The sequence below is a fragment of the Rhinolophus ferrumequinum genome, chromosome 2 (assembly GCF_004115265.2).
Source record: "Rhinolophus ferrumequinum isolate MPI-CBG mRhiFer1 chromosome 2, mRhiFer1_v1.p, whole genome shotgun sequence".
Lineage (NCBI taxonomy): Eukaryota > Metazoa > Chordata > Mammalia > Chiroptera > Rhinolophidae > Rhinolophus > Rhinolophus ferrumequinum.
In genome coordinates this window covers 39,221,843-39,355,284 of record NC_046285.1, presented here as the reverse complement: position 1 = coordinate 39,355,284, position 133,442 = coordinate 39,221,843, and the positions used below count along the sequence as shown (strand labels likewise).

At 38.2% G+C, this 133,442-nt stretch overlaps 2 protein-coding genes across 5 annotated transcripts; both read left to right on the top strand.

Moving 5' to 3' along the window:
• Positions 1 to 18,058: 18,058 nt before the first annotated feature.
• BTLA (B and T lymphocyte associated) lies at positions 18,059 to 74,555 on the top strand. 4 transcript variants are annotated; one of them, XM_033121286.1, is made up of 7 exons: positions 18,059 to 18,499; positions 42,299 to 42,490; positions 57,503 to 57,811; positions 65,484 to 65,519; positions 66,668 to 66,826; positions 68,353 to 68,399; positions 71,596 to 74,555. In XM_033121286.1, exons 2-7 carry the CDS (start codon positions 42,403 to 42,405, stop codon positions 71,869 to 71,871), a joined length of 915 nt encoding a protein of 304 aa, XP_032977177.1. In that variant the 5' UTR covers positions 18,059 to 18,499; positions 42,299 to 42,402; the 3' UTR covers positions 71,872 to 74,555. The 4 variants fall into 4 exon arrangements, 3 of the variants coding, with proteins under 3 accessions (XP_032977177.1, XP_032977185.1, XP_032977166.1); XR_004424466.1 differs by lacking the exon at positions 18,059 to 18,499 and having other exon boundaries at positions 42,165 to 42,490; positions 71,596 to 73,190; positions 73,307 to 74,555; XM_033121294.1 differs by lacking the exon at positions 18,059 to 18,499 and having other exon boundaries at positions 42,165 to 42,490; positions 66,686 to 66,826.
• Positions 74,556 to 101,885: 27,330 nt separating this feature from the next.
• Positions 101,886 to 116,805, top strand: LOC117032663 (proteasome subunit beta type-10-like). The gene is made up of 2 exons (XM_033124215.1): positions 101,886 to 102,000; positions 116,312 to 116,805. Exons 1-2 carry the CDS (start codon positions 101,886 to 101,888, stop codon positions 116,746 to 116,748), a joined length of 552 nt encoding a protein of 183 aa, XP_032980106.1. The 3' UTR covers positions 116,749 to 116,805.
• Positions 116,806 to 133,442: the final 16,637 nt, after the last annotated feature.

The window sequence follows — 133,442 nt, the reverse complement described above, 5'->3', positions numbered from 1 at the left end:
AAATTACTTTTTGTTAAGGATTCAGGAATGTTTCTCCTATCGTGATTGCTTGGTAGAATATTAGAATTTAAAGGGATCCCTTTGTTGTATCACATCAGTTTATAGATCTGGATACAGGAGTTTGGACAGGGTAAGTGTGTTTCTCTGGGATACACATTGAGAGCCAAAGAGCAGAACCCAGGCCCTTTGATGATTCCTATTCCTTTATACTCCTACATTGCCTCTCGTCCCTGTTCTTTTCATTCTGTACATAATAGAGTGGCTAACCCTGCCTCTAAGGAACTTTAGTGGGTTTTTTGTTGTTTTTTTCTGAGCGTTTAAGAATACTCACCTTATCTTTAATACCCCTTTATTTTTCTCCCTTTTCCAGTTGTCTAGTTTCTTATATTGCAAGGATATCACCATAATGAAGACAATGACTTGGTAGAGTTGTGGTGGTATTCGATACAGTATAATATGGAGATATGAAAATGGGCATCATCTTTCAGTACACTTCAATTATCCTACTTGCTCATGTAGCCAGAAAACCACTCTTCTATCTAAATGAATTTTCCAAACTGGTATTACTGAAAAATTCTACTTTTGAATACCTTTAAATGATATTCAGTTGTAGATATTGTCACATTGTCAACATTTTTCTCCTAGTTAAATCTAATTTATCAAAAGTACAGATTCCCTCAAATCTTTTTTAAAAATTTAAACAGTTTTTTCAATTACAGTTGACATTCAATATTATATTAGTTTCAGGTGTGCGGCATAGTGGTTAGACACTTATATAACTTATGAAGTGATCCCCCCACTGATAAGTCTTGCACCCACCTGACACCATACATGGTTATTACAATGTTATTGACAATATTCCCTATGCTTTACATCCGCTTGACTGTTTTGTAACTTCCAATTTGTACATCTTAATCCCTTCACTTTTTTTATCCAGCCTCCCAACTCTGCTTCCATCTGGCAACCATCAGTTCTATGTATCCTTGAGTTTGTTTCTGTTTTGTTTATTTATTTTGTTTTTCAGTTTCCACATGTAAGTGAAATCATATGGTATTTGCCTGTCTCTATCTGACTTATTTCAATTAGTGTAATACCCTCTAGGTCCATCCATGTTGTCACAAATTGTAGATCTCATTCTTAATGACCAAGTAATATTCCATTGTATATATGAGTATGTACCACATGTTCTTATCCGTTCCTCTTTTGATTGGAGCATTTAATCCATTTACATTTAAAGTGCTTGATAGGTATGTAGTTATTGCCATTTTATTGTTTTCAAATTGTTTTTGTAGTTCCTCTCTGTTCCTTATTCTTTTGCTCTCTTATATGTGGATGACTTTCTGTAGTGTGTTTGAATTCCTTTCCCTTTATTTCTTGTACTTTTCTGGTAGATTTTTGGTTTGTGCTTACCATGTATTTCACACATACCAAGATATGTTTATAGCAGTCTATTTTAAGTTGATGATCGCTTAAGTTTGAACACATTCTAAAATCGTTAACCATTTTTACCCCCTCTACATTTATGTTTTTGCCATCATTTTTTACTTCTTTTGTATGTGTGTGTGTGTGTAACCCTTAATTTACTATTGCAATTACTCACACAAGGGACACCCCTGGAGTACCCGGCTTAGGTGACCAGGAAGACTGCACCAGTGGGCCCCACAGGATACCTACTGTATAAGGCCACTCTGCCAAGACTGGGAGAAGTAGCAGATCTATCTAATACATAGAAACAAACACAGGGAAGCAGCTAAAATGAGACAATCATGTCCCAAATGAAAGAATAGGAGAAAACTCCAGAAAAAGAACTAAACAAGATAGAGGCAAGCAACCTACCAGATGGAGAGTTCAAAACAATGGTTATAAGGATGCTCAAGGAACTTAGTGAGAACTTCAAAGTGATAGCAAGAATAAAAAAGGACATAGGAACCGTAAAAATGAAACAGTCAGAAATGAAGAATACAGTAAGTGAAATGAAGACTAGAAAAAATCACCAGCAGACTAGATGAAGCAGAGGACTGAATCAGCAATTTGGAAGACAAGGTAGCAGAAAACACCCAATTGGAACAGCAAAAAGAAAGAATCCAAAAAAATGAGGATAGTTTTAAGAGACTTCTGGAACAACATCAAGCATAACAACATTCACGTTATAAGGATACCAGAAGGGAGAGAAAGCAAGAGATTGAAAACCTATTTGAAGAAATAGTGACTAAAAACTTCCCTATCCTGGTGAAGAAAATAGACATACAAGTCCAGGAAGTGCATAGAATCCCAAACAAGATGATCCCAAAGAGGCCTATATCAAGACACATAATTAGAATTCCAAAGATTAAAGTCAGAGAGAGACACTTAAAAGCAGCAAGAGAAAAGCAGTTACCTACAAGGGAGTTCCCATTAAGACTGTCAGCTGATTTCTCAACAAAAACTTTACAGGCCAGAAGGAATTGGCACAAAATATTCAAAGTTAATGAAAAGTGAGGACCTACGACCAAGATTATTACTCCACCCAACAAAGCAATCATTGAGAATAAAAGGAGAGACAAAGAGCTTTCCAGACAAGAAAAAGCTAAAGGAGTTCATCACCACCAAACCAGTATTATAAGAAATGTACAGGGACATCTTTAAGAAGAAGAAATAAAAATCAAAATTATGAATAAAAAAATAAAATAATCTCACAAAGGCAAACACATAGTAAAAGATCAACCAACACTAAAGCTAGTACAAAGTTAAAAGGCAAAAGTAGGAAGTTCATGTGTAATTTTTTTTTGTCACCAGTCATATTTATCCCAGTCACCACTAGGTGGCATAAATTTGTTAGTTAAACCTTTTTAGTTTCAGAAGATATTTTTTCCAATTGAAATCTTTATATGGATTCCTAATACATAAAACAAAAGTGGATATGTTAATGGTAGAAATGTGTTTTTATGAGTTCAGATTTATAGCACTCATTGAGAACAATGGGTTGTTTGATGAACAATAAAGTTTTGATGAACTTGAAATTCAGATTATGTATGAGAATCTTGCAAGTTTTTACACTCAGTTTTTCATATTAGCTTCATAGTATTTTTCAATGTCTGGTTTGCATAAGTACTGGTAAATGGTAACTTTATTCACATTCCCCCAGTGTTTCAACTTAATGTCTTTTTTTCTGTTCCAGAATCCAATCCAGGTTACTACACTGCATTTAGTTATCATGTCTTAGTTTCTTTAAATCTGTGGTTGTTTGTCTTTTTTTTTCATTACCTTGATACTTTTCAAGAGTAGTGGTCTGGAATTTTGTACAATGTCCCTAATTTGGGTGTATCTGGATTTTTTGTTTGTTTAGGATTTTTATTAAAACAACTAACATACAATATTATATTAGTTTCAATTGTACACCATAGTTATCCAATATTTAGAGTATAGAAGTAAGCCAAAATCTCCTGTGAAGTGTAAAGTTATAAACTTTCTAGAAGTAAATGTAGAGAAATATCTTGTAATGTAGGATGTAGAAGGGCTTCTTAAATACAATGTTCCCCACCCATCATGGACCATAATGCAGGAAAAAGATTATTATACCAAAATTATGAATTTATTTTCAGAAAAACCCTACAAATTTAATAGACAAATGGTTGTTTGGAAGAAGATATTTATAAAGTCTAAAACTGACAGGGGACTCTTTTTTGACTGTACAGTGAGGTCCTACAAATCAACAACAAAGGACATCAGGGTATTAATCTGTTGCTGTATAACAAAGGACCTCACCTACAAAGTGAGGATGGTATTTTCTAGACATAGAGTTGTTAGGAGGATTGAATGAGATAATACACGTAAAGCACTTAGCACAGTGCTTGATCTTAATGCAGCTGCTAGGATGATGATGATTACTATTGCTACCACTCTAGAACTAGCTTTGAGGTCACAATTATCACCTTCATCCAGCAGAGGGCAGTAGAATAGCACAAGATTAAAGTAATTTAAGCAAGCCGGAGACCGCAAGTTATCAAAAATTCCTTTTCCCACTTTCTCCTGGTATTTTTTATTGCAGTGGAAGAAGGAGACAGATGATACTAGTAAACATACCTTATGTGTGAGATTCTCACCCCTCCATTTATTAAAGAACAATGATGCATCCGGTTTACCCAGTGTTTGCTTGTACCTTAAAATGTAGAGGCTTAAAACAACAATGAGCACTTCTTATCTCTCAGTTTCTATAGGTCAGGAATTTGGGAGTGGCTTAGCTGTATGTTTCTGGGTCAGGGTCTCATGATGCTGCAGTCAGCACGTCAGCCATGGTGACAGATGCTTGAAGGAGCTGTAGGATCCAATTCTAAGATGAGTCACTTGCCAGATGACTGGCTGTTTCTCACTTTGTGGATCTCTCCATAAGACTCCTTGAGTATCCTTAGGACATGACAGTAGACTTGGCCAAGAGCAAGTTGTCTGAAAGAGCCAAGATAGCTTATGACTTCATCTCAGAATTCACACACTGATTTTCTCAATATCATATTGGTTATACAGTTCAGCCCTGTCCAGTGCGGGAGGGAACTACACAAAGGTGTGAGTGAATGCCATGAGGCAAGGATCACTGTGGGCCATCTTGTAGGCTCACTACCACAGCCAGAAATCCTTAAAAAAAAAAAAAAAAAAAAAAAAAGATGTAATATGGATAGGCAATTTATAGAAGTCCAAAAGGCTTAACCGTGTGTTAAGAAAAATTTATCAGAGATGTTAGTTAAAACACTGAGTTTCTTCTTTATACCTGTTCAGTTGGTAAACATTTGGGTGGTTAATGGTGAACATTCAGAGAGATGTGAAGCTAGAGGAGCCCTCGGGCACTGCTGATGAAGTGCAGACTGGTACAGTCGTTCTAGAGAGGAGTCAGATTGTACCTTGTCACATTAAGTGTGTCTCACTCCTGAGTATATGCTCTGAAAGAGTGGATGCAGAGAACCTTAAAGGAATGCGTTAGAAAAACTCAGTTTGCCATCTGTGTTCCTCTACTACCCACACAGAATGCTTCACTTTTGGGTACCAAATGTGTGGAGGTTTTCCCCACACCCAGCAATTCTCTGTGACACCAGCTGGGTGTCTTATAACTTAATTCTAACACCACCTGGAGATAGTGTCAGATCCCAGAGGTTAAGGCCTCAGGCCCACAAGACTGCTCCCACCCCGCTTCAGATACCAATGACCAGTAGTAAGTAGGACCCCAAGTTACCCACAACTTCTTTCCAATTTGGCTACAGATCAGAGGTTCCCACAACCCCCTACTCAGATTTGATTAATTTGCTAGAGCACCTCACAGAACCTAGGGAAACACTTCTGTGTACCAGTGTATTAAGCATAAGATGAAGGATACGGGTGAACAGCCAGATGACGAGATACATGAGGTCTGGGAGGGTCCAGAGCACAGGAGTTTCTGTCCCCATGAAGTTGGGGTGCATCACCTTCCTGTGTGGATGTGTTCACCCACCTGGAAGCTCTCTGAACCCCTTATTATTGGGGTTTTATAGAGCCTTCCATAGATAGGTATGATCAATTAACTTTGTTCCTAGCCCCTCGCCCCTCTCCAGAGGCTCTAATCATCGCTTGGTCTTCCTGGTGACCCGGCCCCATCCAAGAGTCCACCCAGAGGTGCTTCCATAGAACAGGAGATGCTCCTAGTGTTCATAACACCTAGGAGTTTACAAAGGTGTCAGGAGCCCTGGGTCAGGAACCAGGGGTAGAAACCAGTATATATATACATATTATAATTTCACAGGGGTCATACTGGAGGATGCTTACTACTATAACTTGCGGGGACAGGACTTGGAAGCAATCTGGGCGTTATTCATTGGTAAGGTTACAAGGTACTATGCAGCAATTAGAAACAATAGATTTATGTGAAACAACATGGATAGATCTTAAACACACAACTAGTTCCAAATCAAAAAGTAAGTCTCAGTTATTTCTTTTGGAGTTTCTACCATTTTCCATTTTTATTTGGTTATCTATTTGGCATCACAAACTTATCTAAACCCAAACTCCCAATTTTATATCTACTGCCAGATAACAACTACCATAACTGAACTACTAACAATAAAACACATTTTCTTCCAGTCCCATCTCATTTAATGTCACTACTACCCACCCAATTGTTCAGCTCCAAATTCAAGGAGCCACCTTTGATTTCGTTTTCTCTCCGCCCTTACCCTACTAGCCCATATCACATCTCTCAGCAACAAGTCCTGTCCTCCACGAATACATCCTGGTGCCTGGGAATTCTGTGTGCGGAACCAGTAACTCACAGAATTCTATTGCAGGAGATTCATGATCACACTTTGAGAAACCCTAAGAAACACTGTCTTCTGCTCTTAGTTGAGGAGTGAACTTTTCCTTTGTGATAAGTTTGGGCACCTCTTAAGAGGGAAAAATTAGAGGAAGATGTTTACTTGGGGCTTTTTAGAATAAAAGTCATTTGTGTGATTCCATCGTTAATCAGTTAATCAACACATCTCAGATGGTAATACCTTTCCAGATTTATGTCCAATACAGCTGATAGCATGAAGTTTATATTTAGTGAACAGGAAGTAGCTAAGAGCTGGCTCTAGAGCCAATATCTGATTCCCAGATCCCTTGGGTTGTGTGACCTTGGTTGGTTTACTTGCCTCTGAACCTTCAGGTTCCTCACCTACAAAGTGAGGATGGTATTTTCTAGACATAGAGTTGTTAGGAGGATTGAATGAGATAATACACGTAAAGCACTTAGCACAGTGCTTGATCTTTATGCAGCTGCTAGGATGATGATGATTACTATTGCTACCACTCTAGAACTAGCTTTGAGGTCACAATTATCACCTTCATCCAGCAGAGGGCAGTAGAATAGCACAAGATTAAAGTAATTTAAGCAAGCCGGAGACCGCAAGTTATCAAAAATTCCTTTTCCCACTTTCTCCTGGTATTTTTTATTGCAGTGGAAGGAGACAGATGATATTAGTAAACATACCTTATGTGTGAGATTCTCACCCCTCCATTTATTAAAGAACAATGATGCATCCGGTTTACCCAGTGTTCGCTTGTACATATTAGGTTGGTGCAAAAGCAATTGCGGTTTTTGCAATTATGTTTAACCTTTTAAACTGCAATTACTTTTGCACCAACCTAATATTAGCAGTTTCAGTCTTCTAACATCTTTCCTGCCCTTCATAACTTCTAAAATGAGGGAATGAACTAAATTTGTTTCATTGAGGTATAATTGATCAAATTATAATGTATGTAAAGCAAGCAATGTGATGATTTGATACACGAATACAGATGAGTTAACACATCCATCACCTCACATATTTACAGCCCCCACCCTTTTTTGATGAGCACGTTTAAGACCTATTCTCTTACCTAAACTTTTATTATTGTTTTTTCTGGATCTTGTAGGTTTTGATATGTTGTGTTTTCATTTTTGTTTCCCTCAATGTCATTTTAAAATTTTCTTCTTAATTCCTCTTTGACCCCAAAATTGTTCAAGAATGTGTTGTTTAATTTCATTTTATTTGTGAATTTTCCAGTTTTCTGGCTGTTGATTTAGTGTCTTTCCATGTGGTTGTAAAAGATACTTGCAATGGTTTCAATCTTCTTAAATTTTAAGACTTGCTTTGTGCCTAACATGTGATCTCAACTGGGGAATGTGTTCCATCTGCATTTGAAAAGAATGTGTATTTTTCTTTTGTATGGAAAGTTCCACCCCTAAATATTTTCCCAAAATATATAACAACAGTATATCATTAGACTGGTAGACTAAGGAGGACCCAATGTTTGTCTCCCCAACAAAAAAGAAAGAAAAAAGAAAAACAACTACATCTTGATGAAAATAATTCTGCGAGAGTTCCAGAGTATAATAAATTTGCTGCAGAAATCCTGGGGAGTACAAAAACCACAGATGGTTGCATAAAGAAGTGTAGGAAACATACCTGTGTTGACTCATCCCTTAGTTTGGCACAGCTTATTGCCAGTATGGATGAGTGTGACTGCCCCCTATGGGGGAAAAGGAGAACAGAAGGACCTCAACAGCCCTCATCACTGCCATAGACACTTGCAGCTGTTGCCACCAAGGACCCCCCCACCCCCCACCGTCCACCGTCCACCCCCCCCACACACACACACACACAGAGTTTACATGTATACTGAAACCAGCTGATGAAGCTGCCTGGAGTTCACACCACTGTGCCTCCCACAGAGAAGGAGCCACTGTTGTCCCTTCCCACCCCCCCAATCCCGCATCCCGCCACGCCCCGAGCTGGGCCCCAAGCAGCAGCTGCACCCTTAGAGCTATCGAAGGGCCAGAGCTATCCAGAACGACTTATATAGACTGTTGGATCCCCGTCCCCAGTGCCAGAGCTGACACACCTCTTCTGCAACGGTGCACACACCCCAGACCCTATGTCTGCAAGTGCTCCACTTGAGCTTGCACCTTGCACACTGGTACCACTCCTGCAGCAAGTGCACATGCACACGGGACCACACCCAGAGGTCTCTTCTGGGTTGTGACTTGCTCAAATGAAGTGAAGACACAGTAAACAACAATATAAAAGCATACGAAAGCATAAACCCCACTGGTAAAGGTAAACATATAGATGTTAACAGATTAACACAGTAAAGGTGGTGCATAAATTATTTTTATCCCTAACATAAAATTTAATAGATAAACATTTGTTCATGGATACGTAATGTAAAAGGAAACCAACTGTCCACAAGAACACAAAGTGTTGTGGTGGGGGAGTTAAAGGACAATGTTTCATATGAAATTGAAGTTAAATTGCTGTCAAATGAAAATAGAAGGTTATAACTACCAGATATTTTATGCAAGCCTCAGCTAACCAAAAGGAAAACCTGTAACAGATACAGAAAAGATGAAGAGAAAAGAAACAAAGCAAACAACTATAAAAACTCATCAAATAACAAAGGAAGAGAGTAAGAGGGACAAAACAACTGAAAGACAAACAGAAAACAGCAAAATGGCAAAGTAAGTCATCACTTATCAATTAGCTTAAAATTTAAATGAATTAAGCTCACCAAAAGGCACAGTGGCTGATTTAAAGATACACGTAGGCTGAAAGTGAAGGAATAAAAAAGATATTTCATGTAAGTGGTAAGAAAGCAGGGGTAGCTGTACTCATCAGACAAAATACACTTTAAAACTGTCTTTAGAGACAAAGAAGGTCATTATGTAATAATAAAGGGGTCAATTCAACTGGAAGATAAAACAATTATAAATACATAAGACAACATCAGAGCACCTAAATATATAAAGCAAATATTGACAGATCTGAATGCAGAAATTATCATATAATAATAGTAGTGAACTTCAATATTCTGCTTAGAAGACTGGATAGATTATCCACCCAGAAAATCAATACACAGCCAACTTGAACACTATAGATCAAATGTACCTGACATATACAGAACGTTTGTTAAATGGTCTATTTTTTGTCTGTTGAAATTATCATATACTTTTTCTCCTTTATTTTAATTTTTTGTGAATTACTTTGATTTTTTTTACATTCATTTTGAATGTCAAACTAACTTTAGTACACCCTATTTGGTTATAATGTATTATCCATTTTATATATCGCTGGATTTGATTTGCTAAAAAATACTTTTCATCTATGTTCATGAGGTACATTGGTCTATAATTTTTCCCTCTCCCTCCTCCCCATCTTCCTCCTTCTCTCTCTCTCCTCTCTTCTCTCTCTCTTTTCTCTATATTGTGTAATATTTTTGTCAGGTTTTGATATTCTGGGCACACTGACCTCATAAAACTAGTTGGGAAAACTTCCTTTCTCTCCTGTGTTCTGATAAGATATACGTAAGATTGGTCTTTTTTTTTTTTTTTTTTTCTCCCTTAAATGTATGATAGAATCTACAGGGCAAACTTCTGGGTCTGTAGTCTTCTTTCTGGGAAGATTTTGGTAAAAGATATAATTTCTTTAACATATATCGGACTATTCAAATTTTCTGTTTCATTTTGTATCTGTTTTAGTTGTACTTTTTCAAAGAATTCATCCATTCGTCTATGTCAAATTGGTTTGTATAAAGTTATTCATTATATTTTCTTTATTATCTTTTTAATGTATGTGGGATCTGTGGGGATTTTTTTTCATTTCTTATATTGGAAATTTATGTTCTTTCTAGTTAGAACTTTATCAATTTCATTCTTTTTTTAAGGAACTAATGTTTGGCTTTGATAACTTCCCCTGTTGTTTGCTTGCTTTATTTCCTGCATTTCTGCTCTTTATTATTTTCTTTCTTCTACTGCTTTGGGTTTACTTTACTCTTCTTTTGTTAGTTTTTTGAGCTCTAAACTTAGCCCATTAATTTTGACCTCTCTTCTCTAAAATAAGCATTTAAAACTATAAATTTCCCTCTAAGCACTGCTTTAGCTACATCCACAAATTTTGATGTTATATTTTATCATTTTATTTAAAATATTTCTAATTTTTCTTATGATTTATTCTTTGACCCATAGTCTATTGAGAGTCTGTTATTTAATTTCCAAATTGGGGAGGAGTGTTATATTTTATTGATTTCTAATTCAATTCAATTATAGTCAAAATACATATGCCATGACTTCAGATATTTTAAATTGATTGAGTCTTGTTGTTTTCCAGCATTTAGTCTGAGTACACTGTGTGAACTTGAAATAAATATATATTCTGCAGTTGCAAGATACACTGTTCTATAAAAATCAATTAGTTCACCATGGTTGGTAGTGTTATTCAGATCTGTCTTTATTAACTGTTGCAAGTAAGTAACAACTATGTCATTCACTTCAGAATATGTAGTATGTGTGAAAAGGAAGGAAAAGAGGGGTAAAACACCTTTTGTTGGTGAGTTTGATATTTTAGAACTCTGACTTTATTATAATTTTACATTAAACCTTTCTCTGTATAGTTACTAATTATTAGAGCGAGTGGTTGAGATTATGGTTAATTACCCATACCTGCTAATAGAAACAATAAAAGGTCCATCTTAAAAATTGCATAAAGGTGAGGGGGTTTTGGTGACCTAGTCAGAGGAAAAACAGTTAAAAGTGGGAGGAATTAGATCAGATTTACTGGAGTTTGAAACATGGTTTGATCTGCTGTTCAGTGACTGTTGTGTTTTGGCAAATTTGCTGGACAATCCCTTTTCTAGGGAAGACAAAGAATCTACCATGACTGAGCCTCCATTATGTGCAAAATATTGTGTAATGAACTTTACACATGTAAGTTCATTTTCATTCTTTAAGAAACCCTTTTAGGTGGATGTAATTATCTCCATTTTTCAAATGAGGAAACTAAAAATGGTTAATTAAGTTGCCAGTTTCATGAAGTTCGAGAGAGTGGCAGAGATGATGCTTTGTATTCGTCAACATTTAGTTTGATGTTTTTTCTACCATGACTTGAAAATTTTACTTCCTATCTCCCTTAAATTAAGTGGAGCCATGTGACAGTTCTTATCGATGAGATAGGAGATAATACAGTAAAAAGGCCCTGCACATGTCGTCAGTCTCCCCCTCATGCTGAAATGATGAAGCTATGACTCAGAGCAGCCTGAATTGCTATGTCACTGTTGAAGGAGTGTTGCCCTGGATTTCAGGCAGAGTCGAAAAGTAAAGAATAAACTTTGGTTTTGTTAAACCACTGAGATTTAGGAGTTGTTTTTTATTATATACCAGCCTATTCTATTCTGATTACAATAGAAGGAGCTGGAATTTGAACCCAGATCTGTTAAACTCTGAAAGCCATGGATTTTGTACTACCTCTTCTGTTTCCCAAAAGGCACAGGAGTCTGCGTGGATATAAGAGTGCATAGACATCTTTCATTAGCCAGAGTGACTGGGATATCTATGTATCTATATATCTATATCTATGTCATCTATATATGGTTCATTATATACCAGGGGTGCCAAAAAATGTATACATATTTTAAGAGATGTTAATACTTTGGTCATTGTTACTCAAGCGGTAGTTTGCCGTAATCAGAAGTGTCTGGATGCTGATGGTAACCACTTTGAGTACCTCTTGTAATTGCAGAAGTCAAATGTGACTTGTATTCATCTTTTGTTGTCAGTATATATTAATACAGTTTTTTCCTTTCTTAAAACGTGTATACATTTTTTGGCACCTACTATATATGTGGGTATATATAGATCTATCGATCTATCTATCTATCTATCTATCTATCTATCTATCTATCTGGAACCCAATGAGCATTAGCTATTTTTGAGACTACACAAAATTGGGCTCTTTATCTGCTCTGTGTACTTCTAATTACAAACCACACATCAACTGTACACTAAAAAAATAAATATAATAAAAATCGATTCTTGCATAGGTCTTTGTTTTTAATGCAGGTCACCTGACCTGACTGAAAAAAAGAAAAACAGAGAAGTGTCAGACTGGGGTATGGAAGGCTTTGAAGAAAATAATGTAATTGTTGTCCCCCCTATGCTGGTTTGCACAATTTTGAGTGTAAGGGCATTGCACCTTTTTAGGAGCCTAGAAACTATAGAGTTATGGTGTATAATATAGTAGCCACAGGTGACTATTTAAATTTAAATGAATTAAAATTAAACAAATTAAAACTCCAGTTCCTCAGTTGTACTAGCTACATTTCAAGGATTTAATAGTCCACTTCTGGCCAGTCGCTATGATATTGGATAATGCATATTGTGGAATTTCCATCATCTCAGAAAGTTCAGTTGGATAGCGCTGCCATAGAGCTTTAATCAATTTTCAAAGAGTCTGTAACTATAAAAAAGTTTTTAAAAAACCACATTGAATTAGTACGGGTGGTATGTAAAAATAGCTTTATCCCTCAGAGGTAGGCTTTGCCTGTGTTAATGATGATTGTGCTGGGCCTGGGGTATTAAATATAAAGACGCAAAGCATAAGGCTTTCTACTTGGGGACCCTCAGTCACTTTTTTCTGAAGTGTGCATGAGAGAAATCAGGGAAGGGCATTGTATTAGTGTGCTTGGGCTGCCATAACAAAAAACCACAGACTGGGTGGCTTAAACAACAGAAATTTAGTTTCTCCTAGTCTGTGATCAAGATACTGGCAAATTCTGTTTCTGGTAATGACTCTCTCCTTGGCTTGCAAATGGCTGCCTTCTCACTGTCTCTTCACATGGTCTTTCCTCTGTGGTGTACAAGGAGAGCAGAAGAGAGAGAAATCTCTTCCTCTTTCTATAAGGATGCAGCCTTATCAGATTAAAGCCTTGTCCTTATGACTTCACTTAACATTTACTGCCTCCTTATAGGTCCTATCTCCAAATACAATCACACTGGTGTTAGTACTTCCACCTCTGAATTGGTGGGAGTGGGGCGCAATTCAGTCCAAATAGGCATTTTCGAGAGATGTAACTCACAACTTCTACAGCAAATGAGAGGCAACAGGATAAGTGCTAGGAGGACACTGAATAAAGAAAAGCTTAGTGTCAGGCTGAGGTGTGCAAGGCGTTGAAGGAAATAAGTCATTCTCATTTATTTATTTATTTGAGAAAGGGTTATTGGGCACCTACTGTATGCTTAGCATTATGTTTGTCACTAGGAGTGTGGAAGAAACAGGATATGATAAATGCCATTGATCCTCTAAAGTTGGCTGAGGGGTGTGGAAATAAGTGTGCAGACACTCACATCCATGCACGGTGCCTGCTGGTAGACTGGAATCCTGAGCTAGTGAGTCATGAATCCTGTTATGTAAGCTGGGGTCTGCGGTTCACAGTTAATGTTTTTGTTTTAGATTTCCTGTGGTTTTTAGGTGGTATGATTAGAGATAATTAGAGATTAGATCAGGATAGTTTTGCAGAAAATCTGACTCCTTGTAGGCCTGCTTTTCCCTGACTAGCCTCAAAACACAGCAGTACACCTCAAAGTATTAGAGAGGAGGGGAAAAGGCTATTAGGGGAAGGAACCAGTTCTCACTTAGGCAAGGAAGTGAGTGCGGACAGAATGATAATTTAAACAGGCCCTTTCAGTGTCAACTAACATTTAAGCACCACACAGTCTAGACTTCTAAGGCAAAGTTAATTCCCTTACTTTACAAACAAGAGAATGTAAGCCCAGAGAAGTTAGAAGGCTTGCACAGCACAGGGTCACACAGAATACAGAGCCAGGAATAGCATCCTATTTTGGTGTCAGTTCCTCTTGGCACTACGCAAGTGTGTTGGTGTTTATTTCAGGTTTACGAATGTAAATATAGAAACTGAGAGTAAGCTTGCAGGAAGTGTTACAGCAATTTGACATTGCCACAACACCCAAGCCCTTAACCATTTTTCTAGTAATTCACTTTTACCGATTTTACAAAAGTATTGATGCCAACAAATTGGAAAGGAAAAAAATCTAGTGTTTCCCCACAATTAGGTTGTGAAGCACTGCTGCACAGTGTGTGCTCTTTTAAATAGTACCTGACAGAATGGTTTTGTTGACTTAATCTACACATGTGGGGCAGCCTAAGCCCTGGGGGACTATGACATATGCAGGAGAACAGCGTTCATTCTTGGCCCTACTCTCCATCACTTCCTCCTGCCAGGCAAAATTGGCAGGTTCTCCCAAGGACCTGTCTTTGATTCCCTTCTTTGCTTTCTCAGGCTCCCTTGAGTTCTCATGTTCTTGAACAGGTTTGGGTTTGTAGATCTGTCTCACAGAATTCTACTTCCTGCCCCAGCCCCTCTCCGATTCCAGTCTCTTATTTCCATTGTCCTGCTCTGCCCAGTCACCATTACTTCAAGTTTATAAAGCATATTCTCTCCTCCCCAGTTATCGCTCTTCCCCACCACTCAGGCTCAGACCCTCAGTTCTCCTTACCTGCTTCCAGTTTCTCAACTCCCTGCCTAATCATTCACCATCATCATGCGTCAAAACTCCATTTTGATTTGTCCTTAAAAATATTTCTGGCACCTCTCTCTTCTTCATCATCCTCGCTGCCACCATGGCAGTTCAATTCTTTAATGACTGCAAACGCTCCCTGGTCTCTCTGCTTCCACATGCTCTCCCTTTTAACATATTCTTCATGTGTCCTGAAATGCTCTTTTAGTTGGTAGGACTTTCTCCCATTTAAAAACCTTCCATGATAAGATAAATTCCAAACCTTTTGGATAAATTCCAAACCTTTACTCTGATGATAAAGGCCCTGTCTAATTTACTGGTCCCGATCCATCTTTCCATCATTTCTTACTCCTCCATCACGTACCTTCTGCTCCAGACAGTTAGAATTTCCTATTGCATTTCTGCAAGATGTTCCCCAAACTTTCCCATGTTGCATTACTGTTCAAGCTATTCAAGCCAGCATGTTCTCCCTCTCACCTCTGCCAAGTACACTTTAAAGTCCAGCTCAGATCTTACTCTTCTCTCTCACCGTTGTCAGAAGTAATATTTCTGCTTCCTGAACTATAGAATTTTGATTATGCCTCCATTGTAGCACTTATTTCATACTATTCTGCATTATAGTTATTTGTACACATGCAAAATCTTTCCTAGGTTATCTGCTCCATGGGGATAGAGTCCATCATATTTTATGCATATAACTGGTATGCTGAATAAACATGATACATGAATTATAATCAAAATATAACTTTACATATGTCCTCCACTATTCCTTCAACTTCATTCAGTAGCAGTAATATTCCTGACTCTGGGTAAAGGTTCCGGCAGGCCCATGGCTGTCCTAATCTATCTCGAGTAATAGATTGTCCTAGAATCATTTTTGCAAACACTGGCATAATTCAGTAATCACTATCCAGTGTAGAAGACAAAATCTTAGAACTGACATTGGTTTCTCTCTTGGCCTTGTTGCGATGGGTACCTGCTTTCTATTCTCTCCCTGCTCACTTCTTTCCTCACATTTGATGGGTTTTTAATAAATTGAGATTATTCATTTAAATGCTTACTTGTCCCATCTTTGGCCAATAAGAACCTCTTCAGGTTAGCTCTGAATCCTTTTGTTAGTGAAACCAGGAGACCCAAAAATTTGAGAAGCAAATTTGCTTGCTGCAGGAGACCCAAAAACTTGAGAGGCAAGAGGGAGTAAGGAGAAAAGTTGTTTTCTTTATTCTGGATGCCGGCAGCCAAGGAAGATGGTGGACTGCTGTCCCAAGAAATGCCGTCTTCCCCGAGCTGAGGATAATCGAGGGGTTTTATAGGCATACAAGCTGAGGGAAGAACAAAGAGAAGTGGGGGATTTGGTCAGGCATGTCCGAGGGCTTATATCGCTTCCCAGGGTCTGGTCTGTTTCAAGATAATATTCTCTCCAGATTTGGCCACTGTGACCAGGGGCTTTATGCATCACCAGTAAAAACCGCAAGGGAGTTGCAATACCGGGGGCTGGATGCCAAGGACTAAGCGATTACTTTTTTCAGTTAGTGCTCTGCCGATTAACTGGATTAGTGAAGTATGTGTAACCTTGAGAAAAGGAACAAAGAGTCATTAAATCAAGCAGTGAAGGGGAGAAACAAAGAGAAAACAACTGAATAGTAATCTATGAGGTGAATCAAGCTGTAAACTGACTAAGTGATTGATTTCTTAAGTTTCATCCTTACACTTTTGATGTCACCCTAGTAACTCTTCATAGCTTCCTCGCTCTCTCTCTAACAAGATATTTTAGGTTTATTTTGTACATTTCCCACCTCAGGGCCTGAATGAACTTTTTCTTCAAGAGACCCTGGTTATTGGTGGTTGTTTTTGTTTGTTTTGTTTTTAAGTGGAAAATGGTTATGTGAAGACCACAATTTGGATGCTAGAGATGCTCATCACTACTGGGTTGGTCATTGTTTCTAGGCCTCTTCAGTAAAAGATCTCCCTCTCTGTCTTTTCTTCCCTCTATCCTTCCTTCGCTCCTTTCTGTTTTTCTGCTCTTCTGTCTCCTAGCTCTGTGCTCACATACAGCAAGTCCTCATTTAACTTCATTGATAAGTTCTGCTACTTTAAGCAAAACAACTTATAATGAAACCAATTTTACCATAAACTAATTGATATAAACAAGAGTTAAGTTCCCATGATATGTCATGAATATTATAACAAAATGACATTAAATGAAAAGATGTTATTTGAGGACCTGCTATATATACATATTTTAGGATAAAATGCTTAATACCGCCAATTAAAATTTGGGAATGCTGCAGAGTTTTTTTAACCTCTATATTACATCTGTATCTCTCTCTCTCTCTCTCTCTTTTTTTTTTTTTTTCACAGAGACTCATAGTTCTCAGAGACATTGGGATTGGTAGAATCAGATCACCCTATAATTACTTACTTATTTGATCCCACATTACACAAATAATAGTCTTAGAATAACAATATTTTTTGTTTCAGGAAAAATTTTTAATTATGTTATTTAGTATTTTTTCTTTTGCTTTGATTTTCTTCACCAGAGATTTATACTAACTTTTATAGGGTAGATGCTGAGCAAAATTTGTCTTCATTGGTTGATGTGAGCTATTGTCTATTAGCTTTTAGCTATTCTCGCATGTGATGTGATCAGGGGTTGAGTAAATTTCCCCTTTGGTCTCATTCTCCTGAGCAGGGGAACTATGAGATGATGTTTGCTGTCTGCGCCTCATTCTCCCAAGCAGAGGAGACATGAGCCTGAGGTTGCTTTTCTGTCTTTTCTGTTTGCGCTTTGATCAGGTGCTGCGTAAATTTCCCCTTTGGTCTCATCCTCCCAAGCAGGGGAGATATGAGATGATGTTTGCTGTTCTGGCTGTACCGTGAGATGATGGTTAGCTTAGGGTTAAAGAAATTCTTGATCAGAGGTTGAGAGAATTCCCTCTTTGTTCTGTCTGTTTCACCCACATCAATGGATAAAGTGAAGAAATAGCTAAGTTATATCAGGACGATGTGACAGGCACGTTGCCAGGCTTTGGAAGACCTTGCGCAGATGGTCCCAAGCAAAAACAGTAGATATTGCTTGTCCGGATGAACTAGCCCTTCAGCCAGATAAGTAATATATTTTCTTTTTTTTTTTTTTTTTTTTTATCACTGACTGCTGGACCCTCCCAGAACTGACCATTCCCAGAGGGGGAGGCAGGAACAAGAAACTTGGCTCTAAGATACATCTGAGAAAATATATAAGACAGACCTCAGTTGGCAGTGTAATTATTATTATTATTTCATCATTTGGTCATTTGTCACTGGTGATTTTTCATCAGTCTAACATTTTGAAGACTTCCAGCAACATGCAGCTTGCAATACCAGGGAATGTCCTAACTTTCAGCCGCGAACTCGGCAAGGGCCAGCTGGTTCCTGACCTCTCCAGTGTTGTTCCCCACAGTTAGCCTTCCTAAGAACTTGTTAGCATCTAGAAAACTTGTGTGCAGCATGTTGCAGCTTACAACATCAGAAGACGTCCTAACTTCTAACAACAACAACAACAACAACAAAGACAACAACAACAGCATTCTTGGGAACTAACAAACAGCGGTGTGGGAGACGCCTGAATTTCTCTCGGCTACAGATCTGGCAAGGTTTTGATTTATGGCTTTTCCAGTGCTGTTCTCCCCCAGTTTGGTGAGCTTTTGACATCTACTCTAATAGTTACTATCCTATAGAGCTTTTGGATACTCCTTACTGATGTTATTTGTGTATTTAGTCAAGTGATTTTTGATCAATAGTAAACATATGTTGGGATCTCTTAAACTTATATGTATGTATACTCCTTTGACATGACATTGTTATCAATGTATATAGTTTAGTCTTAACCACATTTACTTTCTGTCATTAGCATATTCTATTAATTGCCTTTGTCTTTTGCTATTGCATATTGCTAAATAAATTGATTAGATATTAAATAAATAAATTAATTAACCCAATTCTAGTGTGTGCTCCCCCCCTTTTCTTTTCCCCCGGCTCATCATTACAACTGTGTATTGGATGTTCTTTGCCTCCTTTCAGTATTGTTACTTTCTCTCAAATCTTTTTTAGCTACTCATTTCTTTTGAATTTAAAAACTTGTCTCATTTTCATCTATTTTATTAAGGCATTATCTGTTGTGCTAATTCACTCTTGTATTTCTTGTTTAGTCTTTGTTTCTAAAATAAATTTATTTTATTTCTGATTCTTTTCTGAATTGTCACCTCATTTTGAGTTTCTTTGATCTGAATTATGTTGTTCTTTCATGTCTTGTATTATTTAACTTTTAGCTCTTTTTAAATTTGTTCTGTGAACGTCTTTCTGGCATGCTTTCATTTTTTGTAGTAAAATTATTCTGTTCTTTAGTCTGTTATAATCACTTTGTGTGGAATTTGACTTAATACTTTCCTGTCTCTTAATTAGTGTTTCCAAATTTTTAGAAGGCGTAGTGATTCAAGGTAGCTTTTCTAACTTCGGAAAGCTCTGTTTTCTGTTTTTTCTTTTGATAGAGTTCGAAACTATTGTGGCTTGCTTTTTGAACTGTTTCCCTCCCCCACCTTTATATAAATCTTTTCTTTTCTTCATCTTTTTCATCCCAGTCCTCTTCTCCTCTGATGCTACTTCTAGTGGTTATTACTCAGTGTAGGTCCCTGTCCTAGAAGGGAGCTGTGTGGCTCAGTTTTGAAAGTTCAAGTGGACTGAGCTTCTCCAGCCCTCTTACAGCAGGCCCCTGTGATTACCTGCTAATGGAGTCAGCACTCGCAGGTAATCACAGCAGTTTCAGCGGCTATTTGCAATCTGGCCTGCTGTGTACTCCAGTGAATTTCCTCAGCTACCCTGTTTCCCTGAAAATAAGACCTAGCCGGACAATCAGCTCTATTGTGTCTTTTGGAGCAAAAATTGGTATAAGACCTGGTATTATATTATATTATATTAAGACCGGGTCTTATATTAATTTTTGCTCCAAAAGATGCATTAGAGCTGATTGTCTGGCTAGGTCTTATTTTCGGGGAAACACAGTATTTGGGTGACCTATTCTTAGGTCTGTCAGATGCCCTATTGTATCCCTCTGCTTCCTCCCGCACAGAGCTGATATCATGCAGATTTATGCCTATTGTAGTTTGTCCTCATCTGTGGTCTGTGGGGCAGTTTATTACCAGGGTTTCTTTTTATTTGTTTGTTTTCATTTTTTCATAAATATTATTTATGAGTTTTTGGTTTTACTACCGTGTTTCCCCGAAAATAAGACCTATCTGGGAAATAAGCCCTAGCATGGTTTTTGAGGATGACATCCCCTGAACATAAGCCCTAATGCGTTTTTTGGAGCAAAAATTAATATAAGATCCGGTCTTATTTTCGGAGAAACACGATATATAGTTGTTCTGTTTGATTTGATGTGGTGTCTTGCGGGGCGGCCTGCGGGGTCTCAGCTCCCACTCTCCACATAAGAACGCAGGATGTGGCTAGGCCAAAAGGGAGCACCCATGGAGCCATAGGTAGGGGAGTCATATACCACTATAGTCTCACTGGAGGCTGGATTTACATGACTTACGACCTGTTGTCTGCTTTTCTGCCTGCCAATGGACCGACTCCACTCTCCAGTGCAGCCGCAGCAGTTATATCAGTGGCCAATAGGCTAACCAGCTACAGCTGACAGTGAACTAGCCACAGCCGACAGCCATCTACTACACGAGCCAGCACCTTTCCACGTGAGGCTGAGAGCCTGGAAACTGCTCTCTGGGGCTCTGTCCCCACACTCCACCCCTACAGGGTCTCGCCTCACAAACTACACGACCAGTGTTTTCCGCAAGAGTCCCTGTGAGAGGAGCCTGGATGTGAAAGCAATATCCTGGACACAGCCAGGCTCTCTGGACACAGCCAGGGTGTCTCAGGGCACCACCAGTCCTTCTGGGCACAGCCAGACTTCCTGGGCTTCTTAGGGTATCACCAGTCTCCTCCTTCCCTCCTGGCAGGTGGTACTGTCGCACTGTAACCACATTCCAGGGCTGTGGCAACACTTGAAGAGGGTGGTGAGCATGCCCGCGTGTCACCACTTTCACCACCCAGATCCAGAGACGGAACTCTCCTACCGACGTCTGTAAGCTGAGGCCCTGTAGCATGTCAACCCCTAGAATATACTCCGGAACGGGAGAGACATAAACCTTGTAGGTACGAGGGGGAAGCCTCCCTATACCCAGTGGTAAGGAAACAGCTTTTACAGTCACAGTCTGTGGGGATAGAGCCAGGAGTGCAATTTCCAGACTCTCGCCCTCACGTGGAAAGGTGCTCACTCGGGTAGTAAATGGCTGTCAACTGATTGGATGGCCATCAGCTGTGGCTAGTTGGCCGTCAGCTGTAACCAGTGAGCTATTGACCACTAATATAACTGCTGTGGCTACGCTAGCAGCAAATGGGGCTAGCAAGAAGATGGGGGCTGGCAAGTACAGATTGCAGTTAGGAAGATGGGTTGCAGGCAGTGTGTCTCCTGCTTCCTGTGTCTCCAACCCAGCCGCCAGCGAGAATATAGTGGTATGACTCCCCTACCTATGGCTCTGTGGGTGTTCCTTTTTGGCTTCACCATGTCCTGTGTTCTTATGTGGGGAGTGGGACCAGAGACCCCGCAGGCCGCCCTGCACGACACAGTCTTTCCCCCATAGCCATCAATGCAGATTGCTGGTCCAGGGCACAGTTCTAGGTTCCCATAAACAAGACTGTAGTCTGCGCCAGTGTCAACTAGGGCCAAAACCCTCTGCACATTAGAAGGGGACCAATGTATAGACTGTTCCATGTGGGGCCTCCGGTCCCTGCTCTTCCCCTCTGACCGGGTACCTTGGTCTCACCCCTAATCAAGCTGAAAGGAGTCGGCCTCAAGTGGCTGCATGAAGTCCTCGAGGGACATGGATCGCGCTTTCCCAGACTTCTCCTATAGGTTTCTCTGGAATTGCTGTTCTGGATGCAACTGTTTCCAAAGTTCCAACAAGAGTGCATTGGGTTGTCGGTCTATTTTCTCCTGCTCGACCCCTGCTGCCACGAGATCATGCCACATCTGTGTGCATGTTACTCTCTGAGGCCTGCGATCTCGCCCCTTTACTTTTGATTTGGCTTCCAGGTCTCAACTGTGCGGCACTCCTGTCTTAACTTCCTTCGCCTCCGGCTTTCACATCCCCTAGGGTGGCCATGGCAGTTGTAACTTCATGGATCCATCGCCCCACATAGGGTGTAAGAATGGCAACCAAGGATCCAAAAGCACTTGGAGGTGCAGTATCCAAAACCAAATCTCTCATGCTGGCTGTAAAAAGCTCGTCATTTGGCCCCTGCATATTAGGGTTGAAAATAGCATGTCTCATACCCATTTCACGGATGATTTGAGTAAGTTCAGTATATGACTGCCATTGACTCACAGTGTCTGGCAGCTCACCAGCCTGTCCCCATACTATGCGTACTGCAGCAGTGAGCCACTCCATTAGAGAATGGTTGCCCTGGTCGTGGGCCAAACTATGGCAGTTCTGTAACCTTTGTCACAGGGACGGATGCACTGTCACAAAGGGTAGCTTTTCCATCTTGCCTGGGGAGCAGAGAATGTTGTCTGCTCCCTCATCCCATAAACGTAATAGCCAAGCTGAGACTGGCTCTCCAGGACTCTGTCTGCACTGCCTCCCCAGCTCCTACAACTCAGTGGGAGTGTAAGGGGTGCAGGTTGTGAACTGAGTCACAGCTGGGTTGCCAGCAGCAACGCCCCTGGGGCCCAAAGGTTGTTCACGTTTTACCCTTTGCCTCAAGATTGGCCGGGCTTAGGGGTTTGGGAGCTACATTGTCTCCACTCACTTCCTCCGCCTCTGCCTCAGAGTCTCCACTGTGGGGCCCCTCTTCTAACAGGCGGACCGAGCTTCCAGGGCTTCCAACTGGGACACCTGGTCCGGCACCTGGGCCATTTCATTAAGCGCACTTTTCGTGTTGAGACTTAAGGCCGTGAGGAACATCCAGGCCACGTGGCCGGCTGTAGCCTTTGCCTCCTCCAGCAACCGCTCGGCCAGAGCCTGCAGGGCCCTCTCCACGCTGACCAGAGAGCCATCCATGTCCTCCCACCCCTCCTTGGGGGTCAAACTCCTGAGAACAGTGGCCACTGGACACCACACACTGTGTGGGGGCCACACGTCCTCCTACCTGGTGGGAATCCTGCTCGCCGTGCCAGGTGTCTGAGAGCGTGGTGGCCTCGGTGTATAATGTCCACAATCCTCGGAGCCTACAGCAGAAGCAGATCAATAAAAGGAGGACAACGCCTTCCTTGGCCAAGAGGGTGGTGTGCCATCTGGAGGCTCGAGTCTCCCAGGCAGACCACGCCTTCCGCTCCCAGCGTCGCTCCTCACGGGCCTCCCTGAAGCTGAACTATTTATTGTATGCACAAACTGCTCCACCATGCTTCGGTAGGTTGTGGCCGGCACCGTACCCCGCTTACGAAACTGAGCTTTTATACGTATAACCTGTCCGTTACCTTCTGGAGAGTTTCAGCCGGCACCATACCCTGCTCACTGCGCCATGTGTCCTGCGCGGTGGCCTACGGGGTCTCAGCTCCCGCTCCCCACATAAGAACGCAGGACATGGTGAGGCCAAAAAGGAACACCCACGGAGCCATAGGTAGGGGAGTCACACCACTACAGTCTCACAGGAGGCTGGAGTCACACGACATGCTACCTGCTGTCTATCTTTCTGCCTGCCAACCGACTCCACTCTCCAGCACAGCCACGGCAGTTATATCAGTAGGCCAATTGGCTAACCGGCTACAGCTGACAGTCAACCAGCCACAGCTGACGGCCATCTACTACCCAAGCCAGCACCTTTCCACGTTAGGCCGAGAGACTGGAAACTGCTCTCTGGGGCTCTGTCCCCACATGTGGGGATTTGGAAAGATTAAAAAACCATGCCACTATTACCCCCATTTTCCCTAAACACTGAACTCTTCAATCATGTTAAGAACAACGTTTTCTAAAATTTATTCTATTTCTCTTAATAAATATCTTTCAAAGGGAAGAGCTTCCTTTGATTTATGGAGTTGTCTTACTCCTTTTTTAAATAGTGTTCAAAAATATGGTGGCTTGATTTTTGAAATCTATGTCCCTCCTCTACCTTCATATGAACCTTTACTTACATGTAAACAATATCTTTGCATAGATGTCTGTCATGCGGGGTGTCCTGCGGGGTCTCTGGTCCCACTCCCCACACAAGAACGCAGGATATGGCTAGGCCAAAAAGGAACACCCACGGAGCCATAGGTAGGGGAGTCACACCACTACACTCTCACTGGCGGCTGGGTTGGAGACACAGAAAACAGGAGCCACACAATTCTCAACCCTCACTGCGCCGCTTGCAGGCTCAGCCCCCATCTTCTTGCTAGCCCCCCTTTTTTCTGCTTGCATAGCCACGGCAGTTACATTAGTGCCCAATGGCTCACTGGTTACAGCTGACGGCCAAGTAGCCACAGCTGATGGCCATTTGATCACAGTCGATGGCCATTTACTACCTGAGCCAGCACCTTTCTATGTGAGGCCGAGAGCCTGGAAACTGCTTTTTGGGGCTCTGTCCCCACAATGTCATTTTTATCCTCTCTCCCTCCCTCCCTCCCTTTCTTCCTTCCTCTCTTAAACTAAAACAAAACTGAATAAAAGCGTTGTTGGTGCTTTCAATTATTGACTTATATCCAAGAGAAATTGCAGCAAATGGTGATCAAGCCCCCCTGTATCCCTCACCCTCACCACTGTGGTGCGTGCTGCTCAACTTTCGATCGTGGACACTTCCTCTTCTTTGCTTACAAGCCTTCCCTGGCCACCAGAGCCTGCTTGGTTTACCTGAGCAGCAGGCTAGAAGAGCTAATGCCCCTCTGGGGAGCAGTCCTCAACGAATGACTGAGGAGAGTAGCTCTATATGGAAGAGGAAAAAAAGCCCACTCAAAGATGTCTGCATCCTAATCCCCCAAATCTGTGAATATATTACCTTCTGTGGCAAAAGTAATTCTGCAGATGTGGCTAAGTTACCATATTTTGCTGTATGTAATGCACAATTTTTTGCCCAAATTTGTGAGGGAAAAATAAGGATGCGCATTATACGTGGGTAGAATTAATTCTGTATCTATATAAATGTTTCTAATTCTTTTACTTATGCTTATGAGTTAAAAGAGTAACTCTAGAAATCAACACGATATCCGTATGCAAAATAATACCCTGGAATATGGTAATCGGTTTTGTTGCACTTTGGATGAACATGGCCTTCTATGATGCGTAAGTATCGTAAATCTGTTACCGGTACATAAAATTTCTTGTACCTTGTATCTCTTCTTGTGTTTTGTAATTACTTCTTACATAAAATTTCTTGTACCATAATATGCAAAAAAAATGCTAAAATTCCTTTATGATACAAAAAACAAGTACCTAAATGTAAACAAATTAAAATTTGAATTAAAAAATTAAAATGAAAGATATTTTTTTTCCTGAAAGTTTGGGCCAAAAACATAGGTTCACGTTATACATGGGGGTAATACTCTAATGATCTTGAAATAGAAGATTATCTTGGGTTATCCAGGTGGGCCCAATTTTATCACAGGGGTCCTTAAAAATGGAAGAAGGAGGTCACAGTCAGAAAGAAATTTGAAGGTGCTATGCTGCTGGCTTTGAAGATGGAGGAAGAGGCAGATGGTTTCCAGAAGCTGAAAAACCTGGACACAAATTATCTCCTAGAACCTCCAGATGCAACTCTGCTGCCACCTTGATTTTAGCCCAATGTGTTACATCTTGTACTTCCGATCTCCAGAACTATAAGATAATAAAGTTGAGTTATTTTAAGCAACCATATTTGTGGCAATTTTTTAATAGGAACAATAGGAAACTAGAATAATGGCTAAATGCCCCGGTTTCCTCAGGCCTTGAACGGAATAACTTTGAGGCATCTGTTCAATATTGGCTCTCGGAGTTCACAGAAGTGGGGATTCAGTGCCTTACCTACAGTGGTAAATTGCTAAAAAACAAACAACTTGTTAGCTTCCTTCCCTTTCCGGTATAACTTTTTCACTCCCCTGCTATGTTGGGAATACCTTCAAATAAAATGCTTGCCCTGAGTCCTTCACCTGGGATTGGCTTCAGTGGGAACCCAATCTAAAAGAGAACTGAGATAGCTTTGGTAAAAGACTGGTAAGTACTTACTCAAATTCATCAAGTTTGGATTGGAGGAAAAGAGAGTTTTATATTTATTATAATTTGTTTTTTTCAGTTCCAACATACAGTGATGCAGGGGCCTTGGAAAGTGAGGTGGAAGATTGAAACTCAGGTGGTCACAAAACATAGTCCCTACCATTGTTACAGAGCACCCCCCCACCCCCTTTTTTTTAACACGTTTATTGTGTGATTCTTCAGTTCTTAGAGTAAGGCTCTGCATGGGAGTTTCTGGAAGTAACTCCCAAGGCCTCCACTGCTACCATTGACTATGAATGTCGCAGAAAGTTTGAGCAGATGTTGCAGATTGGCTGACTCTACAACAGGTTTCTCAGCCATGGCACCATTGACGTTTTGGGCTGGATAATTCTTTGTTGTGCGGTCTGTTCTGTACTTTGTAGGATATTTAGCAGCATCCTGGGAACTCTACCCACTAGAAGCTATCATCACCCCTACCTCAGTTGTGACAACTAAAAATGTCTCCAGACATTGTCAAATATCTGACAGCATACCCCTTGGTGACAGCCACTCCTCTATAACTACAACTCTTTGGTATCCTGCCTCCGGTATTTGGAAGGCTGGCAAACTAGAGACCACATTACCCAGACTCCCTCGTGGTTAGGATTCTGCATGTGAGACTTGGAACATGGAAGTAAACATCATGAAGCAACAGCCATATAACTTTTCTGACAAGCACTGTCATTGAGGTATTTGTTTTGTTTTGTTTCTAGAAGAGCAGTGGTGAAATTTAGTCTCTGTCTTCATAGGGATTGAGTGCAGTGGCTGCCATGTGATTTTGTTATAACAGCCCTACTGGGTAACTGGATATTTTCTTTGCTGTATTTTTTTCACTATGTAGCAACTAAGTTGGTATCCTGATGCTTTGAAGACTTGAAATGTATCCTTTTCTGGTTAAACTAGCTATAGGTGATTCTGTTGTCTGAAACATAGTCATTTCTAGCAGGAATGCATACAGAAAGCATCACAACCTAAATTATGGCTTTAGCTTCATGAAGGAAGTAGGGAGAAAGATACAAGGATTTAAATTTTGTAGACTGGCAAGCTTATGAACTTAGTTATATGACATCAAACAATCATTGGATGGCAGAACACATGCTTGAAGCATGTAACATTAACCAAAATGTTAGGAAAATTCAACATGTTAGTGTGTATATGTGCTGATTCTTGCTGCTTTCAAAAAAGTCCTGCAAGAAATAGATCAATTCCAAAAAGAGCTGGAAGGAAATAGCACTTGGATAAGAGATGCCATGGGTCTGTGACCCGTCATCTGAATAGACGCAGCCTCCAGTAATTTGGAATCTTGCAGAGTTAGAAAATTCAACTGTGGTATTTCCTCAAATGAGTTTAAAACTTCTGCCCACACAAAAGTCTGCCCATAGATGGACGTATATAGCAGTTTTATTCACAATTGCCAAAAATTGGAGGTAGTCAAGCTGTCCTTCAGTAGGGGAATGGATAAATAAACTGGGGTACATCCAGACAATGGAATCATTCAGTATTAAAAAGAAATTAACTATCAAGCCATGGAAAAACATGGAGAAATCTTAAATTCGTATTATATAATACTAAGTGAAAGAAGGAAAACAATCTGAAAAGGCTACATACTATATGACATTCTAGAAAAAGCAAAACTATGGCCACAGTGGTTGCCAGGTGCTAGAGGGGAGGGAGGGAAGGATGAAAAGGCAGAGCACAGTAATATTTAGGGCAGTGAAACTACTTTGTGTGATACTGTAACAGTGGATAAATGTCAATATACATTTGCCAAAACCCATAGAAGGTACAACACCAAGAGTGAACCCTAACGTAAACTACGGATTTTGTGTGAGAATGATGTGTCAGTGTTGATTCATGTGCTACTCTGATGCAGAATCTCAATTTGTGGGAGAGGCTATGCTTGTGTGGGGGAAGGGAGTTTATAGGAACTCTATTTTCTGCTTAGTTTTGCTGTAAACCACAAAATTACTCTAAAAACTAAAATCCATTTTTAAAAAAATCATCTGCTTCCCTACCCCAACAGTGTTGACTCTGAAACTATAGCCTTAGAAGAAGATAGATTCTGATCTCATGTTTTTCTTCAAACAAGTCCCTTAAGAGTTCCTTGCCTGATAATGAAAGTTAGTTTATTGATAAAGATCAGATTAAAAATTACTATCCCATAGAATTACACATGACTCAGCAATCCCTCTTCTGGGTATCTACCCAAAATATCAAAAACCATTTATCCGTAAAGATATGTGTACCCCTATGTTCATTGAAACATTATTCATGGTGGCCAAGACATTGAAACAACCAAAGTGTCCTTCGATAGATGATTGGATAAAGACGATATGGTACACATATACAATGGAATACTACTCTGCCATAAGAAAAGGTGAAATACTGCTATTTGCGACAACATGAATTGTGTCTTGAGATTATCATGCTAAGAGAAATAAAGTCAGATAGAAAAAGTTGAGAACTATAGATTTCACTCATATGTGGGATATAAAACTGAAAGCAACAAATGAATGAGACAAACAAACAACCAAACAATCATAGACACAGACAATAGTTTAGTGGTTACCAGAGGGTAACGGGGGAGGGAGGGTCAAAATGGATAAAGGGGGTCAAATATATGGTGATGGAAGGAGAACTGACTCTGGGTGGTGAACACACAATGCAATATATAGATGATGTACACTTAAAACTTATGTAATTTTACTAACCAATGTCACCCCAATAAAGTTTTCAAAAATTAGAAAAAAAAAAAAAAGGATTCCAATCCCACCGTATCCTCTTTCAAATAGTTTCAGGATAGCTGTCATTATAAATGGGAGCTGGAGGATGGGCAGAACTTAGTGTCCAGTAAATCATCCAGGAATTTTTTTTTTCTAATTTGAAAGTAAGAGAAATTATTACTTTAAATAAGGCAACTTCTATAAATCAGAAATTATCATTAAAATGTTAATAGGCAAAACCAAACTATTTCCTAAAAATATAATAGGCAAGGTGAGAAGGGTTTAATATATTCAATATATACCTTATTAAATTTAAAAAATAGTAAACCACAGACTCCAATATCTTGCTAAGCAGTTAATTGTGCATGAATTACAATTCACAAATGATAAAATACCCTAAAATCTGTTCATCTTCATTAAACATAAAAATCCAGAATAAACTGAATGTTTTACTTTTAAAATTATGATGATCAGAACAAGATACTGCTAATGGGAAGGATACAGTCAACCAGATGTGGATACTCTCATAACTTTCCTCGAGGAATATACGTTGGTCTCTCTTGGAAGTTATGTAGCACTAGGTATCAAGAATGCTAAAAATGTTCATATCTTCAAGCCAGTAATTCTGCTTTTGGGAAATCATCCAAAATGCAGCAGAGCAAAAATGTTCATCTTTTTGTGAAAAATTGGAAAAACCTAAATGTCCTACATAGAAAAATGGCTAAAGAAATAGTGCTGTAATTATAAGCTAGAATATATTATCCAGCTTTTAAAATATGTGTCACTGGAGAGTATTCTTTCTAAATCACTTGGAAAAATGCCTATGATAAGGGTAGGGAGAGCAATCCTACAAGGCAGCTGGGCAGACAGCTAAAAATCTGCTCAAAGGTCGGGAAAAGTGCCTACCCCAGACCTGGGATTTTTGAATTTCCTTTCAAACCATTATGTTGGACAATTTAGATGTCTAATTATTTGGGTTAGCAACACTGACTCCAATCACCATTAAGGGATAAACAGGACCAAAATTTAGTCAGTAACCATTGTCATGGCTCTACCAGATGTTAAAATCTGAACAACTAAATTTCTGAACTGGATGGTGAATGGCAACTAGTTGCTGCCGTGAGCCCTTCCTTGGGACCCCTCATTTCGAATCTCCTCTTATTAAGCAACTAAAATGACTGGCACAGTTGGGGCCTCCAGGAAGTTTCTCCAGCTCTTTGGACAACGTGTCATCTGACAGGTCCTATACAGGAGACTATATATGTAATATACGCATATATAGTATATAAAATTTCCATTTCAGGACAAACTTCTCCCAAATTCTTTCTTGAACCTTCCTCCAAAATGAAACTAACGCAATTTAGTTTTGCTTCAAATTACTATTTGCTTCATTTTCATATTCTTTTTTTAACATAACGCCATATAAATAAGGAGAGGATTCTGTTGCTAATACAAATGTGACTGGAGTATGTACAGTGCAGCTCTGAAAAAGCCTTTACCTTTATTTGGTCCAATTCCCTCTATGCTCTTAGCTACTTTCACTTTTATAGTTAAAAGAATTTGAATTCTTCGTATTCCTACCTGTTTTCTAATGCTTGTTTTTTCCCCCACTATTTTCCTCATTGATTTGGCTGATCTTCACAATTCCTCCCAAACTGACTACTTTAATCCTGCTATTTATACCAACTAGCTTTCATGCCTTCCTACCTTTTAAGAATAAATTCCCTGTATGAGAAAATATTGTCCATCGAACAAGGGCAAAGGGAAAGCAAAATACAATCTGTATGTTCCATATTGTCAGAATTACAAGAAGCAGACTCTAAAACAGGATGAAATGTGCAAGGATTAGATTATGTGAAAGGCCTGTGAGAAAAAATGAGGAGGCAGGAGCTGGTAAAACTACCAGACCATAAAACAAGCTTGGTGTTGAGTGACAAGAGCAGGAAGTAGGTTCGATGGAAACATCCTAAACTGCTGTTGAACTGCAAGGAAGGTTTGGCAAGGCTGCAGGGGACGCCTGAGGCCAAAGTTTGTCTTTGAAGGAGTCCTGTGTCCCCCAGAAATGGTCCTGCTTTGGTATTTCTGTTGCTTTCAGTCACTGGCTAGGAAGCAGGGACTCATGGGGCAAGTGGGGTGATGAACTTCAGAGTGCAGAACCTAGGGATCCTGTTCAATAACACCCCTTGTAGTTTGAAATCTACAACATATGCCACCCTTTTTTTTATGTACCCCCCCCCACCACCCAGTCCCCCTTGGAAAAACAAGTTCATGGCTTCAGACCCTAACGTCTTGAAAAGCATGCACACGTGCACAGAAGTAAAAGATAAAACAATTTGCAAAGCAGTGATGCATGCATAAGTTGGTATCATGAGAAAAGCAGAGATAAACATACGCAATGGCATAAAAAACATAAACACATAAAAAATAGTACACACAGGTGCATAAGATTTGGAGAAGCCAATTCTCTTTCTGCATATGCTTCAGATACAAATAGACAAGACATAGAAAGTCTATACTTTTCTGTCTGAGTGGGAAGAAAGAAAGGAGAATGAATTTATCAGGATACTAGTTTTGTGCCAGGCACTGGGGTAGGTGGTTTCCTGTATGTTAACTTAAAATATACAGTGTTATTCATGTTCCTTATTGAATACTCATAACCTTCCAGGTAAGTGTTATCATTCCTGCTTTACCAATGAAGTAATGGGATTCAAAGAGGTAATAAATTCAAGGTTAAGTAACTTGTCTAAGGTCACACCTCTGGTAAATGATAGAATCAGAATACATTTCAAGTCTGTCAGTAGGGAAGTATGGAGAGAAGGGCATTCGTGGGTGCTCTCTGTAGATACATTTTTATTTTTTTTTATTGCAAGAAAATATTTTCCGCAAAGAATCTTGAGTCTCCTGACTTTTGCAGCTGAGGGTATTTTATACCGTCTTTTTGGATCAACCCTATCCACTTCAAAGTATGGAATCAATCCTCTCACCAAAAGGGCACGTTAGGAGCCGAGGGGAGGAGCTCAATATCAAGCCAGCATCCTTGCCGATCTCAGGTGTGGTGCCAGTGACTAGGATTCTTTTCTGTATCCAGCTTCAGCAAGTGGTCCCTGCTTGGTTACCATTCATCCCTCCAGTCTTGTTACTGCATGGCTGCTTTAACCCCTTCCAGACTTTTGGAGGGTTAGAGTTCTTTCCTTGAGGGACAGTCCCAATGGCTGGGCCCTTTTTTAGAGTTCTTGTCCTCAAGCCTCTCATTCTTTCTGCCCTTTACTTCTGAGGCCTCTCTGCATGCCTGATTCATCCTGTGAATCTTTCTGGAATTCAGAATATCTTTATAATCTGCTACATTTCTCTGCTAATCAAAGCCTTGTTATGACAGTGTCGTGCAGGGTGTCAGGCAGGGTCTTAGCTCCCGCTCCCCACACAAGAACACAGGATATGGTGAGGCCAAAAAGGAACACCCACGGAGCCATAGGTAGGGGAGTCATACTACTATATTCTTGCTGAAGGCATCCGCCTCTCTGCAATCTGCTCTTGCTAGCTCAGCCACAATCTTCTTGGTAGTCCCCCATATTTTTTGCTGCTAGCGTAGCCACAGCAGTTATATTAGTCCAATGGATCACTGGTTACAGCTGACGGCCAACTAGCCACAGCTGATGGCCATCCAATCACAGTTGACGGCCGTTTACTACCCAAGTGAGCACCTTTCCACGTGAGGCCGAGAGCCTGGAAACTGCACTCCTGGCTCTGTCCCCACAACAGTTACCATCAGAGTCTTTATCTCTATGCAACAATGACTCCCATTAGCAAATAAACATTTCAACTTGTACCACCATTGTTATTTTTTTGGCTTACTAATACAGAGTTTCCTGGTATCCATCTTGTCTAAATGACTTTTGGTTCATGAATAATTATAGATGAAATTTCTGATCACTTTGCATACACTACCTCAGATAACCATTGTAACAGATAGATATTATTACAGCACAGGAAATTGAGATGTGGAGTAGATTTGGTGCTCTGGAAATAGAGAGATAGATTAGGGATCAACACCTGTGAAAGGAAGGGGGCAGAAGCAAGACTGGACAGAGGAAGAAGTCAAGCTGTGATATAGGCCTGACATAACCTTATAGCCAACTGGGAGCTCTAGGTCAAGTATTACCCATCAGCATACTATGTAAGGCCGAAATGACCAGCCCTTTATACACTTTCCTTGCCCCATCACTAGATGGATGCAGGCTGTCGTGGGAAAGCATGACCTTGGACAAGGTGAGTCCTAATTGAGCTGAATATGAAGGAGTTTACACCTGAAAGCTGTCTGCTTGCTGCATTTGCCACAACTAAGAGCAAATCGGTTGGAATTGAAAGGAGATCTGAGTGGTGTATCTTGTGTCTACTGAGACGATAAGAATCTAGGAAATCTACGAAAGATTCTACAGCTAGTAAACAATAAAGATTTGATATCAAATCTTTTGTGACGCAACAGTCCATGCCCCTCACCAATTCATAATTGGTTTCTAAATATCCATTCAAAGCAACTGTATCAGAATCATCTTAGGGGATTTCTATATTATTATTTTTTTTCAATTTGTTGGCATTCAATATTATTTTATATTAGTTTCAGGTGTACAGCAGTGTTTAGACATTTATATAATTTATATAATTCCCTGATTAGTCTATTACTTACCTGGTACCATACAGAGTTGTTGAAACATTATTGACTATATTCTCTATGCTGTTCTTTACATCCCCTTGACTATTTTGTAACTACCAATTTGTATTTTAATCCCTTCACCTTTTTTACCCAACTACCCAACTTCCTTCCCCTTTAGTTTTTCTGTATCTGAGTCTGTTTCTGTTTTGTTTGCTTGTTTATTTTGTTCTTTAGATTCCACATATAAGTGAGATCATATGGTATTTGTCTTTCTCAGTCTGACTTATTTCACTTATCATGATACCCTCTTGGTCCACCCATGTTGTCACAAATGATAAGATTGCATTTTTTTATGGCCGAGTAATATTCCATTGTGTATATGTACCACTTCTTTATCCAGTCGTCTACTGATAGGCCCCTAGGTTGCTTCCATATCTTGGCTATTGTAAATAGTGCTGCAATGAACATCAGGGTGCATATATTTTTCTTGAATTCATGTTTTGTATTTCTTAGGATAAATATCCAGAAGTGGAATTGCTGGGTCATAAGGTAGTTCTATTTTTAATTATTTATGTAACCTCCAAACTGTTTTCCATAGTGGCTGCATGAACTTGCAATCTCACCAACAATGCATGAGGGTTTCCTTTTCTTCGCATCCTTGTCAGCACTTTTTGTTTGTTGATTTATTGATGATAGCCATTCTGACAGGTGTGAGGTGATACCTCATTGTGGTTTTAATTTGTATTTCTGTGATAGTGACATTGAGCATCTTTTCATATGTCTATTGGCCAGGTGTGTGTCCACTTTGGAAAAATGTCTATTCAGGTCCTCTGCCCATTTTCTAATTGGATTGTTTGGGTGTTTTTTGGTATTGAGCTGTATGAGTTCTTTATAAATTTTGGATATTAAGTCCTTATTAGATGTGTCATGGGAGAATGTCTTTTCCCATTCAGTAGACTGTCTTTTTGGTTTGTTGGTGGTTTCCTTTGCTGTGCAAAAACTTTTTAGTTTGATGTAGTTCCATTTGTTTATTTTTGCTTTTGTTTCCCTTACCTGAGGAGGTACATTAGAAAAAAATATCACTAAGAGCAATGTCAGAGAGTTTACTGCCTCTGTTTTCTTCTATGAGTTTTATGGTTTTGGGTCTTACATTTAAGTCTTTAATCCATTTTGAGTTTATTCTTCTATATGGTATGGGTGATCTAGTTTCATTTTTTTGCATGTATCTGTTCAGTTTTCCCAACACCACTTATTGAATAGACCGTCTTTACCCCAGTGAATATTCTTGCATCCTTTGTCGTAGATTAAATGATCATATAGGCATGGACTTATTTCTGGGCTCTCTATTCTATTCCATTGATGTATGTGCCTGTTTTTATGCAAGTACCATGCTGTTTTCTATATGTTCTGCTGAAGCAAGCACAGTATCATGCTGGTTTGATTACTATAGCCTTGTAGTATGGTTTGCTATCGAGTAGTGTGATATCTCCAAATTTGTTATTCTTCCTCAAAATTGCTATGGCTATTCAGCATCTTTTGTGGTTCTATATAAATTTTAAGATTCTTTGTTCTAATTCTATGAAAAATGCCATTGGTATTTTGACAGGGATTGCATTGAACTTACAGATTGCTTTGGGTAGTATGGACATTTTAACGATGTTAATTCTTTCTATCCATAAGTACTGTATATGCTTCCATTTATTTGTATCTTCTTCAATTTCTTTCTTCAATGTCGTATATTTTTCGAATACAGGTCTTTTACCTCCTTGGTTAAATTTATTTCTAGGTATTTTATTTGTTTGATGAATTGTAAATAGGATTTTTCTCTTGCTTTCTCTTTCTGACAGTTCATTATTGGTGTATAAAAATGCAACTGATTTCTGAATATTAATTTTGTATCCTGCTACTTTACTGAATTCATTTATCAATTCTAATAGTTTGGGTGGAACCTTTAGGGTTCTCTCTATATAATATCATGTCATCTGCAAATTGTGGCAGTTTTACTTCTTTCTTTCCAATTTGGATGCCTTTCATTTATTTTTCATGTCTGATTGCTGTGGCTAAGACTTCCAATACTACGTTGGATAAAAGTGGTGAAAGTGGGCATCTTTCTCTTGTTCCTGATGTTAAGGAGAATGGTTTTAGCTGTTCCCCATTTAGTAGGATGTCATTTGTGTGTTTGTTGTACATGGCCTTTATTATGTGGAGGTATGGTCCCTCTATTTCCACTTTGCTGAGAGTTTTTATCATAAATCAATGCTGGATTTTGTCAAATGATTTTTCTGCACCTATTGATATGACCATACGATTTTTAACTTTCATTTTGGTTATGTGGTGTATCATGTTAATTGATTTACAAATATGGAACCTCCTTGAATGCCAGGAATGAATCCCACTTGATCATGGTGTATGATCTTTTTAATGTATTGCTGAATTCAGTTTGCTAACACTTTGTTGAGGATTTCTGCATCTATATTATTAGGAATATCAGCCTATTGTTTTCTTTTTTTGTAATATCTTTTTCTGGTTTTGGAATCAGGGTAATTGTGGCCTTGTAAAATGAGCTTGGGAGCTTTCCCTCCTCTTGGATTTTTTTGAATAGTTTCAGAAAGATAGGTGTTAATTCTTTGAATATTTGGTAAAATTCACCTGTGAAGCCATCTGGTCCAGGACTTTTGTTTCTTGGGAGTAGTTTGATTACTGATTCGATTTCATTAGTAGTAATCTCTCAGTTCAGATTTTCTGTTTCTTCTTGATTCAGACTTGGAGGAGTTTAAGTTTCAAGGAATTTATGCATTTCTTCCAGATGTCCACTTCATTGGCATATAATTGTTTGCAATATTTTCTCATAATCCTTTGTATTTCTTGGGTTTCAATTGTCACTTCTCTTTCACTTCTGATTTTATTTATTTGGGTCCTTCCTCTTTTTTTTTTTTAATGAGTCTGGTTAAAGGTTTATCAATTTTGTTTATTTTTTAAAGAACAAGCTCTTGATTTTAGTAATCTTTTGTAATTTTTTTGCCTCTATTTTATTTATTTCCATTCTGATTTTTATTATTTCCTTCCTTCTATTCACTCTGGGTTTTGTATGCTATTATTTTTCTAGTTCCTTCAAGTGTCAGGTTAGCTTGTTTATTTGAGATTTATCTTGTTTTTTTTTAAGGTAGGCCTGTATTACTATGAATATCCCTCTTAGAACTGCTTTTGCTGTGTCCCATAGATTTTAGGTCATTGTGTTTTCATTTTCATGTCTCATGGTATCTTTTGATTTCTTACTTGATATCATTGTTGAACCCATTTACTATTTAGTACCATATTATTTAATTTCCATGTGTTTCTACATTTTCCAGGTTTTTCTTGTAATTGATTTCTACTTTCATACTATTGTAGTTGGAGAAGACACTTGATAGGATTTCAATCTTCTTAAATTTATTAAGACTTATTTTGTGGCCTAATGTGTGGTCTATCTTGGAAAATGTTGCATGTACACTTGATAAGAATGTATATTCTGAAAATGATCCAAAATGAAATAAAATGATCCAAAAATATCAATTAAATCCATCTGGTCTAGAGTGACATTTAAGGGTGCTGTTTACTTGTTGATCTGTCTGAAAAATCTGTCCATTAGTGTCTACAGGGTGTTAAAGTCTCCTACTATGATTGTATTATTGTCAATTTCTCCTTTTATGTTTCTCAATATTTGCTTTATATATTTAGGTGGTCCTATGTTAGGTACATAAATATTTACAAGGATTATTCTCTTGTTGGATTGATCCTTTTATCAATATGTGATGTCCCTCTTTGTTCCTTATTATAACCTTTGTATTAAAGTCATTTTTGTCTGATATGAGTTTTGCTACCCCAGCTTTTTTTTAATTTCCATTCTCATAAAATATCTTTTCCATCATTTTACTTTCAGTTTTTGTGTGTCTTTAGATCTAAAGTGGGTTTCTTGTAGACAGCCTATGTATGGGTCTTGTTTTCTTATCCATTTAGCTACCCCATGTCTTTTGATTGGAGCATTTAATCCATTTACATTTAAAGTTATTATTTATAGGTACATTTTAATTGCCATTTTATTATTCATCTTTATGTTCTCCCATACACACACACGTACACTTCCTCTTCTTAAAGATGTCCCTGTAACATTTCTTGTAAAACTGGTTTGGTGGTGATGAACTCCTTTAGCTTTTTCTTGTCTGGCAAGCACTTTATCTGTCCTTCGATTCTAAATGATAGCTTTGCTGAGTAGAGTAATCTTAGTTATAGGTCCTAGCTTTTTATCACTTTGCATATTTCGTACCAATTCCTTCTGGCCTGCAAAGTTTCTGTTGAGAAATCATCTGGTAATCTTCTGGGAATGCCTTTGTAATTAACCAGTTGCTCTTCTCTTGTTGCTTTTATTATTCTTTAACATTTGCCATTTTAATTATAATATGTCTTGGTGTGGGCCTATTTGGGTTCATCTTGTTTGGGATTATCTGTGCTTCCTGGGCTTGGATGTCTATTTCCTTTGCCACATTAGAATATTTTCAGTCATTGTTTTTTCATACAGGTTCTCCATTTTTTTGCTTTCTCTGTTCTCCTTCTGGTACTCCTATGATGTGAATGTAGTTATGCTCTATGTTATCCCAGAGGTCCCTTAAACTATCCTCATTTTTTTTCTTTTTTCTTTTCGATGTTCTGATTGGGTGTTTTCTGCTCCCTTGTCTTCCAAATTGCTGATTCAATTCTCTGTTTCATCTAGTCTGCTGGCGATTTTTTTCTACTGTATTCTTCATTTCAATTATTGTCATCATCATTTCTGACTGGTTCTTTTTTATGGTCTCTGTCCTTTTTTATGCTAACTAGCTTTTTGTTGAAGTTCTCACTGACTTTATATATTATTCGCCTAAGTTCATTGAGCATCCTTAGAACTATTGCTTTGAACTCTCTTCTGGTAGTCTGCTTGCCTCCATTTCATTTAGTTCTTTTTTCTTCATTTTGGCTGCCTATCTGTTTTTGTTTCTATATATTAGGTAGATCTGCTATGTCTCAATCTTGGCTGGTGGCTTTATGTAGTCAGTCCCCTGTAAGGCTCAATGGCACAGTCTCCCTGGTCACCCATGCTGGGTGGTCCAGGAGTGTCACTTGTGGGGTTTGTGTGTGCTCTCCTGTTATGAGCATTGATTACTATTGGCACATCAGTGGGTGGGATTAACCCTCAGGCTGACTGGCTGTGAGTTTTGGCCATGTCCACAGCTTATGGGCTGTTGTGTGATGAATCCTCACAGAGCAGGATTCCCTCACTGGTCTCTAATGCCTGTCGAGACTGCCCTTTGGATGTGCTACTTGTGGGCTAATTGGATGGTGCTCTGCTGTGGTCTGAAGCTGACGTCTGGGTATGTTTGTTTTTGGGCCTCTTTGGGGGAGATCCGGTGCAGGCCCAGGTTAGCCACTGCCTGTGACTGGCTCAGGACTACCTGGTAGAAGCTATAAAGCAATCTGCAGTTACTTACTGCCTGTGGTAGACCAGGAGGTGCATGGGAGGGGCCATGCTGCAAACTGAGGATGGCTGACACCAGTACCAAGCCTGGGATAGCTCTGAAAAAAGCCCAGAAATCCCCAAGGCTGGGTCTTGTAAGGCTTGGCCTCTGATAAAGCATTGTGTGCTTTGTGGGTTGGGTGATGCGGGGTCTCAGGGAGTCACTAGGGTGGGACGACTGATGTTCACTAGGTTAGATTCTGGTTTGGTACCAGTGCTGAGCCTGGAGCTACTCAGCAATAGTTTCAGAGCTCACTGAGGGCAGCTGCTCTCTGCCTGGGGCCTGTGGACCCCCAAGAGTTGTCCTACAAAGAGTGCAACACAGGCAGGGTTGACTACTTACCAAGAAATTGCCTCTGGCATTGCACAAGTTGGGTAGAGCAGAGTCCCCGGGCGTCAGCAGGGTGAAGTGAGCAGGGCTCACTATGCCAAATCAGATTCAGATTTAGCCATGTCAGAGAGGGTTCAACACAGGAGAGATGGCACCTGCCTGCTAGCTACACAGGAGGAGGATTCTACACAGGGTAAATGGCGACTGTCCCTCCAGTCCTTGCCTTAAATTTACCCAACTCAGTCTCTACCCATATGTCTCTGAAGCCTCCTGAGGCACCTTTCCTCCACCAGGTTGTAGGGCTGGGGTCTGTCTCTCCTCTGGAGGTTGGGGGACCTCCACAGCTGAGATTCCCTCCTTATTCTTAGCTGCCACAGCATGTGTGGGGCTGGCCAGTTCCTCATCTCCTCCCCTCCTACCAGTCTCGATTGGTTCTTCTTTTTATCCTTAGTTATAAAACTTCTGTTCAGCTAGACTTCAGATGGTTCTCCAGGTTGACTGTTTTATAATTTAATTGTAATTTTAATGTGGTCATGAGAGGAGGCAAGTATAGCTTTCATCTACTCTGCGAACTTAGATCTTCCCCCAGAGTTTTCTTTACAATAGTAACATTTGGTCTCAATCCTGTGAGATTCTCACTCAATGGATATGGAGGGGATCCAGGAATCACACACATTTTATAAAATGTGCCAAGGCTGATTCTAAAGTACAGTTATATGTATATAAACCTTTGCTATCAGTAACATTGATCAGGAGTGGACGCTATGTAGAAGAATGGGAAACGTTTTAAATTCTGAACTACATTTTGGTCGAAGGTATGCAATGTTTTGGGGGTGTTAAAAATTCAGAACCAAGATTCATTCCTCTGAACTGAAGTCTAATGTCAGTGACAAGACCTCTCTAGGAGTCTGTGTCTTGTTTTGTGATTGATGTTTCTCTGATCACCCTGAGGTTAAAATATTGGAGAAATTACAGCTGTTGCATGATGCATGAAAGCAACTGTATCTGTAAGTGAACTGAAGAATTTGTCCTCTAAGTAGCTCCTAAAATGTCTACAAAATGAATTTGAAGATGCCAAATTCTATTTTGCTTTTTGTCTTTCACTGTAAAATGTGAGATAAGTTCAAGTTTTTAAATTGTTTCTAAAATGCAATGCAATCACATTTAAGAATTTAGTAAATTCTTTATGTTTGCACACTTACATAAATGTATAATTTTCTGATCAAACAGTACATGATTATAACGGGATCAAAGGATTATAAAGGATCAAAATCAAAGCTTAATTACTAGATGAGGTGTAAATGTAAAGCAAAATTGACTTGTTGCTGAGCCAACAAACTCCTCAGCCAGGCTTCTTTCACTTCTTTTTTCACTAGTATTAAGGCAGGAGTCAGATTTTGAGGGAGGGGTCTGTCTACAGTGGGGTTCTCAGGACTCAAGTTGTGGAAAGATAAAGGACCGGTCATGCTAATAAAAGTAACAAACTATAATTCTTTTAAAAATACATTAGGCATTACATAAGGTTTTTTATTTTTGTGTTTTCAAATTTTACCTAATTAGCCTGGACTTTTTACTATATGAAAAAAATCTTTGAAATAGTGAATCATAAAGTTTTTTTTCTGAGATAAACAAAGTTTATATGACTTCTTTCTGGTTTGCAACAATATCCTTAGTACGTTGGCTTATGGTTTGACCTCTGGGATCATTCTAAAAGGGCCAAGTTGCTTCAGTTGCCACGGGAATTCGCACTCCACCTTCAGCATGGAAAAGAAAGTTGTGTAAATTCTTCATGAATATTTCTCAGCATGTTTACTTGATAAGTGATGGAAGTTCTAGGAAGCATATAGTTGCTCTATGTTACATTATGGTGGTTGAAATGCATGAATATTTAAGTTTCAACACTAAAGTTTCATATGAGAAAATTACAGTACTTGTTGACTGAGTTCTTTAAAATCAGGAACAGTGACTCATTTAGCTTTGTGCCTCCAACCAATACACAATGTCTATTTGTGAATCAGTTAGTAAATGAAACTGTTTTTTTTTTAACTTTATGCACTTAAAAGCATTGATGTTTGGCCTTGAAAACAAATTACCAGCCTCTGAGAGAAAGATTTACAAAACCAATTTCTGTCAATGACCACAGATGTCACCAATCTGGATTTCTCATTTTTAATCTCACATGGGTGAATTTAATTAGCTTCTAGGAATTAGAAGCTAAGATAATTATTACAAGTGGCTGTGGAGAAAATAGTCCCTTGTCAACCCTGAGCTTTCTGATCTTGAACATTTCCATTTCTTCCTTCATTGTTTCTACTCTATTTAATCCACACAATAAACACATGATGAATGTTGAAAATGGAATTTTCCTTTAATTGATATTCAAGATGTTATTTAGCTCGGCACTTTATTATTTAGAAAGAGCATGTAGCCAATACTAGCAATGATCTTGTTCCATTGATATTTATCTGCAGATTAAAGACAGTTGCCTTTCCCTCACCTGTTGAGGAAGTGCTTCCTGCCACTCATTTTCTCCATAACCTCAAGTACATCTTCACTGGTTTAATGACAATAAGTATTCTTGCCTTAATATGACATGTTTGGGAAGATAATTCTAAAATCTTTTACATAAAAGAAGTTTCATAATCACAAACCATGAAAAGGGGGAAATGTATATATACCATCGGTACTTTTTACCATGAATTTCCTGACCTTGATTTGATTAAAATCTCAACCTAAAGATTGCAACAATATAGATTTCTTTAGAGTTTAATTGTTCATTTGACTGAACTTTGAATGAGAAAAACCTCAACGTGGAGCAAAAAGGGTGGTAAGCGGAAAGAGAAGTTCAGGACTGAGCTGCTTTGCAGATCAGAGCATTTGAAAGTGAACACCCAAATCTGACAAGAAACAAAAACCACAGGAGAGTATCACATAGTCTTTCTGTTCACTTTGTTTCACAAACTATTCAGACTACTGTCCATTCCTATATCCTCTTTCTTTTCATTTCACAGATGTCATTGGAGGTAATTAACCTGATCCAACTCTGAAGAACTCAAGGGAGAGAGGGAAGCCTTCTGTACTTGAGAAGTTATTCCATCCCTGATATGCACAGGAAATGAAGACATCACCGGCCATGCTTGGATCTGGAAAATCGTACTGGGTCTTCTTCCTAATCCCACATCTGGGCATCTGGAGTGTCAAAGGTAAAGCACGTACTTAGATTCTTTCTTGTTTTATTTCTCAGGGGGTGTTGAAAGTAATGTTTTCCCTTTCTGATATTAGTATGATGTGGTGTTTACGTGACAGATATAAATGAAACCAAATATTTAGATTTGCTCACGGAAGACATTCTAAGACATAAACCAAACCAGAACATGGTATTCAAGTCACAGCTTGGATGATGTTCTTAAAAATAGGTTCTGCTGATAAGAAAAGGGAATTGGGCAGATGTTATAAGTAGTTAGGCACAAATTTATCACTACTACTAGCAAATGCTCTGGATGTCATACCGATCGTGAGTAGCTTGTTCTTTCCAAACTGAGGCTTGGCACAGTGTTGTAGTACTCAGTCGGGTAGAATAAGTATTGGGTAACTGGGGTTGTATCTACTCCATGGTTGCTCTTGAATAATGTTGCTAAATGAAATCACACTACTTGCTTCAGTGGGGTGTGTGCCTGCAGAATACTGAATGAGAAAATGCTGAAAAATACAGGATGGGAGCATTCCGTCATTGCGTCTATTATGTTGAAATAGAATGGTTCCAACTTGGGTGTCACGTAACATAGGAAAGAGCTTGGGTTCTGCATAGATGATGTTTGGCCCCTTCTGCAAAGATTTTATGTAAGCAAACAATCAATTTCTTCCTTCTAGTGAGTTCACTTGCACCCTTAATTGACACAGGGACCCGCGTATTGTAAAGGGGGATGGGCTATAAACAGCTAGCAGAGGTTTCGGATTTTCTGTTTTGCTTTCAAATATCCTGCTTTATAATCCCCACAAGCACACATACTCTTATCAGTCTGTGTGCTGTGGTTTTAGATCGGAAAATATGGTCACTGGAATCCTATAGAATGTCACCTTCAATTATGGAACTGGGTGGTTCGGAGTTTGTCTTCGTGATGCTAGGACAGCACACAACCAGGAGCAAAACAAAACCCCTTTTCATTCATCTAAGCTTTGTCATGTTTATATATTTTTATGTGTGTATATCTGATATTACGTTGACAAGGGTCTTAGATGGCTGACTGGATTTTTCACTATCAGATGCCTACAATTACAAAGCTACAACTGGAGTCAAATATTATTTAACTGAATTCATAGCAATTTGAAGAATATATAAACTATTCCCTACGAAATGAAGTAAAATAATTTTCAGTGCTGTATCATACTGGGAATGGGGTACAACGTCTATTCCTCCTCTGACTGTGCTTCCAAAAATGAACTTGGGTGTTAGACTGGGTTAATTTACTGGCTCCACCTCTTATTGTGTGATCTTGGTTAAACTTCTTATCCTCTCTTATCCTTAGTTTCCTCATTTGTAAAATAGAGTTAATAATTGTACCTAAATTATAGGCCTGTTGTGGAGACTATAAATGCAGTAAATAGATGAAGTACCTGGCACAGTAAGTGAACACAATAAAAAGCCGATAAACGTTAACGATATTTTTGTGAATATTCTTTTCACCAAGCAACTCCCACAAAATTCAGTTAAACAGGAAATAAGTTTTAACATTATTATTTAAAATAGTTGAGCTTGTTAAGCAAAAATAAAATGAATAAATGAAATATATTGTACAATAATATATTTAGCCCCAAATACAGTGAATCAAATTATTTGAAAAAATGCAATGGAAAACCTGGGACAAGGTTCTGTCCAGGTGTCTTATCATAGCCGTTGAAGGAGTGCAGCATTACTTGCATTAAATTAAAGACACAGGTTAAGATAAGGAATGATTGGTAAGTTGTGTTTCCCAGACAGAGCTGATGACTATTCCTTAAAATCACATTACTTTTAACCTTTATATCTTGGGGATTTCCTGTGACTTAATTACTGAATTCTTTACACTGGCACAGTTTCAAAGTGTTTAAAAGTGACTTTAGAAAATATTTTTCACCTCCACTTCAAAGCAATGTGAGATCTGTGTGTCTCTTCCCAGGAATCAGGCTATATCAAGAATAAGGATGGAAAAAATGTGATGTTCTCTACAAACTTCTTTCTTTATAATAAAATTATGTTTACTTGCTTTATGTGTTTCTCAAAAAACTCAGGGAGGACTCTGTCCCTCCGTATCTCGCATAGGATTTCTGTCCCAATGAAAAGTATTAAAGTGTCAGCACCTTCCCTTCCTGGACAGGTGAGCAAATTATGCTGGCGAGAACTAGGCTGCAGGTGGAGAAGCCCCTGTCACCTGTCTCATTGCTGATGAGTGGCTCCTGCTGTGAGCCCCTGGACCACTTATTCAGTTGAGAACAAACTGAAGATTCCACCTTCAAACAGCCAGGAGCACTGAGGTTAATATCTGGCTACCATTTGGCATTATATATGATCTCGAATGAAGGCAATCAGAAATCTTTGATTTATCACTGCTCATTGTGAGAAAAAAATAATCCTAATCTGGTCTAGTACCAGACGACTCTTGTAGTTTGGCTCCTTTGAAAAAACAATGGTTAGGGCTATGTCTCCATTTGGGTGTTGCCTGCATCCTCTTTTACCTCTACTGTGACAGTTCAATAGGGACCATGGATCCATACTCCACATCCCACACAGATTGTGCTGCTTCACCGTGAACTGGCCATATCGTTGAGTCAGAGCAGAAACATTAGGGCAGAAGGTGACCTGCATGTGTCTCTCATTCCTTGAAGTTCTAGAGTCTTTGCCAGGCTTATTTCTATGGCTGTAGCCATTTTTTCCCATTGAAATGTGCATGTGGAATGCTAGAGACGGAGCTCTGCCTTCTGCCAAATGCCTGTGTATTGTTATTGGAAGAATGTCTGCCTCAAAATATGACTACATTTTATGTAACTGTCTAAGAATCCTGAAACTACAGGATTTCCTGGATTAAAGGTATGAAAAGATTAACCTTTTCATACACAGCCTTGAATAGACTTTCCAAACACTGAAAAGCTCTTTAATTAATTGTTGCTTCCTCTATCCCACTATCAAAATTTCCTCTATTGTAATGTTGAGATCAAATGCTGTTCAGCTTGCTTCGCTGGAGCTTTTCTACTTAATTTCCATTGTTTGTGAGTTTCACCTTTACTTGGAGTTCAGAATGGTTGAAAGAAAATTGTTCACAGGCATGTATAATCAAGTCCAAAAATGAAATCAGCCTTTTGCTTTGTTCTTTGGAGAGGCAGTGGTGGAACGGTTAAAATCAGGGACGCTAGAGCCAGACTGCCTGGATTACGATCCCATCTCTGCCATTTACTTGTTCTGCCATTTACCTTTCTGGTTCTCTTTCCTCATGTAAGCAATGGGGACAATAATGATAGTGACCCTATAGGGTTGTTGTATTAAGTGAATTAATTCTGTGAAACACTTAGAACAGTGCCCGATGCATTGTAGGTGCTGTATAACGTTAGCTAATTTTTTTTTAATTCCTTTTAGTCCAAAATTTAATTATCTTGATAGTTCTCAGAAAGTAGTATTGGGAAACCATTTCTCATTTGGGTTGACAAAAGTCATCTATAAATAACTCTTGATATCATGATCTACTATTATCTCCAGTGATCGAGAAATGATAATAGAGTTTGTGAGTCATGAGACTTGAGTTACTTTATGTCATTGAATTGTATCGTAAGCAATTTATTTGAATTTTCTAACATTCTCCATTCCCTTCAAAATCAACTCAATATCATCCACCTTTCTGGTATCCTCTCATGGTTATGGGCTCTGATTTCTGTGCTTATTTCTATGGAAGAAATAACATGTGTGCATGTGTCTGTGTGTACACAAGCAGGGGTATCGTTTTAGTATGCTCAGAATCTAAACATGTACAATTTGAGGTTCACTTTGAACACAGTCCAGGAGAGTGTTAGAGGGGCCATCCTGGCTAGTCATAGAGAAACATCAGTTTCACTGGTAGAGCTCTGCAACTTCTCTTTTTCTCATACCTAATAGCCACATTTATCTTGTGAGCACAACCTGGAACCCGCATACATCACAAATAGCCCATTGTCCAGAAGTGGATATAAGAAATGCTGCAGCATTTAGGTTCTAGTTGGGTGGTCCTCACCCCATTTCATTTTCTTCTACGATATTAGAAGAGGAGCATTAATATTGGGGGGCAATTGGCAGTTTTGCCCACATAGATATTAAGTATCTATTAGGTTTTTGAAAATGCCAGTGAATCTCAGTGTGATCTCTGTAGCACAATGTATTAGGATGGCCAGGAAGTATCTGGGAGAGGGAGGAGATGAACTTTCCCTGTGAGTTTCTAATAACACATAACCCACATTTACTCTGAGCATCACACATAATCACTGTCTCACTGATGGCAATAGTTAGGAATACTCACGTTGGTTTCTGATAAAATGCTGAAGGCCCTGTTTGATGGTGCTGTCTACGGCTTCTAAAATATTCTCTCAGTTTTCTCAGCCCAGCTTTTCTTCCTGAAATCACTGTGACCACAGTGGAGGGCCTAGCATCTCTGAAAGACAGGCCCACCTGAACTATGTAAGAAGTTTTCAATGGAAGGATAGTGAAGCTCAGTTCCGATTTTCCACATGGTAATGTTATAATCGAGGTATATGGTCTTTAAAGGTAAGAAATAATTGTATTTCTCATAAGATTCATAATCATGAACCTCTTATTTTTAAGAGCTAATAAGTTTCACAAATTACCTACCCTCTTTGGCTCCTGATGGTATTTATACCTGCAGCTACACTTGCTCAGCTGGAAGGTACTGGACCATACAATTGTTTGCGGCTGGCATGCCTTTCTGACTAGCTGATCCAGGTATCTGGATGACCACTCATTAAATATTTTGAATATCACCCCTTAGTGAACATAAATCAGGTCTTTCCATACTTGATACTATTGAGATCTAGTTTGTTTTTGTTTTTGTTTTTCATAGTTACAAATTAACCACAACAGGGTATATTGAGATGCACACATTCTTCACCTCAGTACCTTTGGATCATCGCTCTAAGGGCTCAGCTGTGTCTGCTCTGTGTCCTAATGCACAGAAAGCATTAGTTAGAGTTGTGAACAGATTTTTCACTTTGTGAAGCTCTCTCTGTTTAGTCTCAGGGTACATTGTGCCATCTCACTTTCATACCTTTTCTAAGGCTGTCTCCTTATGCAGAGACAGTTACCATCCTACTAAGAAGGTCATAGAGCAGATAGGAAGACAGATGCATAAACTCATATTTAATTCTAATAGAGTGATGCATGTCACACAAAAAACATGGAACTTTCGCCAGGCCTGGGGGGAACATTAAGTGGACTTGGGTTGCTGGAATATGGGGGTCGGTGAGTTTTCATAAGAACTCAGGGGCTAAATGCCATTTGATGAAGTCTGAACATGTTTCTGCAGACATTGAGGACTCTCTGGAGGGTTTTAGGTAAAAAGCCTTGTGATGGGATTTTCATTTTAAGGATGTGAACTGTAACAGTGATGTGGAGAGGATTGGGGTGGCGAGAGGGGAACAAGGTTAAGTCTGGAATGAAGAAGACTAGTTGGTAGGCTGTGACATGAAATAGAATGAGACTCAAATTAAAGCACTGGCATGGAAACAAATTCAAAAGATATTCTGGATGCTCAATCGAGTTAACTTGGTGACTGGTGGAATGGAGCAGTAAAGGGAAAAGGGACCAAGATAGCTCCCATATGACTAGGTAAATGGTGGTATTGTACTATGATAATGGGAGGAGGACCAGATTTGCTCCAGGATGGGGTTTGGAGCAAGAGGGGGTTCAACCTCCTTTTGGAAGCCTTGTTTGATTAACCCAGACAGAAAGAGTCTCTCTCTCGGAGATTTGAAAGCTCTGAGAGACTATATCTTGTTCAAGACAATCAAAGAAAAATCTAATGGGAAAATTAAAGAGCAATGTAAACCTCTTTCTGCATCACGTTTGCACTGGAAACTGTCACATTCCTAAATAGTTATGACAGTGAGATGTCCACAACCCTGGATGTGGGCAATAAGGGGGTACATTGTACAGAATTTAAAAACAAGTTAAAGTTGGTCTACTTTTAATTATCACCGTATACCTGCAATTGTAAACAATATCAGTGATAAAATACTGGCCTTTCCTCTTCCCTGATTGTTCTGGTCTAAATTTCTAAATAATCACTGTGGTTACTGCTGAGTTTGAATAGAGGTATGTTAGCTTCAAAATAACCCATTTTTAGTACTTATGTTTTGATGACCATTGCATTCTACATGAAAGTTAACTAAGAGAACTCCCCAGTTATAGAGCTGGCCCTAGACATATACAAATTCAGCTACATTTCAAGAGTAAATTCATAATGTTTAGAATCACTCCAGCTTTCTCCAGGCATAGTTTGAATCTTTAGTCCCTGTGGTACTCCCCAATTCTGCATTTAAGAAGTAGGTTTTAAATACACAATAAAACCTCAGTGATTATAGAGACAAAGAAACCGAATGTGAGCAGTAGTTTTATTTCTTTCATTCTATGCAACCATTTTGAATATTTATTTGTTTAAAATTTAAAATACTGAAAGTATACATATTGTGAGGTAATTTAACATAGGAACTAAAGTTCACACATAAAATGTTTTATTGATTAAAATTTTTACAATTGAAATATATTCTCTTTAAAGTGTTGTTTTAAAATTTAAAAAATGAATCAAGAAAAAAACACTGTATATTAGTGGTACAATTTAGTAATTGCATAAATTGTATCTTTTGTAGAATTTCAGTTTTAATGAAATTCACTTATAGTTACTGGAAAATTATTTATATAAATTACTATATCAGGCTATAACTAAAGGATCAAAGTTCACACAATTTATGTAGATATAAAAATTACTTTAAAAATAGCTGTACAGTCTTCTTGTTTTATTCTAATATTATTTTTCAAATATCTTTTATCTTGCATGGTTTTACATATAAACTTTAATGAACTATGTGTTCACTGACTATGTGTCTTTTCTGTTCATTTTATTGTTTGTTTCATTTCATGATTATTTCTGAAAATATTTTTCCATATGTTTTCAAAAATATACTCTGGGCATCAAATATGCCAGTTACAGCTTAGTCATGGAATATACATACTGTGATAATATAGTAGTGGTTTTCATAAGCATTTTTAAAATAAGCAACTTCCTAAACCTATAGTGACTTGAAAAGAGATACTGTATCATTTGATAGCCTGGGGATGGTAGAAGTTTCATCCTTTTACTGCATGTATTTAAATTTATTTTTGACATTGAAAATTTCCTACCATTAAATATGAATGTTTGAGAAAAACAGCACAAGCAGTAACAGCAGGAACAATCATAAGTAATGGCTTATAAATCCCAGCCAAAAGCAACTGTGATCTTCATCCCTCTTCTGAAAAAAAAATTTTTTTTTGACAAGAGAAACCCCATGGGGAAAGCTTTGGATGTCCTGAGTGACATAAGATGGATATGCACAATTCAAGACAAGCAACAAAGTATCAACACACTGGTCGATGGAAAATTAGAATTGTGCCACTTAGCTCAGTGCAGCATTCCTGCACTACAAACGTCAAGTTCAGTCTCAGATACACAGGGAATATAATACCTTCTTTACACAAAGGGGAGTATTCTTGATGACTTTTAGTGCCTGTTGGCAAACCTGCATTTATTTATTTATTCCTCCACTCGAGAAAAATTCCTATGCCAGCCAATATGGCCTTCAGTGATCCTCATCCTACTGAGAAGAATGTGCAGGAACTGCAGTTTGTTTCCATAATCCCATTGCAAGTCAGTGATGTGGCCGAGACCAATAGCTAGCTAGCTCTCTTCTCCACTTTGTGTACTCCTCCCAAGCGTATAGTCGTAAAACGCTGGAACTAGAAGGGATGTCCAATGGTGCTACTAGCATTGCTTGACAGCCCAATGGCTAAATGGAAAGGTAACATGTTGTCACAGAAAGTGAGGCGTAGAGGTGATTTTATAGTGTCAGTCACACACTAAAGGAGGTGAAGTTGTATATGTGTTTTTGTGTAGGAAGGATAGTGGGTAAGAATTTTCTTGTTTTTAAATCCAATCCTTTTATTTAATTTTTTTTAAAAACTGAGGGCCCGTAGGGCTAGGTGAGTGTACCAATATCACAATGTGTTAGCATGTTCAAATGAATATTCTCATTTGTAGTTATTTCTATGCCCTTAATAAATAACCCCAAAGAATCAGGCTGTGTATTTTGTCATGGTTCTCTTGTCCCACTCAATGCTTATTTCATTTATTCTGAAACAACTAGTGGTCTTCATGTCACTATTTCATAAAATCATGATCCAAATATGTATCAAGTCTTAGAAATGGCCATGAAATTCCTGGCTTCTCCACCTTTGCCCTTTCATTTCCTTAGTTACAAAATACCTCCCATGCCTGTTCACTTCTCTAATTATCAAAGAGCTACTCATTCACTGCAATGCAGATCAAATACAACCTTTCCATTAAGCCTTGCCCCAATGGCCCCAGCGGAAGTGAATCTTCTGCACACCCATGAAAATGTGCACCTCCAGCGTGAGCTGCCGTAGTTGCCCTGGGCTGCCATGGGCTGCTGTGTGTTGCTACAGGCTGCTGTGCTGCCGTGGGCTACCGTGTGCTGCAACGTCAGGGGCCAGCAACCAGCATGAGTGGCCGGCAAGAGATGCCGTGAGCTGCTGTGAGCGCTGACCGATGACCAGCGACCCTCTGTCTCAGCAGGGTGGGGGAGAGCAAGGCTCATGATACCAGCATGGGCCAGGGAGCTGTGTCCTACACAACTAGACTGAGAAACAATGGCTTGAACCGGAGTGGGGGTGAGGAGGAGGCGGAAGAAGAGGGAAAAGAAAAGAAAAAATAAGAAAAGTGTGCACCGCTTTACCATGTTATTTCATTCTCCCATTTGTCTAATACCTTTATTTTCCACTGGAGGGCAAGCCCCATGAAGGCGGGCACGATGTCTTATTTATTCCGATACCATTTAACAACTAGTATACAAGGTCCCTCTGAGCCTTGCTTTCAGCTCAGGTAAACTTGAAGAAAAAAAGAGTGGTAGATAGTAAATTTATTCCAGAAAAGAGACCTTGTTGTTAGTTAATCTTGTCCCACTAATTAAATGGTAGGTTCCTTGAGGGAAGGTCTTTGTCTATAACTATCTAGTCATTTTTCACAATGCTGGCACAGAGATATAGACTCCATTAAATATAACTGACTTATCCAAGTAAATGAAAAGGGAAGTTAGAAGGCTGATACAGTCTATTAACTTTAGGGAGAGGATTGGACTTCTGGAAATAAGGGTTTCACTTGGCTTTTCTGCCCATGCCTCCTTGCTTTTTTGTCAGAAGTCTAACCACATCTAGTTTTACATTGTTAGGCACTTCCTTTTGGTAAATATTTTACTCTCTCTCTTCAATTTTTTGAAAACCTCATCCTCATAACTTGGCTTTTAGTTCGCTTTCATTTTTATTCTGAATTTTTGGAGCAAGCAAATTAGGAAGTCTTAATGCGAGCTTGCTTGAGGTCTCAGAGCAGTTATAAATATTCAAATATTCAGAGGTTCTTAAAAGTTCTTTGCAGGTCCCTTATCTCCATCTGATTCCTGAAAACTCAATCGTGTTATAATTATTTTGAGTAAGGACTGATGACATTTAAGCATAAATTATAGTAAGAGGTTTATTGGGTATTAGGAAATAGCTAAAAATGAGCATATTCATGCTGGCAAGAGTGTAGAAAGAAAGTGGAACATTATGTTAGTTAGAGCAATATGTGGAACAGAGGGCCAAGAGTTGTCCCCCAGTTCAATATCTGATTAGTCCTTAGCCCTCTTTGTCTTTAAAAGAGAATTTTGGCTATGATCTGAGTTATGCTTATGTAATTATAACCTATAATACTGTGAATCTATTCAGAAGAATTTTTGAATATGAGTGAAATCAATTAATGAGGGGCTATATTCTGAAACAGTAGTTCAAAACAGAGAAAAACAGAACCAAGAAAGAACTATAAGGATGTAGGAAAAGGAACTTAAAGAGAAAACAACTTAAGACCACCTGCTTAGCCTTAACTCTACGGAAAAATAAAAAGATAAATCACTACAAAGTGTTTAACCAAAGGGAATCTTGGTTGATTTTATTTGTTTTGTTTTACCAGCACAGTCAATTCTGTATTAGTAGATCATTATATGATTTATACACACTCATGATGTAACTGATGAAAAAGGTTAAGTAGATGTCATAAATTGGTATCATTTCTCATGCTCCACTTATGCATGAGTCTCAAAAGAGACAGTATACTCCAGCAATTATCAGAAAATGAATACTCCACATGAATGTATGATCTAAGTAATTGAATTTTGCCCCCTTGGAGACCAAAACTTTTTAAAATTTTAATCATTTAAAAAATATTTCCACTGCAGTTGGGATACAATATATATTAGTTTCAAATTTGTGATATAGTGATTGGACATTTACATAACTTACAAAAGTATCACTCCAATAAATCTAGTACCTATCTGACACCATAAATAGTTATTACAATATTGTTGACTATTTTCCTTATGCTTTACTTTACATCCCTATGACTATTTTATAACTACCAATTTATACTTCTTGATCACTTCCTCCTTTTCACCCACCCCACCCCTCAATCTGGCAACCCTCAAAATGTACTCTGTACATTTGAGTTTGTTTCTGTTTTGTCTGTTCAGCTATAGCCTGTGCCCTGCCCAGGGCCACTTGGCATGAGCTACAAAGCAATTCACAGATTGCTTCCAATCATGCTGTGTTTGGAGTTTCCCAGGAAAGACTAAGCCACAAACTGAGGCTAATTTTTTTCTTTAGATTCCACATGTTAGTTAAATCATGTGGCATTTGTCTTTCTTAGTCTGACTTACTCCATTCAGCACAATATCCGCTAGGTCCATCAATGTTGTTGGAAATTGCAAGATTTCATTCTTTTTTATTGCTGAGTAATATTCTATTGTATATATGTACCACATCTTTTTTATCCATTTATCTATTGATGGACACCTAGGTTGCCTCCGTATCTTGGCTATTGTAAATAATGCTGCAATGAACATATGGATTTACATGTCTCTTTGAAGTAGTGTTTTGGATTTCTTTAGATTAATACCCTTCTGGAATTACTGGACCCTTCTTTGTCTCTTGCCATAGCCTTTGTTTTAAAGTCTGTTTTGTCTGGTACAAGTATTACTACCCCAGCTTTTTTTTTCTATGAAATATCTTTTCCATCACTTTACTTTCAGTCTATGTATGTCTTTCAATCTGAAGTGAGTCTCTTGTAGGCAACATATGTAAGGGTCCTGTGTTCTTATCCATTCAACCACTCTATCTTTTGATTGGAATATTTAACCCATTTACATTTAAAGTATTGCTGATAGATATGTAATTATTGCCATTTTATTATTCATATTTTAAATCTTTTTTTTTTTTTTAATTCTTCATCTTCTTAAAGAAATCCCTCTAACCTTCCTTGTAATACTGGTTTGGTGGTGATGAAATCTTTTAGCTTTTTTTTTTTTTGTCTGGGAAGCTCTTTATCTGTCCTTTCATTCTAAATGATAGCTTTGCTGGGTACAGTTTGCTGGGTGCAATCTCAGTTGTAGGTCTTTACTTTTCATCACTTTGAACATTTCATGCCAGTCCCTTCTGGCCTGCAAAGTTTTGTTGAGAAACCAGCTAACTGTCTTATGGGAGCTGCCTTGTTGGTAACTAACTGCTTTTCTCTTGCTGCTTTTAAGACTCTCTCTTTGTCTTTAATCTTTGGTATTTTAATTATGATGTGTCTTGGTGTGGGCCTCTTTTGGTTTATCTTGTTTGGGACTCTGTGCTTCTTGGGCTTGTATGTATATTTCCTTCACCAGGTTAGGAAACTTCTCAGTCATTATTTCTTCTAATAGGTTTTCAATTTTTTGCTCTCTCTCTTCTCCTCCTGGTACCCCTATGATGCAAATGTTGGTACACTCAATGTTGTCCCAGAGGCCCCTCAAACAATCCTAATCTTTTTTAATTCTTTTTTTTTTTTTTCTGTTCTGATTGGGTGTTTTCTGCTTCCTTATCTTCTAAATTACTGATTCAGTTCTTTACTTCATCTAATCTACTGTTGATTCACTCTAATATGTTTTTTTTATTTCAGTTATTATATTCTTCATTTCTGACTGGTTCTTTTTTATGTTTTCTACCTCCATTTTTATGTTTCCAATGGCTTTGTTGAAGTTCTCCTTGAGATCATTGAGCATCCTTATAACCATTGTTTTGAACTCTGCATCTGGTAGATTGCCTCTCCGTCTTGTTTAGTTCTTTTTCTGGCACTTTGTTCTGTTCTTTCATTTGGGATGTTTGTGTCTTCATTTTTGGCTGCCTCCCTGTGTTTGTTTCTATGTATTAGGTAGGGCTTCTATGTCTTCCAGTCTTAGTAAAATGGCCTTATGTAGTAGGTGTCCTGTAGGGCCCAGTGTCACAGTCTCCCTGGTCACCTGAGCCAGGTGTGTGCCCTCCTGTTATAGTTGAGCCTTGGTTGTTTCTTGCATGTCAATGGAAGGGATTGACTCTCAGGCTGATTGTTTGTGAGGACTGGCCATGATTGCAGTGAAGGAGCTGTTGTGTAGGGGTTGACCCTATGGAGCAGGATTCACTTTAGCAGTGTTCTTCCCAGTATTCCCTTTGGGTGTGTCATCCTCAGAGGAGGTTGGGTGGTGCTCCAGCATGGTCAGAAGCTGGCCAAAAGGTGTGCCAGCCCCAAGCCCTACTGGCAGGGGCCCCACCTCAGGCCAAGTTCAGCTATAGCCTGTGTCCTGCCCAGGGCCACTTGGCATGAGCTACAAAGCAATTCACAGATTGCTGCCAATCATGCTGTGTTTGGAGTTTCCCTGGAAAGGCTAAGCCACAAACTGAGGCTGGCTGCCATGGATGCCAGACTTAGGGTTGCTCAGGAAGAAGTGCAGGACATACCGAAGACAGATGATGCTTGTTTTGGTTTTTAGGAAAGTCCAAAGCATAAACCAACGTAGTGCACTTGTATGGCAAAGCCACTGGAAGCAGCTTGGATGGGGCTGCAATTTGGGTGAGGTGGTTTCTCAGAGAATCACCAGGGTGGAGAGACCAGAGTTAGCCAGTTTGATGAAAACTCAGATATGGAGGACACCCACATCTGCATGCTGGGTGAGAGGAGGGCTCAACAAAGGAACAATGGCTTCTATCAGCACTTCTGTCTGGGAGAATGCTGCCCCTCCAGCCCTTGCTCTGAAGCCAGATAATTCAGTTCCTCTCTGTTTGTCTCTTGTGCTTTTCAAGCTGCTGCCCCAGTGCTGGAGTTCAGAACAAGTGAGTCCATGCACAGTCTCTTTAAGAGGAATGCCTGGAACTCCAGCTGCATTTCGTCTTCCTCAGCCACAATCTCTGCTGGTTTTCACAGCCAGAAGTTGTGGGGACTTCTCTTCCTGGCACTGGAACCTGGGCTGGGGAGTCTGGTGTGGGTCTGGGACCCCTTGCTCCTCCAGGAGGACCTCTGCAGCCAAAATAGTCCTCTCAGTTTTTAACAATCACATGATAGTGTGGAACTAGCCCATTCTGCATCTCTGCCCCTCTTGCTAGTATCAAGGTGGTTTCCTCTGCATGCCCTTAGTTGTAGGACTTCTGTTCAGGTAGAGTTCAGGCTATTCTTCCTAAAACATTTTTTGAACTAATCATTTCTGATGAAATTCTTAAAAGAGATTAAATACTTCTTTGTTTCAAAAAATGGGTAATATTAAATATAATTTAATGTTTTATTGTTGGTTCAATTTTATCATTATGAATATAGTTATTACTCTGTGTTATATAACACAATTTTGCCCTCTGGGCTAATTAGGAAATGATAAAGGAATTGTAAGAATTATGAATAAAATGAGATAAATTTTAAATCTTGCAATATCTATTTTGCTTGCTTAAAGATTTATTTTTCATGTACTTTCATTCTCAGTTATATCCTAGATGTTGAGGTTACCAATAAATATTTTCATGATAAGTTTTGGGTAACAGAACTTATTCAATAATATAGGATATTTAAGAAATGTTTTCTTGGCTGCAAATTTTATATTCAATTGACAATTACTAACAGAATGTTCATAGAAGATGATAGAAAAATCTATTTCCAGAAAAATATATCTCCCCATCAAAACAAAAGGAGGCATATTTCCTGTGTGTTGAGCCAGTAGGCAGAACTTCCAAAAGAGGTAGATCACTGTTCTTCTTCCCAATTAGGAAAACATAAAAAATTTAAGTTATCTCAGATCATACTATTTTCAGATAGCATCTTAAGTTTCATGTCTCATACATGGAAAAAAGTCATGGAAAAAATTTCAAGACAGAATTAAAGCCCTGAAAAACAAGTAAAAAAAGTTTCTAATGCCAAGTATTATAGGAAAATAGTTGTCTACAAAAATTGCTCTTTTCCACTTATTGGAATATACTAGAGCTAGTAATAGAAAAGGTGATTACTGCTCAAGAAACAATGGAGGAATAGTTAATAAATTATAGAGTAATGGACTCTAATATAAATTTAAATCTTGATTATCCTAATTATTAGCATATAACTTTAGTCAAATTATTTACTTCTTCAGTTTCCTTAGCTGTAAAACAGGGTTCATAATAACATATCATTTTTATTGTGTGGATTAAATGAGTTAAAATATTTATGCATTTTAACAGCCCCAGGAATATAATAAGTAACTAACAAAAAATTGCTGTTATTATTTGCTACCTATTGTAATAGCTACAAAATAATAAAATAAGTAAAAATACAATAAAATGTAATTTCATAATAAAAATATTACTAAAATTATGGAAATTGAGAAAATTATTGAACAATTGAGGAAATGATTTATCTGGTTTTTTTCAACAAATATTTGTTATTTGCCTACTATGTGTCAGACACTTTGCTAGTGAGGGTTAATTGCTGGAAAATATTATCTGGAAAAATGATAGAATCATGCTTGAGAAGTCTTTGGCAGAAACTGTTGAAGTGGCAAATATCTGGTCCTTCCAGAATAGATTTGATTTTAAGTTTGTTTTCATCTTTCAGGGGACAAATCATGTGAACAACTTTATGTTAGGAGACAGTCCATGAACGTCACAGCAGGGGATTCACTTCAACTGGAATGCCCTGTGGGACACTGTGCTAACAAATCTAATGTGACCTGGTGCAAGTTCAAAGAACAAAGGTGTTTAAGACTTGGGGATAGAAACATGACTTGGGAAGACAGGAAGAACATGTCAGTTTTTATTCTGCATTTTGATCAAGTGCTGGTTAGTGACAATGGATCATACCGCTGTTCTTTGAGGGCTTCATCTGGACTCTTGGAAAGCCATTTAATAACCATTTATGTGACAGGTGAGTTCTAGACACCAAGATTATCTAATGTTTGTCTCATTATGTTTCAAGGAAAAGGGAAACCCAGATTCTCAAGTAATTATGTTAGACACTGAACTTATATAAAACATTAGAACACTTCCACACCTCACAAACTGTGACACATGTACACATACATGTGTGCATGTGTATATGTATATATGTTTTGAGGTGAGTTAATTAGAGCAGAGTAAAGAAAATATAATAAAAGTTATTGCTTTTGCCTTTAGAGGGTATAAAATTTATTTGATAAGTCCAAAAGTAGATCACTGAAATGTGGGGAAAAGTACAAAATGAATGCCAATAGTAGTAGATAGCTTTCTAGTCTCTGTCCTTGGTTTTTCTTTTCTTTTTTCCCCTCCATTTTTCTGTCCTTGATTTTTAGTGATAATAATTACTTGAAGTTATGTTTGTAGTGCTCAGAAAATTATACACTTGTTAATAGTTCATATTTTTCACAGAAGGCAAACAGAACACAAATAACCTGACTCCCTGATGAGTTTTGGGAATATTCATAGACTTAGCTGTCTCCCCAAACCCTCTCCAGAGGACCTCAATAGGTTCAAACAGCAAAGAAAACACAGGTTGAGGTTAAGTTGGGTAAAACCAAGTTAAATGAAACATGGAAAAGGAAAGAGTGGAGTAAAGGAGAGTAAAAAAATATTTGGTTTATGAAAATTCCAAAGCTAGTATCAAACTCAATGGTGAGAGTTTGAAAATTTTCCCTCTAAGAACAGGAACAAAAGAAGGATGTCTGCTTTTGCCACGTCTTTTCAACCTTGAACTGCAAGTTCTAGCCAGCACAATTAGGAAATAAATAAATAAATAAATATATATATATATATATATATATATATAAAACATCCAAATTGGAAAGGAACAAGTGAAAATCTTTATTCACAGATGACATGATCTTATGTGGAGAAAATACTTAAAAATCCACAAAAACTACAGATTAGATAGAGCTAATAAACAAATTTGACAAGTTGTATGATTAAAAGAAAAATCAGTAATATTTCTATGTAGTCCCATTCATTTATTTTTCTTTTTACTGCCTTTGAGGTCAAATTCATAAAATCCTCTCTGAGACCAACGTCTATAAGTTTGATACCTATGTTTTCTTCTATGCAATTTATCATTTCAGGTCTTATAGTTAGGTCTTTGATCTATTTTGAATTAACTTTGCTGTACGGTGACAGATAGCAGTCTAATTTCATTCTTTTGCATATGGCTTTCCAATTTTCCCAGCACCATTTACTGAAGAGGATTTTTTTTCTCCATTGTGTTTTTGCTTCTTCATCAAAAATTATTTGCCCATCTATATGTGGGCTTATTTCTGTGTTCTCAATTCTGTTTCATTGTCAATACCATGCTGTTTTGATTATTGCCATTTTGTAGTAAAATTTGAAGTCAGTGTATGTGACACCTCCTGCTTTATTCCTTTTTCTCAGGATTGCTTTGACTATTCAGGATCTTTAGTGATTCCATGCAAATCTGATGATTTAAAAAAATTTTTTTTTTCAAAATATGCCATTCGGATTTTGATGAGGATTTCATTAAATCTGTATATTACCAAAAAGTTTCGTTACAGCAAAAGAAACCATCAGCATATCAAAGGGGCAACCAACTGAATGGGAGAAGATATTTGCAAACAAAACCTCCAATAAGGGGCAAATATCCAAAATATAAAAAGAACTCTTACGTCTCAACAACAAAAAAACCAAACAATCCGATTAAAAATGGGCAGAAGACCTACAGAGATACTTCTCCCAAGAAGACATACAAACAGCAGCAGATATATGAAAAGATGCTCAACTTCACTAGCTATTGGAGAAATGCAAATCAAAACCACAATGAGATACCACCCCATACTTGTTAACATGGCTATTATTAACAAGACAAGTAACATCAAATGTTGGAGAGGTTGCAGAGAAAAAGGAAGCCGCATACACTGCTAGTGGGAAGGTAAATTGGTATAGCCACTAGGAAAACAGTACAGAGATTCCTCAAATAATTAAGAATAGAATTACCATACGATCCAGCAATCCCTTTTCTGGATATCTACCCCCAAAATCTGAAAACATTTATCTGTAAAGACATATGTACCCTTGTGTTCATTGTAGCATTATTCATCATGGCCAAGACATGAAAACAACTGAAGTATCCTTCAATAGATGATTGGATAAAGAAGATGTGGTACATACATTCAATGGAATATTACTAGGCCATAAAAAGATGAAATACTGACATTTGCAACAACATGGATGCATCTTGAGATTATCATGCTAAGCAAAATAAGTCAGAAAAAGTTGGAACATATGATTTCACTCATATGTGGGATATAAAACTGAAAGCAACAAACAAACATGACAAACAAACCAAAACTCATAGACACAAACAACAGTTTAGTTATACCAGAGGGTAAGTGGGGGATAAGAGAGATAGAAGAGGGTAAAGGGGATCAAATATAGAAGGAGAACTGACTCTGGGTGGTGAACACACAATGCAATATATAGATGATGTATTATAGAATTGTACACTTGAAACATATAATTTTATTAACCAATGTCTCCCCAATACATTTAATGAAATAAATAAGTAAAACAATAAAAATCAGTAACATTTGTATACACTAGTAATGAACTAGCAATCTGAAAAGGAAATTAAGAAAACAATTCCATTTAGAATAGCATCAAAAAGAATGAAATAATTAGGAAGAAATTTAACCTAGGATGTGCAAGACTTATGCACTGAATAAAACATGGCTGAAAGAAATTAAAGATGTAAATAAATAGAAAGACAACCCATGTTCATAGATTAAAAGATTTGACATTGTTAAGATGGCAGTAGTTCCCAAAGTGATCTACAGACTCAATGTAATCTCCATCAAAATCCCAACAACCTTTTATTTGCAGAAATGGAAAAGCTGATTCTCAAAGTCATGGAATTGCAATGAGCCCAGAACAGGCAAAAAAAAAAAAAAAGAGAGAGAGAGAGTTAAAAAAGAAGAACCATATTGGAAGACTCAACACTTCCCTATTTCAAATCTTATTACAAAACTACAATAATCAAAACTGTGGTACTGGCTTAAGGAAAAATATATAGATCAATGGAATAGAATTGAGAATCCAGAATAACCCACACATCCTTGGTCGATTGATTTTTGACAAGAATGCCAAACCATTCTTTGGGAAAAGAATAATTTGTTCAATAAATGATACTGGGACAATTGGATATCCACATGCAAAAGAGTGATTTGGGTCTCTACCTCACACAATTAAAAAGAAAAAGTAAAAATGGATCTTATTTAAATATAAGAACTAAAACTATAAAATCTGTGTTTACATAAAACTATATATGTTTCTTTAGAAGACAACATAGAGCAAATTTTCATGATCGTGGATTTGTCAATCGTTTTTTAGATTGATATCAAAAGCATAAGCAACAAAAGAAAAAAATAGATAATTTGTATTTATCAAAACTAGAAACTTTTCTGCATCAAAGGACACTATCAAGAAAGTGAAAAGACAACATACAGAATGTGAGAAAATATTTACCAATCATATATCTGCTAAGGGACAAGTGCCTAGAATAAATAAAGAATCCTTACAACTCTACTACGAACAGACAATTCTTAAAAATAGGCAAAAGATTTGAACAGACATTTCTTCAAAGAAGATATGTACAAGTAAATGGCCAGTAAGCACATGAAAAATGCTCAGTGTCAGTAGGCATCAGGGAAATGCAAATCAAAACTATGATAATACTACTTCACAGTCTAGAATTTAAAAAAACAATAAAGTAAGTGCTGGCAAGGGTGTGAACAAATCAAAACCTTTATACATTGCCAGTGGGAATTTAAAATGGTGTGGCTACTTTGGAAAACAGTCTGACGGTTCTTCAAAAGGTTAAACATAGTTGCCACAGACACAGCAATTCCATTCTTAGGTAATTACTCAAGGGAAATGAAAATATATGTCCATAAAAAACTTGTACATGAATGTTTATAGCAGCACTATTCACAACAACTAAAAAATGGAAACAATCCAAATGTCCATCAACTGATAAATGGATAAAGGAAACATGGTAAATCATATAATGGAATATTATTCTAGTACTCAGTCATAAATGGAATGACGTACTAATACATTCTACAGTGTAGATGAGCCCCAAAAACATTATGCTAAGTAAAAGAAGGCAGATACAAAAGATCACATATTGCATGATTCTGTTTATATGAAATACCTAAAATAGGTAAATCCATAGAAGAGAAAGTGATTAATGGTTGCCAGGGACTGGGAAAAAGGGAGAATGGGGAGCGACAGCTTAACGGGTATGCAGTTTCTTTTTGGGGTGAGGAAAATGTTCTAAAACTTGATAGTGGTGATGGTTGCACAACACTGTGAATACCTTCGATGCCACTGAATTGTTTACTTTAAATGATTAAAATAGTAATTTTTACTTTATATTCATTTTAACACGTAAAATATATTTGGATCAAAGAATATTACCCTTTAATTATAAGAAATGAGATGGAGTTTCTTTGGTGGCCCATACACTGACCTTGAAGCTTATCGCAAAAGAAATTTCAAAAAGGTATGGTACCTGTCTGAAATCTACATGCAGTCTCATACAGTTACTTCTTTTATGGCTACCATTCACTTGACTGCTTACATTGTGTGTGTGTGTGTTTAATTGATTTATTACTTTATATGCACAGTTTGGAGTCAGTCTTTAAATTCTCTTAAAGTAGTCCAATGAAGGAATCCATTTAAAATTCCTCTAAAATTCTTTAAATCACTCTTAAATTCCTTAAAGCACGCAATTAAGGGAATACATAGTATTCTGGTGTTAACTCAACTCTCTGGAATGAAGTACAGAACTGTAGAAGGAATTTATGGGAGAGTTGGAGACTCTGCTTTTGCAAATTTGGGATCAAAGTCAATGCTGGTTGCCTGTGATTGTCCATACACTGGTTTATAAATCTCTTTAGAATGGAAGCTGTGTTTTAAACATGTTTGCTTCTCTACAAATAGATGGCATAGTGTCTGGCACATAGTGGGTGCTCAATAAAGATTTCTTTGTAAATGAATTAAATAACATAATCTATGTGAAGTAAAAGAAATGCCTTTAACAACTTGGAAAAGGCTATATTGAGGATGTATGGAATGAATGCTTTCTGGAGAGAACTACATTATTAATTCACATAATGAGATAAAATATTGAGTTTTTAAAGAATTAACAATACCTTTTTATCTGGCAAAATAAATGATAAAAATAGGCAAAACTTGCAAAAACATTATTTCCGGGACAACATTAATTATACTATTAAATATAAAATAATTAAGTACTACTAGATAATTTATATAACATATATGCATTTAATGTATAATAAAATTAAATGTAGTGACATCAAATTCACCTCCCTTGGAAGAGAGCCTTCTTGTGTAATGCAGCCTTTCTTCATGGGAACCAATCCACTTCTGTATAAGAAGGAGGAATTTAGTCAAATGACTTCCCATATTTGGGTCCTTCCATGATCACTATAGATAGTTGTACAGTTTGTAAAATGCGTATTCTAAGGATCAAGTGGAGGCTGAAATTAAGATTAATAATCTCTCCCTTATGGAACGAGGGCGGGGGGCCACTAACTTCAGTGGAAAGGAAGGCAGCAGTCCCTTTTAACCCCTGTGCCCTGAGGGGATGTGCTTATTAGGCTCAGACTGGGACCAAGGGTGTGAAGGATGAAGTGGTCTGAAGGAAAGTCCAAGAACTGAGTAGGAGACCGTAAGGGCCTTTTACGTTTCTCTTCGATGATTTCTACTCTCCCAATTCCTGATGTTCCTTCCTTTGTTGTCACTCCCTTTCTTATCACTTTGTTAATACTCCTGATCCCTCTTGGGAATTCTCCAGGACTTTGCTTTGGCCTTCTACTCTTATCTGTCAATAACTTTCCACTGAGATTTATTCCCTCCTACAGCTTTTGTGAGCATCTCAGACTTTCATTACAATTGATTGCGTGGACTCCTTGTCTTTAGGGTTTTCCAAATCTGGTCCATTTCAGCCAAAAATCTTCCTGATATACTTAATGTTCCTAATAGGCTTTATTCGTAATGTCACTCTTTTACTGAGTCCCCTGCAGAGCATCCCCAGTGCTTATAACATTAGGCTCATGTTTGTCAACCAGCATTCAAGACCTTCCATAGTCCATCCCCACCTACCTTTCTGGATTGTTTCTGGATTCCACATAGAAATTCTCACCTCCAGCCTAACAGCCCTTCTTGCCATTGCCATATCTTCAGCACGTCCTTCTTATGCTGTTCTCACCACTCAGGAGGCACTCATTCATCTGCCTCCACCTGTCAAAATTCTACCCCTCCTGTCAAGCCCAGCGCACTTCCCAAGTTCTTAGTGAAGACTTCTATGTTCACCCTTGGGGGAGTGATTTCTCTTTTCTAGCAATTAGTATGCCATTTAAGTTCTGTGCCTCTCAATTACCACACAGTTTCTTGTACTGTAGTCATGTAAGGAAATCTGTTTATTCCCATCAAGGATTTCGCTGTCCTGGGGAAGCAGGCACTGTGTAATAGTTCTCTAGATCATCTCTGCTTCCCTCCCTAAAGACAAATGAATTATTTAGGAGTTGGCTTTGAACTGGGTGTGGATTTTCCTTTCATGAAGTGATGAAAACAAACAACAGGGAAAGGATCAAAGAAAAATTCCTTCTCTTTCATTCCTGGGCGTATTCCGTGAGCTAAGTATGAGGTGAGGAGAAAAATACACTCTGAAACTATATTTAAAGACCGCCCTTTTCGTAAATACATTTTGGAGGTGTGATTAAAACAAAAATTTCATTTTCTCCCTTTGAAATATCTTTCTTAGGGGGTATTGGAATTTTCCTACAGTTGTATCTGACTCTCATTTGCTTTTTACATTCAAGTTAAGAATTATCTACGTAAGAACAGACATGTGGAGCGTGGACACTTTTAAGAAAGCAGTGTTCTTCCAGAATGAACAAATTAACTTTGCAAAGCAAAGACCCAGAGGAAAAGTTGACTGAGCTGGGAACAAGTCACTGTGACATACAATGGCCTGCAATTCCATCCTCCCCAATCTGGCTTTGGTCAGTTCCTGATTTGGAAGTTCATAGACAAGTGTTCATTGTTTTAGCAGGAAAGCCAGGGTGGTACAAGTAGGCAGGAAATGAGAGGCACAGTCTTCGGTTTCGGAATGAGTACCCAGAATATCATCAAAAGCGTCCTTTCATTTTGGCCTTCCACATTCACTTGGAATACCTGCTGAATGTGTGTCTTGTTATTCTAGGTACCAGAAGATGTCATATAGGCTATATTGTGTCCTTATGCTAAAGGAATGGGAAAGAGGGAATCAAAGCAGACAGATGAAGGTTGTGTTGTATTTACACAGTCTTTTTTGAGCCTCAGAATAAATCCAAGAATTTCCTTTACGTCCATGATCTCCAAGTTATCTGCAAATCACTCAAATTGCCTTTTCCTGGATTAGTGGATTCTCTGTTAGTGTGCAAATAAATGCAGGAGTCCTCTCAGTACTAGCTCTGATTTTGGACATAGCTGAGTATACGCTTGCATTGTTTTCACAACCAAATTCAATATCTATCTATGTTTTTCTATTTCAGAACGCACTCAAAATTATTCCGAACATCCTCTAATAAGTAAGTATCAAGCTAGTCAAATAAAATTAAGGAAACTAGATTATTTGATGGTGGGAGAAATAATAAAAGTTGGATTTCCTTGAGTGGGTTTGTTTGTGTTAGGTTATCTGTCGTTGGAAATTTAGTTCCTATTCCCATCCATACCCCTCCCCCAAACAGCTGTGTCGTCACCCTTGGCAATGACTTGGCTGCTTCCCCAATCAGATAGCAGCTGCAGCATGAACAATACAACATGTGTTACCACTCTGAATTTCCAAACCACTTTATGCCCAGCTCCAGTAACTCCTGATCACCTTTACCCCCAAATCAAGCATATGGAGAAGCTAATATATAACTATGCTAATATATTTAGAAACAAAGCTTTGCTACATAAAAAAATTCAACCCCAGTACAAAATTCAAGATATATGATGCATTCTGATAGTTTCTATTCTGTATTGTTTCATTTTTTGATATTATCTGTGATCTATCAAATTGTTTCATGACCCACAAATAAATTGCAACCTACATTGGACAAACAAGGCCTTGATGCATGATAATATTGATCAAAAGTAATGAGCATCAGCTATATGCCCAGCAAACCATATTTAGAAATACCAAAGATATATGGACTTATCAAAAATATTTGGTATTTGGAGATACCAAAGAGTTATGAGACAATGAAAAAGGATTGTGTTCAAGGAACTTGAATTTAGTATCAGAAACATGTTGGCTTAAGTCCGAATTGCCACTCACTAGCTGTCTGACCTTGGGCAAGTCTTGCAACAATAATACTCTTCTCAAGGCATGGGACTAGATAAAAATAATGGCTTCTTTACTTTTCTTAAGTGATAAATATGAGAGTTAAATAAGACAATGTGAATGAAAGGCCTTGGTGAAGTGCTTTCTGAGAGCTTTATGGATATTGTTTTACAGGGAATTTGCCTTAGCAGAATAAGAATTTTTGGAAAAGATAAATTATAACCCAGAGCCACCCACACGTGCTCAGCTATAAAGAGGAGGGTGAGAGTACTGAGAACTGGGGTTCTTAGGGAAGGCCTACTGGAAGGGAAATGGAGGCATCAGCTAGAAATCTCCTTCATTCAAGTTCTAACAATGTAGAAGGTGTTGGGGATCCTACTATATCTCAGATTTCCTAATTTTCTTTAGCATTGACTAACATTTCAGATACAGCCAGTGCCCCAGGACCAGCCCCCATGGAAAATATGGGGGGCAGACGATGGATCCTTTATAGTTTGATTCCTTTGGGAGGATTGCCTCTACTCATTACCTGTTTCTACCTATTCTGCTGCCTGCGAAGGCACCAAGGTGGGTTCCATTTTTCCTTCTGCTGCTTTGTGCCACACATTTGGGTTCAATTACTAGGACTGACATATTTTTAGTTGGGTTGGTTCCTATTGTTTTCTTTCCCAATATTCTGCAATAAACCAAGGATAATGATTTCCTGGGGGATAACTCATCCTTCCACCAAAAAGCCAAATGGATTAATTCAGGTTCGCTCTAGTCATGGTGAGGCACACTCACCACAGCATAGTGCACCAGCCAAGAATTGTGGTAAGGAGGGAACATTACTGGGGCTTACTCATTCTGCTTGCATCAGGCTTAGGTTTGTGTGAAAAGCTCTTCTAAACTTCAAAGGTGTTGAAAGGGAGGTTGAAAAAATCTCTCAGATTAACATGTCTGATTTGAGTTAGTTTGTCACATTCTCTTTTTCACAGGCACACCATTGTCAGTCATACATACCATTGTCTAAATAAAGATCCAATGTCCTCCGAAGAAATTCGTATGCTTGTACTTTCTGTTGCCATTACAAACACATGCTTAAACTGAACCCTCACCCAACAATAACACATTTGAAAAATGTGGGTTTTGCCATAATGGGTGAAGCATGATATTTTAAAAACAATTCCCTTTTGCTTTTGTAAGAATTCCTTCAATGTCATGAGGAAATACTTAAACACAGTGAGAGACAGATGTATGGAGAACTGATCTAGCTCTGGTCGAAACCACCACAGTTCTCTCTTTCTCTCTCTCTCTTCCTTCCTCCCATCCCTTTCCCCACAACAGTAGCCACAGTGTAGCTATAAACACTAAGCTAAACAGAGAAACTCTTATTTTTGCCATGAGAGAAATCTTTGTCTGGGCAAAAGTACTTTTGGTGTTTTGTGGTGAGAACATCCCAAAACCCAGAAACTTCTCAGAATACTGAGGGGAATCTTCTGTAACCTCAACTTCACATCTGTAACTCCAAGAATCTTTCCATGGTTTCTCTCCAGATTTCACCACCCTTCCTGATGCTGTTGGAACTTCTCTCAGAACTTCAGAAAGGAAGTCAGGGATAAATCCTTTGATTTACCACATCCAAAGGGAACTGGGCAGTAGTAGAGCCTGGCTATGTAGGTGACAGGCCAGCAGTGTGTCGGGCATTGAGTATAGAATGTCCCCAGAACAAGGAATTCCAGCCTTTTAAAAGTCGAGTACCAGATCCTGCCCTTTTCCCTTGAATATGCCAGAGGCATCTCTGGAGTGAGAGGTGTAGAACCAGTGAACAAAATGGGCAGCATGAGTTCTCACAAACCGATGTGCGTGTGCCACGCTAGTCACAGCAAATAAACAAGCCGAAACTACTAATAACGCTGTCCCTGGCATGCAAGTGGGAGGGTGTGAGTGGAGGGGCATTCCACCTCTGCTCCAGGGACTGAACTTCAACCTAGCAATATGATTCCAGAGCCCATATTTTTACCATAACCCTAATTTACAACGACTTGTAGAAGAATTTTGTATTGTCCTTCCTTTACTCCCTTTGGTTTCTTATTTTTCTTTTTGAATTTCAGGGAAACAAAAGAAGTCTTCAGATACAGAAGAAAGGGAAATTAATCTGGTATGTTTAATGTATCTGTTAAAACAAATACAATCTATGTTATCTTACTAGTTATACTTTTTTTTTTTAATTTAATTCTCTGCAATACTGACCATGTGCCAGGCACTGTTCTAAGTGCTATATATATTGACTTATTTTTAAAAATGTGTTTTTTTACATTGACCTCCATCTGCAGCAAAGATTCTTCAGGATTAACAAGTCTCAAAATAAGTGGTCTTTTAGAAGAGCATGGGTGGCAGTGTAGACTCTAGGCAGAAAACCCAGACTGAGCTGCATAACCTTGGCACTGCTCTTGGCCTGTTATGTGAATTCAGGGTATTCATTTATTCTTACAAAAATACCTTACAGTCTTTCTGGAAGACAGTTGAGAGTTAATGAAAGAATGAACCATAAATAACCATAAAATGGGGTGTGAATCGCACAAGCAGATAAGGAAGTATGATCACAGACCTAGTGACTGTATGCAAAAGTGAGTGCCTCGTAATGTGTGTGGGCACACCAAGACCTCCCAGAGAAGGAGAGGGTGTTTTGGAGGCAGTGCCATTTTCCTACAAGTTCTTGGAATATAACCTCAGGCCTTTCTTTTGAGTTCCTTTGTGTATAAACATTGGGACTCAAAAATGAATACAACATGAGGCAATGTATTTCTGAAAATTTTTTTTATGAAACTCTAATTAAAAACAAATACTAGGGCAGCCAGTTGGCTCAGTTGGTTAGAGCGCAGTGCTCACAACACTGAGGTCTCCAGTTTGATTCCCACATGGACCAATGAGCTGCGTCCTCCACAATTAGATTGAATAAAAAACAACTTGATTTGGAGCTGAGCTATGCCCCCCACAACTAGATCGAAAACAATGACTTGACATGGAGCTGATGGGTCCTGGAGAAACACACTGTTCCCCAATGTTCCCCAACAAAAAATTAAAAACGTGAACAAAAACAAATACTATAGTCATAAATGAGGTACTGCAAAGGAACGTGTGTGTGTTTCAGTAAACCAGAATCGAGATAAAGATGTTTGAAAGTTTCAGAAATGCCAGGCAGATATAGCCAATAATTCTACATATAATATTAAATAGCACTCATCATTCCCTACGAGTTGCCTAATTTTAAATCAAATCAGATACATTCAACTTAATAAACGGGTATTAAGTTTTTAGTAAGCATCGGTAGGCATCATTGTGATGTGTGCTAAGGCTTTGTTTCCTCAAGAGGGAAATTTTCTTAAATATTATTTTCTTTCTTCCTATAGTGAACAATAACAGCAAACTACATACTGTTACTACCAGGCCGGAAGCTATGAAACCATTTAAAACAATAATCTAAATAATTTACTGATAAAATAAAGCCCAGGTTGGTTAAAATGTAGTCATATTTCTTCCTGTATAAACTGGGCAAATTATTTATGATTTGAACTTGAATTCAAGAGAAGTTTTCCTGTGCAAACAATTATTTGGGAATTTTGTTTTAAGATGTTCATATCTTTCACAGGAATTCACAGTTTTGACTTCTCAAACATTTCATAAAATAAAGAGATGCCATATTAGATCTTTGAGATTAACGATTTCTTAAGAAGGAACTTGTATGAGAACCATGGAACAGAAATTCAAGTAGAGAAAAGGACTGGTAAAAATATAAAGCCAAATTTCTCATCTTATTCCATCTTGGTCCTTTGAGAGTATAAAAGTGTTTGTATACTAAAAACCACTGAATTGTACAGTTAAAAAAGTGAATTTTAAGGTATGCAAATTATACTTTAATACATATTTTTTTTAAAGTGCTTTGTAAACTGTAAAGTGCCAGACACACATAGAATAGGACAGCTGCTTTGGTGTTTGTCATCTCTTCCCACCCCAGCACGGTGCACTGGCCTTGCGACACTCACCCACTTGGATGAGGTGCCCACAGGATAGGTTCAGCCACAGAGCATGGCATTTTCTTTCACCCCATTTATTCTAACACAGTTTTCCATGGAAACAAGCCATCTTTCGGGAAGGAGCCAGGCAACTGAGTTGGCAGACTTCCACTGATTGAAAAGTACAACAGGGATCTTGTTGGTCTATTGAGGATTTATGGCTACTTACTGGGTCACTTAACAGTCTTCTTCAGTGCTCCTCTAGAGACTTTAATCAGGCTCCTTTAAGCAGAGGCTGGGCCACTATCCGTCTGAGCCAAGAGGAAGGGAAGTTTAAAGCCTGTCTCAGTCACCCAGCCTTAGTGGTATTTCCTGGGCAGTCACCTCGTCAGAGGGAGGCAGTGTACTCAGCACTTGATACCTCATTTCTCAGGAGAGGGCCAGACACACTGTGTGGTAGAACTCTACTAAGGAGGAGGAGTAGACATACTATTGCAAACATCACAATAAGAACAGCAAAGGACCAGGTAAGGCATGGAGACTATCAAAGACTGTGGACCTGATAACTTAAAGAAATTATGCCAAACTTCAAGAACATATATCGGCAAAACTGGAATTTAAAAAACTGAAAATAACAGTGCTTAACCTTAATACAACATCTCCATTTTTACCAGCTGGGTCCCCAGGTATAACTAGGAATTGTGAACAAGTAGCTGAAAAGAGTGACAAGCATCAGGACCCATTTTACTTTTAGTTTCCATAACTTGACCTCTTTTTCAGAAGCTTTAATATATTTGACTCTATTTGGAAGTGTACGAATTTTCTTGTGATAGAAATAATAATGAGAATGTTTTTAAACTTTTTTTAAGCTTTGCGGCTCCCCCACAAAAAAAATGAACATCAATTTTCCAATTCCAGGTCTCAGATCACAATATATCTTAAATAACTCATAATATTTATTCTTTCTGCCCTCCTAGAGGGTATTTGTTCTGCTTTATCTTTAATGTTTTTTTCTAAACTGTGTTAATATTATCCGTTATGCTGTAAGTTGTCTGAAATTCTTGTACGATATTTTATGCTTTTCTCAGAAATTTGGGCTGTGCTTTTCATCTTAAAGAGGGATTGAAAACTTTTCTATGACCTCAAAAGTGACCAATAATAAAGCACAAAATAACTATTACAAAGCACAAAAATGTGGACGTCAACAGCATATATGAGGAAAAGTTGATTACTTCTCTCCACACATAATACTCAAGTTAGCCTACACTCATAGTTTGCTAATGAATATGCACTACCACATCTTTAAATGGTATTGAAAGCAATCTTTTTCTTCTCTTATAGGTTGATGTTCCCCAGCCCTTTCAGAGTCAGCAAACTGAAGTGGGCACCAGGCAAAATTCCCAAACACTAACATCAGAAACTAGAATTTATGATAACGATCCCTGGTTCGGGGTCCAGGAAGAGTCTTGCATTTATTCTAACCCCAGTCTTAAGGAAAACAAACAAGGCATTGTTTATGCTTCGCTGAACCACTCCGTGATTGGAATGAACCCAAGACAGGCAAGAAACGTAGAAGAAGCACCTACAGAATATGCTGCCATATGCGTGAGGAATTAAATCTGGTTATGATCTCTCACCAGTGATCATTGGATGATCATCATGTCAGCACCATTATCTGATACCAAGAGAATGTCAATGACCTGAGAAGTTTCTCTTTAAGGAGGTTCATGTTGGTGCTTGGGTCTTAATGGTCCATAAAACAAATAACTAAGATTTCTCCCAGAAACTTCTCTGGGAGTCTTTTATATTATAGCCATGAACAACAAAATCTTCTCTCCAATACTGAGTGATATCACAAATAGAAGAGTAGTAGAACATTTAAACTTAGCTACATTTTACCCAACATATAAACTCAGTATTTTCTTTGGAGCTATCAGAAACTCACGTAGGAAAGAGAGACATGTGTTTCCGGATCAGTTCACTACACATTCTTGAAAAAGAATGTCCCCATTCGACTAACTAACCATAAATATAGTAATGATAGTATGTTTCTTTCCAGTCAATCTTTGATAATAAGAAATTTTCCTCTGTCAATCTAATATTGGGGTTTCTTAAATGTAAAAGAGAGATAATTTTAGAATTGATGATATAAGACAAGAATGGAAAGAATAAATCGTGCAATAAAGATGTGGAATATGCTAACGGGGTGTGGGTAGATGTTCCCCACACTGGACAAACAAACGCTTGTATCTACCCTGTTAGACTGCCAAGCAAATAGATGTAGTAATGGAGCAATTAACTACATTTATGAACAAAGTGATAACTCGGTGTGTGGGTTACATAGACTAATGTATATGAATTGACGTAATGCTGCTGAATTAATATACGAGTGGGTGTCTGAATAAACATAAAACTCAGCAAGAGTATTTATCATCAGGTGAATGTGGATTGATGGCTTAAACTGCTGCACGGTTGAGCCAATGGGAAAATAAAAGCACCACTAATGGAAAGGAGAAAAGTCCAGAGTATTCTGTTGGCCAATATGGGTCAACATACGTCTATTCACCACATCTGTATCTTGCTGTTCTTCTTACTAAGGAATCAGGGCAAATCATACATAATGAACTAGCACAGTTTGATAATCATTTGTTTTAACCATATGAGGTTGCAGCCACTTAAAAGTATAGCAAGAAGATATGAGCTCCATTTTCTGAATTTCCAAAGTACTTGAGTCTAATTATTTAAGAAATAGCCTACAACTTTTTTCAACTGCTTGAGGCTATTAGGTTTCTCAGGTGCTGCTACTGACTAATGCAATAGACCTCATACAAAGTGGATGGCAAAGGTTAGGATCCATTTGAACAAATATATGAGCTGCTGCACAAATGAATGTGGTGTGTGTGTGTGTTTCTATTAGTGTATAGAAGGAAGGGTAGGTTACTGTGTATGTGTGTGTGTGTGTGTGTGTCTATTAGTGTATAGAAGGAAGGGTAGGTGACTGTGTATGTGTGTGTGTGTGTGTGTGTCTATTAGTGTATAGAAGGAAGGGTAGGTGACTGACAGAAACGGTAAAAGAAAAACTGACAAAATTGACATACCATTTCAGTTTGCTAAAGAAACTAAAAATACTAGAGTAAATGAGTCATTAAAGAAAATGTATGAAAATCATGTATGAAATTATGGGGATAGAAGTATGACAGCCCATAAAAGTATTTTCCCAAAAAGACAAAACAAATTTTGTGGCAGAGCCTTTCTTACAAACACTGGCATTAAGATTTTGCCCCTTAGATTGGGTTTGCAGGTATTGTTTTAGAGTTATTGTTATCTAGCCAGTATGATATCATTATTCCTAGGATTCTGAGCAACCAGTACTATGTTTCTTTTTCAGCCAACCTGCATTTATGGGCAGCTAATGTACAAAAGACACATTACAGCAGCTACTGGTGGTGTTCTTAAAAATAGAAACAGGAAGTATGGGGAGGATACATTTAGCTGTCTTTATCAGATAAACACACAAAGCTGAACAGTTCCTTCAAAATTTTCTTGAATTAAAACAAAACAAATGTCTGTCTATTGTTGAGAATATCCTTAGCATGTCTTACAGTAAAGATAATGTTGATAACGATTTCATCTCTGTAAATGATTTGTACTTATATTTGTATAATGCTGCCAAAATTACAAATCATTTATGTTTTTATTCCTTCTTAATTAAAAATGTCAGAATTATATTTGTATTTCACAAATAAATCTCTTTCAGTATTGTTATCGGGAAGGATGTTGTACTTCCGGCTCTTTGTCTTCTTGAAGGAAAGAATCAGTCAAGAAACAGAGTTCGTGCAGCATAGGACAGCAAGAAAGTTTATTAGTAAAAGCATGTACACTCCGAGAAATGGAGCGGGCTGACCCAAGAGAGGGAAGCAGCCTCTCCTTACCTTATGTGAGGGATTTAATCTCTATGGGTAGAATTGTCCCCGCCCCTCCGCCCCCGACCCCAGTACCTATCATTCTCCCAGCTGGCGTGCTTCATACTCCCTTCTTGTTCCCAAGGTTGTCTGAGCTCATTGCAATGGCCCTGAGAAGCGGAGTGTATATTCTGATAAGCAGGATGGTTTCTTTCTCTCTCTAGCTTCTAACAACACATCCCTTTGATTTAGAAGCATTTGTGAACCTGGAATCCTGCTGGGCTAGTAAGGCACTGGTGCCCTACGTGAGGGCAGCTGCAAGGGTCTCGATCAAAGTAGGAGCAGCTGCAAGGGGCTTTCTAACCAGGTTAGGTCTCTCCTTCTCCTGCTCCTTTCTATCTATTTACCTACCCTATCAGTATTATTCGCATGGCCTATTTCATTAATGAAATATAAGAAAAAGAATATGTACATAATTTAATGATTTTCTGTGAATTTTAAGCTTGTTGATTGTTACCAATAAGAAGGTAAAGTTATTAAAACTTATTTGGAATCAATTTGGTATTGGCTTTTGTACCAGAAAGTGTGTGGAAATGAAATAGAAGAGTGATTTTCAAGTCTTACGGCACATAAAAAAAACTTGAAGAACTTGCTAAACTTTGGATTACCAACTCTCAGCACTAAGAAGTTCTGATGCAGAAGATCCAAGATAAGGCTCTATAATCTTCACCGTTTAAAGACAGCCCAGATAATTTTGATCCAGCTTTCCCAGTGCAGAGGCTAGTTTGGTACGGATGTGGGACAAGAGCAAGATGCTGGTGATACCAGACCCTATCTACAGCAATGACCCCAATAAAAGGCTGTTTGGAGGGGAGAGCAAGAAGAGCCTCAGAAGGGGCTTCCTGTCACTGACTGTCACTCATTGTCTCCCATTAGCACTTAATTAATCATTTGTGGAAAATGGTCCTGCCTGCTGGAGGAGGTAATATATTGCTGGTGCATTTCCATCTAGGGTTGGTGTGACCATCCAGACAGTGGGCCAGTGGTCTAATCTCCTATCTTTATACCCAAACACATGAACACACACACACACACACACACACACACACATCTATTTTGCCCACCAGTGAAGACTTTCTAGGCCTCGGAATTGATTCTCTGGCCTGATCATATTTATCAATCTATATATATACTTTTTGAAAGAGCAGTTTTAGGTTCAGCAAAGCTGAGCAGAAAGTACAGAGAATTTCCAGATGCCTCCTGCCCCCACACAGGCCTCCTCCCCATCATCAATTTCCTGTACCAGAGTGGTTACAGACGAGAACCAACACTGACACATTATTGTCAACCAAAGTCTACGGTTTACATTAGGATTTACCCTTGCTGTATTCTATGGGTTTTGACAAATGTATGGTGACATGTATCCTTTATCACAATAAGATACAGAATGTTTCACTGCCCTGAAAATCTCCTGCGCTCCACCTATTATTTATCCTTCCCTCTCCCCAAGCTCCTGGCACCCACTGATCCTTTTACTGTCTCCATAGTTTTTCCTTTTCCAGAAAGTCATATAGTTGGAACCATATAGTATGTAGCCTTTTTAGGTTCTACCGTTTATGTATCCAATAACCTACTGAAGTACATCTTGGTTGTTTCCAAATGTTGGCAAATTATGACTAAAGCTATAATCATCTGTGTACAGGTTTTTGTGTAGATATCACTTTTCAACTCATTTGAGCAAATACCAAGGAACATGATTATTGGATCATATGGTAAAAGTCTGTTTAGTTTTATAAGAAACTGCCAAACTGTCTTCCAAAGTGGCCGTACCATTTTGCTTTCCCATCAGCAATGAATGATGGGTTTCTGTTGCTCCACATACTAACCAGCATTTGGTGTTGTCAGTGTTTCAGTTTGTCCATTCTAATAGGTGTGTGGTGGTTTCTCATTATCTTAATTTTCAATTTCCTAAGGACATACGATGTTGATCATCTTTTCATCTGTTTATTTGCTATCTGTGTACCTTTATGGTAAGATATGTGATAAGGTATTTGGCCCATTTTTTAATCAGGTTGTGTGTTTTCTTATTGTTGAATTTTAAGAGTTCTTTGCGTAGTTTGAATAAGAATCCCTTATCAAATATGTCCTTTGCAAAAATTTTCTCCCAGTTGTGGCTTGTCTTCTCATTCTGTTAATGATCAGATCATTTGTAGCAATGATTTGTTATTATGTCTGCTGCCAACATTAGACTGTAGGCTTCTTATGGGCAAAGATTATATCCCATTCCTCTTTAGTTGTCTTGCCCAGTGCATGGCCCATAGTAGAATTAAATAATGTTTCAAGAATGAATGATTGTGTTTCTGAAGTGAGTCGTCTACTTCCTTGCTATTCAAAGGATGGCCCTCAAATGAATTGCATGGGCACCCCCTGGCAGTTGCTAGAAATGTAGAATCTTATGCTGTGCTGCTAAATAAGAATCTGCATTTTCACAAGATCCCTCAAGAGATTTGTGAAGCTGTGTTCCCCTTAGTCTTTATTACCCCACATCACCCCAGTGGGAGCTGGTGTGGCAGGAAGCCAAGTCATTTATTTGTAAAGTTCTATTTTAGGCAGGAACAGGAAGGGCCTCACCACTCAACCCAGAAAGTAAAAATGGCAAGAAAGAAAATATGGTAAGAAAGAAAACATTACCAGTTTACAGAAGGCTTGTGCTGAACTTGAGAACACAGGAATTGAAAATCCTGTGCTAGAAACCAAGATACAGTTTCAAAAGCAAGTTCTAGGGATCGATCTTTAAAATCAGGCCCTATTCTGAAGTTAGTCAGGGTAAACATTCCGTGGGAATCACTTTATCTGCAAACAATCTATGACCACATTCTGGGCACCGAGAACTTTGATAAGTTCTGAGGTGACGTGGTTGAGAAAGATTCCATTCCTGCCTTTCAATGTTTACAGTGTAGATGAAGAAGTAGAAACTAAACAAAAAATTACTGATGGTTGAATTCTATCACGGAGATAGGTGCAAAGTGCTACGAAAATGCCATGACTGTATGCTCCTTTCCCTGTAAGGACCATTTATATTCACTTTATTAGAATCTGCGGGCCTGAGACATTGTTTGGGGTTTTTGAGGGAACCTAATTGATCAGAGCCTTTTGTCTTTAGAGGTTCTTAATCATTTGAAAAATAAAAGAGTCAGAGTAGAGAACACATTAATAGGAAAGGTGAATTGTCAAGCATTGTTTAGTTCCAAAGACAAAATTAGTTTCCTACCAATCTCTCCACCTAAATACTGCTTGACTTTGGGACCCATTAATAGGAAGAATTAGGTCTAAAGAGAGATACCCAACTAGCCATGTGGTAGATGTCAGTCTGCCTAAAATCTACGTAACTACAAACGAATGAGAACCAGGGATGTTATGACAACTTCTTATTGCAACACCAACTTGAGGAACACTGGAGAAAGATTTGAGCTGTCTGAACCCTATAATATACACAAGAAGGCTCTATGATGTCTTAGATCTGTCTGCCGAAACTGAGTTAGCAATGTTGGATTAAGCCCTGTGTAACAGTAGTAATGCTCTGAATTCTCAGTTATAAATTCTGGGCCATCAGTAGAAGGAAGAGATCAGTACAGGCAGGGATCTGAAACTACATTGAAAAGGATAGTACACATGATGATGTCAAAGACAGATCATGAAATGGTCATCAGGGTAAACATGTATAGGAGAATACAAAAATGAGCAGGCTGTAATAAATCAAGAGGTCCGTAAGCCAAATAACAGGACCAGAGATTAGGCATGAGGTATAGGAAACTAGCATAAGGCCCAACAACATGAATGGACGTGGATTCTTAGCCACTCAATTGTATTCGAGTGCAGAAGTCTCTAACATTATTACTCAGGCCTGATTCCAGAATGGGGTGGGTATAAAATAGAAGGTAAGACAGATATAGAAGATATAAAGAAAATAGAAGATAAAGACAGATATGCAGACTTGTCTGGACAAGGGAATTGAGGCTAGAAAACCTGGAGGTTGCTACGGTAGCAACAGTGATAGGAGGAGATAACGGGGTTAGGCAGACCTGAGATTTCTCATCACAGCTCCATCTCCCTTTCCCTTTAGAAGCATCAGTGTGTTGGAAAAACCAATGACAAACAATGATGAAGCCAACGAATGGAGAGCTCCAGAGACTCAGGAGTAAAATCACTGGACCAAAATTTCAGTTAAGGGTAAGACCCACATCTCATAAGTTTAAAAACCACCTTGGGGAAATCAGAGGATATCCCACTTGCTAAAAAACCACATATCATACAATACGTCCTAGTTTTAACTTCTTTTGGTGACAAGTCTTTTTAAAATATGCTGGCTTCGTGGTATATGATTCTATAGGAGGCCAGGAGAACCTCACAATTCAATTTGTTGTTTTCTTTTTTTGGTAAAATACGCTGCCCTATTCTGCATTCTAAATATCTTTAGTATTTTACAGAGCCTCAGAAACCTCAAAAATGGCATCAGTTGTAGATATAACATATCTACACACATACATATACACATACGTAAGCATAGGCACAGAAAAATAAATGTGTGTGTGTGTGATCTTACTTAAAAAATAAAATCTAAAATTAGGTCAAAAACATAGAGCCTTTATGAATGGGACTAGTGCCTTATCAAAGAGACCTCACAGAGATCTCTAGCCCTTTCTACCGTGTGAACATACAAGAGGGAGTCTGCACCCTGAAGACAGCCCTCACCCAGCCATGCTGGCTCCCTGATGTTGGACTTCCAGCCTCCAGAACCGAGAGAAATACAAGTTTGTTGCTTAGTGCCCCCAGGTTTATGGTATGTTGTTACAGCAGTCTGACTAGACTAAGACGAGGAGGTTTCATATAAAACTCTTCTCCCCATGAAAGTGTATACAGGCAACAACAGGAAATGACACGTCTCTCTCTCTTTCATAAACCGTGTGGAAAAAAAGTGATTATATTCCCACTCACAGGATGGAAAGTACAGCACAGGGAATATAGTCCCTGGTGTAGTAACAGCTATATACGATGTTAGAGGGGTAGTAAACTGGAGGGTTATTACTTTTGAGGGATGTAAATGTCTAATTATTACATTGCTTTGTATACCTGAAACAAATAAAAATTTAAAAAAACTTTAAAAAAGGAAAAAAAAAGAGAAGTGAAAAATGATCATTTAAAAGAGTTGTATTTTGTAAGCCGAGATAGAAAATAAAATCATTCTGATAGCCATTAGATTTACGCTGTTGTAGGAGCCGGACCAGAGCCCTCGGCTGGGCCTCTTCACATTAATATCTATCAGCATGTTCAGCCAGGGGTGGTAAAAGAAGGTGGCTCCATGGGTATAAACTGCCATCCGTCGTACCTTTAGTGTTCCTTCTGGGGCACATGTGGGAGGGAACGGATTAGCCTAAATCTGATGGCTAAATATGTCAGAGGGATGTAACTGAAGGACTGGACCTCAAAAAACATAATGCCTGAACTTCCAAAAGGATGATCTTCTAAGATTGAACTTGGCTTCACCTAATGGAAATGCCTGGGGTTGCTTTATACCAATTGTTTATATATGAGGAGTGGGTGGGCAGATAAGTTAGAGGCTGCAGAGAAGTCAGGAGAGTCTTAAGTCTACTCCTGGTTCACAACTCCAACAGCAAAGTTTCCTTCTCAATCTGGTTGATTTCTCTCTCACAATGGGCAGAATCAGCGACAGCGGCGAAAGGGCTATCTGGAGGCCTGGAATGCAGAAATTCTGTCAGGGGAAACACTCTGTTGTCCCACTTTTACTGTAACCATATCTGAGTGATTTATTGCCATATTAACAGTTAAGGTTTTTTGACAGCTCTGTTGACTGAGAGAAAGCTCAATGAGCTAAGAAAATGTTCTACAACAAACAAAACTGGCTGAAGTAGAATTTAAATTCCAGCTTTTCCCAAGTGGCCCTTTTGGTTCTGCTGTTCCACACACAGCCCTGAGCACAGGTCCTAGAGCATCAGAGGGTCCCCTGGGTCATTGGGTCTCAGGGGAATAGGACGGTTAAGCTGTGAGGTCTCAGGGATTCAGTCACATGAGGGCTTGATTCAGCTTTCAAAGTGGCCAATCCCAACCCCAAACCACAGCAGGATATTTGCCTGTGCTATCTCTCTTTCAAAGTTAGTTTGATTTATCTCGTTTTTGTGTGTTTTTTAATTCTTATTAAATTTATTGGGATGACATTGGTTAGTAAAATTATATAGGTTTCAAGTGTAGAATTCTACAATACATCTCCTTCCATCACCATATATTTGACTTCACCCTCTTTTAATACCCGCCTCTTCCGTTTTTCTCGGATAACCACTGAACTCTTGTCTGTATCTAGGAGTTTTTGTTTGTTGGTCTTCACCCTTTTATCAACAATGTTATGACTTTCACTGTCCATCACTTTTAAATACACTTGGGTTTATAAAAAAACAAACAGAACTGGCCTCAAGCTCTCTTTGAAGTGGTTCATCATCACACCTTACTCAACCACATCCCCAGAGTACCACAGTGATAGAAATCAGAAAATAAGTGAAAGTTTGACCAATTTATACCAAATAAAGACTAGGTAAATTTTGGCCCAGCTACCAAACCATATGATTAAATTTTAATTAATGGATCAGATCTACTATCAACCACTATGTTTACAATATATGCATAATGAAGAGACATTAATTATTGTCATTGTTCTCATGGAGATTTGGGTAATGTTGCTATCAATCTATGAATACCAAAACACCATTCCAGCATTTCTTTTTTTTTTTAATTTATTTATTTTATTTAAATGTATTGGGGTGACGATTGTTAGTAAAATTACACAGATTTCAGGTGTACAATTCTGTATTACATCATCTGTAAATCCCATTGTGTGTTCACCACCCAGAGTCAGTTTTCCTTCCATCACCATATATTTGATCCCCCTTACCCTCATCTCCCACCGCCCACCCCCGTTACCCTCTGGTAACCACTAAACTATTGTCTGTGTCTATGAGTTTTTGTTTCTCATTTGTTTGTCTTGTTCTCTTGTTGTTTTTGGTTTATATACCACATATCAGTGAAATCATATGGCTCTCTGCCTTTTCTGTCTGACTTATTTCGCTTAGCATCATACTCTCAAGATCCATCCATGTTGTCACAAATGTTCCTATATCATCTTTTCTTACCGCCGAATAGTATTCCATTGTGTATATATTCCACAACTTCTTTATCCATTCATCTATCGAAGGACATTTTGGTTGTTTCCATGTCTTAGCCAACGTAAACAAAGCTGCAATGAACATTGGAGCACATGTGTCTTTATGTATAAATGTTTTCAGATTTTTGGGGTAGATACCCAGGAGAGGGATTGCTGGGTCATATGGTAATTCTATTCGTAATTTTTTGAGGAACCTCCACACTGCCTTCCATAGCGGCTGCACCAGTATGCATTCCCACCAACAGTGTATGAGGGTTCCTTTTTCTCCACAGCCTCTCCAACACTTGTTATTTGTCTTGTTGATGATAGCCATTCTGACTGGGGTGAGGTGACATCTCATTGTGGTTTTTATTTGCATTTCTCTGATGATTAATGATGTTGAGCATTTTTTCATATGTCTATTTGCCATTTGTATGTCCTCTTTGGAGAAATGTCTCTTCAGGTCGTCTGCCCATTTTTCAATAGGGTTCTTTGTTTTTTTGTTGTTGAGTTTCATGAGTTCCTTTTATATTTTGGATATTAGCCCCTTATCGGAGGCACTGTTTGCAAAAATCTTCTCCCATTCAGTTGGTTGCCTCTTTATTTTGTGGATGGTTTCTTCTGCTGTGCAGAAGCTTTTAAGTTTCATATAATCCCATTCATTTATTTTAGCTTTTACTTCCACTGCCTTTGTAGTCAAATTCATAAAATGCTCTTTGAACCCAAGGTCCATAAGTTTAGTACCTATGTTTTCTTCTATGCAGTTTATTGTGTCAGGTCTTATGCTTAAGTCTTTGATCCATTTTGAATTAATTTTGGTACATGGTGACAGATAGCTGTCCAGTTTCATTCTATTGCACGTGGCTATCCAATTGTCCCGGCACCATTTATTGAAGAGGCTGTCTTTCCTCCATTGTATGTTTTTAACTTCTTCGTCAAAAATTGTCTGTCCATATTTATGTGGTTTTATTTCTGGGTTCTCAATTCTATTCCATTGGTCTATGTGTCTGTTTTTCTGCCAATACCATGCTGTTTTGATTACTGTAGCCCTGTAGTACAAGCTAAAGTCAGGGAGTGTGATACCTCCAGTATTGTTCTTTTTTCTTAAGATTGCTTTGGCCATTTGGGTCTTTTGTGGTTCCAAACAAATCTGATGATTTTTTGTTCTATTTCTTTAAAAAATGCCATTGGGATTTTGATGGGGATTGCATTAAATCTGTATATTGCTTTGGGTAATATGGCCATTTTAACTATGTTGATTCTTCTGATCCATGAGCACGGAATGTCTCCATTTCTTTGTGTCTTCTTCAATTTCTTTCAAAAATGTCTTAAAGTTTTCAGCATATAGGTCCTTCACATCCTTGGTTAAGTTTATTCCTAGGTATTTTATTCTTTTTGCTGCAATTGCAAAAGGAATTGTTTTTTGTATTTCTTTTTCTGAGGAATGCAATGGACTTTTGTACGTTGATTTTATAGCCAGCAACTTTACTGTATTCGTTGATTGTTTCTAGTAACTTTTTGGTGGAGTTTTTAGGGTTTTCTATATATAGCATGATATCATCTGCATAGAGTGATAATTTAACTTCTTCATTCCCAATGTGGATGCCTTTTATTTCTTTCTCTTGCCTGATTGCTCTGGCAAGGACTTCCAACACTATGTTGAAAAGTAGAGGTGATAGGGGACAGCCCTGTCGTGTACCTGAACATAGAGCAAAGGGCTTCAGTTCCTCACCATTAATTATGAGATTAGCTGAGGGCTTGTCATATATTGTCTTTATTATGTTCAGGGATTTTCCTTCTATACTTATTTTATTAAGTGTTTTAATCATAAATGGATGTTGTTTCTTGTCAAATGCTTTTTCTGCATCAGTTGATATAATCATATGATTTTTGTCCTTTATTTTGTTTATGTGATGTATCACATAGATGGATTTGCGGATGTTGAACCATCCTTGTGCCCCGGGGATGAGCCCCACTTGGTTGTGATGAATAATCTTTTTAATGCATTGTTGTATTCGATTTGCTAGAATTTTGTTTAGGATTTTTGCATCTGTATTCATCAGAGATATTGGTCTGCAGTTTTCTTTTTTTGTGTTGTCCTTACCAGGTTTTGCTATCAGGGTAATGTTGGCCTCATAAAATGAGTTAGGCAGTACTGTCTCTTCAATTTTTTGGAAGAGTTTGAGCAGGATTGGTATTAGATCCTCTTTGAAGGTTTGGTAGAATTCACTAGTGAAGCCATCTGGTCCCGGAGTTTTGCTTTTGGGAAGGTTTTGGATGACTGATTCAATTTCGTTCCTGGTGATCGGTCTGTATAGATTTTCCAGTTCTTCATGGTTCAGCCTAGGAAGGCTATATGTTTCTAAGAACTTGTCCATTTCTTCTAGGTTATTGAATTTGGTGGCATATAGTCCTTCATAGTATTCTTGGATGATCCTTTGTATTTCTGTGGTGTCCGTGATAACTTCCCCTTTTTCATTTCTGATTTTGTGAATTAGTGTCTTCTCTCTTTTTATCTTAGTGAGTCCAGCCAAGGGTTTGTCAATTTTGTTAATATTTTCAAAGAACCAGCTCTTTGTCACATTAATTTTTTCTATTGTCTTTTTGTTCTCTACTTCATTTAATTCTGCTCTTATTTTTGTTATTTCCTTTTTTCTGCTGACCTTGGGTTTCATTTGTTCTTCTTTTTCTAGTTCTTTAAGGTGTAACATGAGGTTACTTATTTGGGATTTTTCTTGTTTCTTGAGATAGGCCTGTAATGATATAAATGTCCCTCTTAAAACTGCTTTCACTGCATCCCAAAAATGTTGGTAGGATGTATTTTCATTGTCATTTGTTTCTATGTATCTTTTGATCTCTCCTCTAATTTCTTCTTTGACCCAGTCGTTCTTTAAAAGCATGTTGTTTAATCTCCATGTATTTGTGGTTTTTTCCTGCTTTCTTTTTGCAGTTGATATCCAATATCAAAGCCTTGTGATCAGAGAATATGCTTGGTATGATTTCAATCTTCTTAAATTTGCTGAGGCTGATTTTATGTCCCAATATATGGTCTATCCTTGAGAATGTTCCATGTACACTAGAAAAGAAAGTATAGTCTGATATTTTAAGATGAAGTGCTCTATATATGTCAATTATGTCCATTTCATCTAATGTGTCATTTAGGGCTGCTATTTCGTTATTTGTTTTCTGTTTGGATGATCTATCCATCGTTGTCAATGATGCATTAAAGTCCCCTAGTACAATTGTGTTTTGGTCAATTTCTCCCTTTAGTTCTGTTAGTAGTTGCTTGGTATATTTCGGTGCTCCCTGATTGGGGGCATAAATATTGATGACTGGTATATCTTCTTGTTGTATAGTCCCCTTTACCATTATGAAATGTCCATCTTTGTCTCTTATTACCTTTTTCACCCTGAAGTCTGTTTCATCTGATATCATTATGGCTACACCTGATTTTCTCTGGGTACCATTTGCTTGGACTGTCAATTTCCACCCTTTCACTTTGAGTCTATGCTTGTCCTTGTAACTGAGATGTGTCTCTTGGAGACAGCATATAGTTGGGTTTAGTTTTTTGATCCAATCTGCTACTCTGTACCTTTTTATTGGTGAGTTCAATCCATTTACATTTAGGGTGATTATTGATATGTGAGGATTTCCTGTCATTCTATCTTTAGTTTTCTGGTAAGGCTGTGTCTCCATTGTTTCTTTGCTTTTTGTTGTTGTCTATTATTTCTGTGTGGTGGTATTCTATGATGTTTTCCTCTGTTTCTTCTTTTATTTTTATTACGGTATATATTTCAGTTCTGGATATTTTTTGAGTGGTTACCCTTAAGTTTATGTAAAAGAAAGTTTGATATTTAGAGTATTCCATTTTCTTCAGCACGCTTACTTTCTCCATTTCCATATTCTGGTTCAGGCCTTTACTCTTCCCCGTTTTATGTTTTGGTTGCCACAAATTGTCCCTGTTGATGGTGGTCGAATAGCCTCCTTTAGTACTTCTTGTAGTGCAGGTCATGTATTAGAAAATTCCCTCAGCTTCTGTATGTCTGGAAAGGTCTTTATTCCTCCTTCATATTTAAAGGATATCTTTGCTGGATATATTATTCTTGGCTCATAGTTTCTCTCTTTCAATAGTTTGAATATTTGGTTCCACTCCCTTCTGGCTTGTAGAGTTTCTTCTGAAAAATCTGATGATAATCTAATGGGCTTTCCTTTGTAGGTTACCGTCTTTTTTTCCATGGTTGCCTTGAGGATTCTTTCTTTGTCGTTGATTTTAGACAGCTTCAATACAATCTGTCTTGGAGAAGGCTTGTTGGGATTGAGGTAATTAGGTGTTCTATTTGCTTCTTAGATTCGTGGATCCAGTTCTGTCCAAAAGTTTGGGAAATTCTCATCGATAATTTGTTTGAATATATTCTCTGTTCCCTTCTCTCTTTCTTCTTCTTCTGGTATGTCCATTATTCTTATATTGCTCTATCTGATGGAGTCAGAAAGTTCTTGTAGAGTTCTTTCATTTCTTTTAAGTCTCAAGTCTCTTTCTCATTCCATCTGTGTAATTTCCAGCTTTCTATCTTCGATGTCACTGATTCTTTCCTCCATCTAGTCAACTCTACTACTTAAGCTGGTTATTTCATTCTTAATTTCTTCTATTGAGTTCTTAATCTCCAGAAATTCTATTTGGTTCTTTTTTAAAATTTCAATCTCTTTCGTAAAATGCTCATGTTGTTCTTTGATTGTGTTTCTGAGTTCATTAAACTGCCTTTCTGTGTTTTCTTGCATCTCATTGAATTTTTTCAGAACTGCAATCTTGAATTCCCTGTCATTTAAGTCACAGATTTCCATATCTTTAAGTTCCTTTTCTGGAGACTTTTCACTTTTTTCTGAGCTGTCTTGTTGCCTTGGTTATTCATGACAATTACTGATTTATTATTTCTCTTCCTAGACATCTACAGGCGTGGTTTCTGCAAAAGGTTGCTAGGAAGAGGTCTTTCTTTTGTTTTCCAGTACTTATTGGTACAATGTTTTGTTTTCTCTCCGACTGCAGACTTTTTTTTCTCTCTCACACGGTAGTGCTATGTTTTCTCTGCACTATTTCAGCTTCTCACACAATGGAGGGATTCCCTGGGAGACGGGCTTCTCCTCTGTTAATAGTTCGCCTGGGTCACAGGGTGCAGTGTCCGTGTGGGTATGCGGAGAGCTTTTGAAGTTCCAAAGCTCTTCCTGCACCAGATTCAGAGCCCGTATGTTTCAGCAGTTCTGTTTACTCCTGCAGGGATCCGTCCAGATAGGTGGAGCTAGGGGCGGGGTGAGTTGTGAGAGGTGGCCCTGAGCAATGGCGGTGACCACCACCACAGCCGGTCCTGCTTCCACAGCTCACTCCCCTCCCCTTTGCCGGAACTAGTTGGGCTGTGAATCTGTGTCTGCAGTCCACAGTTCTCAGAACAGCAAATATTCTGTTCTTTTGATCTGACACTGCTACTGTTCTGCTTCTAGCACCGGGCAGGTGGGGGCGGGGCGAGCTCTGGGAGGTAGGGAGGGGGCGGCTTGTCTCAGTGCCTAAGGCTTCCGTTCTCTGCTCCGCAGTGAGGACTTAAACCACCGTTTTCAGCTTTCTTCCCTCAGTCTTTTCTTGGAGGTCTCTGCCGTGAGCATTGGGTTCAGCCGTGTTATTTGCTGCCCCCTCAGCTCTGTGGGCCATAATCGGAGCCCTAGCAGTCCGAGTTCTTCCCTCTCCCTCAGCTGCAGTAGTTCCGGGATGCAGTGAGCTTGGCGCACTGAGCTAGGTCTGTGTCCTGCGCCTGCGCGGCTCCGTCTCCGCACTTCTCCCTTCTCTCCTCCCCTGCTCACGGGATTTACCCACCTTTAGGTGAATTCAGTAGTGGGCCTCTTCGTCTTGTCTGTCTGATGTGCAGGGAGCCCTTTGGGGAGTTATTATTGTTTGATTAGTTGTAAATTCCAGGGGAGCTTCACAGAGGCTCACCTCACGCTGCTATTTTGATGACGTGAAACCATTCCAGCATTTCTAATGGTATGTATGGGTCAACATTTTTTGACAGATGGGATTTTCTGGTTTATATATAATAGGAACAGCATTTCTAACATATCCTTGGATAATTAAATTACAATTAAAATTATATACTATAATTAAAATTCATATGCATATACGTAATTGTATATATATAAATATACACATATATACATATACATATATATATCATCTTATGGATCCCATTTTGGATTAGAAGTTGCCATTTCATATTGACATGTTGAGGGTTTCATGTGCATCAGTTAAGAATTTTCTGACTAATTCCCTTGATTTGTGGTATGTGGTTACCTGTGGTGTGAGCTTTATCCTGTGAATCATTTATTTGCAATTTCCGATGAGTTGATGATTGTTCATTGTTTGTTTTTTCATTGCTATTACTTTAACCTCAGTATTCTTGAAACACAATTCCCCAAATAGTGTTTCAACTATAGATGGGCCTAAAGTACAGAAAATTTTACTCCAGATAATTTAGGGGAGGATGTGATTAATATGTGAAACACTCTGAAGCAACCAGGAAAATTTAAGAATAGGAATTAAATGGTGAAAAAATGCACAAGACTCAGAATAGGACAAATTATGCAAATATTAGAAGAAGAAAAGGAATAAAATACTTGATAGGATTGTAAAGGATTGGGGCAATATGATGATCAATTTCATGTGTCAATATGTCTAGGCCATGGTACCAATATATTTGGCCAGCATTATTCTAAAGATTCTGTGAAGGTATCTGGTAAATGAATTTAACATGTAAATCAATAGACTTTGAGATAAGCAGATTTCCCTCCATAATCTGAGGGTGGGCATCATCTAATCAGTTGAAGGTCTTAAGAGCTAAAGACTGACCTCTCCCAAAATAAATGGTATTCCACTATCAGATGGCCTTTGGATTATAACTGGAACATCAGCTTTTCCCTGGGTCTCCAGCCTTTTAACCCACACTGAAGATTTTGGACTTGCCAACCTCCACAGTCATGTGAGACAATTACTTAAATCTCTCTTTCATTATATATAACAGAACATATATAGAGATATGTATATCTCCTATTGTATCTGTTGCTCTGGAGAATCCTGATAAATACAGGAAAATTTCAAAAAACAAATCACTTTGGCACTTGAACATAGTTTATTGCTAAAAAGAAAAACTCTCAATTTTGCTACTTCATTTCTGAAGTGGAAAGATTAAAAATCCATAATTTTTTTAGGTTCTACTCAACTATAGTACAGTGTCAATAACCCTAAAAGCTATTCTGTCAATTGTATATATTGGCTTACTTTCACTTCTCATTCTTTCAATCAAAGAAGAATTTAAGTATTGTTTATTTTTCCAAAGGATTTGTTTTTGTCTTATCTGGGAAGTCTCATTGATTGCTTATTTCCTGGCTTTCCCCTTTTCCCTTGTTGTTTGAGAATCAAGCCATAATTAGAATTCAATCTGCCCAAATAATCCCGAGAGAATGAAAATACGGTAAACCAAACAAACTTGAAAACTGAAACTGCTCTCATGAATTATGATGACTATTTACCAAAAAAGAAGTGATCACTTCCTGGGAAACTTAAAAATATTCTAGGATCCTACACACAATTCCCACAATAATGATGATTTTTTTTGCCAATGATAAACTGAATCCTGAAAACATTTCCTCAGTACTCCATACATTCATTTATGCCGCAAAAGTATACTGGCTTTCAAGTGGGAATAAAGTAGGAAGATGTGTAGGACATGACCTCTACATTTAAGAAAGTTAGAGTCCAAGAAAGGAGAGATGTGGAGATAACAGTACAAGAGCATTAGAGGCACAGTGATGAAAGCATGTATAATACATAACGTGCATATTGGAGATCAATTTTATCATCTTTATATAGAAACAAAGAAAGGCTGGCTCTAGACTTTATTCCAAGATCAGCTTGGATTGGGAAACGGTAGTGATTACTCAAAAGGAATGGCTATAAAAAGTGCAAATTATACAAATTCTTGTGACAATTTTTCTACCACCAGGATTTTAAAAATTCTACTCTAACGGGTGAGGGCCCATATTTGTCAGTATACTTACCCTTACTAAATCTGTGTGCTTCCACTTGTCTGAGGGATCCCAGAGTGCAGTCTATTTCATTTTACAAAACACACCAACTTCCCTTATATTATACACTTGTCACTTCACCAACAACATTTCTAAGCTATTTTTAGTTTCCCCTTTAATTCATATTTAGAGTTCTCAAGCCAATGATGTGGTTAAGAAATCGATGGAATAGAGTATGTGTACTGGATGGTGTTGCCTCCTCTCCCAAATTGACTTTACCAACAACTACACACATCCCCAAGTTGTTGAAAGTGTGCACTGCTAATGGCTCACAGCCGCCTAACTGGCCACTTCCTGGGGGAAAGTCCCTTAGATGATGCCAGTCACTTCTCAGGAATATTACCAACCCCCTCGCCACAGCCTACGGTCAATGACTGACTTGATCCTAAATATGATAGATTAACTCCTTACCTTAACCCTTTTGCCACGATGGTCGGATATATCCGAATGAATATTCCTATCTGCTGACTGTGGATGGAAACTTCCAGAAAGGAAGTTTAGGAAAGCAGATGTACATTTTTCTATATTTTTGCGTTTTTCAAGAATGAATAACAATAGGAAATTTTTATACATAAAATTAATGTCAATTATATACAGAGCAGCTCAAATTGTTATTAAATGCATGAAATAGTCAAAATATCAACTTTTTGTTTTTTGTGGATTTCTGACACATTTTGGGAAAAAAAAACCTTGAAATCAATTAATGCAACGAAAGAGTTAAGGGGAGGATAACTCTGTGTTGCAATTTATGCTCCAGTACACCCTCACCCACAGGGATCCAGCCAAAGCTATTGTGCACCTGAGGTCACATCCTGTTTACCTCTTTCCATTTCCTTCTTCTGCTTCATACTCTCTCTAGAGATTTGTCTGAACAGTACTCCTGCAATAAATCATGTGCATATGAATCCCTTTCTTAGGCTCCATTCCTAGGAAATCTAACCAACCTCAGTTAATCTCATAACTGATGGTAATGTGTTTTATTTGTCTTATAGAGAAGCAGGCTGAGGGCAAGCGGCCTCATGATTGTTGCAGCGTTGGGCAGAAATCAAATACATTACTTAGTGCGATACCTCCCAAGTTTTGAACTCAAAAGCTGCCCATTTGAAAAACAATTGCTAGCTTATTCTTTGGCCTTGGTCAAACCTGCCCTGACGGTAGAAAACATCAACTAATTTGAGGCCAGTAATACAGATCATGTCTTGAGTGATGCCAGAGAGACGGCCCAGTAGGGAAGAACTAGCCCAGCAGACTCTCTCATAAAGTGGAAGTGGTATACTCAAGAGCATGTCAAAGGGGCTGTCTGGGGATGTGTAGCACACACAGGAAGGAGCAAGTTGATTTATTGCCTGTAGGGACAATGATAGAGGTATCTGAGGATCTTCCTAGTCCCATCACTGTCAGAACCTTATGATTTTCTTCCAGCTAAAGGAAGGCCTGGATTACTGACTTTGTTCATTGTTCTCTGATTGGAGTTTCTGGATCGAGGGCTATGTTCCTGTGTGAAAATCAGGATAGCCTTAAAGGAAGAATTCAACACAAACCTGTACAATGGACAGAGGAGGGGTTGTTTATTTAACATTAGAAGCGGTGTAAAACTTTGGATACTTATAAACTCTGTGGCTGTAACCAGTGGCCTTGCTTCTATGCCCAGGCAAATGAGACCTACACGAATGAACATAAAGAACATCCCTGTATGAAGAACTCAGTTTTATAATTTTCTGTGGAAACTTAGAGGGAAAATTGAAGTAGGTCATGCCCATGGAAAAACCTCAGTTGCTGCATCAGAAAGGGAGTAGACAACTAAGGCATGTAACTTTAGTCATATCCCTAGCTAGAAGCTACCTGGGCCCCTGAAATAAATAGGGATGAAGGAACTCACGTCATGAATTGATGGGCTAATGTGATAAGAAACAACATGTTTATCTATAAGAAAGGAATGCGTTGAAGAGGCTTGGGTAAGATTGCTTGAGGACAACAGCCTGTGCATAGTTGGTATATAGATTGCATTCTACCATTACTGGTAGTCCCAGGGGTTTTAACTAGAATTGAGATTACTGGTAGTCCCAAGTGGGTTTTAACAGAATTGAGATTACATTATAATGGGTTTGCTCATCCTGTAATAGAAGCAACCTTGGAGAATACAAGTAAAGGTCTGGAAGAGCAAGTTTGGCTCAGTTGGATATATTTCTCCTGATTAAGGTACATGTTTTTCTTCTACCAATGTATAGAAATGAACAAAGAAAAATAATATTGCATGGCTATCCCACATTTCTGATTTCATTGAAAAATTGGAATGGAATTTGAAACCCTTGTTTCTCAAAAGTTGAAAGGAAAGATTTTTAAGGGTCATGTTAGTTATTCAAATTATTGACAGTAAGGGGAAGTACAGTGAATACTCCACTGAAACTATGTCTAAGATCTGGAGATGGGAAAAATGGGTAGGAGAGAATGTAATTACAGTACTTTATAAATTTTCCACATCACAAAATTTTTCTATTTTGCTGATCTCGTGATATGATACCAGGTTTTGGTTTCAATTTATATGTGCCCAAGAAAGGTAATATAAATTAACAAGATATAATTCCTATGCTGTTAATTTTGACAGTGTGTATTCCCAAAGGTACTTTTGGGTAGGTCATCACTTCACCCTATGTAACCAAATTTGGGCTAAATGTAAATATAATTCCATTTCAAAGCAACAGATATAGTCTTATATTCCTCTACCTTTCAAATACTATGACATTTGGAACAGACATCAAGAAGTTGCTGACATAGGTCGTTCTTGACTTCAGTTTCCCTTACAAGAAGATCACCTAGCAACTATCTAGAGACAAGACACCACTGAGAAAATCCCAGAATCCTGGGTGAGGCTGAAGCCTACCCCTGGACCACAGAGATCCACAAGGACCACGTTAGCTGGATAAGAGGAGCAGCTACACTCTGGCCACATCTCCCCTATCCCAGGCTGGCACTTCCCTTCACCTTATGGGTCCCCTGAGCCACAGATTCTCCAGCGGGAAAATGACAGCCTAAGGTGAACATACAGCTCCTCCAGTGTTGCAGGACACTTCCTGGGAGGCCTACTCAGGTCTTGCTTCACAGAAATCACAGGAGGAATCTGCAGGGCTTTATCACTGGGGATCAGATAGAGACAGGAAAGTGGAGCAAGGCTCAAAGCAACAAGTGCTCACATCTTGGGGGACCACATTTTTCTTCACAGCAGTGCCTGAGCAAGGATCCCAGCCAGCAGCTCTGACTATCTGCAGAACTGAGCCTGGGGCCCCATTTGGCCAGGGAACTTAGTGGGCAGTTCTACGTAATCCAGGTCTCTAACCAACAAGCATGCATTCAATAGAGTCCATTCTATGGCTCCCCCAGGCAGGGAAGCATACTTGCAGCCCTGTCCAACAGCTGAGTGCAGCCTCTAGTCCAGGGGTGGAGAAGGGGTGGTGGTGTTGGGAAAATGGATGAAGGTAGTCAAAGGGTACAAACTTACAGTTATAAGATCAGTAAGTTCTGGTAATGTAATGTATAGAATGGTGACCATAGTTAACAATACTGTATTGTGTATTTGAAAGTTGCTATGAGAGTAGATCTTAAAAGTTCTCACCTAAAAAGAAAAATTGTAACTATGTGAGGGGATGGATGTGTGAACTAACATTTTTGTGGTAATCATTTTGTGTTGAATACATGTATCAAATCATCACATTGTACACCTTTAAACTTGCACAATATTATACATCAATTATATCTCAATAAAGCTGGGGAAAATTTTTTTAATCAAATACTATGATTTCTTCCTGGAGGTGGAGCCAAGGAGAATACATTACTATAACTGCTATTCTTAACAGCTATGTGGGTAAATAACACATCTGCTGAGTCAAAACATTCAGCTATGGAGGGAAGTATATGTGCTTCAAAAAGGTAATAATTTAAATCAGTGAGCTATCACAGAAGAAGGAAAAGGCACTCGCAAAAGGATAACAATACCAGGGAGGAATATAATTATGTTGTTTCCAGTAGAGCATCTCAGAGCAAGACAATGATATTTTTTTTTTAAGATTTTTATTTAAAAAATATAGCTAACGTACAATATTATACTAGTTTCAGGGATACACCAGTTATTCAGCATTTATATTCCTAAAGAAGTGGTCATCATGATAGTCCAGAAATCATCTGACACCATATCACGCTATCACAATATTATTGACTATATTCCCCATGCTGTATGTTACATCTCCATGACTTATTTGTTTTATACCTGGAAATTTGGACCTCTTGTTCCCCTTAAAATTCCCCCCCACCCTTTTTAATTTTTCAATTACAGTTGACATTCAGTATTATTTTATATTAATTTCAGATGTATGGCATAGTAGTTAGACATTTATATCATTAAAGAAGTGACCCCCCTGACTAGTGTAGTACCCACCTGGCACTATGCATTGTTATTACCATATTATTGTCTGTATTCCCTATGCTTTACTTTACATCTCCATGACTATTTTGTAGTACCAATTTGTGCTTCTTAATCCCTTCCCTTTTTGCACCCTCTCCCACCCCCTCCCCACTTGGCAACCATCAAAATGTTCTCTGTACCTATGAGTTTGTTTCTGTTTTGCTTGTTTGTTTATTTTGTTTTTTAGATTCCACATTTCATTTGTCCTTCTCTCTGACACACTCCATTTAGCACATTACCTTCCAGATCCATCCAGGCTGCCAAAGATGGCAAGAATCCATTCCTTTCCATGGCAAAGCAATATTCCATTGTGTATATGTACCATCTCCTCTTTATCCATTCATCCATTGATGGACACCCAAGCTGCCTTCACAGCTTGGACATTATAAAAAATGCTGCAATGAGCGTATGGATACACACATCCCCTCAGAGTAGTGTTTTGGGGTTTCTTTGGATAAACACCCAGAAGTGAGATTACTGGATTCTTCTTTGTCTCTTATTATAGCCTTTGTTTTAAAGTCCATTTTATCTGGTATAAGTACTGCTACTCCAGAATTTTCTTTTTCATTTCCATTTCAGTCAGTGTGTCTCTTTCAATCTGAAGTGAGTCTTTTGTAGACAGCATACGTAAGGGTTCTGTCTTCTTATCCATTTAGTCTCCCTATGTTTTTGATTGGAGTATTTAATCCATTTACATTGAAAGTGATTGTTGCTAAATATGTAGTTGTTGACATTTATTATTCATAGTTTTGATTTTTTTTATCATCTTAAAGAAGTCCCTCTAACATTCCTTGTAATACTGGTGTGATGATGATGAACTCCTTTAGCTTTTTCTTCTCTAGGAAGGTCTTTATCTGTCCTTCCATTTTAAATGATAGCCTTACTGGGTAGAGTAATCTTGGTTGTAGACCCTTGCTTTTCATCACATTGAATATTTTGTGTCAATCCCTTCCTGCTTGCAAAGTTTCTGTTGAGAAATCAGCTGACAGTCTTATGGGAGCTCCCTTATAAGTTACTAGTTGCCTTTCTCTTGCTGCTTTTAGGATTCTTTCTTTGTCTTTAACCTTTGTCATTTTAATTATGATGTGTCTTGGTGTGGTTCCGTTTGGGTTCATCTTGTTTGAAACTGTCAGCAATTCCTGGGCTTGTATGTCTGTTTCTTTCACCAGGTAAGGAAAGTTTTATATCATTATTCCTTCAAATAGATTTTCAATTCCTGGCTCTTTCTCTTTTCCTTCTGGTACCACTATGATGCGAATATTGGTATGCTTGATATTGTCCCAGTGGTTCTTTAAACTATTCTCATTTTCTTGTATTTTTTTTTCCTTTTTGCTGTTCTGATTGGGTGTTTTCTGCTACCTTATCTTCCAAATCACTGATTTGATCCTCTGCTTCATCTAGTCTGCTAGTGATTCCTTCTAGTGCATTCTTCATTTCAGTTATTATAGTCTTCATTTCTGACTGGTTCTTTTTCATGGTTTCTACATCCTTTTTTATGCTTGCTCTGTCTTTGTTGAAGTTCTCACAAAGTTCCTTGAGCATCCTTATAACCATTGCTTTGAAATCTGTATTTGGTAGGTTGCTTGCCTCCATTTTATTTAGTTATTTTTCTGGCATTTTCTTTGGTTCTTTCATTTGGGACATATTTCTTTGTTTCCTCATTTTGGGTGCCTCTCTCTGTTTGTTTCTGTGTATTATGTAGATCTTCCATGTCTCCCAGTCTTGGCTGGGTGCCCTTATGTAGTAGGTGCTCTGTGGGGCCCAGTGGCACAGTCTCCCTGGTCACTAGAGCTGGGTTCTCGTTACTTACAGAATTCCTTTCTTGATCCTCCAACTTCCTACATCCCAGAAAAACTTTACAAAGATCAAATGAGATAACTATGAGAAAAATCCTTTGGAAACTGCAAAATGTCATGCACATGCATACTATTATAAGAAATCATTTTGGACATGTTGGTATCTAATGAAGGAACACAATCTCTGCTTCTTATATTTATGAAAAAGGAAATGAATTTTTACTCCATTCAACAAGGGACATAATGTACAAAACACTTCTAAGTCTCTGCCACTTCCTCACACCTTCCTATGAGAAGAGGAGTAATATATATATCTGGTTAATTGGTGGGAGGAAATTGAACTTCTGGGGTTGCTCTCACTTTGAATCAGCTTGGCTGCAGACAGGCTCATTTTACTCTGCTCTCCTGCTCCTGGTTGTGGTGGAGCAGGCCTGGCCTCTGTAGGGGATGTTGATAAGTGGGACCAGTTTAAGTTAAGAGGGAAGTATTAAGAAACTCACTGTGGCTGCATATTTAAGCTACTTGCTCCAATTCAGATATTGATTGCAGTGCATTGATATTTAGATCTTCATCATCTAGCTATGAGTCTAATTCTCTAACTGCCCCTATCAAAAGGGAAAGGAGGAAGATTATGTATTGGTATCACTAGATCCCAACACTGTCCATTAGAACCATCTACAATGAAGATTCCCAAAACCTTACCCAATAACTTGCTTCAAATACAGGTATGTTTCTGCATGCTAATGTTTCCCTCTTTTCTGGGAGTTTCTAAGATGAGTATCCATTCAATACTAAATATAGAGAACACTGTTGTTATTGATGGGAGTGAAAAGGGGCTGAGTAAATAGTTTGAATTCCAATTATCTCTGAGGGAGAGAGGTTAAGCACACAGGAGGAATGCCGCTTCTGGGTATTTTTAGCTTCAAGATATTAGGCATGTCTTTACAGGATCTCAGTAAATGGATTATATCTAAGTTCCAAAATACATGAATTTTACATTAATATATCTTAACCATGTCAAGTTATCTATGTGTGTTGAGAGGCTCACATTATGGTGGAGATTCACAGGATACTACTGCCCCAATAAGTTTTTCTTCCATAACAGCACAAAATCCATAGGCATAAGACATTTCTTTTCTCTCTGCTCCCACTTTCCAATTACAGAGTCTCACTTTTCTCTAGGTGCTGGGCCAAGCACACTTGGAGAAAAGGTTCTATTTTCATAGGAAACACAATTTAAAAACCTCACATTGAGGCAAAAGTTTGGCTCAGTATCAAAGTCCTTATGGCTGATGGGCCCTGGAGCTGCTTTAGTCCCTACTTAAGTGTTTTTTGCCTGCTTCTAGTTCAGAGTCCTTGACTGGTTTTCCATTTCCTGCAGTCTCAAATTCTGGGCCGTGGGAGGTGCAGTATTGTGCTTATGTGTCTGTTCTTCCAGGCTACTGGTGCTTGGTATTTCTTAAGAGTAGTTCCTATGCCATGTTTGTCTCACCATCTCCATGCCTGCCGGAGTGCTTAAAAATGTTAGTTAAGTGAGTCCTGGTGCAATCAGATTCAAAGTTCTGCTAAGCAAAAAGATCCATCAAAATCCAGGCCATGAAAGAATAGGGATTAACATCAGGAGTCCGGCCCCTAATTTTTTTCACAACATTTTTGCATATTCAAATATACAGAAGTATTGAAAAGATTTTAAAGTTAGCAGCCATATACCCACTACCTAGATTCTACCAGTAACATCTTAAGATTTTTTTGATCAGTTTACTGAGATATAACTCACATAGCATAAATTTCACCATTGAAAATATACAATTAAGTGACTTTTAGTACTTTCACAAAGTTGTGCAGCCATCACCATTATCTAATTCTAGAACATTTTCATCACTCCAAAAAGGAAATTCCATGCTCATTAGCAGTGATTGTGCTCCTGTCAACCACTAATCTATTCTCTATCTCTATGGATTTGCTTATTCTGTACATTTCATGTAAATGGAATCGTACAATACATGGCTTTTTATGTCTGGCTTTTTTCACTTAGCATTATGTTGTTTTCAAGGTATATCCATGATGTAGCATGTATCAGTATTTCATTCCTTTTTATGGCTAAATAATACCCCTTTGTATAGTGGAACATTGTGATTTATAGTAAGAAATATTCATTCTGTGTTCATTTTGTTTCTGGCACAGAGCTCCCAAAACCCTTGGAATTTTCTAAGTGTTGAGAGTGATCAAGGTATCTTTTATTATGTTAACGAAGTGACTTTCTGAAAGCACCTAAGGATGGGGGCTGGTTGCTAGAAAGAGCCAACCATGTGGTCAGAGGATTGAAACTTTTAGTCCCACCCCCTAATTTCCAGGATGGAAAAGAAGGTTGAATTAATGGCCAATGGTCAAGGACTTAATCAGTCATGATTATGTAATAAAGCCTCCACAAAAACCTAAAGGGGTAGCTTGCAGGCTTCTATTTTGAAGAGCTTTCACATTGGGGAATCAGAATGCTTTCATGTGCCACAGTGCCAGCCCCCAAGATCCACAAAGACAGAAGCTCCTTTGTTCCAGAAAACATCCTGTTTTTTCTTCATCTGGCTGTTGATTTGTATTCTTTAATATTTTCTGTAATCAGTTGGTAATCTAGTGAGTAAATGAGTTCCCTGAGTTCTGTGAGCTGTTCTAGCAAAGTAAGGGAGGGGGGCATGGGAACCTCTGATTTACAGCCAGTTGGTCAGAAGCACAGATAGCAATCTAGGCTTTTGACATGTCTGAAATGGAGGACACAGTCTTGTGGAACTGAGTTCTTACCTGTGGAATCTGATTCTACCTCCAGGTAGTGCCAGAATTGGGTTGAATTCTCAGACACTCTGCTGGTATCCGAAAATTGCTTGTTGGTTTGGGGAAGCCTCCACACACATACATTGGAGCTGGGTCCAGGAAACCCCACGCATATTGATATACCACATTTTGTTTATCCATTCATCAGTTGATACACAGCTGGGTTGTGTCTTAGTTCAGGATGCTATAACAAAAATACCATAAACTGGGTGACTTAAACAACAAACATTTCTCACAGTTCTGGAGGCTGGGAAGCTTGAGACCAAAGCACAGGAGATTTGGTGTCTGGTCAGAGCTTGCTTCTTGGTTCATAGATGGCTATCTTCTTTTTGTATTCTCACATCAAGGAAGGGGTGAGAGAGAGCTTTCTGGGATTTCTTTTATAAGTATACTAATCCTATTTATAAGGTTTCTATTGTTATAACCTAATCACTTCCAACAAACCCTACTTCCTAATACCATTACATTGAGAGGTAGGATTTCAACATACAAATTTGGGAGCGGGACACAAACATTCAGTCTATGGCAGTTTGTTTCCATTCTTTGGCTATATGTATAATGTGAGTCTGGGTGTTTTGGCCCTAAGCATCTTTGCCATAAACATCATTGCTGCAAGCATTTTTGCTGCAAACATTTCCACAGTGCAACTAATTGGCCTTAAGGTGATTTTTCCATAAAAGACAAAGTAGCAAAAAATAAAAGAGGGGAATTAAAAAGAACATAACAAAACATGAAAATGTAATAAAATTAAAGAGTTTATTGCAAAAATATAAAAACTACATTATCTTTGAAGTCTTTTATTCATAATATTACACTTTTATTTTTTGCTTGTTGATTCATCTCCATGGTTCAGCCTCAGACTTTTTTTTTTGCCATAATTTCTTCCTTCATTAAGAGAGTATCAGTTTCCAACTAAAGAATCAGTAATTAATGATCTCAAAGACTGTTGTGAATTAGTAGCCTTCTCTTTTATATTTTGTGTAGCTTGGTAAACTTTTGATTTTGACAGATGGAAGGGATGACTGCTCGCTAAAGGATTTGCAAACTGATATGTTATCATTTTCTAGTATAGTATGAAATTTGGCTTTACACATAGCTTTGCAATCAGGCTTAATACGTAGTTGCTATCATCCACTGTTTTAAGACCACCACATCTACTTGTCACTGTATTGACCATTGTTAGGGCTAAGATTAATACAATATAAAAATGGAAATACTGTGAGAACTTTGTCAATGAAGAAATGAAACCAAACTGACAACTAGTTTGAATACATTAAGTCTGCCAACTGTAAACCAAACTGTCAACTAGTTATTTTACCTTTTATGAGGATATTGCCTTATGGCCAATTAATTGTGTGGCAAAAATGTTTGTGGCAAAAATCCTTGCTGCCGAGTCATGACTCAATCTCATTAAGTCTGCCAACTGTAAACCAAACTGTCAACTAGTTATTTTACCTTTTATGAGGATATTGCCTTATGGCCAATTAATTGTGTGGCAAAAATGTTTGTGGCAAAAATCCTTGCTGCCGAGTCATGACTCAATCTCTCAATTCACCTGCACTTCCCTCTCAAGTGTGTACTTTCGCTTCAATAAATTTTTTTTGCTTTCCTGCATCTACCTAGCTTTTGAATTCTTTCTCAGGTAAAGAGAAGCACCTGGTAACTGCTGCTCTGGGTTGAATCCTGTCTTGGACATCCCCGAGCCTCTAGAGACATCTCTGGTGACTGTGGCAGGACCTCTTTGCCAGCGTCTGGACTCATCTTCCCAAGGCACCATGGGAAATTCCTCATCTATACCTGAAGACTCACCAGTTGGCTGCATCTTAACTAACTGGAAAGATTTTAAATTAGACAGCCTAAAGTGAAAGAAACTTATTTTCTTTTGCAATAGAGCATGGCCCCAATATAACCTAGGGGACAGGGAGAACTGGCCTGAAAATGGGATCCTAAATTATAACCCAATTTTCCACACAGACCTCTTCTGTAAATGAGAAAGAAAATGGACAGAGATTCCATATGTATAGGCCTTCATGGTCCTCTATCAAGACCCAGAAAAAAGGGGTTTCTGTAAAATTTGTTATGCTCACACTCCCCTGGCTGCCCCACTTAAAGATAATCCTGACCTCCTGGATGATCTCCTCCTATAGGGAATACCATTGTCCCGGCAAGAAAGGGATCCAATAGGACAGCCAGTTCCAGGACCAGAACACACAGTTTCCTCAGCTTCCTCACCCTCTACTCTACCTACCAGCCCTCCTCCTTATGCTCCCCTATACCAAAAGAGATATGCTGAACCCCTACCAAAAGAGACAGCTGAACCTAGCCTCATGGGACATACCTGGAGTGGAGCTTCTCACCACCTAGATTCTATTAAACTATGTCTGGTCAGAGAGGTTGCAAATGGAGATGCAGGGACCATTGGGGTCCATTACCCATTCTCCATGTCAGAACTTGCCCAAGGCAAAATTAAGCTTGGGCACTTTTCCGAGGACCCAAGTAAATTTACTGATGAAACCCAGGGCTCAACAACGTCTTTTGATCTAACTTGGAGAGACATCCAGGTAATCATGTCCACTTTTGTTTCTCCTGAAGAGAAACAGCTTGCAGCCCGGGGACATGCAGATAGGATGGCTGCTGCCCAGTGGGAGCAACTGCAGTTCCAAATCAGGTCCCTGGAATTATCAGTAGGGGCAGGGAAATCTTATTAAAAGGGTCCATTTGGTGCTTTGCTTAATTGAAGGTATGCAAAATATATAGTCAAACAAGTCAGTGATGAAAAGGTCAAGGAGGTTACTCAGGACCTTACTCAGGAGGGAAAATCTGGCCTTGTTCCAGGGTCAGCTGGTAGAAGTCTTCAGAAAATTTACTAATATTGACTCTTCCTCTCTTGAGGGACAATCTCTGCTTGGCCAGCATTTCATCAGTCAGTCTGCTCCTGATATCAAGAGAAAGCTGCAAAAACTTCAATATGGCCCTTAGACTCTGATGGCTCAATTGTTGGATATGGCCTTCAAAGTCTTTAACAATCGCGATTAGGCAGAGGAGGATAAATGACCCAGCATGAAACCACACAGGCTAGTCAGCAAGCTCAAATGGTAGCAGTTGCTATCAGCAGTGCCCTGAAACGTGAGGGTCACCCAATAGAGATAAATGGGTGGTCTAAAAGAACATTCTCTGCAGCCCCCCAGAGGGTCTGCTTTAACTGTAGAAAATCAGGGCACTGGAGCAACCAGTGTCCTCACTCCAGGAAAGAGCCACCTTGAGCCCTATCCTCAATGTAACTAATCAGGCCACTGGAAGAGGGAATGCCCTGGCTCTGAATGGAACGGGGGCCCCCAAAACCATCATCCTATCTGAGGACTGAAGGAGCCCGGCATTCTCATGAAAGACATCTTGTGACTACAGAAGAACCCCGAGTGACCGTTGATGTAGCAAGTAAGAAAATAGATTTTTTAACTGATATGGGAGCAACCCATTCGGTCTTGATGCATCACGTGGGGTCTTGACCTCTTAAGCTTGACCTCTAAAGCTTATACCATCACACGGTAGATGGCCAACCTAGGAAAACATACTTCATCCCACCCCTTTGCTCTTACCTCTGAGGTTGTCTAGTCTCTCAAGAATTCTTAGCACTCCCTTAATGAGACGGGATTTAATGATGGTTCTGGGCACAAACTTCCAGCTTCTGGATTCTCCCTGGGACTCCAATCTCTTAATGTCCCTCTTACCCTCAGATTCTGACCTAACGAAGGATCCCATCTGACCTTTGGATCCCATCTAGGCTTATACACAATTGGCTATAAATCCTGTAGTATGCGATGAGGGGATGCCTGTAAAGGCTACTTAGGTGCCTCCTGTAAATATCAGGCTAAAGGAAATACCAGGATACCCAATACCAAGTGCCGATACTCCTTGAGACCAGAAGCTTATAGGGAACTAAAACCCCTCAATGATAAATTTACTCATCATGGTATAATCATCCCATTAGTCCCTTTATAACACCCCTACACTGCGTATAAAAAAATAATAAAATAAAATAACAAATGGAGAATATCTTATGGTCTGGGACTTGAGAGCTATCAGTGAGGCTGCTGCATTTCCCCATCAAGTTTCCCATGACACAAAGTGATTCATTGGTAGACTTCTTGCCTACCATGCAGAAGTTATTACTTCCTGCCCAGGGTCAATGGAAAATTTGGCTTATTAATTGTCATTTTCTGTATAGGTTTTCTCCTAGCTCTTATTTTTCTCTTCACCTGTGCCCCTCCCAGTACTCCATTTGATAATTGCTTCTTCTGCAACCAGATTAAACTGCCAACATGATTTTAATCTTCTTGGTCCTATTTCATTCCCAGCCTCTCTGGGGGAATTGGGAAACCAACAGCCTCATAAACTTTTCTAATATAATAGCTAAGGGCAATGGCCTCTCTGACTGCTAGATATGTCGTAGACATCCCCAAAACAATGCTCTCCCTCTTCAGTTTCAGTCTGTCTGCCTTAACCTCAGTCTCACCTTTCATTCCGGCTCCCCAAAGAATTTCCCAAGACGCTCTCTTCTGTTCATCAGACTAGACACGACAGCTACAAACTTTAGCTGCATATACCTCACCCCACAACTCAATTGGCCTAATAAAGCTGGAGTTAGAATCCTTAACTACATTTCCACATCGAGTCCATGGAGGGACTGCATATATAGAGGGGGAACTTACATATCTCTTAACACTTCCTCTTTCTATCCCACAAGATTCAACACCTCTAAAAGGTGCACTCCAAATACAAACTTTTGCTGTTCAGCCGACCACAGGGTTTGCGAAGTTTACCATAATAAAAGCCCCCCAAATCGGTGCACATATTGGGAGGGACATGAAAGGGAATACTGGCGACTATACTACCTACCTCCTAAAGCAGAGAGGGCACCAACCAGGCCCAGGGATGCTGAGCTACGGGGAGGCCCCTTGTTTTCCCCATGTGATACAGACCCCTCCTTGGGGTCCAAACCTAACCACATGGTTTAACTCTTCTTCCCCACATCAAGCTGGTGCTCCCCCTGGATACTTATTCTAGAAAATAACCTGCCCAGTGAAGGGTTTCCCAGCAGGGTCCACCATCCATCTCCCATAGCTTTAGCCTACACTTGCGTTGATATCTCTCAGCTTGAGGGTCAGTGTATCCTGAGGTTTCTAGGTCCTCAGGGTATATAAGTCACTGTTCATAACGTCACCCACCCCCGAGCTAAATGGGCCATAGGACTCATTCTGGCTGGTATTGAGGCTGCCATTGGTCTAGAGCCCCTTGGGGAGGATTTGCCTATCATGAGGCTACTTTAAAAAATCTGACAAGAGTCAGCAAAAAGCACTGGAAATGCCCTTCAAAACTTAAAATTTGCTCAATTCATTCACAAATATTGTCCTTGACAATTGATTAGTTCTTGATTATTTATTAGCTGAACAAGGGGATGTATGTGTGGTTATTAACAAGACTTGCTGCACCTATGTTACTACTACCTGCCAGGTAGAAGAAGATGTTAAAAAGACTAAATCAAGCTAAATGGCTTCATGATTTCACAAAGGAAAATCCGACAGCTAACTCCATCTGGCAGGCTGTGAAGAATGTTTTGCCCTCCAAAATCTGGTTTCTGCCCCTGCAAGGACCCTTGATCTTTATCCTACTACTACTGCTGTTCAGATCATATATTTTTGTCCAGCTTGTCAAATTTGTCTCCTCAACGTTACAGCAGTTCCATATAAAGATGGTGGTCCTCCAAGGGTTTAACCCTGTGCTCAACAGAAACCACACTGAAGGGAGGTCTTGACACCTTAGATTAGACAGGTAGAGATTTTTGGTCCCAGGCTAGGTCGGGTTAATTCTGTAGTTTCAGCCTGAAGCAGCTACAGAAGTCTGACCCCCAGTCCTTCAACAACCCATAGGATTATGGGTCCGAAAATCTCTCAGCGGAGATTTAGGAGGCAGGATATGTAGCCTAGGAAATTGGCAACCCCCTCCAAGATACAAGGTGAGGCACCTCACTGATTACACAAATAACAAGTGACTGTATCCAGCACCTGCAGCGTGAGAAGAACAAGAACCAGTTTCATCCAGCGAGGTTAATCCCCCTGACCTTTAGATAGTTATCATGTCATTATAATTCATTTACATTTCAGTTATTATGACTCCCAGAATACATCTGATGCCATGACAGTCTGGAGGAGCCAAATGAGGAGGAAAGAGAGGGGAAACTGAGGATCCCACCTACTGGGAGGAAACTGATGGTTAACGTCAATGGAACATCACCAAATCCTGCCCTCAGGGGATAAATACCCCCGTCATGACTTCCTCCAGGTGACTGAATCTCTGAGCTCATTTGCCTACACTTTCCTCTCAAGTGTATACTTTAGTTTCAATAAATCTCTTTCAGTTTCCCCGCAAAAAAAAAAAGAAAAGCTTGCTGCAGAGATGTTTATGGCAAAGACACTTGTGGTGAAAATAATGCTGCTATCAATATTTGTTACCATCCACCTTTTACTATACTTGCATTATCATACATCTGTTCATCCAATAATCTATTTATTTTACTGATAGATTTCCTTTTTTTTCCTCCCTGCTTAATCCTCTCTATATGCTTTAGTATTATCACATGGAAGTTTCCATTTGGTTAATTAATACACGTTCACAATAAGTTTTAGTGATTTCTTTGGTTTTGGTTATCTTCTTGAATCCCACATCTTCTCTTAGAAATAGTCTTTTCTCTCTTAGAAATACCTTTTTCCCGAGGTATTAATCCTCGGGAAATTCTTACAATAAGAATTTTGGTGGTAAATATTCTGAGTTATTCCATGTGTAAAAATTTTTTTCATCTTCATAATTTGTTTAAGATTGTGTAACTGGAAAAAAAAAATGGTTCTGTGGAAATTCACCTCATAGGGTAATCTGATTATAAATTCCTAATGGGGTAGGTCTTGGTGGGTAGTCACCCACGCCTCAGCCATATAACTTTTTAGTAAAAGATTTATCTTCACCTTAAGCAAACCCTGTCCATTGTTTCTGTGCATCAGAGATAGCATACCTTTGAAACAAACCATAATCACCTTCAAAACAGCACATAATCTTGTTAACTATTTTGTAATCCAATCCCTGCCTTGCTTTTTCACACCTCCATGTAATCTTCCTTATGTTTCTTCCTTAATCTCAAACTTACAACAAGCTGCAAAATTTATTCTCTGGAGCATTTGAGATCTTTTCCCCAGTTTATGTTGTCAGTTTGGCTCAAACAAACTCTTACAAAAATTCTCTACATGCTTGGACGTTTCTTATGTTGACAATTGAAATTCTAGGGTCAAAGTTACTTTCTCTTGAAACTTTGAAGATCTTTTTTCATTTATCTTATTGCCTCCGAAGACTCATTATTAGAATACTTATTCAAAGATAGATGTCAATTGATTCTCATTCATTTGTAGATAATTTTTATTGTTGTCCTGTGGAAGCTCTTAGGGTTTCCCCATAATTTTTCATTTTCTGAAATTTTACTATAGATGGTGTAGTTTAATTCATTTTCTTTATTGGCTTTCAGTAGGATTTTAATCTCAGGACTCATGTCTTCTTCACTTTAGGGTAATTATCCTCTATCACTTTTTAAAATAACACCTCTCCTCTATTTGGTCTATTCTTATTTTGGGGAACTATTATGAAATGGCTATTAAAATTCTGGATATATTCTCCAAAGTCTTTTAAGTTTTCTTTTATACCTTCCCTCTCCTGGTTTCTTTGTATGCTTTTGGGGGGGCTTTCTTTTGCTCACTCTTCTAGCTTACTACATACGTTCAGCTCTCTATATGCTCTACTTCTTAGATGATTTCTTGAGGTTTTCATTTCAACAACCAAATTTTTAATTTCCATGATCTATAACTTGTTATTTTTATGACTGTAATATCTTTTTTCATCTCTCCTGAGGATACTAATTAAGCTTTAAAAATAAAAAGCTCTATGTAGCTTGCTTTATTAACTCTGTTTCTCCATTGTAGGTTCTTCCATTCACTGAGCTTACTCTCTGTCTCTCTTTCTTACTTTCATATGTTTGGGTTCCTCAAAGATTTTGTTATTCTTGATTGTTCACTATTCTGTGTAATGAAGACATTAGTTTTGATTATCTGGTTGTATTTGTGTAGTCTACCAGGATACTGTTTCACTGCAAGTGTGTGGGGGCAGGGGAGGCGTGGCAGGCTGACAGGCTGGTATCTCAGTGTCTATTCTTTCTGAGTCTGAGTGTGAGTGCTTATAATTTTTCGTAAGCACCACAGTCACATACACAGTGTCCATAGTCCATTCTCCATTATCATTAAGCCAGTCGCTCTCACTCCTTCCTATTGTAAGCAAACACTTCCATCATGTGACAAGTCAGCAGGGCAGGGTTGATCAACTTGACTGCTTCTACTAGTTACCATGTTCATCGCCTCTGGTACCCATCCTTCTGTAGGTATAGAGTTTCTTGGCATCAAATCCCACATTTTCAATAGTTTAATTAAGCATAGATTTTGGGTTGTGGCTTTTAAACAATTCAATCAACATGATTTTTGTCTTGTATAGATTCATCCCAATTCTAGTTCCCTTCGACAATGTACTTTTTTTCTTTTAGAGCGCAGTGATGATTTTGCTCACACACATACACATACTGTGTGTGTGTGTGTGTGTGTGTGTGTGTGTGTGTGCTTACATGTTTCCCATTGCTATTATAACAAATAACCACACACTTGGGGACTTAAAATAATAGGAACTTATTTTCTCACAGTCTCTAAAGGTCAGAAATCTGAAATTGACTTCACTGGAAAATATGAAGATGTCAGAAAGGCTGTGCTCCCTTTGGAGGCTCTAGAGGCAATCTGGTCCTTGCCTCATTCAGCTTCTGTTGGCTCCCAGCAATACTTGCTTTGTGATACAGCACTCCAATCTCTGCTTTCATGATTACATTGCCTCCTTCTCTTCTCTCTGTGTCAAATCTCCTTTTGCCTCTCTCTTACAAGGATACATGTGATCTCATTTAGGGCTATCCAGAATAATCTGCCCATCTCAAAATCCTTCACTTAATCACATGTACAGAGATTTTAATTCCAAATAAGGTAATATTTACAAGTTCTAGGGATTAATACCTGATATCGGCCATTTTTAGACTACCACTATATACATGTGCCACCTGCCCCCCACCCCCCGCATGGTGCAATATGGTGATATATATATATATATATATATATATATATATATATATATATATGTCTTACTATAATGTAAGACCAGGTCTTATTTTATAATATTATAAGACCAGGTCTTATTTTACTATAATATATTATAGTAATTTTATTAATTTTACTATATTATATTAATTATATTAATTTATTAATATAAAATTTATTAATATAAAATCTTATATTAATTTTACTATATTATAGTAAAATAAGACCTGGTCTTATATTAATTTTACTATATTATAGTAAAATAAGACCTGGTCTTACATTAATTTTTGCTCCAAAAGACGCATTAGAGCTGATTGTCCGGCTAGGTCTTATTTTCGGGGAAACACGGGATATATACGAATATATATGTGTATATATGTATAAATATATATATGTATATGTATGTATATGTACATATATATACATAAGCAAAAGGATAAAATATACATGTGTGTATATATATTCCAGAAATTATATGATATATGAAGTTGTAAACTTAAGTTCGCGAACTTGTTGCAGTGATGTTGCTAACATTTTTTGATATCAGAAGGATTATTCATTATGAATTTGTACCAGCTGGACAAACAATTAACTAAATTTACTATTTGGAAGTGCTGAAAAGGCTGCATGAAAAAGTTAGGCAAAAACGACCCGAACTTTTTGCCAGCAATTCATGGCTCTTGAATCACGACAATGCACCAGCTCACACAGCACTGTCTGTGAGGGAGTTTTTAGCCAGTGAACAAATAACTGTATTGGAACACCCTCCCTAGTCACCTGGTCTGGCCCCCAATGACTTCTTTCTTTACCCAAAGATAAAGGAAATATTGAAAGGAAGACATTTAGATGACATTCAGGACATTAAGGGTAATATAATACAATGACAGCTCTAATGGCCGTTCCAGAAAAAGAGTTCCAAAATTGCTTTGAAGGGTGGACTAGGCACTGGTGTCTGTGCATAGCTTCCCAAGGGGAGTACTTCAAAGGTGACCTAGTGATATTCAGCAATGAAATATGTAGCACTTTTTCTAGGGTGAGTTCGCGAACTTAATTGTCAGACCACGTAGAGAGATGCACACATTTGTCTGGACATTAGAAAAATGTTTTCCTAGAGTTTATAACTTTTATCCCAGAGATAGTCAACTTATTATGTTAAATGATAAGGCTTTGAAAATGCTAACTTCAACACTACTTGAGAGGTGTAATAAAATTGATAAATCCAGACCATATTTCTTTTCAATTACCTTAGAAAGAACGTAAATTGTGAAAGTTTAAAATTTCAAGAATCCCAGCAGCAACTTAGGCTAATTAATACACAATAAACCATGATAGGGAGTTTAAAAAGTAGCTCAGTCTTTGGCAAGGAAATGGAAAGAAGAGAAAAACAATTTATCTTGAAAAGTGTCGGGGCCCAAACCACACATGAACTGTATGCTGTTTAACATGGACCTTTGGCAAAGTCCTGTAATAACTTTTTTAACAGACAACTTGCTTTGAGTTTAGAAACAAAGTTATGAACAATGAGTTTGAACGTAGTAGATACATCTGGGTGTACCTAAGTACACACACAGAGACACACACACAAATTTAAATGGTCTTTTTACACAAGTGATTAATCTGCAAGCGCAACTGAAAGCAACTGAAAAACAAGTGGCTGGTGAAGATTAAGCTCTCAGTGTTTATTTTTTATAACAGAAGAAGAATCTGAGGGAGTGTTTTGTTTTGGAACACAGCACAAGATTGTCAGGGAGAAATGTCCAATTCTTTGTTGTAGCCACTGGACTTAACATAGGCTCTGTTAACTCAACAAACATTTGTTGGAGGAACGAATCAAGTGAATATACAAAGCTCCCAGGGGTCTCCTTGAGTAGGAATCACATCTCTTTTATCTCATTATTTCTAGTTTCTATCATAGTAGATTCTCAAAAGATAGTTGTAGATTTGGATTAGATATCATCGAGGGGGTCAGTTACTCTTTGACATGGGACATCAGGCCATTTACAAGACAAATGGTCTCATGGTAGCTGCCACGTTGAATTCAAGTAATTTTCTCTTTACTGTCCACGTGTCTATCTTTTGTCTTCCCACACAAGGATCACACTGCTAATGCATGAAAACCAATATATCTACAGTGTTTAGTTGTATTTTTATGCACATGTTCTCATTGGATCGTTACAACAACCTTATGAAACAGGAATCCTGATTTTTATATTGCCTTTGAGTAACCTGAGGCTAAGAAGGGACTGTTACAAGAGCATATCTTGGAAAGCTGAAGATGGGCTTGAATCTTTGGTGAAAAATTGAGCGTACCGTCTTCTATAAGATGCTGATACTTTCCTCGTTCTTAAAACACCAGTCGAGAGCAGATAGTCAGCAGAAGTTCATTAAAAAGTTAAAAGCCAAATTTCCTCAATTTAAGATGAGTGTAAGAGAAATAAGAAAATAAAAATGAACAAAATCAAATATGATACATAGAGGCAATTTTAGATTTATTTTGTTTTGTTTTTATGCATATAACTGATTATATGTACTTTATGGTCAAATCTTTCCAAAATGTTCCTTTGTTACTGAATGGAAATTTTTTTTAATTTTAAATTTCCTGTGGAAAATGATTTGATTATTATTATATTAACCCAATTGTGTTCTTGACGACCACAGTCCCAAGCATCAAGGGAAAATGTTACTAAAGGGAGTAAAAATTCTTTTCAGTTCAGTTGAGTTTCCATGACCATCCTATTTATGTCAGTCAGTATTTTCACTCTTTTAGAAATTTTATACTAAGTATGTTGGAGCCACTTTTAATCTTAACACTTTATCGGAAGTTTAGGGGTTCATAGAGAGTTGAACTAGATATCAGAGCAATTCCATTCACATATGTTTAAATACTCAAAATTTGTGTGTGATCATCCTACAACCAAGTCTGCTCTAACCATACACTGATTTTAGCTCAGTTTGAATGACTCATTTTCACCTCATGAACTACTAAATTAAAAATACTACCTGTCTTATGTTTGTTTAGTTTATATTCTCATAAATTAATTCATCAAAAATTGAGTACATTCTATGTGAAGATACTGTGCTTGGACTGGGGACATGGAAGTAAATAAGATAGAGGCCCTCCCCATAAGGATTTTGTTGTCTATGTGGGGAAAGAGTAGGGCTGCCAGATTTAGCAAATAAAAATGCAGGCCACACAATTAAATTTGAGTGTCAGATAAATGAATTTTTAGTATAAGTACATTCATGTTGTATTTGGAACTTATTAAAAACTTTTCTGCATTGATCTGAAGTTCAGATTTACCTGAGAGTCCTGTATTTTATCTGGCAGCCCTAGAAGAGTGGTCAGGAAAAATAGTTTGTGCTATGCATCATAAGTGCTAGAACTTGGCTAAGTCCAGCGAGTGGTAGAAATATATAGCTCCCTGTTAATTACAGATTTTATTTTTAAGTTTTCCACATATGCTGGGAGAGAATGTGATCTTTTTCTGTAATTTGACCAAGTTAGTAGACGAATGTCCTGGCAGAACAGATTTTTGGGTAAAAATGATGCATTTATAACATAAATATGCATGGAAATTCTTCAACCATACCAAGATTGACTGCAATGAAAAAAACATCAAACCTAATTCACAGTCATACATGAAGTGAATTTTCAGGACGAAGCCTGTTACAAATGTCCCCTTGATGTGTTTCTGCATGGCAACCATGGTGGACAAGCATGCTTTTCTATCCAAAAAAATAGAACTATCTAAATGTTTTCCAGAGGAAGAAAATTGCTGTGGCAGAAGTCCTGGGCCTTGGCCTTTTAGAGATTGTATCCAGAGAAGGAATATTAAAGTTGGAAGAACAACTGGACTTATTTAGTCCATGCTTGTCATGCCACAGGCAAGAGAGCTGAGGCCAGCTGGAGTTCAGAGGAACAGTGACTACTGTTGGAACAGGTATTTCTCTATCATATACTATAATACTTTTTTGTATTCCAGCAGACAATTCATTAATGCAGTTAAGAACCATGAAGAGACTGAATGACTATTGCAAAGTTGTAGAGGAATGGAAAAAGAGAAAATAGAAGGGTAAGGAAGAAAACCTGACACTAGGAAAATAAATCTGTTTTCTTTCAAATTAACACACATTTGAAAAGATAAAAATTGTTTGGTAGTTTTCCCGTACCCTATCTTTGTTTTCAGGCACTTGAAATTACAAGGGTTTAATGAAAAAGGGAAACTTAACTGTCTTTCTATACTAACGGGTTTGTCAGGGGACATAGGAGACCAACTTAGGACCATCTGAAAATATACAAAAAGGAATTTAAAATAAATGTGTTATTTATAATTTTAGCCTAAATTAAAAAAAATAAAAGGAATTACTGTCATTGACTCCATGGAAACCTTGCATGGCTTATTTCTGGTTTTTGTTTCATTTTGTTTATTTACTTATTTTTCTTGTTTCCCTCGGTTGTAACTGCATTATGTTCTGAAGTCCAGCGCTTTCTTGACTTTGAAGTGCTTCAAGAACACTGGAGATCCATAAGAAATCTGATGCGCTCTGATTCTTGTTCATTAGTAAGTTATTTGGTTTTATTTTTTTCCCTTCTCTCTCTCTGGTGTTCAGGTCTTCCAAGGGAACATGTGTGGGTTTTTATTCAGTGACTATCCTTGGCATTCAGTGGTAACTTTCAGTGTGATCCTTCACATGTGAGAAATTTTTTTAAATTTTTTTTTTTATGATTTCTTTCTGTGATAATTTCTTTCTATCAATTCATTATTTTTAAAACTTCTTTTAGTCTGTTGCTGGACCTTCTTTCATGTTTCCCTCAAATTTTTCATCTCTTTCTTTCCCCTTCTTCTTTCCAGAGATTTTCTAGGTTTTATCTTTCAATCCTTTTATCAATTCTTTGTTTTGTTTTGTTGGTCAATCATACTTTTAATTTCTAAGAGGGCTTTCAGGATAACTAGTTTTTCTTCTTTCACAATCTCCTATGCTTATTTTATGGAAATAATAACCTCTCAAACCACTCTATAGATACTGTGGGGACAGAGCCAGGAGTGCAGTTTCCAGGTTCTTGCCCTCACGTGGAAAGCTGCTGGCTCAGGTAGTAAATGGCCATCAACTGTGATTGGATGGCCATCTGCTGTGGCTAGTTGGCCGTCAGCTGTAACCAGTGAGCCATTGGCCACTAATATAACTGTTATGGCTACGCTAGCAGAAAAATGGGGCTTAGCAAGAAGATGGTGGCTGAGCTAGTAAGAGTGGATTGCAGTTAGCACAGTGGATTGCAGCTACCAAGTGGGGTTGGTTGGCAGAGAAGTGGACGGCAGGTTGTGGATAGTGTGGCTTCTGCTTCCTGTGTCTCCAGCTCAGCGAGACTGTAGTGGTGTGACTCCGCTATCTAGGCTCCGTGGGTGTTCCTTTTTGGCCTCACCATATCCTGCATTCTTATGTGGGGAGCAGGAGCTGAGACCTCTGCAGCCTGACACCCTGCGTGACAGATACTAACTAGAATGTTGTCTGTTTTTATGTTTCTTAAATCACCTCTCTTTCTTCTAAGTTAAATGATAAAGTTGTATTTTTGTTTTTAACTTGATCTTTTTTTCATGTTCCCTAATTCCTCAAATAGCTGACAGTGATTCATGACTCCTGGCTGCTCTGGGAATGTAGGTGGGGCTTATTAACTGATAGTTTTCACATTGCGGAAACAAGAAGAAAGCAGGCCAGTTATGGGTCAGGACCACCAATGCTTGCATTTAGAGGTCTTTGCTCTGGAGAAGCTGACATCCAAATACTCTGCCTTAGGCAATCTCAGATAATTTATTTAATTTCCTTGTGGAAGGATCTTTAGTATTTGTTGTTGTTGTTTTGTTTTGTTTTGTTTTTTAGGTAGGATGTGAATAACTGCCCGCTTATGTGTCTGCATGTGGTTGGGAAAATTAGAGATTGTAGTATGAAGTCAATTCATACAATGGATTTAGAGATTTAGTTAGACAACTTTTGGGTCTGAATTGCAAGCCTCTCTAGATTTCTGAGTCCGGATTCATTGCATCCCTCTCTTATGGAGATCTCTCTTCTAGGTCACCTTTTCTCCATACTGCTTCATCATTTGCTTCTATAGTCATTTTTCATCTATATAATTTTGTTAAAATCTCTGGTTTTAAATATGTGGTCACCTTTTCTCCCCCCTATTTTTTTGGTTTCGTACTTTAAATGTTTTAACCTATTTTATTATAATTTCAGTGGGACTTTTGGGGGTAGAAGAGATAAGAATGCGTGGTGAGTCTTTCTTCTTGATATAGAAGGCTGTCATTAAATTGTCCTAAGGCTACAATATTTGGAAAATATCAATACAACAGTGTATGAAAACTACAAAAATCTATCAGTGGTTTCAAGAAATAGGTAAAGTATCATGTTTTGAGATACCTGCTCAATATAAAACATTTTTAAATGCATTAATTTATCACCAAGATATAAAATTTTCACTAAATATGTGATATATCAACATAAAATTTTCTGTTCTGTTCAGCATTATGAACCTGTAAGTTGGTTCCCCTGCCCAACACTGTCATTTCCATCTAAATCTCTATCAAGTACTGACAGGTTTTTATTTGTTTGGTTGGTATTTTCAGAAATTGACAAGTTGAATCTAGAATTTATATGGAAATGCAAAGGTATTAGGAATTGGCAGGGCAATCCTGAAGAAGAAGAAAAATACTAGATATCAAAATCTGTTAAAAACTACAGCTAATTACTTATATCTTAATCTATATAATTAATTATATACTTAATATATGATGTGATACAAGTATATCACATAATTAATTATAATAATTAAGACATAGCGATCTTGGCTCAAACATAGATAACTGACCACTTTGGGAGCAGCAGGAGACAGCACCTATGGCAGGAAGGCACTGTTCTCACACGGAGTGTTGATGCAAGTGGTCATGGGGAATTGCCTCTCACAAGTGAGTCTTGGGCATCAGACATCAATCTTAAAGAGCATGTGCTCCTGAGCACATCTGACAAACTTCCTGGAAACACTTCGAAAATAACTAAAAGGGATTTTTTGACTGGGGAGACAAAGAGGCAGGGCTTCACCAAGATCCTGAGTCACGCATGAAGAGTCAGGCATGAAGAGATGAACAGTGGCATAATTTGGATTATCAACGTTAAGTTACCTTATTGGTACCGGTGGGCTCATGACCTCTAGACAGCATAAATTTCAGCAAGTCATTTTTGTCTGTTTATTTCTAAAATAGAAATCACCCTTAATAGCTTCAGCATTTAGGTTTAAATCCTGAATTAAAATCTGAAACAGAGATAGCACAGCTCATGTGATGGCCACGTGTAAGATTTGAAGATGTTTTGTTTCCGTGAAGAGATGCTCTCTCGGGTGGGGGGCTGGGGACATCTGTGCTCTGGGCTAGGGAGAGATGAGTATCATTGAATGTATAAGGCAATGCCAATGTATGTGTATGTGTTTGTTCCTGTCAAAATTATCAACTTACTCTTGCCTTTAATTTCGTCTTAAACTGCAGTGCTGAAGTACTCCTCATGGTGTCATTATGTTGTGGAAAAAAAAATGCCCTGAATAACAAGTTTAGAGAGAAGATAAAGTTCTAACTTTTCTTAAAGAAACAATGTCGAAAATAGCTTTTCATCTATGTTGCTTTTCATGAAGAAACTTCAAGTGTGGAATATGTACATTATTCCTGCATTCTAAGAATTAGGTTTATAGTTTATGAGTTGTCCTCCTAAAGGCATACCTTTTATATACCAATAACTCCCCAGTTTACATCTCTAACTCTTATCAAAACTCCAGACTTACAGATCTAATTTGATGCTTAATATCTTCACTTAGATGTCAGATATAAATCTCAAACTTGACATGTCTAATATAAAACTCTTAATTTCCTTCTTCTTTTAAGCCTAATTTTGCTGTCTTTTCTATTTAAGTAAATGATACCCCATCCATTTAGTTATGTCAAAAACCTAGGGATCATCCATCATCTTTCTGTTTCTTCCTTCCATCAGCTGGTACATCCTCAAAAATATATCCTTATGTACCCACTCCACACCATATCCTTTACTATCACCCTATTCAAAATCACTATAATTTCTTCCTGCTATGGCAGCACTTTCCCCACTTTCTTACATTCCCCCAGTAGGATAAAGAAAAGATACATTCTTCACTTAGTAGACAGAACAATCTTCTAAAAAAGCATAACCTACATTATGTCACTTCCTTATTGGGATTTTATGGTGATAATAACTTCCTTTATTTTAAAGCTCTCCATTCTGGATTCAGTTGAGAGATAGAAAGATTTGGGCAGATAAGATAAAAATATTAGTTTTGTTATTGACAAATGCTTGGCTTGGCAGATGCTGCCTAGTAGTGAGTAGTAACCATAAAGGCCTCACGAATATTTACATTTAACGTAAATATCTATTTATTTTTCCCTTATTTTAAAGTGTGGTTAGTATTTGAGGGAAGCAACCTCATGAAGGTAGGAACAAGATTGTTTTTATAGACCAGGGCCACGTGGGTGCGTCTCTGGTCGTGGGCGGAGTAGACGTGACAGGACCGCAGCTCTACAGCGTGCACCCCCATGGCTCCTACAGCCGCCTGCCCTTCACGGCCCTAGGCTCCGGCCAGGATGCGGCCTTGGCGGTGCTGGAGGACCGGTTCCAGCCGAACATGACGCTAGAGGCTGCACAGGGGATGCTGGTGGAAGCCATCACTGCAGGAATCCTGGGTGACCTGGGCTCCGGGGGCAGTGTGGATGCATGTGTGATCACAGAGACCGGTGCCAAGCTGCTGCGAACCCTGAGCTCTCCCACAAAGCCCATAGAAAGGCCCGGCCAGTACCACTTTGCCCCTGGAACCACAGCTGTCCTTTCCAAGACAGTGGTGCCACTGCCCCTGGAGCTGGTGGAGGAAACTGTGCAGACCATGGAGGTGGAGTGAAATAGGCTGAGCCTTAGAGCTTGGAACAAGGGGGAATAAATGCAGAAAATACAAACACCTGAAAAAAAAAAAAAAGATTGTTTTTATAAATTCCGATCTTCTTACTCAAGAGGAATTCCACACTCCTGGTTACCCATAGGCTTAATCAACTTTGAAGTATAAAGAGAAGAAACATTACCTGGCCTTTCATTTTCTGTTCTCTGCCCCTCCTCAAGGAGGCATGTATGGTACAGGTTCCGACAACTAAGTTCGCAAACTCATCCTAGAAAAAGCGCTACATATCTCAAAAGTGCTGAATATCACTACGGTCACCTTCCAAGTACTCCCCTGGGGAAGCTCTGCACTGATGCCATTGCCTAGTCCACCCTTTAAAGCAACTTTGGAACTCTTTCTGGAATGGCCATCAGAGCTGTCATCGTGTTACCTTTGATGTCCTGAATGTCATCAAAATGTCTTCATTTCAATATTTCCTTTACCTTCGGGTAAAGAAAGAAGTCACTGGGGGCCAGATCAGGTGAGTAGGGAGGGTGTTCCAATACAGTTATTTGTTCACTGGCTAAAAACTCCCTCACAGAGAGTGCCGTGTGAGCTGGTGCATTGTCGTGATGCAAGAGCCATGAACTGTTGGCGAAAAGTTCAGGTCATCTAACTTCTTCACGCAGCCTTTTCAGCACTTCCAAATAGTAAATTTGGTTAACTATTTGTCCAGTTGGTACAAATTCATAATGAATAATTCCTCTGATATCAAAAACCAACATCATTGCAACAAGTTCACGAATTTAGTTGTCAGACCTCATATGACTAGTAAGTCTGAAAACAGAAATGGGATTTTGTTGGGTTGACCCCTTCTGGAATTTCTTGTTGTCTTCTATCCCCCCAGAACAGTCTGTTTTCTGCTTTGTTGGAAACCACCTACCCTACATGTGGCCCACAGTTGTGCATCTGTTCTGGTGAGTGGGCTAGTAGGTTCTCTGCTTGAGAAACTCCTACTCAATGGTTAACAGCCAGCTTGAATAGCACCTGCTCTGTGAAGTCTTTTTTAGTCAGGATTCATGTCTCATGCTTCTCTGTTCTTGAAATAGCTAGTACATACACTGGTAGTTACTAACCTAACCTACTCTCTATATAGATTTTTTTCTGATTATTTTTATGTTTGTATTTTTCAACACACTCAGCTCCTCAAGGGTAAGAACAGTGGTTTTTGTGGCTTGTTTTGTGTGTGTGTGTGTGTGTGTGTGTGTGTGTGTGTGGTTTTTTGTTTGTTTGTTTGTTTTCCTTTTGACTTCATGTTCCCAGAACTCTGGTACAGAATATATTATACTCAGAAAATATTTGTTGAATAAATTTTCTTCCTTTCCTTCCTTCCTTCCTTCCTTCCTTCCTTCCCTCCTTCCTTCCTTCCCTCCTTCCTTCCCTTCCTTCTCTCTTTCTGTTTCTTTCTATCTCTTTCTGTCTTCTACCTTTTAAATCATGTAAATAATACTTACTACGCAGTAAGTATTTTCTTGACTAGCACATACCCATGTTGCTATACATTGAATGTTTGTTTCATCCCCCCCAAAATTCGTATGTTATTACCTAATCTCCAATGTAACGGTATTAGGAGGTGGGAAATTTGGGTAGCGATTAAGTCAGAGGGTGGAGCCCTCACGAAATGGGATTAGTGCCCTTATAAAAGAGAGATCCCTTATTCTTTTCACCATATGAAGACACAATGAGAAGACAGCCATGTGTGACCAGGAAGCCAAGACATCAAATCTGCAGGTGCTTTTACCTTGGGCTTTCCAGCCTCCAGAACTGTAAGAAATGTTTCTTAGGTAAGCCACCCAGCCTATGGTATTTTTGTTATAGCAGCCTGAAAAGACTGAGACATATGTTTTAGCCAATAGTGTTGTGTTTTAATTAGTCTTAAAACCCCCAACTAGATTTTAAGAAGAGTTTAGGTATTATAAAAGTATCCATAATCTGTGGAAGCAATACTATTTTATTCTATTGTAATGGAATCTTAACAAACAATCTATTATATTAGCCTGTTTGCAGATTTTATGAACACCCTATATTTTGATATATCTACCATCTTAAATGTTGTAAGACCTATTTTAAGTAGGAAGCAAATGACTAATATAAGCACATACTCATATTATCTCAGTACCTGACCACTATTCATTCCTTTTAATCTCTGTGACCAAAATTTATTTTCTGTCTCTCATCTCTTTATGCTCATCAATTTACATCAGAAATCAGCTGGACACATTTTCACCAAGGTTGAAAGAATATGTTTAACGGGGGGTGAATTGATTAGTCAGTAAGTGAATTTATGAGCCCACATAACTGAAAAGTATAGCATATTTCATTTCTGGAGCAGCTTGATGAGAAGCTTATATTAAAACTGTCAGGATCTGGATATTTTGGTCTGTCTTCTGGTTCTGCTTGCCTCTATTTTGAATCAATTCTCAGTCTGTCTCTATCCTTGCAGCAGCTCTAGAATGTATATCTGAAACTCCAAGTCCAGCAGAAAAAAGGAATTCCCTTTTCCTCATCTCAGAAAGCTCAAAGAAAAGCCTCAGAACTGAATTTCATAGATTCTGATTTTACAGACTTGGATTCTGGGTCCATTCTTGAATCAAACTGTGACCAGACAAAACTGTGATTCATAAAATGTGTTGTTTGAGTTAAGATTTGGCCACAAGTGCATCTCCAGAGCCAAGTGTGAAGTCAACTTCACTTTATACATATGGACAGAAGGATGGGGGAGGGTGACTCCCTAAAACAAAACCACGATCCTGTGGAGTCTTGACTGGGTAGAATAAAACCAACAAATGTCAATTATAAACATCCTGGTATACAATATCACTTCTATAATACATAGGAAACTTATTTTGGGTGCTTCACAGAAAGAGGCAGTTATTCTTCTGGAAACATCAAATTGATGTTCAGAAAGATGCCAATAGACTGTTGATCAGGAAAGACCATTCATCTTAAAAGGCCCTTAACAGATAAGGGAAACACTGGATTCCAATATGAGCCAAAAATAAAAATTATAATAGCAGATGTTCCAACTATCCAGCAGTGATTTATCTCTGAACTGCTTCTTAAGAGAGCTATTTCCTGCAGGATCAGCAACAGGACTTATTTACTCTGACAATTGTTAACTAAACTCGGAATAGCAATACGTGGGGGTTCAGCCAGCAATCAAATAAAATTGTGCATCTTGAATTCACTCACTCTGAACTCTATGCCTTCTCTGAAAGTTTTTATTGGTCCAAATATTTTGGCTATGTTCCACTCTACCAAGAGCCTAGGATAAAAGAAGGAGTCTTCTTTAATGACTAGACATGAGGTTTGATAGACTATAAATGCTTTTCTGAAGCAGTTTTGTTCCATCACTGTACAAGGGAGTATTGTCCAAATGTTAAGAGAAAAATAAATTCTTTGCCATCAATTAATAAAGAATTGAGCACTTAAAATATTTTTAGCCTGATCAGAGGGACAATAGCAAGAAAGTGACACTTCCTAAATTCATATTCTCTGTTTATCCCATTCATAACTACTTTGGCCTTTTTGGTTTCTTGATCAATAAGCTTCATGTACCTTGATAACATACGTTTAAAAAAAATACATTCTGAAAGCCTCTTATGTTGTACCAGGATCTGTGTTAAATGATAAGGATACAAGAAAGACATATTCCCTTTCTTCATTGACTTTCCAGGATAGTGAGGAAGACATTAAACAAATAGCCACACAATCATTAATTATGATTGTAAGCATTACCAACAGAAGAAGTATGATACACAGTGAGAATTAATTAATATGGGGGTCTGAGTTAGTCTGAAGGTTAGGGGAAGTTTGTTAGAGAACATGACATTTACCTTGAGATCAGGAATATGCGCAGCCATGGGGAGGAGGGCTGTATCAGTCTGAGTCCTATCAGATGACAGAAACCATGCGATCATTTAAACAGGGGAAGTTTAGTGTGAAACATCATCAAGCTAAGATAGGAGACTTTATAGATGGAAAGAGAATGCTGAAGGGTAACTTAGCGCTGGAGGAGCGTATCTAAAGAAGCATAAGTTTGTGAGAAAGATTGAGCTCTCATTGAAAGAGGCAGTTGAAGGTGATGTGGTTGTAGCACACTGAAAGGTGGAAAAGTTTGCTTGATGGTCTGGGCCACAGTTAAGCCCCAGTCTCTGAGAAATCAAGGACAATCCTGTAGGGAACAGGCAAGCTGAGACTGGTAGGCAGCCATGCAGAAAGAGTGGGGTGCAAAGTGGGAGTTGGGGCACCACAGGAATGGAGAGGATTCCCTCTTCAGGCATCCAGTACACACCCATGTACAGCTCAGAATTTATTGGCTCTCATAATAGAAAATTCTAGGATCAGGAGAGCTTCAGTTAAAGATTTACTTAGCAGTCAAATATGGACCAAAGGAACTAGTTTATTGCTCACCCCACTCTATGCTTTCTGCCAGTGTTTTACAGTGTTGTCAATGTACCTGTGGTTCCTTGTTTTGCATGTGAGAGCTACCAGTATTCCTAGAGATTCCATGCTTCCTTGTTCACATCCATGAAAAGATTCTTTTAAAAAGTCTCACCCAGTTCTTTCTTGGAAGTGTAGACTGCTGCTTTCTCCTAAGAACCTAATAAATACCTCATTCAGTCTCATTTTCTAGTTCCTTGAACCAGAGAAATGCTGTGTACTGATTGGCTGAAGCCAATAAGGGCCCACCAATTAGGACTACTTAGATTATGGATGGGATCACCTTCCTCAAAAACACATGAAAATTGGGGACATGTTTCAGGAAAGGCAAGAGAATAGAGCCTGACTGACCAGTAAACTGACCAGCAAAAATCTATCCCATGTGAGGATTCTAACAACAATGTAAAGCCTGTGAGGGGTTTCCAAAAATTACAAGCTCATCCATGGATAACTAATTTGGGAGACAAGCTGGGGTAGAAGGAGACAAATTAAGAGGCTCTTGAAGTCAACCAAGTGAGAGAGAAAATGGAGAGGTATAGGTAGATTCAAGAAATATTTAACAGGTAGAACATTTGAGACTTGTTAGCAGGTTGTGTATGGGGACTGAGTGAGATGGAGACATCCTGTTACAATGTACAGGGTTTGAATGCCTAGGAAGGAATGGCAGTTCTTTCTATTGAAGTTTCTGATGGAGAGGAAGTATTTTGGGGACAAGTGTCACTTCAGTTTTAGACATGTTGAATAGGTGAGCGCAATACTGGAGAAAAATTACAGTACCAATTATTAATCTAAAAATAAAAAAGCCAAAGTGAGAGCAGCACATGTTTATTTGAGATTCAAAAGATAGCTATTCGCAAAGCACTGATTCAGTCAGAAATCCAAATAGTGTTCCAATTAGTTGGTGAAGGCAAGGGGTATTTATGAAGAAGGGAAGGGGAATAATTACATGAATACAAGAAAGGAGTTTCTGAGTTTCTGTAGGTGTTAATAAGCTAAGGATGGAATTCCATAGGTGCAGAAAAGCTAACATAGTTCTGCTAATCCTAAAGAATGTCTTTGATTTTCAGTTGAGTAATCACAATGTCTACTTCCCTGTTATGCAATATTTCCTGCTACCTTTGCAAACAATTGTTTGGAATACAATGCTGTTCTAAGCCCAGTCTAAAGGTTATTTTTCCCAATTGTACCGTTCCAAAGATTTGAGAAGCAAGGCAGTTCCTCCGGGATGGCAGTTACATTTCTTTCTGAAGTGTACCCATATCTATCACTTATATTATTTTTCACACAATATTTAGGGATTTGTCTCAGAATTTCCAAATTTCATAGTTTTATTTAAAACCTGATTAGAAGTCATAAAATTTAAAAAAACACCACATAGCTAATTATATAATGCATTTCAAATGCAAAATTTTATATATATATAACAAAATATCAAATAAAATGTAAAATTATAAGTGTTAAGTATATCTTATCATTCTAATGTAAATTATTAGTCTGTCTAGGTCTGCTGTTTCCATCAACTTCAATTCTTTTAGCCTCAGAACTTTTTCTGAGCTTTGCCTCTGTTGGAGCTAGTCCCTTTGACCATAGTGTTATCATTCTATGCTTAGCTCTCCTCTGCTCTGGCCCGGTATTGCAGGAATTTTTACTTGTTTTCCTTTCAGCCTTGTCCTGTCCATAATCTAAAACCTCCCTTTCTGTAGGGGAGACATCCTCCCACTTCAGATGGTTTCTTAGTCCTTACTCAGTCTTTTATCTTTAGTAGGGATGGGGTGGGGAGAGCAGAAGGAAGATGGAGGAGGGGACTAGGGCATGCTGGGACTGTGTAGTCCAGAGGGCTTATAGTAAGTGTATTGGGATGGAGGCAAGAGGAAGGGAGTGGAGGATTTATCTGAAGAGAATCCACCCTGTTCTTTTGTGCAGCTTTCCATTAGTCTTCATTATTCAAGACTTCTGGAATTAATTTTGTGTCTTTGGATCACAGTTTCTAAATTAAAGTTTCCTTTTCTTGTTTCAACAGAAGTATGAATCAAATGTCAGTGGACTTCTTTCAGTAAATGAACAAAAAAGTATGCTTTGAGAAATTTCTCTTAAGAATTCTGGGTTAATGTGAGAGCTCAACTTTTACAAAAAGAAATTACCCTTTATTGATATCAATAGAAGCATTATTCATTGGGTTTTACATGAATCTTTTGTAGCAGTTTTCTCTAGAATAGTTAACTTACTGCATTAAATGAAGGAAATACTTAATCATAATGAAGACACAAAGTGTACATACTACTTGGATGCAAAGATTAAGTTTTAATGTAAAAACCAAAAGAAGATTTTTAAAAGGCTGTCTAAACATGGGGCAAGTACAGTTCAGTGAGAGAGACAGAGAGAGAGAAAGCAAGGGAGAGGGAGAGAGAGAGAGAGAGAGAGATCTTATACTAATCACGTGTGTTTTCTAGATAACACACTTAGTATCTAGAGATAGACCCTGGCATAAGAATGGATTATGTTCCAAATGTCCATTTGTGTTCTTTTCTGTAGGTCTTGGAACAATGTTATTTAGGACAATAACGTCCGTAAGCATCAGTAATAACTTATTTCACTTTCAATATGCCTGAAGTACTGCAACAGTAGTAACTTACCAACCAATGTGATTATAACATTAAATAAAAGTGCACTCAAAGTCACAATGTCAGATTCCAGGAACATATCCCCATATTCAGGAGAGGGATTGAGTTCCCCATATTCTATACACTGGTAATATCAATAATCTCCTGGTGTGACTTCTTGGCCTGGACAGTCTTTGGAGCGAGAATGGGAAAGAAAAAGGAGAAAGGTGAATATATTATAAAAACAGAGTATGGCTAAAAAAGTACTCCCTAAGACTGATATTTAAGGAAGTATGAGGATTTCTCCAGTTGCTGGGTAATGCCATAAGGACAGTTTTAGTCTTTGATTGCTTTTCAATAGCTACTTTCTTTTGTTCCTTTAGCCCAACAGTTGTCAATCAGTTCCTCTATGAAAACACTCCTGGAGAATGTTGTGCACTCTTACCACACCAACCTACCATTACACAAGAGCTGGCACATCCTTAATCTTTCCACTTAATAAAGCATATTAAAATGCAAGCTTAATGAGAATGACAGCATAGAACAGCTATTCTCTGCTGAGGGTGGATTTGTCTTCAAAAGACGTTTGCCAATGTCTGGAGACATTTCTGATTGTTACAACTGTAGGAAGTAGGGATGCTACTGGTATTTAGTGGGAAGAGGCCAGGAATATTGCTAAAACCCTACAATACATAGGACAACCCCCACAACAAAGAGTTACCCATCCAAAATGCTGAGGTTTAGATACTGTGGTCTAGAATATCACCTTCGAATTTATTAGAAATGCCAATTATCAAGCCTTTCCCCTCTTACATAAAAAGGCAGAAACTGAGGATGGAGCCCAGAATTTGTGATTTAAGAAGTTGTCCAGGTCATTCTCAGAAAGAATGATTTTCAAGTGTGAGAACTACTGGTAGAGAGATAATCTTGAATGGATTATAATTTTTAAATAATGTACATTTTTTTTGCCAGCTTCACTACTTTATTATATTCAATTTCACCACATAATTATTTTTGAAATATTTCACAACCTAAAGGGAACAAAAGTGAGACCAGTTAGTTGGTTAGCCTTAGTTTTCAGAGAGGAGTGGCTCAACTCATAGCCTCAGGTAATCGCAATAAACCGAAATAAGGGAAAAGAAAGGGAATCTTTCTGATGGCTGAACAACCTGCTAACAAAACTATGCTTATTACAGGATGATCAGTCATACTCAAGTGTGATGTCAGTGATTTCCTAAAGTGATTAATTTGTATTTCTTACTGATGAAAAATGTTACAATAATACAATTTACTAATCCGAAGATGTCACACCAACAGCTTGACATGGTGATGTAACTATAATCTGTGATACAGGAAGAGTAAAGGGTCAATTCAAAGATTCACTGAGGAACATTGAACCTTTATATTTGATGTTGAGTATGTATTAATACTGAAAAGGTAAGGCTTTGAGTGAAAATGGAGGCAAATATGGAATCTCCCAAAAGTAAACAAACCACACACTACTCAGTGTGACCTATGGATCAGCAGCGTTGGAATCATTTGGCAGCTGTTAGCAATGCAGACTCCCAGGCCCCACCACAGACTCATTGAATCATAATCGATAAGCTCCATATTTTAATAAGGTCTCCAGGTGATTTGTGTGCACATTAGAGATGGAGAAGCACTATGCAAGGAGAACTCAAGAAAAATGTTTTGTAGGAAATAGGTCATTCCTTTGCTGCTTTTGCTTTTGATATGCAATTGAAATGTCTTTATGAGTTCCATTATTAATATTTGAATGCACAAGGAACAAAATTCAGTTAACTTTGTTCTCTGATTTCCTTGGAAATGAAGCATCCCATCTCTGAAATAACAAAAAATTTTTCCATCAGGTTTCTACTGTTATCAAAGTTGGGTAATATTTTGTTGCCACCATCCAAGCAAATAAGAGAAGGAAAGCCAGGTCTTTGCCATACTTGAATATTTTCTCTTTTCTTTCATTACTCCTTCATGGCTTCCCATCACCACTGCATAGTTACTACATTAGCGTATTCAAGAAATATTTACTAAGCACCAAGTGTGTGCCAGGTTTTATTCTAAGTGCCAGGGATTCAAAGAATGAAAAACATAGCTTGTATTCATATTTGAGGACATAATTTCTAACATTTAAACTATATACAGATGAATTTAATGACAGGTTCTCAATTGTTTTCAAGTGTCAAATAAATTTGACACAAGTTTAGAATATTAAATAGCTGATGTAAATGACAGATCTATAGTCTAATGTTATTTGATAATTTTTGGCACAATTTTATAAATAGTTCCCTTTATACATTTCCTATTATAGCAGTTCCTTTCTTTTCCTTAATCTTTGGAAGGGATAACTAATAAATGAGCTAGGATAAACCAATAGAAAGAAGCCTAAAATGAGGGACTCTGTGTGGATCCCAGGATCAGCCTGTTTGCCTTGGGTGAAAGTAACTCTCTTTTCTGTTAATTCAGCCAATGAGTCAGGATGTCTCCCCCCATACTAAAGTAAATATATATATATATACATATATATATATGTATATATATATATACATATATATATATGTATATATATGTATATATATATATATATACACACACACACATATACATATATATAATTATATATATTATATATATATAATTTAAGTTTTTCATATAGCTGACATTTGCTGGTAGGACATACTGGAAAGGACACTAAACTGGAAAATGGGAGAATGGGATTTAAGTCCTAACTTTGCCACTAACTAGCCATGAGACTGAATCAGTCTAGTCACATCTCTGAATTTCAGTTTCCTAATATGTAAAATGATAATAAATGTAACAAAATTCATAAGAATGCCTTGAGCTAAATACATAATTAGTCATGTAGGAATTTTTGTCTTTCTGGGTCTTGCATTATTTCAGAAACAATATTCACTCAGTGTTATTATTATGAAATGAGGAAGTGAGCTGAAGTGGGTGGAATTCTGAATAATAGTTACTATAAACACACCCACTGAATTTTCTTACAATAGCCCCAGACTTACTTTTGCTTATTCCTGTCTAGAATTCCCAACAGTCTCTTACCAATCTCTTGAAAATATTTACTCATCTGATTTTATCGTCAGATGACTCTAACAGTTAGTTATCTGTCACTTGTAAATCCACACTGAGGTATTGTGAAAGAGAAAAGGTTATTAATATTCAATCCCTATTGAGTTCTCTTGTAATAATTTTCTATTAACATACCAGGTGAATGTGGGTGACTGACCAGAGCAAAGGAACAAAATTTAAAAGCAGACATTTTCTCTTGGATAAGCAAAATACAGCTTTTTATTTACTGATATTTATTGATTAGAAATGTTTCATTTTGCATACATAATTAAGTAAAACAAATTATTATTATTACAGATATGATAAAAAGGGGAAGCACATATGAAATGAGATATTCTTCTCACCGTCATGAGAATGTCTGAGATTGAATTAGAGCAATGAACAAACATTAAATTTCTTGTTAAACTTGGCAAGAGTGGAAGTGAAATCAGGGACATGTTAATCCAAGTTATAGGGATAATGCCCTGAAGAAAACGGCAGTGTACAAATGGATTAAACATTTTTCTGAAGGTAGAGAACGTGTCACTGATGAAGAGAGGTCAGGGCGGCCAGTAACAAGCAGAACTGACGAAAACGTTGCAAAAATTTGTCAAATTGTGCATCAAAATTGTCGGTTGACTATGAGAAGGATAGCAGACCAAGTAGACATCGATAGAGAAACAGTTAAGAAAATCTTCACTGAAAATCTTGGCATGAGGAAGGTGTGTGCAAAAATGGTCCCAAAGGAACTCACCAATGAACAAATGCAAAGGAGAGTCAAAGTTTGCCAAGACCTTTTGGAGAAGCAAGGCGATGTTTTGGGCCATGTTATCACTGGTGATGAAACATGGGTGTACCAATACGATCCGGAAACAAAGCATCAAAGTGAACAATAGAAGTCAGCCAATTTTCCACGACCAAAAAAATTCTGTCTGTCCAAAGCAAGAGTCTAAATAATGTTGCTAATCTTTTTTGATATCAGAGGGATTATTCATTATGAATTTGTACCAACTGGACAAACAGTTCAAGTTTACTATTTGAAAGTGCTGAAAAGTCTGCATGAAAAAGTTAGATGAAAACAATCTAAACTTTTCACCAACAATTCATGGCTCTTGCATCACGACAATGCTCCAGCTCAACTGCGCTGTGTGTGAGGGAGTTTTTAGCCAGTAAACAAATAACTGTATGGAACACCCTCCCTACTTACCTGATCTGGCCCCCAGTGACTTCTTTCTTTACCCAAAGATAACGAAAACATTGAAAGGAAGACATTTTGATGACATTCAGGACATCAAGGATAAAGTGATAACAGCTCTGATGGCCATTCCAGAAAGAGTTCCAAAATTGCTTTGAAGGGTAGACTAGGCACTGGCATCTATGCATAGCTTCCCAAGGGGAGTACTTCAAGGTGACCATAGCGATATTCAGCAATGAAATATGTAGCGCTTTTTCTAGGGTGAGTTTGAGAACTTAATTGTCAGACTATGTGGGGAGCCATGATTTCTTGTTATTCTGAAGCCTTGCAGACTGGCTCAGTTTTAGCTCCTGAGGCATTGTCTCTGCCTGCACCTGGAGGGTGCTTGCAAGCTGCTGAGGAATGAGGTGGGAACGGCCAGTTCCCGGACACAGATCACTGATGATTATCAGGGTAATTGGTGGGCTTTGTCATTGAGATAATGACTTTGGGGAAGTTTCAGTGAGTCTGTAGTTTATATGTAAAAGTTGAAAATTTTTACAATGCGGTAATGCACATTCATGCTTGTTAAGCTGCACGTACACAGGTAGTATAAATTGGTAAAGGAAAGTAAACTCCGTGCTTCAGGATCACTGAAGACCGGCCGCATCATCATTTGTGTGAGTGTTTTTTCATTCCCACTCCCCCATTCAGGTACTGTTCGATTTGTGGCGGCTGGCCTGCCACAAGACTGCATATAGAGACGCACACATTTGGCTAGACATTAAAAATGTTTTTCTAGAGTTTATAACTTTTATCCCAGAGATAGTCAACTCAATTGTCAGACCGTATTATACTTGTTTACACTGTTTACACACGTTGGGTTTTACCGTTATTCTTCATAATAAAACCAAAACAATGTAGTTCAGTATTGTGTTATTAATTTCAGAATTAAAAACATTTAGTTTGATTTGAGAGATTTGCTTAGAGGTTCTGTCAAAACATGGATTAGAACTTATTTCTTATATCTATAATTTATCCACTTTTCTACTACAATTTCTTTCAAGAAATTCAGTCCTTGTAGATTTTCTAAAGACTGTGCAGAAATTCTAAAGACTAAAACTATTTCTTGTGTAGTACCTATCAAGAAGAAAGGAAATAATTACATCGGAGTTTAAGACTAACAAGTCAGAGGGTAAATGGGGTCAAATATATGATGATGGAAGGAGAACTTACACTGGGTGGTAAACACACACTGTGGTATATAGAAGGATGTTTTACAGAATTGTACACTTGAAACCTATGAAATTTTACTAACCATTGTCACTCCAATAAATTTTAATTAAAAAATAATAATAAGTCAACTTCAAATGGGAAGTTCTAAATTTTTCCCTCCTTGTTTTTTCATTCATCCATCCATTTGTTGCTTCATCCAATAAATATTAAATGAAAACCACTATATGCAAGTTACTGGGTTTCAGCAGTTCAAAATGGGAAGAAAGCCTCCAGGGAGAAGTGGCAAGTCTATATTATTTGCTGAAATACTCTTGGTGCCCCATGATATAAAACACAGTAGAATTTCTGCAATATGATTTTCCACCAAGAAATTTGTGCTCGCTGCTTCTCTCACAATAGCTATTAGAAATAGTTCTCTGATATGTGGTACATAAAGCTGCAGACAACAAAGGAACAAGACAAACAAAGGAAGAAACCAAAACTCATAGAAACAGACAATAGTTTAGTAGTTACCAGAGGGTAGCGGGGAGAGGGGTGGTAGATGAATGTAAAAGGGATCAAATATGTGGTGATGGAGGGAGAACTGGCTGTGGGTGGTGAACATACAATGTGATATGTACACGATGTACTACAGAATTGTACATCTGAAATCTATGTAACTTTACTAACAATTGTCAGCCCAATAAACTTCAATTAAAAAAAAAAGTAGTTCTTAAAAACAAACGACCCAATTAAAAAATGGGCAGAGGACTTGAAAAGACATTTTTCTAAAAAGGACATACAAATGGCAAACAGACATATGAAGAAATGCTCAACCTCACTAACCATCAGAGAAATGCAAATAAAAACCACAATGAGATACCACCTCACCCCAGTCAAAATGGCTGTCATCAATAAATCAACAAACAACAAGTGTTGGTGCGGATGTGGAGAAAAGGGAACGCTTGTGCACTGTTGGTGGGATTGCAGATTGGTGCAGCCACTATGGAAAACAGTATGGAGGTATCTCAAAAATCTGAAAATGGAACTACCCTATGATCCAGTAATTCCACTCCTAGATATCTATCCGGAGAAATCCAAAATTCTAATTCAAAAATCTTTATGCACTCCTATGTTTATTGCGGCACTATACACAATAGCTAAGACATGGAAACAACCGAAATGCCCATCGGTAGATGACTGGATTAAGAAAATGTGGTACATTTATACAATGGAGTATTACACAGCCATAAAGAAGAAAGAAATCTTACCATTTGCAACAACATGGATGGACCTAGAGAACATTATGTTAAGTGAAATAAGTCAGACAGAGAAAGATAAGTACCATATGATCTCACTTATATGCGGAATCTAAAGAATAAGTGAATGAACTAATCGGAAACAGTTTTGAAGACATAGAGGAAAAACTGAGGGTTGCTAGATGGGCGGGGGGGGTAAAGGGGAAGGTGAGGGGATTAGAAAACAATCAGTAACCACAAGATGGCCACGGGGTTTGAAAATTAATCTGGGGAACGTAATTTAGTGGTTACCAGAGGTTAAGGGGGGTGGGGGGTGGGAGATGAGGGTAAGGGGGATCAAATATATGGTGATGGAAGGAGAACTGACTCTGGGTGGTGAACACACAATGTAATTTATAGATGATGTGATACAGAATTGTACACCTAAAATCTATGTAATTTTACTAACAATTGTCACCCCAATAAATTTAAAAAAAAAGTTAGATCATTGTACGTGTGCTTATAGCAGCTTCATTGTGGTATAATCGATATACCGTACAAAGAGCTGTATATATGTAATGTAGACAATATGATGAATTTGGGCACATGCAAATAATGTGATGTCATCATCACAGTCAAGGTAATAAACATATCCAACACCTCCAAAAAAAAAAGTAGTTCTTTGGATTAATTTTAAAAATTACTTTCTAGAATATTGGTTCTATGTCATTAAATATTCCCAGTAGGAAATGCAATCTTTCATCTCCTTTCTCAACTTAATTTGCAAATCTTAATCCTTTGTGATTCATTATTCCTGCCCTATAACTTGAGTGAATTGCATTGCTCTATCAACGGCTTCATTCAAGAGTGTCATTATTAAACTGTTAGGAACAGAGTCTCCTCACAAGGAATCTCCTCAAGATTGAGTGTTCTATATCTTTGTCAAAGTGTGGTATGCCCTAGTTTTTTGAGATCCCCAAACATACTTGAAACTACCCTAACTGCTGAATTGATAACATTAATTTTTCTACTTTGTTTTCCATTTATGTTTTTGTTGTTGTACCTTTCACAGTATTTATTTTTCTTTACAGTTTTTTGCAATTTTCCTACTATGTCACATTGTTAATAAAATTGAAGTACATTTCTAATTGCTCAAATAGTAGTTTGAATTAGCATAATCATAAAAAAAGTTACTTGCCTCTATGGAATACAACCCTGAATATGGTTATTAAAAGCTAATATGTGGGTGGTGAACACACAATGGGATTTATAGATGATGTAATACAGAATTGTTCACCTGAAATCTATGTAACTTTACTAACAATTATCACCCCAATAAACTTTAATTAAAACAAAAACAAACAAACAAAAAAGCTAATATGTATCATGACAAAAGTAACTGTGACTTAGGATATGTGTGGTGCTCTATTTTTTAGTAGAATTATGATCACGTTTTCTTAGAGTTCAAGAAGACCCAAATTCAACCTTCTCCCCAAAGCAGGAATTCTTTCTAGGTGAAGTACAGTAATTTTTCATTTGGAAGCAGAGAAGAAAATTGGATACACTGATTTTTTTTGAATAAAAGAAATATGATATGCAAATCTGAGCTAATAGTTTGAGATTCATCTCATTGCATTTTTAATCATACCTAGAAGGCTAACCAATTGAACACACCAGATAAGGGAACAAATAAGGTTGCTATTTTATTATTCAAATCAAAACCAGATAGTCTTTGTATTAGATTGTCCTTCATAATACTAAGCTTCTCTCCTCCCTTTTAGTCACCCTCTTCATGGTAATCCCAAATTCATCATATTCACAGTAAGGAAGCAACCCCCCTTGAAGCTGGAATATGTCAAACTGCCTCTATGAATTCACTATTGTGGACCATGCTTTATGGCCTAAAGTGAAAGCCATTTCCAAAGAAATTCTTTCCTCACTGATGCTGCCTCAGCTGTTATGCGATGACCCTGGCCGTGTACAGGAGATACTTTAGGTTGGTCCTGTTTTCCTACTGGCACTGATGCTCATCTGGGAAATCTTGACACAAAGCTCCTCTGACTCTGAAGAACACTGGGTTGTTGTTATCACCGCTGCCCCTCAAGCAAGTTTGTTTCAATTCATTCCCAAGTGTCAGCCCTGATGCCAAGAACTTCTTGAGGGAAAAGTAGGGAGCCTTAGCTTACCGTTCCCACAGAGCCAAACAGTTGTATTCATTATGTGTTGCTAACTTGTTTTTCCTGTAGTGGTTTCTCAAGATATGCAGTGGAGGGAAAAAGAAATAACCTACCCTGCCCTGGGGGAGTTACATCCAGTGATGACTTTTGCATAACAAAATAGGCCTGGATGCCAAGGAAATTTTCTTCTTCAAAACACTTGAGTGAACTAAAAACGTGCTAGGTTCTGCTATCACAGGCATCCTCCCAATACATTGGATTTAAAATATTTTAGTACATATTTTTATTAGTTGGGTAAATATGTCTGTCATTGCTTGACTTTCTCAGCATACTTCACTACTGACGGCAGCTTAACTAGTTATATATACCACAGACTCATAAATAAGGCACCATAGCCATAAATAAGCACAAATAAGACAATTAGCTGACTTGATAATAAATTGCTCAAATTGTAGACTGTTGGTTCAGAAGGTACATCTTTATGAGTGTCATCTCAGGAAAAAACAAATAAATAAGGTCACAGTGACATCCATAGACACATAATTTTTCAATGTAGTCCTGTATTCCTCTTCATAAAGACAATTGTGTGCACTCAAGTCAATCTTGCATCACCTGAAACTTATTAACCTAAGTATTATGGGTTTATGAAAGTACAAATAATATCAGACTACAGATGCAAAAGTTAAATAAAACGTCTAACGTTGTCTGACGTGAAAGAATCATTTGTTCT

Bases quoted from the DNA above. Each gene is read 5' to 3' on its own strand.
- BTLA (XM_033121286.1), top strand. From the start codon at position 42,403: ATGAAGACATCACCGGCCATGCTTGGATCTGGAAAATCGTACTGGGTC. The intron at 42,491-57,502 runs GTAAAGCACGTA...TTCATCTTTCAG, and splicing joins GGGCATCTGGAGTGTCAAAG to GGGACAAATCATGTGAACAA. The intron at 66,827-68,352 runs GTGGGTTCCATT...TTTGAATTTCAG, and splicing joins CTGCCTGCGAAGGCACCAAG to GGAAACAAAAGAAGTCTTCA.
- LOC117032663 (XM_033124215.1), top strand. From the start codon at position 101,886: ATGGAACGGGGGCCCCCAAAACCATCATCCTATCTGAGGACTGAAGGA. The intron at 102,001-116,311 runs GTAAGAAAATAG...TTGTTTTTATAG, and splicing joins AGTGACCGTTGATGTAGCAA to ACCAGGGCCACGTGGGTGCG.